Genomic DNA, 144,179 nt, shown 5'->3' on the forward strand with positions numbered 1-144,179 from the left:
AAGTCATCATGAGCAACATGGGCATATGAATCATTGCGGGTCCCAAGATATTGGGCATACGAAAGTCCCAAGATATTCGTCCGTACACAGAAACACGCTAATATGTGTTTATGGGAGAACACAAACACCCTCCCTTCTACTTCTACTTCTACGTGTGATTTAGTAGTTCAGTTTTTATTTTATTTTATTTTTTGCGAAGATTCCCCATCTTGTCCGAAAAAAAGAAGTATGACATTGGTGTTCCCTTCTTTTCCGCATCGACAGCTCTCTCTCACTCCTAAACCAACCCCAAAGCCGAAGACTCTCCTTCCCAAGCTCCCGCGATCTCATCATCGAACCATTCTCGCCACGATGTCCCAACAAGGTCCCTCATCCGAAGAGCCCAAACTGGGTAAGGAAACTCTTCTCTCTCTCTCCTGATCATCATCATCTCAAGAGAAGAAAGGGCGACTTGACATGATGGTCATCAAGGGACGCACTTTCTCCCCTTTCTTGCAGCGTTTTCAGTTTCTGTTGCAAGTTTATCACCATTGATTGGATGTTTTACAATGTTGGTGTTGCCTATTTTATCAAGTGGGTGATTGAAATTGTAGATTCCTTGTAATGAACGGTTGAAGTAGATGAGCTCTTTCTGCGCTCATTTGGTCAATTTTGCTTAATAATCATGGGGCACTTGATGGATCGATTTTGCTTTCTTTCTGAACTTGTATTGTATATGCTATGTGGTGATGTAATGTCAAACCTTTTGTTTGAAGTATTCATCAGTAAACAAATAATTGGAATCTTGGTATTAAGGATTCTATAGATTAGTTCTGAATGGTCGGTTAATGTTCGTGAAGAACCAAGACAGTACTTGATAGTGATCTGTTACATCTCACAAATGACTACAGGAAGATTCCCTAAACCAACCTCATATACCTCACAAAACATATATGAAAAAGAAAGAGGACATGGGTACACATGCCCGCATAAGGACTGCAAAATAACATAACAATCACATGCATTCACATTTTAATACGATAGGAGTCAAGAAGAATAATGTGACATACATTAATGGGGCTGTAAACAAGCCGCCGAACAGAGGGTGTTTAAGCTCAGCTCATTCTTGTGGTGAGCTGGTGCTCATGGCAAGCCTGAGTTAAAAGAGCTGAGAGCTGTCTCGTTAACAACAGAATGCATTTTTCAAAATTGAAAATAATAGAAATTAGACTTTAAACCTACTGAGCCAAACTCAAACCAGCTCTTTCAAAGCTTAAGCAATAGGATTTGAACTCTAGAGTTACTGCTTTCATGCTAAACACTTCAACCATCTATTTTCTATTATTTAAACTATATCTAGAATATATTTATTTACTAATTAATGAGCTTATACTAGCTGACCCAAACCGAACATTTTGTTGTTTGTGTTTGGCTTGCCGAGCCTATTTCACGAGATCAAACAAGTTTAATACAATCCGAACATGAGCAAGTCACAAGTGACTCATGTTGTTTCCCAGCCCTATGCATTAATTATGTGAAATTCTCAGCTTTTGCTTCTATTGATGTAACTACCCCAACTCGTACCCATGAAAAAATGGCTATTTTTTTTAAACAAGTGCAGAAATATTCTCAAAAACCCGGGGCTTTATAGTTAAAACACAACCACCACCACAAGGGATCTTATACGCATCTTTCAGACCAAACCAAACAAAACTTTATTTATTTAAATGCATAGAGTTTGTGACATAAGCAAATAAAATATAAATAAAGCAAAAAGAAGAGCCACGCTGTCCCAAGAATAGTCTGCCAAGAAATCGTAGTGCCCTCGTAGCTCCTCACAATGCAAATCACCTCACTGGACCACTAAGGTTGCGAAAAACACAAAAGTAGGGTGTCAGAATCCAAAGAATTCAGCGTACGAATCTCTCTAATGAAAAAACAAGTAAAAAGAACATAAATAAGATTCATGCAATATTTTAGAGGGATATAAATCTAACACATTCATAATTCAACTAATCATTCATGCAATATAGAACAATTATAAAGCATGAGGGAACATTTAATAACAAGAAAAATCGCGATTTAAGCATTAAAAACATTCAACATGCATTAAGGAGTAACATTATGCATTCATTAATATATCATCATTTAGGGAACAAGTAAATATGCATGATCTAATGCATAACAGGAATATGCATGATTTCAGTGCAATGCATAAATAAATTATTATTATCTTTTATCAAAATTTTCTTTTTATATGCATGTCCCTATTAAATGTACACAATTTAAGTTTCTCTTTTTATTAGCATTGCCCGCGGATACTCAAAACGGGTAAGGATTCCCGAGGTTAAGTAAGGTTCCAAGAGTAACTTAGTACACAAGTTGTATTTTATTATTGGGTTCCAAACTTAACCTTCGACCGATATCAGGAATCAACACCATCTATCGAAACATTGGAAATCAACAACTAATGTCGGGACACTATGAAAATCAACAACCACAATGCCATTTTTCTTTGTATACCAAAATAACAGCTGTGTCTACACACCACCCCCAGGCAAATTGACGAATTCTTCCTAAAACCGTAGTCTGGAGAAGAACCTCAATATCAGGTTTAGGGGGAACAACAATGCACACAAAGTTTTTGTAAAAGCCATGAAAAAAAAATTGTTTCAGGCGGATCAGGATCCGAGCTGGACTCGAACCCGAATTTTCGCAGGTTCGAGGGAACCTGCGTCTTTTAAAAGACGCAGGCGCCTTGGGCGAGGGGTAGAAACCCTCACCTCTTCTCTCTCCTCTCCCGTTCTCCTCTCGTCCTTCCCTGCGGCCACCGACGCCGGCGAGGCGACTTGCCGCCAGCCACCACTTTCGTCCCGTGTGCTGTAGGAAGTCGGCAACCTCAGCCGCCAACAACAGTATCGCCGACCACCTCTTCGCCTCCTCCTCTCTGAGTTCGGTAGACTTCCCGACGGCCTCCGAGCTCCGGCGACTGACCATCTCCTATTGTTCCCTTGCGACCTCGTTGGCTGCGCTTGGGCCCCCGATGTCGGTGTTGCCGACGACCCTTCACCTTTGTTGTCGTTAGCGATCGTAGTCACCGACGACCTTCCAGTCATCGTCGATGTCTCCTCTACCTCTGTCACTCGTTGCCGACCACCACTCTATTCCTCTTCTTTGTTGTGATCGACGATCTTCGAGCGTCGGCGACCCTCTGTCTCCAACCATCACCACCCGTGATCGGCGACTGACAATCGTCGGTGACCTCTTGTCAGCGATCGCGGCTTCTAGCGACAGTTTTGCCGACGACCTCCCCTTGGCCTTCCACCTGGTGTTTTGGCAGGCCCCGACAACGATTGCCATCGTCGGCAACCACCATAACCCGACAACTCCCGACGAGTCTCGACGAGCTTCGAGCGTTGACGACCCCCTGTCCTCGACGCCTTTCCTGATATGTCGCCACTGGCAAGCATCACTGTGCCGGCTATTTTCCACCCGCAACAATCATCGTTCGAACTCTAGTGAGCTACCCCTCTCACTGCTCTTTCCTCTCGTTGCCCGTTTCGTTGCCATCGCCTTCTCCTGTGCCGTCTCAGGTAACTCCCTCTCTCACTGTTTTTCCTCTTGGAGACACCGATAGGAGGTCGTCGACCTCCTGTCTCCCTTTTCCCCTTTTCCTTTTCCGTTTGTTGGCGGTGCTTTGGGTCTCCCTAGAGGGTGGTGCCGATCACCCCTCGCTGTCTCCTCTCTTCTTTGTCTCCCTCGACCCTCCTGCTCTCGGGTCGGTAGACCAGAGCCACCATCGTGGTGGCTCTAGATCTGCTAGGGAGGGAGGTGCTGAGCACCTCCCCTTGGTTGTTTTCTCCTTTTTCCCTTTTGGATCACCTCCTTTGTCTGGCAGAGGGCTCCCAAGGGAGGGCCCCTAGGTGGCCCTTGTGCCTTGGTCGACAGGGTGGCAAGGCCCCCTGCCTGCCTCTTGTTCAGGCAGGTCGTCGGCAGGGGTCGAGCCCCTGCCACCTCCCTGAGTCTGGAAACGGCGACAGGGGCCGAGCCTTGTCGCCGTCTCCCCTTCTTTTCTTGTTTGGTGGACAGGGGTAGAGCCCCTTCCACCTCCTGGTGTTCGGACGGGTCGGCAGAGGCTAGTCCTAGCCATCTCCCTGCGTTTTGGTTGGTAGGGAGTGGTCGAGCCCTCCCTTTTCCCATCTTTTGTCTCTCTGTTTTTATCGGGTAAACAGGGGCCCGACCCCTGTCTCTGCTCCTTTCTAGCATGCAAGGGGCAGAGCCCCTGCCTCTGTGTTCTTCCTGTCATGCAGGTAGGGAGCAAAGCCCCTTCCTCCAGGTGGTTCAGGCGGGTCGGCAGGGGCCAAGCTCTCTGCCGCCTATTCTTCTTGCTGGCAAGTCGGCAAGGGTTGAGCTCCTGTCGCCTTCTGCCATTCTCGGCAGATCCGCAGGAGCGGAACCCCCTTGCCCTTGCCACTCCCTGCCTCTGCCACAATTGCCCGCATCCAGCAGGCTCTGTCAGGGGGCCTTTGCCATTCCAGCAAGCAGGGAACTTCAGTCTCTTTGCCTTGCTGCCTCTGTTGCTTCCTTGCAGGGAGCTGAGCTCCCTGCCTACCCTCGTGTTTGGGGTCCGGTACCACTGCAGGTCTTATCGGACCCGCTTCTCGTTTATATTACGACATATGCTAATGTTCTAAGCATCGCAGGTTGAATGGTGGATCCAGCTCGCCCTTGTGGCTCGAGCTCGTGCTTACCTACGCCGCTGACGTACGAGGACCCTCAACCCCTCAAGGTAGGAGATTCTTGCATAAAAGGACAATGAATAGATAAATGCTAAAATAAGGAAAGATAACTAAAAGAGGATGAGATATGTATACGTATAATATATACGTATGTCTTTACATTCAAGGATGCGGTTTCACGATTCTTGTTCTCTTTACTTTCTCGCACTTTCCTTTCTGTTGCCGCCACATTATATGTGCCCAGGCTTTTAATTCCTGTCTTTATATTTTATGTCATTTCAACTCAAGGACGCAGTTTCGCGATCCTTGTCCTCTTTACTTTTTCGTACTCTACCTTCCTGCTGCCCCGCGCTTTGCGCCATGACATTTACTTGTATGTCTTTTTACTCCAGGATGCAATCCTGTCCTCCTTTATGTTCTCGCACTTTACTTCCTGCATTTATCTTTGTTGCCCCGAGCTTTATGCGCTATGACCTTACTACTTGCTTTACTCTTCCTACTTTACTTTCCTATTGCTGTGATGCTGGCTGTCGCACTTACTTTTGTATGTGTTCGTCTTTACCTTGCCGCCGCACTTCGTGCATATGCTTTGCTCATGCATGTATTCTTATCTCTATCGTATGCTTATTTACTTGCTTACGCTTATCGTTTAATCGAGGTACAACCCCATGCCTCGTGAGTCGTCCTTTGCACTTGCTTAGTCAAGATAGGATCCCATACCTCGTGATTTGCTTATGTCGTGGTTTGCTTGTGTGTTTCGATGGTCGAAGTAAGTCTTGCTCCTTGATGTGCCCTTGTACTAGTAGGTGCACTGGTTTGCCCCTTGTCGGCTTTCACTCCATGAGTGCAACTTGGAGTGTACAATGTATACTGTTTCGCTTCTTTGTTTCAAAAGTCACGATGCTCACTTTGCACTTCAATTCTTCAACCGGTGGTTTAGGTTCAAACCTATCTTCAAAATGTATAGTTTATAAAACAGATTTCAAAAGCCTTTTTATGAGATAGCGGTTGGATCTCCCAAATTGATGCATTTAGGAGAAATGTCCTACAACTTCAGTTCGCGTATCCGATACAACTCGGATATCCCTGTTTAGGGGCATGTGCACGAGTTAGGCAAAGGTTCTACTAAGGAACCTGTTAGATCGTTGTCGCATCATCACTGATGCGAGACCTAGTTACTAGGCCTTTTGGTCAACTGGATAGTAGCGTCGTTCCTTTCTTCATGAGAGTATTGTTGATGGATTCCTTCTGAAGAATCCATGCCCCTCTCATCGTGGTTGTACTTTTGAACAGGTACTTGACGTACTACGATAAGTAGGATGAGAGGTCTATGTCTACCTCGAACGTGCAATGGCACGTGTTTGAGACCACAAGAGATGTTTTTACCCTCACTATGAGTTGACCCCTCTCATCATGGTTATACTTTTAAACAGGTACGTTGCATACTGCGGTGAGTAGGATGAGAGGTGTGTGGTTGCTTCAAACGCACAATGGCGCGTATAATTTACACAATGATAATTATGCTTCTTCACAAGCAAGATGCTCGAGTGGGTCGAAAGATCAGAGCATGTAGAATGGGACGGCGGTTAAGAAACCCTCCGTCGTGCTCATTCAGGATAGTTCATCAAGAGAGATGATGAATGGTACAAAACTCCGATGGACAATCATTAATGACAATCACGGGCAAAGATCCGACTTTCCCAATCATCGGAGGTTAGGGGAAATACTTCAGGCCACTTCTACAGAAGTTCGGATGCGCATCCATGGGCCTTTGTTTGCCTTTGAGGATTTACTCTCTTGGTCACTGACCGTCTCCTTATGAGCGAACTCAGTTAGTCATTCGGGGTATAATAAGATACATAGCATAATGGACCCCCGAATCGATTCTGGTTGTTTTTACATTTTGCCTTGTGTGTACCCACAATGACGGACTCATAATGAGACAAGATATAACTTACACACATGATTATGAAATATGCGTGTTGTGACGTGAATTGATTGCTTGCTTGCTCGTTTGCCTTGTAGTCCAGTACATTACTCGTTAAGCTATGCACGACTGTTGAGGCGTTACCTTAGTTGGTTAAACTGCTTATGTAGTTCTTTGCTAGGTAATAACTAGCTTCTCATTACTAGGCAATTGCTTATAACACTAACATTATGTTAGTCGTTACATATTGTGATATAATTGCTACCGTATGATTTCTTATCATGAGTAGCTTATGAATTGTTTATGATGCAATGGCTTATACTTTACGATTAGTATAATCACTTGACGATGTAGTGTACGCATTACTATGAAGGCTTGTCTTATTCAGTTGCTTGTTTGACTGTTGGATGAAGTGAGTTATTCTTTACTTATAGAGTCAGTTGGATTGCTATAGTTGCTTGTTTAGCACTATGATCCTTACTTATTCTATATTTAGCTGTTTTGCTTTACTAAAGTTTTGCTTATTCTACAATACTTTTGTTAGATCTGCTAGTCTTGCTTTTCTTGCTTGATCTAGCGATTATCTTGCTTATTGCAGTTTTTGTCCCTTCTTGTCTTTTGCACCCCTACTAGTCTGTTGTGACACTGATCCATTTCATGGGCAGGTTGAGACAGCTTACAATGGCACAATGACGTGATGCGTTCAAGGCAAGACCCCTTTCCTGACGTTGCACGCCTAAGGACATTTTGGTAAATGTGATATAAAGTTTCTTTGAAAGTATTTATTCTGATTAGAACTCTGGATTACTAAAATTGTATTACCTATGTCACAGGAACTCGGCTAGCAGGGTGCCGCACCAGCGTCGACGCGACTCGACGCGGGTGCGGTCAACTCGACCATGGGTGCGTTGACCGCACCCAGGGTCATTTTGGTCCATTTTTTTTGTTTTTAAATTTTTTTTTGCCCTATGAAATGGGCTGTGGAATTTAAAAAAAAAATCTTGGGGGGGGGGGGGGGGGGCGCTGCCCTCCTATAACCCCCCGCCAGGGGCGGCCCCCCCGGGACCCCAAAACATGGTTCTTCTTTTCATTTCAATAAAATATATATTCGAGTTGCAAATCGGTTTATAAGGAAAAGATTGCATTTGTGTTGTAATGTGCCCAAGGTTTAGGGACTTGCTATTTTAAACATGATTTTCAGCTGAACTCTAGTTTCGAACTCTGATAAATAATCGATTTCAAAGCTTTCAACCTTTTTCATAAATGGTTTCAAGTCCACGATTTTGGGGCGTAACAGTTTTAGTATTTTCACGGTTTCCCCAAAACCGCAATGTCCAAGATTCCCACACTAAAGAAGGGACATCAAGGAAAGGTAGATTACACTGTTCTTTAATTTCTTTTATCCTGTTATTAATTCATCTTCTTTTACATTTTGCAATTCAACATGCAAAATGAATAATAATATCACATTTGATTTTTGTAATGCATAGAACGGCTAAAACAAAGAACAACACATGCTCGAGGCTCACACAACCCAGGATGATCCATTTGATCATCTATGCATTCATATCAAAAAATCACAAATATCATGCCATTGTGCATTCTTTTTACATGCTTTTCAATGAACATTTATTTTTGCCATCTTAAGGATGTACATGAAACAATAAAAATTCGTATGCATGTGCATGAGTCTACACATATCCAGGTTAAATGCATGCTCCCATTCAATACACATATTCATGTCCAATGCATGATTTCATTTAATATACGTATTCATGTCAAATGCATGGTTCCATTTATGAATCCTTTCAATTAAGGTACGCGAACACTCGTGCCATCATTTTCATGCAACATGTCAATTTCACGTATGCTCATGCATAAGAAAACAACCTTGTATTCACACTTTAACTCAACATAAAATATTTAGTTTAAGCATGTGAACATTCATGCAATTACTTATATGCAAAATCCATCGATTTCAAGAGTACACGAGCACACAAGAATGATTGTGTATTAACACTTCGATTAGGCATGGTATACAAGTGTGCAAGCATGCAAAATTCTTATTCTTTTAGCTTAAACAAATTCTGAAAATTAACATACAAAGCTGACCATATATATATATATAAATATAATATATATATATATATATATATATATATATATATATTTGAAAAAGAATCAAATGCACCCATATTTAGGTTCAATGATGCATGCATATGCATATATAAATTCATGTTGCATGTATAGACAGCATTCATCCATTAAGTAAACATGATTCCCTTACATTTTTGCTTGCATATAGCCTAAACATTTATAATAGGCAGAATCTGGAAATTTAGTACATAAGACTAAATTTTTCTTAAGCTCAACAAAAATGTTGAACATTTAACATTACTTACAGGTGAGCACCAACTGTACATGATCTGGACACTTTTTTTTAAAAACATAGTACAGCACCTCGCCGACCCAGTTGCCTAGGGTTCGGTTCAGGCCTAGCTGAGCCCAATCAGCTGGATCTGACCTAGGCATACCCGGCAGGCCCAGCCGAGCCACTCGGCTGGGCTGCCAGGTGCCCAGCTAGCACAAGACCGGGTCTGATCCGACCAGACCCCGGCCAGGTTCGGCTGGCCTGACAGCCAGCCCACCAGGCAACCCAAAAAAAATACCTATATATATATATATTTTTGAAAAACGTAGGATTTTTTTTTGAAAGGGATTACCTCGGCAGAACTGACAGGTCAAGCCTGTCAGCCCGGGCCATCATCAAATCAGGCCTGGTCAACCGACCTGCCCAGTTCGAGAGAAAACAGTTACCATAATTTATATATATATATATATAATTTTTTTTTTCAAAACATATGTACATAAGTGCAGTGAAATTAAGACAACATATTTTGTACAAGGGTTCAATTGAACCTACACACACATAAGCACCATTATCACTAGGTGAGCATACTTACCAATAGGCTGCTGACAAGTACGCATATATACTCACCTTTGGAATCATGCACACTCAGATTCATAAATCCAATATCTTTTGTATTCATAAAAACATACATGTACTCCACAATTTTTGCCTTAAAATTTCCAGATTTCACATGCCCTAAATCTGGGCCAGATTTGCACATACTTCAAACATGGCAAATCTGTCCTGGTTGGGGGATCCACAATTACAAGTGCGTAAATATAAATTTTTTCCATAAACAAACTTCAAAAAAGATAGAAATCAAACTTTTATTGGAGTAAATATCTAGATTTACTCTTTCTCCATGTATTTTTACAAAAACATTGCATGAAATACAAATCCATGCTCTTTTTCTCATTCAAAACAAGAGATGAACCCATACCTTTACCGTAGATCGAAAAAGAAACAAGTACTATGGTGGAAAATGCTGGACGATCGAAGAAGATAGCCTTCTTCTTCTTCCTCTCTTTTCCTCTTTTTTTCCCTATTTCTCTCTCTTCCTCTCTTTTTGTAAAACCCACAGTTTAAAAAAAAATTTAATTGTATCGGACCCGGGCCGCCGTCATCGGTAGGGTTTTTAATAACCCGACTCAACCTCTTCCCGAGCGCCGCAACCACCCCACCTGCGATATCGGGCGGATTAGGGAAACCCAACGAGGGTTTCCCCATTCATCGCCCCCCTGTATCCTTTAAGAACTGCGTAGGAGGGCGAGGGGAGGCACGTCTCTCTCTCTCTCTCGTCGCCCTTCGCCTCCATTCGCGCCGACCTCCCCCTTCCCTGCGCACGCCACCAACGCCGCCATCGCTGCGCCCCACGCCGACGCCGGCCATCGACGTCATTCTCCTCCCAGGTACGCCGTCTCCAACCTCTTCTCCTCCCTCTTCTTCTCTCTCTTCCCCCCCCCTTCTCTGTCACCTCGCCGGGAGGCCGACAGGCGGCGCACGACCCCTGCCCCCCCCTCTCCTCTGTGACCTGCGAAGGGGTCGGCAGGAGGTTGGTGGCTCCTGTCGCCCCGGTCTCTCTCTCTGGCAGGGGTTAGTCCCCCTGCCGCCGCTCGATCTCCGGTAGGCAGGGGGCATTGCCCCTGCCGCTTCCTGTTTCCCGACAGGCAGGGGCTCGCCCCCGCTGCCTCTAGGGTTTTGGCACGCAGGGGTAATGCCCCTGCCGCCTTCCTATCTCGGCTGGCAGGGGCAATGCCCCTGTCGCCCTTTGTTTTTGCTGGGCAGGCAGGGGCTCGCCCCTTGCCGCCTCTTGGCTTCTGGGAGGGCAGGGGATATCCCCCTGCTGCCCCTTGGTTCTCGGCACGCAGGGGCTTGTCCCCCTGTCCCGATTTCTCCCTCCCTCTTGGGGCTATCAAAGAGCCGGCAGGGGCCCAGTCACCCCTGCGACACCCTCTTTTTCCCCCCTTTTTGGTGTCGCGGGCTGAGACCCCTGCCATTCGTCGATTCATCAGGCAAGGGGTTGAGGCCCCTGCCATCCCTTATTTCGTTAGGCAGGGCCTGAAGCCCTTGCCATTCCCTATTTAAACGAGCAGGGGCCAAGGCCCCTGCCGTTTATAATTGTGCCAGGCAGGGGCCAAGACCCCTGCCATTTCTTGTTCGCCATGCAAGGGGCCGAAGCCCTTGCCTTTCTCTGTTCCGCCTGGCAGGGGCCGAAGCCCCATGCTGTTTATTAATTTGTTTGGCAGGGGCCGAGACCCTTGCCATTCAGTGTGGGCAAGTATAGGGGCCGAGGCCCTGTCACTTGTCGCCTCCGAGAGGCAGGGGCTGAGACTCCTGTCGGCTGTTTTGTCAGGCAGGGGCCGCCTGCCATGCGTTGCTTTGTCTGGCAGCCCTTCGTTTCACTGTCAGGCAGGGGCCGAGGCCCCTGCCATTCACTATTTCGTCAGGCAGGGGCCGAGGCCCCTGCCATTTGTTGTTCTGTAGGAAGGGGCCGAAATCCCCGGTCGCCTAATCCTACCCTGGTCCCCGTTGCACCATAAAATTTTATTATCATAATTGAATACTCACACTTTTGCAGACTTCGCATCGAACCCCGCTTTGGCTCCGCGGCCCGACCCTCGTATCATCTACACTCGTAGACGCACACAGCTGCACAACATCCCGAGGTAGGGGAAAGTCGCACGAAGAGTTTGTATGAATGAAATAAGATATAAGAATTTCATGATCGAATGGTTTATTTGGCATACATGCTTACCTATAGGATTACTTAACTGGTGATTGTCTGTGTTGTGTTTCCGCATCCGTATTCTTTGAAATTACATGCTTATTATGAGCTCTACGAGTAGACTCGTTGCTAGAAAGATCTTATTACTGTATTTCCGCCTTGCTCACTGTTGTAAGTTACTGTAGATGCCTTACTGGTTATTACCTGAGACTTCTTGCTTCTTAGTATTCGAGCATGCCAAGTAAAATACTGATTTTATGAAACACTGTGATGGGTTATCTATCGAGAAACCCACGAACTTACTATCATAATCAGACCTTAAGGCAGGTATGATACAAATAGTACGGGAGGTCATTGAGTACCTCGAAGTGAACCATCAACACTTTATTGATATCAATGAGATAATACCGACCTCAACAGGCCAATTGCTAAAAGAGCAATACATGTCATGTATGAACCAAAAGAATCATAAAACATTATATGTTGCCCTCTCATCGTAGTTGTACCTCTAGGAAGGTACGATCGTACTTTTTGGACAAGTACGTCCCATGTGGGTTACGATGGTTGGATGATGAGGTTGTAGCAACCTCGATGCGTGCATTTAGCACAATGCTGAGATCACATAAATGGTGACAACTCGCCTTCACAGGCAAGATGCTCGAGTGGGTCTAATAGACCAGAGCATGTAGGATGGGGCGGCGGTTAAGAAACCCCCGTCGTACCCATTCGACCTTCACGGTTCATCAAGGGAGAGGATGGATGGTACAAAAACTCTGATGGACAGGTTGTTAACAACTACCCCACGGGCAAAAGACTCGGCTTCCCCAGTTATCGGAGTTAGGGGAAATGAGATTACCATAAATTATCCTAGGTGATAACTCTCAGGTACTTCTGCAGAAGTTGGATGCATCCATGGGCCACGAATGCCTTTGGGGATTTACTCTCTTGGTCACTGACCGTCCCCTTAGGAGCGGACTCAGTCAACCATCCGGGTTAATAAAAACACCTGACATAATAAACCCCCGGATCGGTCTCGGCTGTTTCTACGTTTCGTGTCTGTGCGTACCCACATGCCAGTTAATATCAGAACTTAAAGAATATCTTTGTAAATAGTTGTAGATGATTGAGACTTACACTGCTTAAAATGCTTCAAATAATAGCTCTTTGCACATATTACACTTGTTAGAATATATTACAATTGTATTGATTGTTTTAATATCATAACTGCTTATCTCATGAATGTCCTGCTTTATTTTCATTCTACTTATCTATTCGTGCACCTACGGGTTTGTTATGAAACTGACCCATTTCATGGGCAGGTGAAGAGTAGGACTTCACAGGCGGTCGATGGCGTGGTGCAATATGGCTCAAGATTTATCTTCTTTCTGCTGGCGGCTTGACTCTGAGTCTTTTTGAGTTTTCTTTAGATTATTGAACTTTGGGAAAATGCTCATTTTGTAATAAACTGCAGATTTTTAATCTATTTCCTTATTTCCTCAATTCCTTTAAGTTGTTGTTCATGTGAATGATGGTTTTTCAGCTAACGTACCCAGGATTGTTGACTTGTGGTCCTTTCTAAATATCTTCCGCTGTCGCTTTTAAAAGTGAAAACTTTAAATCTTTGAAAGGTTTTTCGATAATGTTTTCGAAATCACAAGTCGAAATTTTGGGGCGTTACACTTTTTCCTTTTTCTTTCACTTTCTTTCTTTTCTTCTCTCTCTCTTTTTTTTTTGATCTATTTATAGGGCTCTAGGTGGGCTGGAGAAGAGAGTGCAGCTCCTGCTGGAACTCTCTTCTCTCTCACCTACTTTCCCAAATTTTTCGAAACTCTTCAAGTGTTGACTTTTTCAATTTGAGTGTTTTTGAAAGTATTTCTTAAAGCTTCTAAGGCATGAACAAGGGCTCTATAAAGAGTCCTGAACTCTCTAAAAATAAATATCGGAATTAATTAAAATTATTTATTTATTAATAAATAAATACCTAAAAGCTTTCAAAAGTTATTTTATTGAACTAGGACACTTCTCAAGTGATTTTACATGGGTTTAAGGGCTCTACTTAGAGTCCTAAACAAGTATCAAAATAAATTTTCGGAATTACATTAAATTAATTAATTAATTATTTAATGTTAAATAATAAATAAATTTCCAGAAGCTTTCAAAAATTACCAAATTAATTTAAGAGGTTTCTTAACATTAATAAACCCCAATTTAAAGTTGGAAAAGTAATTGGGCATGGATTTGGATATGGATCCGGATCCAAGATCCAAATCCATCTCAAAAATCTAAATGGGTCTTGAGCTGGATCAAATCTAGATTAATATGGGTCTTGGATAGAGTCTAAATCTATATTAATTTGGATCAAATCCACCGGTCCGATCCAAATCCGGATCTGAACCGACAAACTGCTCAATTTTTGAAAAAATACGATTTTTGGGCCAACCGTAACAAAAATGCAGAAAAGTAAAATATCATTGCTCTCAGAATTCCAAGGCGCATCCAACGATATATAACTTGAATACAAATTTTGAATTTCGCCCGAAAATAACCCGAATTTTGCTCGAATTTCGCTTGCATTTAAAAGTTAAAAATTAAACTCTTTCTCACGTTTTAAGTGGCTCGTTTAGACCTAGTTGATGAGACCTGGGCCAAGCCCAGACTCAAAAGCATCGGTCTAATATCGAGGTTTAAATGATTTTTCTCCCAGACTTAGCCAAAATTTTAAAAAAAATCTGAAAATGACTAAGTATGAAAATACGTGATATTACAATTGACATGTCTAAACAACTCTAGCATAATCTCATAAGATATAAGAGGTCAATACCTCATAAACTGTATAAGATGCATAAATAAAATTGCAGCTTTTGGATGTTTGTACAATGTCAAAGGCAGGAGATGATTGTAAATGTATTGGTAGTGAAGATCAATCTCTATGTCACACTGACACTCCATTGCACCTTCTGTACCCGTGTTGACAGGGCAGGACACAGGTACGGGTAAAGGCCGTGGTGCAGGTACGCCCTGGGTCAGGTCCAATCCTGACCCGACCCGACCCGACCCAAACATTAATTTTTTTGGCTGTTGACCTGAGAGAGAGAGAGAGAGAGAGAGAGAGAGAGAGAGAGAGCAAAAAGGGGGCCTTCCCCTTTTATAAGATATGTTATATATGGATCCACTATATCTATATTATGATCCATATATAATCCAGACCCAGATTCAAACTCTCTCCCTTTATATATATATATATATATATATATATATATAGCCGTATCCCCGTACCCACATTTTTTGAAATTGCTGTATCGTACCTGTACCCTTACCCATGTGACATAGATCAATCCTGATATGTGAGTCTATTTCATCTTCATGCAGATATTTGATTACTGCAGATGAAATTCTTTTTTGTTCCTGTAAAATACATCACTTTTGATCCTTCAGATTAGGTTGTCGAGCAACTATTTAAAAGCCATGATGCAAGTTTTATGATGCATAAAGTTTATTTCTAGCATTTTGCCATGCAACTTGATGAAGTGCCATGTGACCCATTGAATGCAGTTGTCGTTTTTTGGTGCAAACCCAAACAGATGATGCAAATTATTGTCTTCAACTAATATTGCATGCCACATGGCAATAAATTGTACTTAATTCTAAAATACAAGAAATATATAAGTATGACACTTTTAACAACACCTACAAAAGTTCATGGATTCAATGCACTAAAAGACCTAGATCAAAGCATGTAGGTGAAATACTCTCGGCCGAATGTCAGGTGATAACAGCAAATCCTTTTAAATGGACCAACATTTTTTGAGGGAAAATATATAGGGTGATAGCATTTATTTGAGTGGATATTAATTTGCAGATATACTGTATCTTTTGCTGAATCTATTATTTATATGGGATCCAATTTAGATGTAAACTTTTGTAGTCATATGGTTATAGAGTAATTGGTAGTTATTTTAAGGTCCAAAGAATAACATTCTCAAGAAGCCCTAGTTGAAAATATGATAGACAGAGGGATGCTGGTTGAATTGCATATTCTATTTCATTTCAGTCATATGTTTGAGATGTTATATGCAATGAGTCCTGACCCCTTTTACATATGGTAGAATAACAAAAAGAATGACAACTTTCATAAACAGAAAGTTACAGTAATGTACAAATGAAATGTGACAAGTATGTCACTAGTGACACTTTCGACAAACATGACCTCTATATCTGCTAGAAGAGTTAGACTTGCGTCATTTTCTTCAAGGTTTTTTTATTGCAACTCTTTTTTCCGGTGCTCTTGTATTGACGACATCCTACTCTCTGAGTTTTGCATTGGCTCAAATTGTTATAAAGCCTGCTATCTCGCTCTTCAGTTAAAATTGAGCATGGAATTTCTTTCTTTCATAAATCTATATGACCTTGTATACTTTACATAATATTTTCTTTTGGAATCTTCAATATTTTACTGTATGTTCTATCGATCAAATTCTGTCCACTAAGAAAATGAGCTTTACTGTTTTATGATTCTGTGCTTCTAGTTGTACAACAGAAGAAAGTTTTCATACCAAACAGCAGTGGAGAAAAGCTAGCAGGGGTATTGCATGATGTAGGTTCTGGAAGGCTTGCAATCTTGTGCCATGGATTCAGATCGAATAAGGTACCAAGAGAAAAATTTCATTGAATGCAACATGCTCGGATTCTATGAATACTGTGCAACTGGAAAATATTTTTTGGTGATGCCTTTAAATGCATACATTCATGTCCTTTTCTTTTCTTTCATTTTGTTTTAACCTTTTCTCATGATAATGATAAACTTATTGATGTCCCAATTTAATGAGAACACTGTAAAGTTATTGAAAATCAGCTTAAACAACAAAGATCTTTGGTGTATCAAGTAGGCAATTAGCTATTCAAGTGCCTACCTCTTGTTAGATATACCTATATGTATGTATATACATATTGAATGTATATATATTATGTATATAAGTATATATATGTAGGTAGTAGAATGTGTTTAGGATGTTAATGTATTTTTTTTTGTATTTTTCTTTTCATAAGCATTCTGTTTATTTTTAGTTTTATTTTTAATATTACTAGGGGGTAACTAGCCGTTAGGATAACGGCTAGTTATTTGAATGCTTCTATATATAGGGGATCCCCCCCATTTGTATTTCAATGCATGTTTTATGCATTTTAAATCATTAATAAAATATTTTTTATATGAGTGTGTGCTCAAGTGTGTTGTGAGTACCTTAGTGCATTTGTGTTCTTGCCCATAAGTGACTTTGTGATTTTCCTTATTAGATATTGACTTCATTACATGGTATTAGAGCCTTGGCTCTTGATCCTTGGTGAAGGATTATTTGGGATTGAAGAGCTCGTAGAATCGATGTTATTGAGTGGCGACTTGAGGTGATCAAGGTCCGTTGCTTGGGGTGCCGCATCAAGTTTCTTCATCCTTCTTCCTTCAACCTTGTAGTGATTGCTCGTTTCCTTCTTCTTTCCCTCTTCTCTCTCATGACCATGGAGCACAAATAAGTTGTCTACTTTCTTTCTTACAAGCTCAACTCTTCCAACTATATGATGTGGTCTCATTCCATGAAGCATCATATATACGGAAGAGGCTTATGGGGGGTTGGTTGATGGTTCCAAAAGGAACCTCAGTTGATCCTTACTAAGACTGAGAATGGCAAGAAGATTGATCTTCAAGGAGATGAGAAGACAAACGCCGTCGACTTTGGGAAAAAATGGAAAGAGTGGAAGATGGGAAATTCAAAGTCATGTTCTGGCTCATCACTAATGTTGATGTTTTGGTATGTTCCAACCTTGCTAAATTTGAACTAGCCAATGAAGCTTGGGACTTTCTCAAGAGAATGTTCTCTTTGAGCGACATTGCTCATATATGTCCTATGTCACATGGGTGCGGGTGCGGGGGTGCGGCAGGGGCAAAAATGTAAAATAAATAAATAAATATATATATATATATATATATATATTTATATAATTTTGAAGTTTTAACGTTTTAACATTTAACAGTTAATATTGTCATAATATGATTCATCATGCATGCAGTATATCAACCTAAATATCAAATTATCAATCAAATAAGTAAAGCAATTACATAAATCGACCTAAAGATCAATCAAATAAGTAAAACATAAAAGAACTAAATTACATACCAAAGTATATCCTGATGAAGTAATGGATGTTAATAATTTTCTTCTTCATCATCAAATGCATCATTAAAAGGAATACTGAGCTCAGCTAAATCCATGTTTGTTATATTGAAATCATGTTCTCCCTCGAAGTCACATTCTTCTGGGTTTACATCCCAAAATTTGGATGTTCCTTGTCCGCGTTACAAACCCAATTTGAAAATGATAAATACAATACAAGTATATTTAAATGAAAACTAAGAAATAATCAAATAACTAAGAGAGCAAATTAGTACCTGTATTCATCATTGCTTCGCGAAAGTAATCGACGATTTGAATGAATATATACTAAATCCTCTGCACGCTTGCTGGTGAGTTTGTTTCTCTTTATGTTGTGGATTTGAGAATATGTGCTCCAATTTCTTTCATAACAAGATGAACTAGCAGGTTGTGATAGCAATCTTAATGCAAGACGTTGGAGAAGAGGTGTTTCTGATCCAAATGTTGATCACCATGTGATAGGATCTATATTATCTTATTCTCTCGCGAATAATGCCGGTCCATATAATCTCGAAGATGAAAATTTTCCAAACTCTTGCGTGACTTGATGTAGAAGATATGCTTCTGGAAAAAGTCTTGTCATATACATATTTCTATGTCTTGATAGCTCTGGGTCTAAATTTGGAGGGACACGACCAATACCACCAGCCCGCCACTTATTTGCACAATATTTTGGATTAAGAGAATGTGCCATGCAATGCAAAAGAGTGTTGCTCTTATCCCATCTTCTGACTAAAATTGAATGAATATGATTAAAAAAATCTGAATCATCCAATGCATGATTTTTTTCTTCATGCTTGAAAACTATAGCTTGTATTTTTTCAATCATATTATCCCACATTTCATTAACTCTGTGAAGCATGGACTCATCCTTACCAACTTCTCTTAACATTTCCCAAATAGGTTGCGTAAATTGAAGGAAGTATACCACTCTGTCCCAAAACTCATCATCAAGAATGAATTTTTTAATTTCTTGAGCCTTGATATCATCATCAACACGATAGAATGTCTAATTTTCATCAGTCACCATGTTAATCAAAACATTCTTCACTCTTTTAATCATTTTCATCATCACAATGATGGACGTAAAACGTGTTTCAACGACCTTCAACAATTTCAAATCAGAATGCCTATTAAATATAACATTAGCACGATGGTGGTTAACAAAAAAATTCTTATTGCTTTTGACATTTCTTTCTAAATCTTCAATCCATGAACATAAAGCATATGTTTGTGAATTTTCTTCTTCTTTGGGGTTGCAGATGCTTTTTAGGGCTAGATTTAAGCTGTGTGCTACACATGGAGTCCAAAAAATATGAAGGTACTCACTCTTCAAACTCAACGCTGCACTTTTACAAACTAGAGCGTTGTCTGTAATGATTTGTACAACTTTCTGATCACCCACTTCTATAAACAATCCCTTCAAATAATCTGCATTTTTATATTCCCAGGATGCATCAACTGCTTTCAAGAATATTGGGCCACTAAACGAATAAGCAATGAAATTGATTAATGGACGCCTTTGAATATCTGTCCATCCATCAGACACAATAGAAACTCCATTTTGCTCACATGAATATTTTTTAATCTCTAGCAACCTCTCCACATTTGCCCTCTCTTCTGCAAGAAGTGTGATTCATATTTTTTCTGAACTTGGAGGCACATAACCACTCAAATTACAATATGCCAAGGATGTTACTAAATCCTTCCAATAAGGATTTCTAGCCGCATTAAATGGGAGTGAACCAGAATAAAAATACCTCATAACTTTTCTATCCAATTCTTCTCTTCCATATGTATTGAATGTTGCTTGTATCGTTCCTCTACCTCCTATATTGACTTTTTTTTTTTTTCAGCATCTTCTTGGTGGCTTGCAAATGGCACACTGACTGCAGAAGAATCGGCCATTGCCTTTCTCTTCTCATATTCTTCTTGTATTTTCTTGTATTGTCTTCGCATTGCCTCATCAACTTTTTTGCAAGCTGAAATGCCATGTCCTGGTATCTTTAACAAATGAGCCTTCACTCTTGTGTAAGACCCAACAAAATCTCTTTCGCAGAGCTTGCATCGAAATCTCTTGTTTTCACCACCTCCTTCTCCAGTTTTTGCAAGTTTATCTACATGTACCCATAGTGGCCCCACATCATCAATCCCACTGCAACTATCAGCAAAACTAGCAGCAGAACTCACATGTTGGGATGAAGATGACACAAGTCCTTTCCCTTAATCCGTCATTTTTATCCTGAAAACACAAAAAAAAATACATTAAAATTTTCAAATCAATTATACTCGACCCCCTCCCCCTGTCGAAAACACAGGGAGAAAGGGGGGCTCAGCCCCTCCCTTGCCGACCCAACAAGAGATCGAGAGCGAGGGGGGCTCGGCCCCTTCCCTGCCGAAAACAGAGGGAGCAGGGGGGGCTCAGCCCCTCCCCTGCCAAAAACAGGGAGGGGCTCAGCCCCTTCCCTACTGAAAACAGAGGGAGCAGGGGGTGCTCAGCCCCTCCCCTGCCGACCCAACAAGAGAGCGAGAGGGGGGGCTCGGCCCCTCCCCTGAAATCAAAGGAAGTAGGGTGGGGGGCTCGGCCCCTCCCCTGCCAAAAACAGGGAGGGGCTCAGCCCCTTCCCTACCGAAAACAGAGGGAGCAGGGGGTGCTCAGCCCCTCCCCTGTCGACCCAACAAGAGAGCGAGAGGGGGGGGGGGGGGGGCTCAACCCCTCCCCTGTCGACCCAACAAGAGAGCGAGAGGGGGGAGGGGCTCGGCCCCTCCCCTACCGATCCAAAAAGAGAGCCAGAGGGGGGGGGGCTCAACCCCTTCCCTGCCGACCCAACAAGAGAGCGAGAAGGGAAGGGGGTGCTCGGCCCCTCCCCTGTTGACCCAACAAGAGAGTGAGAGGGGGGTGGGGTGGGTGGGTGGGGCTCAGCCCCTCACCTGTTGAAAACAAAGGGAGCGAGAGGGGGGAGGACCCCTCCCTTGCTGACCCAACAAGAGAGCAAGAGGGTGTAGGGAGGGGCTCACCCCCTCCCCTGCCGACACAAGAAGAGAGCGAGAGAGGGTACATACCTGCGAAAGGAGAGGAAGAGCCTGGGAGGTGGAGCTGGGGCGTCGATAGGAGAGAGCTCGAGCTCAGAGGAAGAGGAGAGGAGAGGAGAGATTAGGGCAATTTTTTTTTGCCCTAATCCTCCTTTTCATCGGGGGATTTTTTTTTAACGCCAAAAAGTGGACAAAAATGACCCTGGGTGCATTGACCGCACCCAGGGTCATGTTGACCGCACCCGGTGCCGCACCCGCACGCGGGTGCGACACCTATTTTGCCGAGTCCCTGTGACTTAGTATATGTCATATCCAAAACAAAGTGTGCACTATGTAACAAGGAGGGATGATTATTAGAGAGTATTATGATACCTTATCCCAACTTTTGGGGTGAACTTTCTATGTTTGAGCCAAAATGACACAGTTTGTTTCATATCGAGTTTCGCCAAAAACAAATTAATGCAAAACAAATTTTTTAATTTATTAATGGACTTATATCATAGTTTGAGCAAGTGAAGTCATCCTTACTACATAGAGGAGGCATTCCATCCATTAATGAAACTTTGGAGGCCTTGCCTTATTTTGTTTCCTATTGGGATTAGGTTTTGAGTCAAGGGCATTTTTGTCCTTGACTCAAAGAGCCATTGGGAACTCCCAACGGCTAGAAGGGAGCTTCTCACTCCCTTCCTTTGTGTATAAATATGAGGATCTCTCCCCTTTGTAAGCTATGCATTTTATTGATAAAAATATTTATTTTTAAGATTGTTGTTTAGCCCTTAGTGGCCCTTTGTGCTTGAACCCATTTTGGGTTGTGTGAGTGATCCTCTTGTCTCTTGTGAGTGAACCCTACTGGGTTGTGATTTGTGAGATTACTCTCATTTCATTACAAAAACTACAAGTTATTTCCTGCTCTAGAATTATGATATTGGTGCCTTGTGCAATAAGAAGAGGAAATAGTTCCATATTTGGGAAACAGTGGCTTTCCTTAGCTTGGTGGTTGACTTGGAAGGAGAGGGATAGAAGGATTTCTGAATACTCAGCAGATTACATGATGATTATAATATGTTAGAGGATATAAAGTGTCTTCTCTTGTAGTGGGTGAAAGATAAAAAGGAGGGGAGTTGGGGGGAGAGAGTGTTGGGGAGTCAAGATTTGGCCTGTTGGGGGTGCAGATTAGGCCCAAGGGGATTGTCATAATTTCAGTTTTTTGGTGATGAGACGTCATCATTCTTGTTTTATGCTATTCTTTTATTCAATGAATTTATTCTTCTTAAAAAATTTAAATTTAAGAAGGTCCATATGAAGGCCATTTTTTGATAGACATTCGATAAGCGAAAAACAAGAAAAGATATAGTATGTAATGTGGATACAAGGGGTTTATATGTTGAAAAGGACAACAGTGCAATGTTTAAATAAATTTTCCACAAAGATGTGCAACCATCTGATTTTTCCCTTTGATGATATTGTTGAATTTGTGATCTGTAATTATTCTAACTTTTTTGAAAGAATAAGGTATTAGAAAGTGACCATCGTGAAGTTATCTATTATTCAATTTGTTACTTCTCATATTTTGAATATTGAAATGTTACTAAATCTTTTTGAGTGGCTGATTTACTTAGTGTTGGTATTTACTCACGTTTAAATACAGACAAACCGCCCCCCAGGATTAGAGAACTAGCCGTGCTGGCTCAGCCTGCCGTACTTATGGTCGCTGTCCTAGCAGCGTAAAACTCTGTGGGGTTACCCCTTGCCCCCAGGGAGTCGCCACGCTTTGGCTTGTGCAAGGGGTGACACCCATGAGATTTGAACCTAGACCGCCTGCCTAGTGGCCTAGGCCCCATCCCATTACGCCAAACTCCTTTGGGGCAGTATTCTTTTAAGTGATACATATGAAATCATGATTATTTTCCACAAATGCGCACAAACACATGCATGATTTTTTGATCTATTTTGTAAGCTCTTGTAATGTTTCTCAGGAACAAAAGACACTTCTGAACCTTGCTGATTCTCTAACAAGAGAAGGTATCAGTGCCTTCCGATTTGATTTTTCTGGAAACGGGTAAGCTAAGCATTCTTGTGGCCCTTTTCATAATTTTGTTTGGATTGTTCACGGATGTCGCCATGCATTTTTATATAGTGACATAGATAGAACGGAGAAGGTTCTGAATGTGTAACTAGAAGCATGTTGTTTAAGGGGGAAGTGGCTATGATAGGATCATAGGTCATGATGCATAGATAGATGAACCAATGGAAGAAACATGACCTGATATGAAATACATAATTTGTTGAAATAAAAAAAATTCAAAAGAAGGGTAAAAAATGAACATTCTTGTCATTATGTTGTATCACAGGCCTTTTCTGCATTTGTGACACTAATATGTGCATTATAGTTTATTGCATAAGCTTTTATGTGTTATGATCAGCTTAACTTTATTGTTTTAAATTTTTTATGTTTCAATGGTCTCCCATCTTAACATGATTGCTACTTTTTACAAGTTTCTTTCTATAATATCTGTTATTCTAGGCACTTGAAAAAATATTCCTGCATGATATTGTGAACTTCCTAGCTCATCTGTGTGAGTGGGAGGATGCATTGGTATTGCGAGCCAGACTGCTATGAAAGTTGTAATTTCTGTAATGAAACTAGAAAGAGAGTGCAAGTGGGTGCCTCTTATGGGCATATAAGAATACAATGACATACACTATCATGACCACTTTTGGGTCAATACAAAACACAATCACACAAGTCACTTAGGGACTGAAACAAAGAGTAAAAAATATAGATATTATTGAGAACAAATGCTTGAAAAAGCATTGAATTTACAAGAGGGGGAATACCTCTATTTATACACAAATACACACACCATAGAGCCATTGAGACCTTCCCAATGGCTAGAAATAGAGCTGTTGGGGAGGTCCCAACAACTCTATGGGTCTATTACCTAAATGCCCTCAAGTACTAAATTATAAAAATAAAAGAAAAAACTATTGTGCCCCTAATGGGCACAACCTAACAATAATGTAAAAAAATTGGAATACCCTTAAAGGGTATTTCTTATTACAACACTATAAATACTAATATATATATAATGCTACAACATAACACACCCCTTCAAACTTACATTTGGATCATCGAAAGTTTGTCAAGTAAGAAGTGAAACAAGGGAGAAGGAAGCATCTTAGTTAAGAAGTTACTTAATTGAAATTTTGATGCTACATATGGTAAGATGATAGTCTTCTTAAGATACTCTTCACGAACATAGTGACAATCCATCTCAATATGCTTGGTCCTTTCATGAAATATGTGATTGCCAGCGATGTAGATGGTGCTTTTATTATCACAACATAACCTTGAGGGTGACTGCATATAGACTCCATGTCTTCTAGCAATTTTCTCAACCACACGATTTCAGATGTTGTGGTAGTCATAACACAATACTCAGCTTCAGTTGATGACATAGATACTTTTTGCTGTTTTTTGCATTTCCAGATTACTAGTGAGTCATCTTTAAATACACAAAAACCGATAGTTGAACATTTATCATTGGGATACCCTCCCTAGTCAGAATCAGTATAGGCAATTAAGTCAAGTGGGGAGGAAGAAAATAATAAAATTCCTTTAGAAACAAAAATTTATAAATATCTAATAATGCACATAATAACACTCATATGCATAGTTATAAGAGTGTTGAAATTGACTTGTTGTATGCACTGTGTGAGAAATGTCAGGTCTAGTAATGGTTAAATTAGTAAGAGCTCCAATTATTTGGCGGTAAGGAATGAGGTCATCCAAGGGTGTACTATCATATATCTTCATTTTTGCATTAATCATTCTAGGAGTGTTCACCATTTTTTCATCTATATTTTTAGACCTATCAATGATGTCATTAGCAAAGTTAGTAAATAATCACGTGCAAAGTTTTCAATCTCAATCCCTAAAAAGTATCTAAGAAAACCTAGATTGATTATTTTAAAATTTTGTTTTAAGATAGTTTTAATAAAGCTAACTCCATGTTTGTCCCCTCCAGTGATGATTATATCATCAACATAGAGAAGAAAGATAACAACACCTCATTGGATTTCTTAATAAACATAGCAGTGTTAATATAACAGGATTTAAAATCAAGTTTAACCATAACAAAACTAAATCGATCATACCAGGTCTTAGAAGCCTATTTTAAACCATGTAGAGCCTTGTTTAACTGAAGAACCTTTCCTTTAGTAATTTCATATCCTGGTGGGGGATCCATACAAACTTCTTATTTCAACTCACCATCACCATTTAAGAATACATTTTTGACATATATCTGAAAAATGAGCAAATTCCTAACGACAACTATGGATATGAGAGTTCTAATTGATGTCATTCTAGCTATTGACACAAATGTTTCACCGTAGTCTATACCATATTCTTGTGCATAACCCTTGGCTACTAACCTAGCCTTATATCATTCTAAGGAGCCATCACTCTTAGTTTTTACCTTGTATATCCACCTGCAACCTATGTACTTTTTTTCATGTGGAAGATTTGTTATTTTCTATGTTAGATTTTTCCAAAGCCTCAAGTTCAATGTCCATGGCATTTATCCACTCAGGATGTTTTTGGGCTTGTTTATATGTAGTAGGTTCATAAAAGATGAAACTCTCTCTCTCCCTTTGTTTTCTATTTTTTTTGAAACTCTTCCAAATGTTGATTTTTTTCAAAATTTTGCTAAAAAAGAACTCTTAGTCTCTCAAATCCTCTTGAACTCTTCCATAGGTGTTTAAGGGCTCTTTCAAGAGTCTTAAACAAGCCTCAAAATAAATTTTCGGAATTGCATTAAATTAATTTATTATTTCTTTAATATTAAATTACAAATAAATTTTCAAAAGTTTCCAAAAATTACCAAATTAATGTTGGAGTCTTCTTAACATAAATAAACCCCAATTTAATGGTTTTTGATGAATTTAAAGTTAGAAAAATCGTTGGGCATGAATTTGAATCCGGATCCGGATCCAAGATCCAAATTCATATCCGAAATTCAAATGGGTTTTAAACTGGATCAAATCCAGATTAATATGGGTCTAGGATAGGGTCTAAATCCATATTAATTTGGATCAAATCCCTCAGATCTGGTCCGGTCCAAGTCCGAATCTAAACTGATAAACTGCTCAATTTTTGAAAAAATGCGATTTTTGGGCCAACCGTAGCTCGAATGTAGAAAAGTAAAATATTGTTGCGCTCAGACTTTCGAGACGCATCCAACGACATGTAACACGAATATCAAATTCCGAATTTCGCCAGAAAATAACCTGAATTTCGCTTGAATTTAAAGGTAAAAAATAAAACTCTTTATCTCGCTTCGATTGGCTCGTTTAGACCTAGTTGATGAGACCTGTGTCAAAGCCAGACTAAAAAACATCAATTTAAAATCGAAGTTCAAACTATTTTTCTCCCAGACTTAGCCAAATTTTCAAAAATTTCAAATTTAACTAAATATGAAAATACGTGAAATTACATCCCTACCCCTTTAAAATAATTTCGTCTTTGAAATTAGAACGTACCGAATAAGTGTAGGTATACATCTAAAACATAAAAAATTAGAAAAGTTATACCTCGATCGATCCTACACTCTTAGGATTGATCTCGAATACAATAAATACAATTATACAAGCATATTACAATTTCTTAGTTCATATTACAAAAATTAAGAAATAAACAATAAATACATAAGAAATTCACATACTTTCATAAAAGTACCTCGTAGCCTTACTAGTGAAGGAGATTGCTCTGGAGTACGAGGCACGACTTGCTCTCATTCTTAGATATGGTTCACTTACCAAAAGGGAAAATTTTGGTATAAAAGATGATAGAATATAAGATTTTATGGTGGTCTCTGATACCAAACCTGTAACGACCCCAACTCATATCCGTTAAAAAGTGCGGAATTTTTTTTAAAGCAAGTGCGGAAACAATCTCAAAGACCCGGGGCATTTACAGTTAAATACCCCCACCCCCACCACAAGGGATCTTATACTCATCTTTGGTACCAAACCAAATCAAATCAAACTTTATTTATTCAAATGTATACAGTTTAAGACATAATTCATTAAAACTAAAGAAAGCAAAAGAAAAGACAAAGGAAAGTGCCACGCAGTTCAAAGAATCTACCCTATAGTCGTGTGGTCCCCTCGTGACTCTTCTCATAAGCATGTCACCCCACTAGGCATTTGAGGCTGCGAAAAATACAAAAAGTAGGGTGTCAAAATCCAAAGAATTCCGCGTATGAATTTCTCTAATGAAACAAATAAGCATAAAGAACACAGATAAGATTAATGCAATAATTTAGAGGTATGCAATTATGACAAATTCATAATTCGATTAAGCATTCATGCATTAGAGACAATTATTAAGCATGAAGAAACATTTAATAAATAACAGAGATCATCCTTTTAAGCAATACAACCATTTAACATGTACTAGGGAACAAGATCATGCATCCACCAACATTTAACAATTAAGGAAACAGGTAAACATGCATGATCTAATGCATAACAGTAATATACATGGCTTCAGTGCAATGTATGAGTAAATTATTACCTCTTATTAGAATTTATTTTCATATGCATGTCCTTATTAAATACACACAATTTAAGTTTCTCTTTTTAATTATCATTGCCCACGGATACACTAAACAGGTAAAATCCTCGAGGTCAAGTTAGGTTCCCAGGGTAGCTTATCACACAATTTGTATTATATTACTCGGTTCCAAACTTAGCCCTCGATCGATATCAGGAAACAACACGATTTATCAGAACATTAAAAATCAGCATGTAATGTCGATGACACCATGAAAATCAGCATCCACTGGTGCCACTTTCTTGGTATACTAAAACAATAGCTGTGTCTACACACCACCTCTAGGCAAAGTATCAGACTCTCCCTAAAACCGTGGTCAAGAGAAAGAACCTCAATATCGGGTTCAGTGGCAACAATAATGCACACGGAGTTTTTGTATCTTATTGGTTTCTTCAAAACCGCAACTCCAAGAGTCATGTACTTTCGACGAGACATCTTAGAAAGTACATTACACTGTTCTTTTATTTTTATTAGATTATTATTATCTCATTTCTTTAATTTGCAATTCAACATGCAAATAAAGGCAACGACTCGCATCTACCTCTGCGAGAGCCATCACGGGGCCACCGCCCGCGGAATAACATAGAACAGTGCAACAACATTAATGCAATTTTTTCGATGCATTTAAAATAAATAAAGAAGGAGCAAACCAAGGCTGGAGGCCCACCGGGCCCACGATGATTCTTTTCGATCATTGATGCACCATATGCAAAAATCATAACATGCCATATATGCAATGATGTCATCATGTTTTTCAATGCACATTCATATATGTCAATCTAACAATGTGCATAAAACAATAATAGTCATGTGCATGATATACCACCTTCATATGCATGTGTTAAGTATTCATGTGCATGTACGTTTATGTAACCATTTTGCAAAAATGCTTCCATTCATGAGAGCTAAATTTAAAAGAAAAATGAACATTCCTTTGTCCGCAAACCATGTCTCGTCTCATGTAATCACACGTGTACTTAAATTAACCTACATGTAGTACAATGCTTGAAGGAAGTCACAACAAGTTAAGCACATGAAAATCTTTTATTCCCGGCATGAATCAAAACTCCAATTAGGCTGCAACAAACATATAATCAATATAAAAGTTTCCAATAAACTAGGCCAGCACCATAGAAATGAAACACATTCATTTATTTTTCTTTTTTTTGAATAAGAATAGGCCAGCACCACTTGTCACGGCTACCAAGGTCTGGCAGTCAGTCGAGACCAACTTGGCTGGCTGCCAGCCACACCAACCACTCATAATTTAAAAGTTTTATTTAAAACTTGCTTTTAAAAAAAGAAGTTTCTTGAGTGGAGGCTGCTGCCCAATAGTCCTGGTAGGAGCCATGGGATCAAGGCTCTGGCCCAAGCTGGCCAGAGTCCAGACTGCTGCCTAACATATACTATTTAATATATATATATATATATATATTTCTGAAAATTACAAGGCATAGCCCCAGTCGAGCCAACTCGGCTGGGGTCGAGATGACCTTGCACAGGTCGGACCTGTGCAGGTCTGGCAGGGTCCTCTCTATCGCCACTTAGGGGACTGTCAGGCCAGCCCCAAGCCTGACAGTTAATGTACAGGCCCGTACAATAAACTGCCAGGGCCTACCAGCTAGCCCCAATGCATTCTAGAAGAAACAGACTTCAAAGGAAGTCTCTCTCTTTTTTTTTTTTGAACCACCGAGCCTGCCCAGTCAGGCCTGGTAAACCAGGCCTGATGGGACTCGGTTACACATGGGCAGGTCTGGCCAAATCTGGCCAGACCACATGGCCCAAATGGGAACTTAACCAATACATTTTTTTTTCTCTTCAAGAAATCTGGCCCAGAATTTGATCTATTCTCACTTAGACCGCGAACATACCATCATGGAAAGAATATCAGGCCATTGATCCCTTAATGAGCCTAATCTCAAACTCGAGCCCAGTCTCGTACACTTTGATTTCAATTAAATGAACATCACGGTTAGAAAAAGTAAACTATACATGGTGTCACGGCAGACTTGGACAAAATTTTAAATCTAAGCATTTAGCAACATACATTCCATATGCATTCCTAAATAGCTATATGTGCACATGATCATGGGTAATAACCACAAGCATTATGCACACACACAGATTCATACGGTGATCATGCCACTATTTAGGAGAAATACATGCTGAAAATCAGAAACACCATACATGCATCCCACAATTCTACATAGATATCAATCTAACATAATCAAGCACTACACGTGCTCGCTGGACCATGATAAAAATCTGTTTCAACAAGAAAAAAGCATGTACAGAAATTTTTATGTGAGGAAAGATCGGACGAATCTCAAGTACATCCATGAGAATCGATAACCACCAAAAGAAACATCTAAATAAGCATGTCTACTACCAATAAAAATTCTGTTTTAGCATATACAAAATTTTTATTTCATGAAAGAGTGAAAATAATTAAGAACACAACCATGGAAGAAGATCTACGCATCCTCCTCCATGTGTTTTTACGAAAACATAGATTTAAACACTCTTTCCATGAATTTTCATCAAATTATTGCATGAAAATCTAATTTATATCAATTTCTAACTTGATTCAAGAGAGAAAACCCGTACCATGAATAAAAACTTGAAGAAAAACTATGGATGTTGAAAAACGTGGGTAAATGGTTGGAGATAGCCCAAACTCCTCTTCCTCCTTTTTCCTGCCTTTTTCTCACTTTATCTCTCCTTTTTTTCCTTCTCTTTCTCTTTTGTCTATCTTTTTTGGGGTCTTTTATAGGCCCCATAGAGGAGGTCGCCCCTCTCTTTTTCTCTGACCCTCTCTAAGAGAGTTTCCAAAAGATGAAGCTCTCTCTCTCCCTTTGTTTTCTATTTTTTTTTTAAACTCTTCCAAATGTTGACTTTTTTCAAAATTTTACTGAAAAAGAACTCTTAGTCTCTCAAATCCTCTTGAACTCTTCCATAGGTGTTTAAGGGCTCTTTCAAGAGTCTTAAACAAACCTCAAAATAAATTTTCGGAATTGCATTAAATTAATTAATTATTTATTTAATATTAAATTACAAATAAATTTGGAGAAAAGTGGCTAAGGAGGTATTGGGTGAGTCTAAAGGCGGTGCACCACTAGGTAAGGATACATCATGGTGGAACGAGGATGTCAAATTAGCTATTAAGGTTAAAAGAGAGTGTTATAGAAATCTAAGTAAGAGTCGTGATAATGAGAATTTGGAGAAGTATATGATAGCAAAGAAGGAAGCTAAAAAAGTAGTTCGAAACGCAAGGGCTAAGGTATATAAGGAGGTTTATGACAAGTTGGATACCAAAGAAGGCGAGAATGATATTTATAGGCTTGCGAAGATGAGAGATAGGAAATCGAGGGTTTTGGGTATGGTTAGATGTATCAAAGATGAAACGCAAAGGGTTTTAGTCAAAGATGAGGAGATTAAGGAGAGATGAAAAGATTATTTTGATAAGCTATTTAATGATAGTCATGCTCTAGATCTTGGAGACTTCTCCATTCCTTTTCATGAGATAAATCGTGACTTCATGCGCAAGATTCAAAAGAAAGAAATTGCAGAGGCTTTGAAGAAAATGAAATCAAGAAGGGCAGTTGGCCCAGATGGTATACCTATCGAGGCTTGGAAATGCTTGGGAGAGAAAGGTTTAGAATGGTTGACAAATCTTTTTAACTTGATTTGGCGAACAAATAAGATGCCTAATGAGTGGAGGAAGAGTACTTTGGTGCCTTTATATAAGAATAAGGGTGATATACAAGATTGCACAAACTATCGTGGTATAAAACTCATGAGTCATACTATGAAACTTTGGGAGAGGGTGATTGAGTCTTGGTTGAGGAAGGTTGTCATGATATCGGAGAATCAATTTGGTTTTATGCCTGGAAGATCAACTATGGAAGCTATACATCTTCTTAGACAACTTATTGAAAGATATAGAGAGAGGAACAAAGATTTGCATATGGTTTTTATTGATTTAGAGAAGGCATACGATAGAGTACCTAGGGACGTTCTCTGGTGGACAATGATGAAGAAAGGTGTTTCTCTCAAGTACATTAGTATAATTAAAGATATGTATGAAGGAGTAGTAACCAATGTCCGCACTTGTGGAGGGGTGACAACCAATTTTCCGATAACGGTTGGGTTACATCAAGGATCTGCTTTAAGCCATTTCCTATTTGCGATAGTGATGGATGAGCTTACGAGATCAATTCAAGAAAATGTACCGTGGTGTATGTTGTTTGCTGATGATATTGTTTTGATTGATGAGTCTAGAGCTGGGGTTAATGCTAAGTTAGAATTATGGAGACAGACATTGGAAGCTAGAGGTTTTAAGTTGAATAACAGTAAGACTGAATATATGGAATGTCGGTTTAGTAAGCAACGAAGTAGTGATGAGAGTGTAGTGAAGCTTGGTGAGCAAGAAATACCGGTGAATGATTATTTCAAATATTTGGGATCCATCATTCAAAAGTATGAAGAAATTGATGAAGATGTAAATCATAGGATAAAGGTTGGGTGAATGAAATAAAAAGTGCAGAGTGTTGTGCGATCGTAGAATGCCATTGGGGTTGAAGGGAAAGTTTTATAGGACGACTATTAGGCCCGCTTTACTATATGGTACGGAATGTTGGGCTGCCAAGAGACATCATATTCAAAAAATGAGTGTAGCTGAGATGCGGATGCTTAGATGGATGTGTGGAAATACAATAAAAGATAAGATTCGGAACGAAGAGATACGTAAGAAGGTAGGTGTTGCACCCATTGAAAATAAGATGCGAGAGAATCGTTTACGGTGGTTTGGGCATATTCGGCGAAGGCCTAATGATGCTCCAGTTAGAAGGTTGGAGAAATGGGAAAATATATTAGTTAAAAGAGGTCGGGGTAGGCCTAGGAAGACTTGGATGGAGATGATAGGAAAGGATATGAATGCTTTGAACCTCACCGGGGACATGGCATTTGATAGAAATGATTGGAGGAAAAGGATTCATGTGGAAGACCCAAAATGAATTTCTTTTTTTGGTTCATATCGCTGACCCCAATTGTTTTGGGATGAAGGCGTAGTTGTTGTTGTTGTGTATTAAATTACAAATAAATTTTCAAAAGTTTTCAAAAATTATCAAATTAATGTTGGAGGCTTCGTAACATAAATAAACCTTAATATAAAGGTTTTGATGAATTTAAAGTTAGAAAAATCGTTGGGCATGAATTTGAATCTGGATTTGGATCCAAGATCCAAATTCATATCCGAAATTCAAATGGGTTTTAAACTGGATCAAATCCAGATTAATATGGGTTTAGGATAGGGTCCAAATCCATATTAATTTGGATCAAATCCCTCAGATCTGATCCGATCCAAGTCCGAATTCGAACCGACAAAATGCTTAATTTTTGAAAAAATGCGATTTTTGGGCCAATCGTAGTCCGAATGTAGAAAAGTAAAATAGCGTTGCGGTCAAAATTCCGAGACGCATGCAACGACATATAACACGAATATCAAATTTTGAATTTTGCCAGAAAATAACCTGAATTTCGCTTGAATTTAAAGGTAAAAAATAAAACTCTTTATCTCGCTTCGATTAGCTCGTTTAGACCTTGTTGATGAGACCTGGGTCAAGCCCAGACTCAAAAACATCAATCTAAAATCGAGGTTCAAACTATTTTTCTCCCAGATTTAGGCAAATTTTCGAAAATCTCAAATTTAACTAAGTGTGAAAATACGTGACATTATATGTGTGGACTGCCGCAATAACCCCCCCCCCCCTCCCTCCCCCCCCAAAAAAAAAATCAAGTTTCGTTCGGATCCCTTCTTGGGATGTTGCTTCTGAAAACCTTAAATTACAAATTTGGGGGTTTTCATATTCATGTTACCGGGTGGAGTTTGATGGCTGCCGGGAACCCCAAATCGGCAGATTTGGGGATTTCGGTTGCTTCGAAAAATCTGAATGATATAGAGATTTTCAAATAGTAACAAGAGGTTTCCGGTTTATAATAAAGGGAGTTTACAATTTATGAGTCTCGAATTTCGGATTAAGAAAGGGGTGGGTGTGGAGTTAAGGTGCCGGAAATCCCAAATCTTCGATTTGGGGATTTCGTTTTTTTTTGACAGTGAGGTTTTAGGTTTTTAATTAAGGAGGGGTCATGAGGGTTGTAGGAAACCCCAAATCGATCGATTTGGGGATTCCGACTGTCAAAAAAAAAATTCATAGGGGTTTTGGTTTCGGATTACAAGGGATTTCGGGTTCCGACTGCCATGGAAAAAAAATGGTGTTGTAATCTTGTTGAAATTCTAATAGAGTTATGCATATTACATTCTTGCCTATATAGTTGTAAAGTGTATGCCTAACTCCTGTTACTAAAAATAAATTGCCGGTACTGAGAATTCTTCTTTCACAGACTATGGCTTAATCTAATTAATTTTCCCTGCATAAATTAATATTAGTTACAAATTTATTTCTCATGTTGGCTGAAGGTAAAGTGTGGTACAGTGTTCGATAAACTTTGTGCTTGTTAAAGAATCGCAGGTTTTGAAAGTTGATGCTCCAGTAGTACTTGTTAAACTTTGTTCCATGTTTAAGTTACCTCAAATTCTAAATTTGAAATACTCAGACTATACCATGCCTTAAGTAGTTCTGAAATTGAATTACTCTGGCTATACATGTTCAAATTGGTCTCTATTGCGGTAAGTTCTAAAATGGAAATAATGGTTACTCATAGATATGCATTCTAGCCATAAAGCCTGTTCAATTGTAAGATCTCGTGTTTTCGGATCTTAGTCAATTCATGAAAACTTTGAAATTTGGCTAAGTCTGGTAAGAAAATCGTTTGAGGCTCGAGTTTTAGACCGAGGTCTTAGAGTTTGGGTTTGACCCAAGTCTCATCAACAAGGTCTAGACAAGCCAATCGAAGTGTGGCAAAGGGTTTTAATTTCAACTTTTAAATTCAAGCGAAATTCAAGCAACGTTCGGGTTATTTTCGGGCGAAATTCAGAATTTGATATTCATGTAATATATCATTGGATGCGTCTCGAAATTCTGAGTGCAATGGTATTTTACTTTTTCAAATCTGAGTTCCGGTTGGCCCAGAAATCACGTTTTTCTAAAATTTTAGCAGTTTGTTAAAACGGATCCGAGATTGGATCAGATTTCATTCAAGGTGTAGGATCCAAATTTTTATGGATTTGGGTCCTAGTTAGGTCCTATAAAAATCTGGAGTTGATATAAGTCTTAATCCAAATTGGTGTATGAGTATGGGTTTGGATCTTGGATCTTGGATCTTGGATCTTGGATCCGAATCCGATCCAAATCCAAGCTCAACATTTTTATGACTTTAAATTCAGCTGGGAGCTTTAAATTGGGGTTATTAGCATATAAAAAGTCTCCATGGTCAACATCACCAATTTTGGGAACCTTTGAATACCTAATAATAAGTAAATTCAAAAAAATAAATTTATTAATTTAATGATTTTTATTAATTTCGGGATTTGGGTTAAGAGGGTTTAGGGTTAACCCTATTCCCTAATTAAAAGGGGTATAGAGGTTTCCATACCTTTTAGGAAAGGTAGGTCAAAAAGTCAACAAAATATTGTTAGAGAGGAGTCCAAAAAAAAAAAACATCTGGAAACTCCCTAAAGAGAGAGACCCAATTCTGGAAACTCTCTAAAGAGTTTCCAGCTATTAATAAGAGGAGGGGGGGGGGCAGCCCTTCTCCCTTATTTGGCTGTAGAGAAAAAAAAAAGAGAAGAAACAGGAAAAAGAGGGGAGAGAAGAAGAAGAGAGAGAGAGAGAGGGGGGAGAAAGAAAGGAAGAGTGAAGGAGGTAGAAGAAGAAGGTTGGAGGCATCGGAGCTCAGCCCAAACACCTTCCACAACCTCTATTCTTTTTTTTCCAAAAAGGTACGGGGACTCCTTGAAACGAAAGAGACATAGGGTAAAGATTGGATTTTTCTTGCATCTTTTGATGGAAATCCATAGAGGAACAGTGGACCCTCGATTTCCACTGTTACCCATCCACATATGTTGTATTTTTGTTGTTTCAGAAAAATAAATAAACAAACAAACAGAGCTAGATGATAGATCTATTAAACAGTTTTTTTTGTAGCCTGTATGCTGTCATTTTTGACAGCATACACAGGTCCAAACTGGACCTGTGTACATGCTGTTGGACCCAGCCGACAGGGTCGGCTGGGCTGGGTATTTTCTTTTTTAAAAAAAAGTATATGCATTAATCAAAAATCAGTTTTTTTTCGTATCATGTATGTTGTTGTTTTGACAGCATACACAAGCTCAAACTGGACCTGTGTACATGTTGTTGGACCCAGTCGACAGGGTCGGCTGGGCTGGGCATTGTCCTTTCAAAAAAAAAAAACAGAAAAATCAGTTTTTGCGTAATTAGTTGTGCTGTTGTTTTTGAGAGCATACACAGGTCCAAACTGGACCTGTGTACATGCTGTTGGACCCAGCCGACAAGGTCGGCTGGGGCTGGGTGTGTTCCTTTCAAATATATATATATATATGAAGTAATTAAATAGAGGTTTTCGAAATCTGTTTTGCTGTCGTTTTTGACAGCATACACAGGTCCAAACTGGACCTGTGTATACGCTGTTGAGCCCAGCCAGCAAGGTCGGTTGGACTGGGCATGGCTGAAAAAAATGAAATTTTGGAAACCTGTTTTATTTTGGGTTTCGGCTGTTGGTTGGCTACTGCCAGCTGTTGGCCGAGCCGACAGGCCCAGCCAAGTGCTTGGCTGGGTGTGTGGTTGGTTTTGGCAGGACTGGGGCAGGCTCAGTCGACCCAATCAGTGGGATGCTGGCCTGGGCCTTGGCTTTGAGAAAGATTTATTTATATTATATACAAAAATAAATTTCTGTATAGGTGGGGCTTCCTGACAGCATACACAGGCCCAAACTGGGCCTGTGAATATTCTGTCAGACCCAGCCAACAGGGTCGGCTGAGATTAATATTTTCACATACATATATATATGTATGTATATATATATATGTATATATAAACAGGGATGTTAACATATGGCTCCCCTTTTTGTAATACGTTTCCGGACAGCATACACAGTCCCTGTTTTGGGCCAGTGTATATGCTGTCACATCCAGCCGATAGCGTCGGCTGGGCTGGGCTGTTAATTATAAAATTTCTCTCACAATTGGAAATTGTATCATGTTAGTAACATACGTGTGTTAGCTTATGAAAACAGGGCTTGGTTCTGTGATTGGTAAAGTTAAAATTCTAATCTCTTGATGCATGATAAATTTTGAGCGTGAATTATGTACCTATATTTTTATTTCTCTATATGTTAGGAATTGAAGTGGTTTACATGTCTGTTGGAACATGCTTACACATTGATGAACTTGACGTGTGTTGTTGCATATACATAAATACATGAATGCTTCTTTGTCCATCTCAATACGAATCATGGTTAGAAGCATATGTAGTAATGATTGTATAAAGATGCATGCATGCACATACCATGCTTATGCTCAAGAAAAGGGGTATAATGTGGGCAGTTCAATTTGCATATGAGAATGTCATATTTTCATGTTCATTATCAATGGATTAATTTGGTACATATATGACTATACCTTGCAGGCATGTTAATACCACTGCATACATTACATATGATTATGATTCTTGCATTAGTGCTTCGGTGATCAAAATGAATCATCGAGGGTTTGGTAAACCCGAGCTATGGAAATGTTTTCCCTTACTCATTTCAATGCATTGCAAGATCATGCTTATTTAATATTTCAGCTTTATTGCACTGTTTTATATGTTTCCACAGGCCAGAGTCCTGTGATGGCTCTCGCGAGGTAGATGCGAGCTTTTATCTTTCTTTTTGCATATGATGTTGCACAACTTAAGAAATTAATTTTTAATAAAAATTAATAATAAAGCACAGTGTAATATACCTTTTGGGATCACTCATCTGAAGAATGAGGATCTTCGAAATCCGGTCTTGGGGAGACTGTTAGGATACAAAATTCCGTGTGCTTAATTTTGGTCCCCTGAACCCGATATTGAGGTTTCTTTTCCTGGCCACGGTTTTAGGGAGAGTCCGCCACTTTACCTGGAGGTGGTGCGTTTTGACACAGCTGTTGTTTTTTGTACCAAGGAAGTGGCACTTGTGGGCGTGGGGTGTCCCTTGTGTCCCCGACATTAGATGTGGAGGTCTAATGTTCCGAAGGTGATTCGGTCGAGGGCTAAGTTGAAACCCAGTAATAAAATATAAAATTGTGTGCTAAGCTACCCTGGGAACCTAACTTGACCTCGGGGTTTGTACTCGTTTGGTGTATCCGCGGGCAACGGTAATTAAAAAGAGAAACTTAAAGTTGTATGCATTTAATAGGGCATGCATAAGGAAACAAAAGACTTAAATGGAAGAAAATAAAATGATTCATGCATTTAACAAAAGACATGCATTTTCCTGTTATGCATTAGATCATGCATACTTTAATGGTTCCCTTAATCACTACATGATGGTAAGTGTTGAATGTTTAATTCTTGTTGCATGCTGAAGTTAGTACATGTTACTGCTTTACTGTCTTTGCATGTTTAGCATTTATGATTGTTGCATGAATAAATTCCCAAATGCTATAAACGGTCTTGCATGTATTTCCTTCAATTGTTGCATGATATCTTATCTTAACTCTTTATCTCATTTGTTTCATTGAGAAGTAGCTGTGCTCAGGATTTCGATTCTGACACCCTACTTCATTGGTTTTTCGCAGGAACAGGTGATCAGTGAAGTCGACAGCTACTGCGAGGGCGCGGGAGTCACAATGAGTTTTGACAGTTTCCTTTTTGGACAGAGTGGCTCTTTATTTTGGTTTTTCAGTCTAGTGTTTTTGTCATTTATTTTTATCAGTGGTTACGTTACCTTCTGTTGAGTCAAACACTTTATTTTTGAGATTAGTTCTTAATTCATGAATAAAGGTATTGGTTAGTTTATAGATGTTAATTGCAAGTTCTTTTGTGGTTTATGGCTATCCAGTTGGAATTGGAACTGTGAGGACCCCGGGTCTCTGGGAAGTTTTCCGTACTGTTTAAAAAAAAAAAATTCGCATTTTCAAAGGGGATGAGTTGTGGTCGTTACAGTTCCATGTTGAAGTTAGTACCTGTTCCTGCGAAAAAGCAATGAAGTAGGGTGTCAGAATCGAAATCCTGAGCATAGTTACTTCTCAATGAAACAAGTGAGATAAAGAGTTAAAATAAAATATCATGCAACAATTGAAGGAAATACATGCAAGACCGTTTATAGCATTTGGGAATTTATTCATGCAACAAACATATGCTTTTAACTATGATTCGTATTGAGATGGACAAAGGAGCATTCATGTATTTATGTATATGCAACAACACACGTCAAGTTCATCAATGTGTAAGCATGTTCCAACAGACATGTAAACCACTTCAATTCCTAACATATAGAGAAATAAAAATACAGGTACATAATTCATGCTCAAAATTTATCATGCATCAAGAGATTAGAATTTTAACTTTACTAATCACACAACCAGGCTCTGTTTTCATAAGCTAACACACTTATGTTACTAACATGATACAATTTCCAATTGTGAGAGAAGTTTTATAATTAACAGCCCAGCCCAGCCGACCCTATCGGCTGGATGTGACAGCATATACACAGGCCCAAAACAGAGACTGTGTATGCTGTCCGGAAACGTATTACAAAAAGGGGAGCCATATGTTAACTTTCCTGTTTTTATATATATATATATATACATACATACATACATATATATGTATGTGAAAATATTAATCCCAGCCCAGCCCAGCCCAGCCGACTGGGTCTGACAGAATATTCACAAGCCCAGTTTGGGCATGTGTATGCTGTCAGGAAGCCCCACCTATACAGAAATTTATTTCTGTATAGAATATAAATAAATCTTTCTCAAAGCCAAGGCCCAGGCCAGCACCCCATTGATTGGGTCGACTGGGCCTGCCCCAGTCCTGCCAAAACCAACCACACACCCAGCCAAGCACTTGGCTGGGCCTGTCGGCTCGGCCAACAACTGGCAGTCAGCCGAGTGCCACTCGGCTGGCTGCCAGCCAGCCAACCAACAGCCGAAACCCAAAATAAAACAGGTTTCCAAAATTTCATTTTTTTCAGCCATGCCCAGTCCAGCCGACCTTGCTGGCTGGGCTAACAGCGTATACACAGGTCCAGTTTGGACCTGTGTATGCTGTCAAAAACCACAGCAAAACGGATTTCGAAAACCGCTATTTAATTACTTCATATATATATATATATTTTTGAAAGGAACACACCCAGCCCCAGCCGACCCTGTCGGCTGGGTCCAACGGCATGTACACAGGTCTAGTTTGGACCTGTGTATGCTGTCAAAAACAACAACACAACTGATTACGCAAAAACTGATTTTTCTGTTTTTTTTTTTTGAAAGGACAATGCCCAGCCCAGCCGACCCTGTCGGCTGGGTCCAACAACATGTACACAGGTCCAGTTTGGGCCTGTGTATGCTGTCAAAACAACATACATGATACAAAAAAAAACTGATTTTTGATTAATGCATTTACTTTTTTTTTTAAAAGAAAATACCCAGCCCAGCCGACCCTGTCGGCTGGGTCCAACAGCATGTACACAGGTCCAGTTTGGACCTGTGTATGCTGTAAAAAACGACAGCATACAGGCTACAAAAAAAACTGTTTAATAGATCTATCATCTACCTCTGTTTGTTTGTTTATTTATTTTTCTGAAACAATAAAAATACAACATATGTGGATGGGTAACAGTGGAAATCGAGGGTCCACTGTTCCTCTATGGATTTCCATCAAAAGATGCATGGAAAATCCAATCTTTACCCTATGTCTCATTCGTTTCAAGGAGTACCCGTACCTTTTTGAAAAAAAAAGAATAGAGGCTGTGGAAGGTGTTTGGGCTGAGCTCCGATGCCTCCAACCTTCTTCTTCTACCTCCTTCACTCTTCCTTTCTTTCTCCCCTCTCTCTTCTTCTTCTCTTCCCTCTTTTTCTTGTTTCTTCTCTTTTTTTTTCTCTACAGCCAAATGAGGGAGAAGGGCTGCCGCCCCCCCCTCCTCTTATTAATAGCTGGAAACTCTTTAGAGAGTTTCCAGAATTGGGTCTCTCTCTTTAGGGAGTTTCCAGATGTTTTTTTTTTGGACTCCTCTCTAACAATATTTTGTTGACTTTTTGACCTACCTTTCCTAAAAGGTATGGAAACCTCTATACCCCTTTTAATTAGGGAAGATGGTTAACCCTAAACCCTCTTAACCCAAATCCCGAAATTAATAAAAATCATTAAATTAATAAATTTATTTTTTTGAATTTACTTATTATTAGGTATTCAAAGGTTCCCAAAATTGGTCATGTTGACCATGAAGACTTTTTATATGCTAATAACCCCAATTTAAAGCTCCCAGCTGAATTTAAAGTCATAAAAATGTTGAGCTTGGATTTGGATCGGATCCAAGATCCAAGATCCAAACCCCTACTCATACACTAATTTGGATTAAGACTTATATCAAATCCAGATTTTTATAGGACCTAACTAGGACCCAAATCCATAAAAATTTGGATCCTACACCTTGAATGAAATCCGATCCAATCTCGGATCCGTTTTAACAAACTGCTAAAATTTTAGAAAAACGTGATTTCTGGGCCTACCGGAACTCAGATTTGAAAAAGTAAAATACGATTGCGCTCAGAATTTTGAGACGCATCCAATGATATATTACATGAATATCAAATTCTGAATTTCGCCAGAAAATAACCCGAACGTTGCTTGAATTTCGCTTGAATTTAAAAGTTGAAATTAAAACTCTTTGCCACACTTCGATTGGCTTGTCTAGACCTTGTTGATGAGACTTGGGTCAAACCCAAACTCTAAGACCTCGGTCTAAAACTCGAGCCTCAAACGATTTTCTTACCAGACTTGGCCAAATTTCAAAGTTTTCATGAATTGACTAAGATACGAAAACACGAGATCTTACATCCCTACCCCCTTAAAAGAATTTCGTCCTCGAAATTAGAACATACCAAATAAAAGAGGGTAGTGTTGACGCATATCTGCCTCAGGCTCCCAAGTGCATTCATCTAGCTCATGATGCTGTCATCGCACCTTTACAAACAGAATCGTCCTACTGCGTAGTACCCTTTCCTGGTGTTCTACAATCTCTATCGGCTTCTCGTCCGTAGTTAAGTCAAGTTATACCTCGATCGCCTCATAGTGGATTACGTGTGAGGGGTCAGGTACGTACTTTCTCAACATCGAGACATGAAAAATATTGTGAATCTGCGAAAACTGAGGAAAAGCTACTCGATACGCAGTCTCTCCGACACGTCCAAGGACTTCGAAGGGTCCCACATACCTAGGACTCAATTTTCCTTTCTTTTAAAACCGGAAGATACTTTTCGTAGGCGAGATTCGAACAAACACGTGATCGCCTACCTCAAAACTGAGCTCTCTACGCCGCTGATCGGCATAACTCTTTTGCCTACTTTGAGCTGCAATCAACCTTTGCCGAATTAAACGCACCTGATCCGCATAGTGCTGGACGATTTCTGGAGACTCCATTGCTCTCACTCCAACCTCATCCCAACAAACCGAAGATCTACACGGTCGGCCATACAGTGCTTCATACGGGGCCATACCAATACTAGCATGAAAGCTATTGTTATAAGAAAACTCTGCAAGCTTCACATGTTTGTCCCAATCACCAGCCCAATCCAAAGCGCACACTCTCAACATATCCTCGAGCGTTTGAATCGTTCGTTCTGACTGCCCGTCTGTCTGCGGATGGAAAGCAGTGCTAAACTTCAAGGTAGTGCCTAGGGTTTTCTGAAGCTGGCGCCAAAATCGAGATGTGAACCTCGGATCCCGATCTAACACTATCGAACGAGGCACTCCGTGAAGCCTAACAATCTCCTCTACGTAGAGATCGGCCAAGCTTTCCAAGCTTTGACTAATCCTGATCGGAAGAAAATGAGCACTCTTTGTCAAACGATCCACAATCACCCATATGGCATCTCGTTGTCGTCGGGTCTTAGGCAGCCCTACGATGAAGTCCATTGAGATATCATCCCACTTCTATTCTGGAATCTCAAGAGGCTGCAAAAGTTCACCCGGTCTCTGGTGTTCAATCTTCACTTGCTGGCAAGTAAGACACTGAGATACGAACTCCGCGATGTCCCGTTTTATCCCATTCCACCAATAAGTCCTCTGAAGATCTTTGAACATCTTGGTGGAACCAGGGTGAACGGAATACTTCGACCTGTGAGCTTCACTCATCAACTCTTCCCGTAACGCTTTTGGAACCCACCATCGGTCTATGAACATGATGGTTCTGCCCTCCTCCCGGCGAAACTGTGCTTCTGGCTTCTGAGCGCTTTCGCACAACTTTTCAAAGTCTGGATCTTCTGATTGGAGTTCCTAAATTCGATCTATAATCTCTGGTCGTGCCTGCATCCCGGCACAAAGGATGCGTTCGAAGTCGTCAGAAAAAGGTTGCCATCGCACGAACTCCTCGACCAGATTCCAACTGCGTCCAATCAAGCTAGCTGCTGTGACTGACGCCTTTCTACTAAGTGCATCAGCCACCACATTCGCCTTACCCGGATGGTAAGCGATGGAGAAGTCGTAATCCTTTAGGAATTCCAACCACCTACGTTGCCTCAAATTCAAGTCCCTCTGGGTGAAGATATATTTGAGACTCTTGTGGTCGGACATGACCTCAAACGTTTCCCCATAAAGGTAGTGGCGCCAAATCTTCAGCGCATAAATTACTGCCGCTAATTCCAAGTCATGTGTGGGATAATTCTTCTCATGCACCTTTAGCTGTCGGGAAGCGTATGCTATGACCTTTCCATGCTGTATAAGAACACAACCCAGTCCAGTCCCCGACGCATCACTGAATACCACAAAACCACCCGTACCAGAAGGCAATGTCAAAACCGGCGCTGTGGTCAACCTCTTCTTTAACTCTTGAAAATTGTCTTCGCAGCGAGAGGACCACTCGAACTTCACTCCTTTCTGCAACAACCGAGTCATCGGAGCAGCTATACGCGAAAAATCCTGAATGAATCGACGATAATAACCCGCCAATCCCAAGAAACTTCTAATGTCTGTCACCGTCTTCGGTTGTTCCCATGACAAAACGGCTTCCACCTTGGCTGAATCAACCTCTACACCTCTCTCGGATATCACGTGACCAAGAAACATAACCCTATCGATCCAAAACTCACACTTTGAGAATTTAGCGTAAAGCTGATGTTCTCTCAGTGTCTGCAGCACGAGTCGCAAATGCTCTCGGTGATCTTCCACACTCTCCGAATATATCAGGATGTCATCTATGAACACGATGACAAAAGAATCCAGCCACAACCTGAAAACCCGATTCATCAGATCCTTAAATGCTGCAGGGGCATTTGTAAGTCCAAAGGACATCACTAGAAATTCATAACGCCCATATCTGGACCTGAACGCTGTCTTAAGAATATCTTTGGTTTTAATCCTCAGTTGATGATATCCCGAACGAAGATCGATTTTCTAGAACACCTTGGCCCTTCTCAACTGATCAAACAAATCATCGATCCTAGGCAAAGGGTACTTGTTCTTTACCGTTACTTGATTCAACATGCGGTATTCAATACAAAGTCGCATTGAACCATCCTTCTTCTTAACAAAGAGGACCGGGGCACCCTAAGGGGACACACTCGGTCTAATAAATCCTTTGTCAAGAAGCTCCTGCAACTGCTTTTTCAGTTCCCCTAACTCAGCCGGTGCCATGCGATACGGGGCGCGAGAGACAGGTGACGTACCAGGCACTAGCTCGATCGAGAACTCAATTTCTCGATGCGGAGGCAAACCCGGCAAATCCTCGGGAAAAACATTCGGAAATTCGCGGACAACATCTAACTGATCCAAGGGCGTCACCTGTTTGTCTTGAGCAGAAACACTGGCCAAGAATACCGTGCAACCCTTCTTATGGTACTTGGAAACCTTCAAAGCTGACACGATCCTCACCCCATCGGTCGGTCTCGTCGAATGACACAACAATGCAGACAATTTGGGGTGCTCCAAGATTACCTTCTTGCCCCGACACTGGAGGGTCGCATTATGCTTGGACAACCAGTCCATACCCAAGATGACATCATAAAATGTCATATCCAAAATGACCAAATCGGCAGACAACTCATGGCCTTCTATCACCACGCATACTGATGGGAAATACTTTCCGCATGAAGAGGATGCACCCATAGGTGACATCACATCAAGAGCCCTCTCGAGGCTAGATGGAACTAAATCAAGCAACTTTGCAAACGAGGAAGAAATAAAGCTGTGTGTTGCACCCGAATCAAACATAACACGTGCAAAGTGTTCGGCAACTAAGAATATACCTTCGATCAGATTAGCCTGATCATCCTGGGAGGTTGGTGTCGCCGCGTAGACCCGCCCATTGGTCTTGCGCTGACCCTGCTGCTGTTGAGGTCTCTGCTGATGTGGTTGCTGCGTCTGCCCACCCAGAACCGCAGGTTTGTTCGGACAGAAGGGGGCAATATGCCCTGGCTGTTGGCACTGGTAGCAGACCCCCTTGAACGATGGGCAAAAACCTAGTGGATGATTCTTGCCACATCTGCGACATGCCGGCTGGGCCTTCCCCTGTTGTCTCCGCGGCTGAGGTCGGCCCTGTTGCACGCCCTGCTGTCGCCCATCACGGGTCCGCTACTTCTTCCCGTTCTGCACCCCCCCTCCTGTTGGAGGATTCTTCCTGGTCCCGCCTGAAGAACCCCCTCCGTTGCCACCTTTCTTCTGAAAGCCACCTTTGGATCGTTCCCAGTCTTCGGTCAGTACGATGGCTGACTCGATCGCCTCGGCCAGGGTAGAGGGACGACCCCTGAGCACACGAGTCCGCAACCCATCATTTAGTCCGCGCACGAATTTAGCCGCCCTTGCCTTCTCATTCTTGAAGAGGGTTGGGCTATACTTCTCAAGGCTCCGGAACTTGGTAGTGTACTCCACGAGACTCATGGTCCCCTGAGTCAAATCGAAGAACTTTTGTTGCATCTGCTCCTCGGCCTAAGGGGGAAAGTATGCGTCCAGAAACTCCTCTCTGAACGTCTCCCAAGGAATCTCATCCCAATCGGCAAATTTCACCATTCGCAGGGTGTCCCACCAGTTCTTGGCATCGCCCTTCAAGCGGTACGTGCCAAAAGGTGTCTTTCTCTCCTCAAGGACAAGACGTCGAACACCCTCTCAATCTCCGCGACCCAGCTCTCGACAGCCTCTGGGTCTGCCTTTCCTGAAAAGGAAGGCGGGTCCAACTTCAGAAACCTTTCGAAAGAAACGCCGTCTGCGTTTGGAACAATATTGACCGGAGGGTCACGAGTCGCTGCCTGCGCGGCTGCCTGTGCCACTTGGGCCGTTTGTGCAGCTTGTGCCGCCTGGAGGTTCTGGGCCGCTTGCAGCGCCTGCGTTGTTTGTGTCGCCTGAGCCGTCATGGTCTCCGTCAGGGTATGAATGACCTCCATTATGAAATATCTTTGCTCCTGCCAGTTCGTGGGAGCAGCAGTAGAAGACGAAGTGCCTCTACGGGTATAATGCGACATCTACAATGCACATCCTTTTTCAAATTAGACCCTTATTGATACTACCCCCTTAGGGTTGATCACGAACAATAATCGTTCCCGTAATCACACCAGACTTTTAAATTCACACTAAAGAACATTGAACTATAATTACCATAATCACACAAAACTTATATAAATTAAGTAAAAGTATTAAACAACCATACCAGTGAAGAAGACTGCTCTGGAGGACGAGTCACAACTTGTTGACGCTTCAGGACAGGGCTCACATACCAATTATGAAAATTAAACACTCAAAGACAATAAAATTGCAAGTAATTGTGGTGGCTCTGATACCAAACCTGTAACGACCCCAAACTCATCCCCTTTGAAAATGCAGAATATTTTTTTTGAAAGGAACACACCCAGCCCCTGCCGACCCTGTCGGCTGGGTCCAACAGCATGTACACAGGTCCAGTTTGGACCTGTGTATGCTGTCAAAAACAACAGCACAACTGATTACACAAAAACTAATTTTTCTGTTTTTTTTTTTAAAGGACAATGCCCAGGGTCGGCTGGGTCCAACAACATGTACACAGGTCCAGTTTGGGCCTGTGTATGCTGTCAAAACAACAACATACATGATACGAAAAAAACTGATTTTTGATTAATGCATATATTTTTTTTTAAAAGAAAATACCTAGCCCAGCCGGCCCTGTCGGCTGGGTACCTGGGTTGGGTATTTTCTTTAAAAAAAAAAGTATATGCATTAATCAAAAATCAGTTTTTTTTCGTATCATGTATGTTGTTGTTTTGACAGCATACACAAGTCCAAACTGGACCTGTGTACATGCTGTTGGACCCAGCCGACAGGGTCGGCTGGGCTGGGTATTTTCTTAAAAAAAAAAGTAAATGCATTAATCAAAAATCAGTTTTTTTTCGTATCATGTATGCTGTTGTTTTGACAGCATACACAGGCCCAAACTGGACTTGTGTACATGTTGTTGGACCCAGCCGACAGGGTCGGCTGGGCTGGGCATTGTCCTTTCAAAAAAAAAAATAGAAAAATCAATTTTTGCGTAATCAATTGTGCTGTTGTTTTTGACAGCATACACAGGTCCAAACTGGACCTGTGTACATGCTGTTGGACCCATCCGATAGGGTCGGCTGGGGCTGGGTGTGTTCTTTTCAAAAACAAAAAAAAAATCCGCATTTTCAAAGGGGATGAGTTGGGGTCGTTACATCAATAGTATACTTGCAATTTAATTTAACAATAGTTACGTATTCAGTAATGGGTCTGCATATACCAGTATGCTTGAAACTTTTATTTATTCATGGATACGTATCCCAGTAATGAAATATGGATATAGCAGTTTCCTTGAAAGTTGTTTAGGAAGTAAGGTAGAATTGGTGGGTAGAATTCTGATGGGTTTACTGTCTATAGACATAGGTGTGTATTGGTAGGTCACCCAGTAACACCCACATCATACATGTATCCTGCTGTTTTGTGATGTAGTTTTTACACTTATGAATTCCAACAATGTAAAACCCTCTTTTTTTTTTCGAAAAAAAATTTGGAGCCTGGTCGGACCCAGACCCGGACCCGACCCGAACCCGTTAGGGTTGAAACACGAAGGGGCGGGGGTTTCTTTTAAACCCTCTTCACCCCCTCGCAACCGCGATCCTCCGTTTCCCTTCTGATAATAAAAAAATAGGGGAAACCCCTTTGGGGTTTCCCGATTCATGCCCTCCCCCGTGTCTTTAAGAGAACACACATGGGAGAGGCCTCTCTTAACGAAAGGCCTCCCCTCTCCCTACGCTCCTCCCCTCTCGCCTCCCTCTCGGCTCTGCCCTCTTCGCGTGCGACGCCGATCGACGATAGCGCTGCCTCCCTCACATCCCGCTCGTCGCCGCTGTGGCCGCCGCCGACCTCCTAGGTACGCCTTCACCTCTCCTCCTTTTTCCTTGCGGCCATCGACGACCTGAGCTGCGGGCGATCGCGTCGGCGACATCCTCGTCACCGTCTACTTGCTTTTCTCTCCCTGCTAACCCGTTACCCTCCTTGCATCGTCTCTCCCTCCCTGCGACGCATCCCAGCCATTGCCACTAGCGCTCGTTGTCGCTGTCAATCTCTTCAATCCAGCGGCTCCTTGCGAGACCTCTGAAGAAAACCCCTCTCTGTCTCCTGTCCCTGTTCGCTCTCGTAGCTGGGTTCTCCGGCAACACCGCCACCCCTATGCTGAGATCTCGAATGATCGCCCGACCAATCGATGACCCTCGCCTCCTGAGTCCCTCGTTGCCGCCAGCGTCTCTAGGCTCTCCCTTGTCGGTGGTCCTCGCAGGTAAGATCCTCGCTCATCTATCTTCTCCTCCGATTCCTCCCGTTCGGTAGGGGCCTGGACCCCTACCGATCGTGATGCTCCTCGGCAGCGGGGTCTCACCCCTGCCGCTCGGATCCACAGAGCGCAGGGGGAAGCCCTGCCTCTGTTTGTTCTTCTAGTAGGGGGCATAGCCCCCTACCTCCATTTGTTCTCCTGGTGGGGGGCGAAGCCCCCTCGCCTCTGTGTTAGTTTGTGGCAGGGTGCTCTGCCCCCTGTCTTGCCTCGGTTTTGGCTCTGACATGGGGCTCAGCCCCTGTCCCGCCTTGTGTTTGGGAATGAGGCTTTGCCCTCTGTCCTGCTTTATATTCTGACAGGGGGCATCGCCTCTGTCTTGCTTGTTTCGGTAGGGAACTCTGCCTCTCTTCTTCTCTTGTTTGTTCCAACAGGGGCTTGACGTTTGCCATGCCTCTGCCTCCTTTGTTGCTCCATAGGCAGCTCTTTGCCCCTGTTTGCAATAACAAAAGGTCGATAGGGGGCTTGGCCCCTATTGCTTTATGTCTTCCTTGCTGTTCGGCAAGGGTTGGGCCCTCTGGCGCCTTCTGCTTCCCTCTATAGTTTCAACAGGTCAGCAGGAGTCGCTCCTGCCTTTGTCTATTTTATTTAACGCCGGGTTGGGTCCGGCTCGCAGATGAGTCTGCCCACTCCTCCAGTTTCCTTTTAAATGGTTAATTGATTTCCTTTTTTGCAGCTGGCGCAACAGAGCACGCTCGCCCCTCGTCGGTTCTGAGGTACGGGTCTCTTCTTTTGACATAAGTGAGAAATCGAATACCGATTCGATTCTCATGCTGTACCATGATTAAAAACCATGGTAAAAGAGTAGATCTATGTGATCACTCTAAGATATACGAAATAGGATCTATGGATCCCTTTCCATGCATGTGTTTTTGACTCTTTTCATCATTCAAAAAACAAATTTCTATGCATACTAATTTCTGTGTTAAAACTGAATTTTTAAGTAATGTATATGCTTTTGTTTGATGCCTAGTTCTTGTGGGAATCGATTCTTATGGGTGAATCATGTCATGGACTGAATAAATGCATGAAATTGTATGTTGAAATCGTGGTGTATGCATGGTATTTTAGAGGAAAAAAATGTGTGTAATGATGTGCTTTAGAGGAAAAAAATGTGTGTAATGATGTGCTTGCTGAAAACATTGAATACATATGCATTGTGGAATAAGCATACACAAGTGGCTTAGTGATTCTGTTAGACTTATGAACGTACACATGATTTGTTTTGGATACTGTCATATGTGAATGTAACCATGTTTAATCTATGCATATTTAAGCCTTAAATCTGTAAAAACATGTATATGCAACCTTGAGAATAATTACAGTGTGTTCGATATGGAACCTTGCATGATACATGTATAGTTGTTTCTGAAAAGAATTCTGTTTTAAATATTTTTGAAAAGAATTAACAAGCCTTAAACTGAATAATTTTGTTTTTTGCCTGGGGCAGCTGGCCCTAGCCGACTGGGTCGGCTGGGCTGGAGCCGAGCCCCAGCCGACTGGCAGTCGGCTGGGTGGGTGTAAACCTTATAAAAAATGGGTATTCAGTTATGCTTTTTAAATTTATTTCAAGACTTGTTAATTAAATTAAAACTGGCTTGTTGTGTACAAAAGAATGGGGTTTGGTTTCATATGCTTGGATTTGATACGATATGCATTAGCAATCTACTATCTTTAGTGATTCCAAGTGCTCGTGTACATTAAAAAAAGAACGAGCCTAGTCATGTGATTATTTTCTAGATTTTTGCTAAGTACGGTGGACTTAATCTGATGAATGGAGTTCTTCTTATGCTTTAGTTTGAATTTAGCATGTTGGATATGAATGCATACTTGTTAACATGTTATTGTAAAGTTTGTTTTGGTATAGGTGCATACATGATATAAATGTGTGCAATCCTGAAATTCAATTTCTAGATCCGGGTTATGTTCATGTGTGTGGATGTTAACACATGTTATGAATGAAAAGTTTCATATGCTTACAATTATATTATGGGACATGTTTAATTATCGTGCATTTATGGATTTGTTTCAAGTGCATGTGCATACATGAAATCAATGTATGTTTAGCATGTACAATCCTGCATAAATGTTCTCATGTATTTATGAATCATGAATGAATACATGTGTGTTAAGTGATTTCATGAAAGCAATTTCACATGGAAGGTGAACACATGCATATGACTGTGATAGCTGTAAAACCCGTAATTTTTAAGGATTATTAATAAATAAAGAACTTATTTTTTTTATCTCCAAATTAAAAATGTGTTTCTAGCTTTTAAATTTTATTTATTTATTTATTACATATTCATTTGTTCATTTAAGCCAATCAGGGTATAGTTTGCATTTCTAGAACTATTTTGGGATATAAATCACTATTTATATATATATTATATTTAAATATATTTTTAATGGAGTTTGTAAATTATTAGAGTGTATTTGTGTGTTATTTGACTATCGGTAATGATTTATATGGTAATTTGCTATTTTTGGCTAATTTTGTTATAATTGACATTTTTTGAGTTTTTGACATTTGCGATCGCACACGAGGGGTTCATTATATTGCTTGGGTAGCGGTCTTTGCGGACTTCGAAATTCCTCGGTCTTTTGAGTTTCGATTCATTGTTCTTCGCATTATTAAGGTAAGATACCTTAACTGAACTTGTAGAGAGCATGTTTGGGCACTAATTGTGTAAGCATGATGCCATTGCACTGAATATTTAAATGAATTGCAAATATAAGTTATACTCACACACTTTACTTTAGTTATGAATATCTAGGACTCTTGTGATTGTAATTCGGAGATCATGCTTGTCATGATTGTAGTTAGCGGAATATGGAGTGTGTTTGCTACAGTTACTCCTGTGTGTGAGTTTGAATGCCCATGCACTCCTGTGTGTGCCATCATACTTTGGTTTGCGTATGCTATGTTGCTTTGTGTGTTTGTATGAATTTGATACATGGTGCACATATAACTATTATGGATATGTATAAGTCGTGTTCGATGCATAATGTGAATGTAATATATATTATCTTGTCATATGATGAACTCATTTATTCTTGTTTGGAAGAATGCATGCGAATGTTATAAATTGTTTTGAACTTGTATGTCTTGTTTGCTTGAGAAATATATGCGTATGATGTACGGTAGGATGGTCAATGAGATTTTGACCAACCGTTACACAATTATATCTAAGGTGATATATCGATTCATGTGGTGAAAAATACATGACTTTTATCGTGTGTGCAAATCTCGAACTACTTAGGAGTTATATATGTTTTAGTTGCTTCATATTATGAAATGTGCATGTTTACGTATGCATGCATAGAACTTATGTTTTGTTTACGCATGCTTCGAGGTTGTAATATTCTTTATGGCGATGATATGCTAGGATAATATGCTTCTGTATGATATGATTTAAATGCCACGTGAAATGAAATTATGAATGCATGCGATAAATGTTTAAGTTCAATAGCCAACTTTGGTTCATGAAGCCTTATTGGTTAAATGTGTGATTTTATAATTTTAATGCCATATGGAGTGATGTCTGATGTGATGCTTTGATTGTATACATGCTTATGCCCATGTTGTTGGCTATCGACCCTGAGAGTGGTTAATTGTATTGATGCATGTATCACAATAGTTTTCACTGGATATGATACCCGTTGATAAACTGTTCCCAAAGGATTCTTTGTGAGGGTGTGTATGACCAGATCAGGTAATCCGGTTAGAGCGGTAAGTCTCTGTGAGGAAGTGCATTATTCAAGAGCAGGTAGCCCGCGAAGACGGTATATTCCTGTGAGGAAGTGCATTGTCCAAAACTAGGCAGACCATCCGTCTAGGGCGGTAACTCCTCGTGAGGTTGTACATTTTTCAGACTAGGTGATCCGGCGTGGATTTTGTAAATCTTTATTATGAATAAATGAAATGTTATGATGAATTGTGATGATCTTTTGAGTTGATTGAGATAGCCAGTTATGAATCTATAGATTTGACTTTTGTATTATAGCATGATTAGATATTGAACTCAAATATGATAATCAGATCCTTATTAATTTTAGATCTTGATATGAGGTTATGATTGTGACGCTTATGTTAGTGTATAGGTGAATGAAACATCACGCCTACAAATGACTAGTTTTGACTTATTAGGTGAATGATACATCACGCCTACATAGTTTCATTGTAAATGATTGCATTATGATTGTTTGAGTAAATATATCACACCTATGTATCATGAATATCTAATTAAATTACTTATAAGGTATGTGCGTGTGTTTCACGTTGGAATGGTCAAATGTGATTTGACTTTTTGTTTATAAGAATTATGAATGCATATGAAAATGATGCAATGATCTGAATGTCTTAGATGCATATATATATATATATATATATTTATGCGATGACTTGTATGACTTGAATGCATATAGATTATGATTTATTACGTGAGTTAAGGTTGAATAAAATATTAAGTGATCAAATGCTTTTAAATGCTTTATGTTCGAATGCTTGAAATGAATGACTCATAGGACGCTGTTCCCTTGTCTATCACTTGATGATGGATGAATAATATATCTTTACCTTTAAATGCTTGATATGTTTTCTTTAAGTTTGAGTTTGGGTTGCTTTACCAGACTTTAGCGAGTCTGACCCCGTTTCATGGGGAACAACTAATGCATGTAAAATATGATGAGTAGTTGGAGCGAAGTGCTGGTCGAGCTGCATCCTCGAGGATCCACTCTTACCTTGTGATCTTGGTATTCATGATCTTTTCGTTTTAAGTACTTGATCATGTAGAGACCGAAGTATTTTTTCATATTCTGATGTGAAATGAAATTAAAACTCTTCATATTTTAGTCTTATATTGTACGTGGTTTGAAATGTGTATATCCCGTACATTTTGATTTGATTGTTATCTTTAGTGTACCCGCGCTCAAGGTCTTAACTGTTTTTAAAAATCATTTCCGCATTATAAGATCTGATTTATTTATACTTATAAAAAAAAATTGGTCTCGAAATTTCAATATTTGAACTATAATTAAGGTTAAAATTTTTGGGGCGTTACAGTAGCTCATGCACATTGTTAAATCAGTATGAATGAATGTGCATTTGGAATCATGTTGGTATCGTTGCATAAATTGCTTATTGTTATGATTTTTGCATACAGTGCATCGATGATCGAAATGAATCATCGTAGGCCTGGAGAGCCTTGAGCTTTGGTTTGCTCTTTATTTACTTTTAATTGCATCGCAAAAATCATATTCATTTTGATTTCACTACATATTGCACTGTTTTATGTGTTTCCACGGGCGGGAGTCCCGTGATGGTTCTCGTAGGGGTAGATGCGAGCTTTTGCCTTTGATTTTGCATGCTGAATTGCAAAACTTAATAATTGGTTTTTAATAAAAAGATAATAAATAAGAAAAGTGTAATATACGTTCTGGGATCTCCCATCAGAAGAATGAGAATTTTAGAGATTCGGTTTTGGGGGACCACGATAATACAAAAACTCTGTGTGCTTTACTTTGATGCTTGAACTTGATATTGAGGTTCTTTCTCTTGGCTACAGTTTTAGGGAGAGTCCGCCACTTTACCTGAGGGTGGTGTGTTCGACACAGCTGTTATTTTGGTATACCAAGAAAGTGACACTTGTGGGCGTGGAGTGTCCATAGTGTCCTCGACATTAGATGTGGAAGTCTAATGTTCCGAAGGTGATTCGGTCGAGGGCTAAGTTTGAAACCCAGTAATAAAATGCAAATTTGTGTTAAGCTACCCTGTGAACCTAACTTGACCTCGGGGATTTTACTTGTTTGGTGTATCCGCGGGCAACGATAATTAAAAAGAGGAAATTAAATTATGTGCAATTAATAGGGACATGCATATGGAAAAGAAAAACTTTAATAAAAATTAATAAAGTGTTCATGCATTACACATAAATCATGCATAATCCTGCTATGCATTAAAACATACATATTTTACCTATTCCCTTAATTATTACATGTTGGTGGATGCATAATGCATGATTAAATGTCCTGCTTACTTAAATTGTGATTCATGTTATTGATTAATGTTCTTTTATACCTAATAAATGCTCCCTGTTGCATGAATGCTTACCTGAATTGTGTAATTGTCATAATTGTATTTCTCTGAATTATTACATAAATTCGTATGTGTTTTTTATGTTCATTTATTTTCATTAGAGGGATCTGTACGTAGAATTCTTCGGATTTTTGACCTCCTCTATTTGTGTTTTTTCGCAGCCGCAGGTGATTATAGAAACAATTGACTTCTGAAAAAGTCACGAGTGTCACACACTTGCTAGACAGATCACAGATGGACATCGTGACTCAATCTACTTTTATTTCCTTTTTGTTTCATTCAGTAGTTATTGCAGTCTAAATATTTCATTTATGTAATTGTCTTTACAACAACAACTACGCCTTCATCCCAAAACAATTGGGGTCAGCGATATGAACCAAAAAAGAAATTCATTTTGGGTCTTCCACATGAATCCTTTTCCTCCAATCATTTCTATCCAATGCCATGTCCTCGGTGAGGTTCAAAGCATTCATATCCTTTCCGATCATCTCCATCTAAGTCTTCCTAGGCCTACCCCGACCTCTTTTAACTAATCTATTTTCCCATTTCTCCAACCTTCTAACTGGAGCATCATTAGGCCTTCGCCGAATATGTCCAAACCACCGTAAACGATTCTCTCACATCTTATTTTCAATGGGTGCAACACCTACCTTCTTACGTATCTCCTCGTTCCGAATCTTATCTTTTATTGTATTTCCACACATCCATCTAAGCATCCGCATCTCAGCTATACTCATTTTTTGAATATGATGTCTCTTGGCAGCCCAACATTCCGTACCATATAGTAAAGCGGGTCTAATAGTCGTCCTATAAAACTTTCCCTTCAACCGCAATGGCATTCTACGATCGCACAACACTCCAGTTGCACTTTTCCATTTCATCCACCCAACCTTTATCCTATGATTTACATCTACATCAATTTCTCCAAACTTTTGAATGATGGATCCCAAATATTTGAAATAATCATTCACCGGTATTTCTTGCTCACCAAGCTTCACTACACTCCCATCACTACTTCGTTGCTTACTAAACCGACATTCCATATATTCAGTCTTACTCTTACTCAACTTAAAACCTCTAGCTTCCAATGTCTGTCTCCATAATTCTAACTTAGCATTAACCCCAACTCTAGACTCATCAATCAAAACAATATCATCAGCAAACAACATACACCACGGTACATTTTCTTGAATTGATCTCGTAAGCTCATCCATCACTATCGCAAATAGGAAAGGGCTTAAAGCAGATCCTTGATGTAACCCAACCGTTATCGGAAAATTGGTTGTCACCCCTCCACAAGTGCGGACATTGGTTACTACTCCTTCATACATATATTTAATTATACTAATGTACTTGAGAGAAACACCTTTCTTCATCATTGTCCACCAGAGAACGTCCCTAGGTACTCTATCGTATGCCTTCTCTAAATCAATAAAAACCATATGCAAATCTTTGTTCCTCTCTCTATATCTTTCAATAAGTTGTTTAAGAAGATGTATAGCTTCCATAGTTGATCTTCCAGGCATAAAACCAAATTGATTTTCCGATATCGTGACAACCTTCCTCAACCTAGACTCAATCACCCTCTCCCAAAGTTTCATAGTATGACTCATGAGTTTTATACCACGATAGTTTGTGCAATCTTGTATATCACCCTTATTCTTATATAAAGGCACCAAAGTACTCTTCCTCCACTCATTAGGCATCTTATTTGTTGTTGTTGTTGTTGTATGCAATTGTCTTTAGACTTATTACTCATTATTTCAATAAATGTTTGGTTTGATATGGATGATAATTGTAAGCTCTATTGTGGTTGGTTGTTTTATCCAATTGGGAGAGGAACTGTAAAGGCCCTGGGTTTCTGGGATTATTTCTGCAATGATTTAAAAAAAAAAATTCGCATTTTCAAGGGGTATGAGTTGGGGTCGTTACAAACAACATAGTCGTACTCTATAGATTTGATAGGCATTGGATCTGTTCGCATGTGAATGCCAACAGTATGGGTCTATTATGCATAGCAATGAGTAACATTATTTCTCTTTCAACTTAAGTACCGTAAGGCCTCGAAATCTTAAATCAAAATTTGAGGATTTTTTTTTGAAACAGCGGAAACAAGTTATACTATAAGGTTAAGTATTCTGGAACATTACAGGAGAAGCACGACCAAAACATTTGTTTCATTTCATTATCAATGAATAATAACATCAGTTTCTCAAATTATCCCTGGAACAGTAAATCCAAAATCTCGATCGAAGCCTCATCCCGCAGCCGCTCATAAACTCTACTCTTCACCTGAAAAATGATAAATTTATTGGAATTAGACTACAACTGTCTAAGTAGGAATTACTGTAAATTTTTTTGCAGGTATATCATGTGTCAAGTATGTGGTGCGGGTGCTGAGTGTACGCTACGACAATCAATAATGTATCAGAAGCTAACTGACAGGTAACATCGTTAACAACATTTAAATATCCCATAACCACAGATATAAATTCATGTAATGATTCAGAGGAATGCAATTATGACAATTACATAATTCAGGTATGCATTCATACAACATGGTGCATCTATTAGGCATAAAAGAACATTAATCAATACCATAAATCACAATTCAAGTAGAATAGGGCATTTAACATGCATTAGAAGTTAGCATCACGCATCCACCAAACATATAACAATTAAGGGAAGAGATAACATATGCATGTCCTAATGCATAGCATGAATATGCATGATTTATGTGCAATGCATGAACATTTCATTATCTTTTATTAAAGTTTTTCTTTCTATATGCATGCCCTATTTAATGCATATAATTTAAGTTCCTCTTTTTAATTACCGTTGCTCGCGGATACACCAAACGGGTAAAATCTCCGAGGTCAAGTTAGGTTCCCAGGGTAGCTTAACACATAATTTATATTTTATTACTGGGTTTCCAAACTTAGCCCTCGACCGATATCAGAAAATAACACCATCCATCGAAACATTAGACCTCCATATCTAATGTCGGGGACATAAGGGACACCCCACGCCCACAAGTGTCACTTTCTTGGTACAAAAAACAATCACAATTGTGACAAACACACCACCCCTAGGTAAAGTGGCGGATTCTTTCTAAAACCGTAGCCAGAAGAAGGAACCTCAATATCGAGTTCAGGGGACCAAATTTAAGCACACAGAGTTTTTGTATCCTCACAGTTTCTCCAAGACCGGAACTCTAAGATTCTCATTTTCCAGATGAGAGATCCCAGAATGTATATTACACTATTCTTATTCATTATCTTTTTATTAAGAGCCAATTATTGAGTTTTGCAATTCAGCATGCAAAAACAAAGCAAAAACTCGCATCTACCTCTGCGAGAACTATCACGGGACTCCGGCCTGTGGAAACACATCAAACAGTGCAATATAGTGAAATAAAATTTCATTTGCAAATCAATATGCAAAATTAATTACGCTTGCAAATCAACATGCAACCATAAGCTCGCAAATCAACATGCGCAACTCTTCACGGTCTACCACCTGTGGCAACAATAGAACACAATTAAAACCATAGTATAAATGTGATTTTTGCAATGCATTTAAACAATTAAAGAAAGAGCAAACTAAGGCTCAAGGCTCAAGGCTCTCCAGGCCTGTGATGATTCATTTAGACCATCGATGCATCGTATGCAAAAATCATAACAATATGCAATGTATGCAATGAGGTCAACATGCTTCCAAATGCACATCCATTCAAACTAATTTAACAATGTGCATGAGTTATCACAATCCTATCATATGCATGTGTTCATCATCCATGTGCAAGTGCTTTCATGTAATCACTTAACACATGCATTCATCCATAATTCATAAGTACATGAGAACATTTATGCATGATTGTACATGCCAAACACACATCTATTTCATATATGCACGTACTTGAAACTGATTCATAAATGCACGATAATCAAACATGTCCCATAAATGTAGGCACATGAAACTTTTCATTCATAACATATGTTAACATCCACCCACATGAACATAACCCGGACCTAGGAATTGAATTTCAGTATTGCACACATTCATATCATGTATGCACCTGTACCAAAATAAACTTTGCAATAATATATTAATAGAACAAGACATTCAAGAGAATGTATCTCAAATATTCACAATTAGGGAAAGGTAAATGATCTGGTGTAACCTAATACAAAACCCATAGTCAACGTTGCTTTAATCGAGTGAAGTCAATTCCTACCGTTTCAAGAAAATCAGAGCTGTGAAAGCAATTCATAATGGTGCAATAAAAATCAGTATGGTGAAAGCAGGTCATACTGTTGGAATACAGTTTAACTATATCTAATTAGAGGATAACAGGGTATGCTAGTATAACAGGGTATGATAATCAGAATATCACAGGGTATACAATTTCTATTAACTGATCAGCATACACCAAGGTATTCAATTGACACAAACTGATTAACGAAGCATGCTATTAACATTAAAAGGGTATTCAATTAACACTAATTGTTCAGAACATAACAGTGTAGTCAATTAACACTAACCGATATTCATTTTAGCAAGTATACTTCTAATGATTACTCAATTTTGAACCTAACACTATACATGATTAGGTCACAGACGGTCATTCCTTTGTATTAAGAGTTTATAAACCATTGAGTAATTACAGTACAAAGTTCAAATGTGCAGATTCAATGTTTTTCATATTAAACCTATATTCGGTATATATATATATATATATTAAAGCTCTTTGTACTATATAATGAAAACAAAATGTGAAACATACACCAAGCAACAAGGAACTTGTCCTTACGGTCTTGCATAAGCCTGGGGTATGGCCAAGATAAGCATGTTCCTCTCTGACTATGTTTCACAAATGAAGAGGACAGTTGCAAGATAAAAAATATTTTCTGCAAACAATATGATATACTTGCCACTTTTCTGAAATGGGCAGTAAAATCCCAGACACATTTCATCTAGTGCACTTACTGACTCCTACACTTAGCACGCTCTATCGTTCATCTTGAATCCACAAAGGGCCAATTCATGAAAATTTTGAAAAGAAAGTCGTAGAGTCTGCTTGCATGCAACAATTTCAAGAAATGACATTTCTTTCATAACTTTTCTTCAGAGTTCTGGCAACGACTTCTGTCATTGGACTCTACAATGCAAACCTTTTTGGTCAATAACCTAACACAAAAACTTTTGGATACATAATTTCCAACAGATAAAGATTTTAGCAGAACATGCTGAAAGTAAAGGTTACATAGTAATCCAATCGCAGCTAACGTAACAGGTAGATCTTGAGTTTGATTTACAGAGATCAATTTAACAGAAAGACTTCATGCCCCAAAACAAGCGCAAGTTGGTCTGACATAGGGTCTGGACCTTATACAGAATCACAATTTTTTTTTGTATAAGCCAAAATACAAAACTAACCACTATATATATAAGTGCACCCTCACCGTTTGCTGATATGGTAAACAGGGAACCAAACGAAGGCTTCCCGTGTGTGCAACCCAAACTCAGAATCGTGATTCTGCGTTTTTGCACAACTTAAACCCACTCATAGGGGTCATGCTCAACGACTTCACCTATTTAAACGGATAGGCTACGAAATCCCAACAGATCCTACATCAGAATAAAAAATCCCAAAAGGAATTTCGAACAACACAAGGCATACTTGAAATCGATACTTATGCAAAAACACAAAAACCCTACTGTCAAAAGTTCACGATTTGAGGCTTCCGAAGCACTTCAAACCCCAAATCCTCCCCTCACTATGGATTTCCAGCAACCCCCAGCCCATGCTCAACCCATAGAATACCCAAAAGAAAAAAAACAGTAAACCTACCTTTTTCAGATGAGGTGGTTGCTGCTACAACGAAGGAGAGGTCGGCCGACTCCAGTGAGGGTGGCTGCCACTGCGAGAAGTCGAGACCGGGAGGGGAACATGGAGACATTGAGAGAGAGAGGCGGAGAGGAGTCGAGAGGAGGTGAAGACCGAGAGGGAGAGAAGGGCTCGACAGGGGTCGGTGGCGTCGACCCGGTCACACGCAGGGAGGTGAGGGCGTGGAGGAGCTTGTAGGGAGAGAGACTGAGGGCTTACCAGCGGAGACTGAGGCCGAACGGGAGGGGAGACCCGGGCAGGCGACAGAGGCGGGGAGGGTTTTCTCAAGAATGAGAAAACCCTAACCCCTCTGATGCTTTATAAAAGCATGGGGTGGGGGGTATCCAGTTCGGGTCTGGACTCGGGGTCGGGTGAATCCTTCTCCTCCAACCTGCTGGTGCATGTAAAAAAAAGGGGGGGGGGGGTCTGGACCCGGGGTCGGGTCCGGACCCGTCCCCGGCTCTGACCCCCCCCCCCCCCCCTTTTTTTTACATGCACCTGCGGGTTGGAGGAGAAGGATTCATGTGGAAGACCCAAAATGATTTTCTTTTTTGCTTCATATCGCCGACCCCAATTGTTTTGGGATGAAGGCGTAGTTGTTGTTGTATGCACCAGCGGGTGCGGGTCTTGTTCGATCGAACCTCAACCCGTGACCCGCCACCCACCACAACAGGGTCCAGTTTTTTGGCATATTCGGATCCATCCGAGGATCCAAACCCATTTTTAAATGTTTAACTTATTAAATATTTTAGTTTTTTTTTAATGTAACCCAACTAAAACAAGATTTCGTGGATCCAGTTACATTATTATGGATCTCTACTAACTTATTATGGATCCCAGGTCCATTGTGCTTCATACACCCCTTAAATAAATCTGGATCCAAGGATCCGAAGTTTTTGTCGTACCCTGACTTGGAACCATGTCTTTAAATTTAATATTTACGAGTCCAAGCCAACTAGTATGGACTCCAAGCAACGTATCTCAGATCCAATTAGAAACTCTAATTGGACCCAAACCAATTTGAATCTCCGATGTCCAGGATTTTGCGGATCCAAAACCAGAAATCTGATTCCCTTGATTGAAAATTGATTATTAAATATTCAAATTAAGGTTCGTGATCCGATATCTAATGATCTTAACGGATTATCGAAGATCCGAACAAGGTATTTATGGATCCAACATTGAAGATCCAAATAGGATATCCGAGATTCAAGTACAAATAAACAATTAAAACAATAAATCATCCTTGTAACAACCTAAGAACGAAAATTTTAAGTTTATTTATATGATAAAATTCACAGGTATTACAAGTACAACTTAAGTACAGTCTGTTAAAATGTTATGAATCTTGATATATGAATGCTCAAGACATGCCATGATTGGAGTATGGTTCCGTGGCCACACTACCACCGCTTCAGACAGGTTAATACTCAGATCACAGTATATGTTGATGAACTTTGGGTTTTGGCACAGGTCAATGTCCCAGCATGTACAGGACATACATAAGTTAATCCAATGTTAGCAAATTTAAGTTGATAACTCTATCTGTATTATATGCATAAAGCTGAGTTTTGAATATTGAATGTCACATCTTAGTATGATTGCATGATCTACATTTTTCTACATAAATTCGATATGCAATTGGTTCAGAAATAATGATCATGCCTGCGATGTTCTTACAACAAATGATTTGATGCTCAATGCTTATTAAGTTGTATATCATCTAAAACCTATGGTAGGTTGTGGTAATTTGTTATTTATATATATATATATATATATATATATATATATATAATGATGAAGAATGATGATCGGGTAACCAAAACTATGGGTCGGCTTGTTGTGGACATATGAGTGTCAAGCCAGTGTGTTAAGGGTCATGCATGGACCATCGAAAATTTTAATTTGAATTCACCTGAAAATGAGAATATAATTTTGTTGCTCGACCATGGTTGCCAGTTGAGGAAGCGGGAGCGGGAAGCGATACGGGAAGCGGGAGCGGGAAGCGAGGCACTTTCAAAATTTTAGGAAGCGGGGAAGCGTGGGACCACTTAGGAGCGATTCGGGAAGTGTCTCGGAAGCGACCTAGGAAGCGTCTCGAAAGCGAGGGGAAAGCGAAAAAAATAAAAATAAAAAATAAAAAATACAAAAAAATTGAAAAAACAGGGGAAGCGAGGGGGAAGCGTGGGGGAAGCGAGGGGGAAGCGTGATGGGAAGCGCATCCCCCATTAAAGGAAAACACGTCCCCCATTAAAGGGAAGCACGCTTCCCAAAAAAGGGGGACGCTCCCCCCCCACGCTTCGGAAGCGCGACGTTTCGCGCTTCCGAAGCGCGCTTCGGGGAAGCGCGCTTCCCCTTTTAGCTAGGCGCTTCCGGTAACTCTGTGCTCGACTGGTTTAAAGGTACCGGGGCTTGTGTGCTTGATTGGTTTAAAGGCACCAAAGCACTCTAAGTGGGTGTTTGGGAAATCTTGCCTAATTGGGCAATATGGGTTGGGTACCTGATGTGGGTACTTAGGTTGATAAGCTTGCACTCAATGTCAATAACACTGGTGAAAAACTTAAATTTAAATTTTGTGAGGCTGACTGGTTTAAAGGTACTGAGATATCCGTGTTTGATTGGTTTAAAGATACCAGAGCTCTCTGAGTGGGTCTGTACAATCAAATAGACAAAAATTGGCTTGTATACCCTTGTAAGATCACAAAAGGTGGGGATCTACTATGGTAGTAAATTTTGAGGAAACACCCTTATACTTTGAGAAATTTAAATAAATGAAAAGAATAACCCACTCAGATTCGGGCTTACCTTGGAGAGGGTAGGTGGTACGAAACTCCGGGGACATGTGTTTCTTGTTTCGAGCGACAATAGCTCGTTGGTCCCCAGTCCTAGGAGTTGGAGGACCCGGACTACCAATGTGTCATAGGTGGTGGCTCTTTGTTCTTTTGTAGAAGTTAGGGATGCATCCTGTTTTGGTTTTGGGTTTTTGAGAGATTCTCTCGGTTACTGACCACTCATTTAGGATTTACAATTTCAGTTAGAATATTCGGGTTAATAAAACACCAATGAATAATAAACCCCCGAATGTTCTCTTCTGTTACGATTGCCTTGGCTCGCGTGTACCCGCGGGATAATTAAAGATAAACATTTGAATTAGATCATCTTAGGTATCACATCTGAGTAGGTAGTGACACCGATTTACAATTGTATACATAAATAATTACTTTTGACATGTGGGCATTTACTTTCAACATACAATAAAATCTGTGATTATGAGATATTTAAATTTTGTTAATGTTGTTACCTGCTAGTTAGTGTCATAAAACGTTGCTGTCATAGTGTGAATTCTTTATTTGTTCTTGTATATGCTGAAAATTACTCACGACACCTACAATACATACTTGACACATGATATACCTGCAAGAAAAATTACAGTATTTCCTATTTAGACAGTTGCAGTATAATTCCAATCAATTTACCATTTTTCAGGCGAAGAATATAACATCATGAGTGGCTGCGAGATGGGGTGCTAATCGAGATGTTTGGTTTATTGTGTTCTCTGGATATCTCAGATTACATTTCAATTTATTAGAATTCATGTTATTTGGAACTCTGATGTCATTATTTATTTGAAATAAAATAAATGTTGTTGTTTGGTTACTCCTGTAATGTTCTTGAATGCTTAACCCAATGAAATGATTGTTTTCGCTATTATAAAAAAAAATCCTCAAAATTTGGGTTAAAATTTCGAGGCGTTACACTACCCACACTTATTCGGTATGTTCCAATTTCGAGGACGAAATCCCTTTAAGGGGGTAAGGATGTAATAACCTAATTTTTTTCATTAATTTTTAATGCGTAAATTGTTTGATTTGGGCCTAGGATCCAAGTTTCGGATCCAGGACACATAAAGGGGTATATATATAATTAATATCATATATATATATTCATATATATATATTCATATATATAAAATAATAATAATAATAATAAATATTTAAAATATAAATATAAATCTAACTCAAGGATCCACAGTTGGATCCATTTGGATCCAACTTGTGGATCCATATCGAATGGGTGAGACGCGGACCCAACTCGGGGTTGGCTTCTGGGTCCCGGGTCCGGACCCGGGCCGCGTCTTGTGAAAGAAAAAAACAAAAACAAACATAGGGTTCAGCCGCTGCAGGGCTGAACCCGATACTGGGAGGAACGAGGGAAGGCGTTAGGGTTCAAAACCCTAACGCTGTGCGAAAGCTGGGAGGGGTGAAAGGCCGCCGAAGTAAAGGGGGGAAATCTATCACCTCCTTCCTTTTCGGAGGCCACCAGCCTATTTAAGGGGCTCTCACGAACCCCTTTCTCCCCCTCTTGTTCTCTTTCTCTCTCTGTCTCCCTATTCCTCTTCTTCTCGAATCCTTCACGGCGCCGAAGCAGTCGAGGCCGGTGGAAGCATCCTCAAACTCGCTGCAGCAACCTTCATCGAGTCGGACCAGTGGATCGGTGGCCGGCAAGCCTTCTTCTCGCAATAGCGACAGCTGCAAAGCTTCGGGTCTCTGAGGTACGGGTTCTCTCTCTTGAAATCGAATGACAAAAGTGATATGGACCGGATTTCATAAAATATTTTGAGGGGAAATCTCATCTTGAACTTCTTGGTTCTTTTTGTTTTCTTTTGGGCTTTCGGTGGGTCGAGTTTGGGATGCGAGTGGTCGGAATCTAAAGGAAAAGAGATGTGGGTTGCCAGAAATTCCCCCAAGGACAAGTGCTGCTTCTCAGATTCCTTTTAGGAACACTGTTTCTGAAAACCCCCAAATATCAGATTTGGGGGTTTTCCGATCCACGTTACAGATGGGTTTAGTGACTGCCGATTTGGGGATCTCGGCTGCTAGGAAACCCCGTTTTCGGATCAAGGTTGCTGCATGTTGTGCAGTCTTTTGATGCTCAGAACCTCCATGTTCACTTCTTGTTATGGTATATCCGGAATTGATGCGTTGGTTGTGGTATCAATGCTGGAACTTGTATTCTCTGTAGATGTCCCTGTTCTGTGAACTATTTAGTATTAGAGGTCATGCGAGTACATGTAAAAAAAATATATATATTTGGTTTCTATAATACTTCACCATCAGTCCGTGTGTATTTGTACAATGCTGAATCATGTTAACTGGTACCTGCATATCATACTGAAATAAAACCCGGAATGGATTGGATGAACTACTAATCGGTGTGGTAGGGGAAATTTCCAAAAAAAATTGAGATGTATAAATCTGATCAACATTAATATGCTTGTTTTGTGCTTTCCCCCACGAAGTGATTTTGAAAGAGATGCCATTAAAAGCATGTTATTGAGGCACGCATTCATGTAGTGTAAATAAAAAATATATATATTTGGTTTCTATAATACTTCACCATCAGTCCGTGTGTACTTGTACAATGCTGAATCATGTTAACTGGTACCTGCATATCATACTGAAATAAAACCCGGAATGGATTGGATGAACTACTAATCGGTGTGGTAGGGGAAATTTCCAAAAAAAATTGAGATGTATAAATCTGATCAACATTAATATGCTTGTTTTGTGCTTTCCCCCACGAAGTGATTTTGAAAGAGATGCCATTAAAAGCATGTTATTGAGGCACGCATTCATGTAGTGTAAATTCGATATTTAACTTGTGATTTCTGTTTTAAATGTATTGTATAGAAATCAAAATTTGGGTTGCACATGGTCAAAGATATTGTGAATTTTTCTGCATTAGGGAAGTACTTGCACACGGGCTGACTCGGCTAACCCGGTCTGGTAGGGACTGGCCTACCGAGTCCATCCCTTGGGCCGAACTGGAATAGGCCTGGCAGCCCATTGCCAGGTCCGACCAGAGTCTGCCCAGGCCAGACCCAGCCGATCTGGGTCAGCTGGGCCTGTTTGGGACCCCAGCTGACGGTGTAAGCTGTAAAAAAAAAAAGACACCCTATATATATGTATATGTTGATTCAAAATCTGCACAGGTTGTGCCGATTCCATATACGTTTAAATACTTATGTGTAGGTACATAATGGTTTTAGATATGATGATTTTTTTAGCAGTATGATTGAATTGATGTTTATGCTTCCTATCATGTCTATCTAACATTCATATGCTACAAGATGACCTTAGGCATCCATCTATGATTGCAATGTGACTGAAGTGGTGATGGGTGTTGCCCTGCTTTAGCTAAACAAGTAATTATTTTCGATTGCATTCATACAAGTAGTTTCCAATGCTCAAGCTGAACATCCTATGTTGGGCTAAAAGTGGTAATCACATGGTCGCTTTTTTTTTTCTAGCATGAGTGTACATGGAATCGATATGGGTGTACATTTAAGTGATTGCATGAGGTGTTCACAAGTGTGTTTAGAATGATTTGTGAGTGAAAGCATGCATGTTACATGAATACTAGTATTAAATGGAATCATGCATTAGACATGGACATTTTTATTGAATGAAGGCATGCGATAAATATGAAACTGTGAGTTGATGCACATGTATGTGAACTTTACTAATTCGTGCATATCTTTAATTTTGTATACATGGATATACATGGTAAATCATTCAAAAGTAATGCATTGGGGTATGTTACCCATGGTTGTTGGTATATGGATGCAGCGATGATTGGAATGAATCATCGCAGGCCTGGAGAGCCTCGAGCCTTAGTTGCTCCCTCTTTATTTATTTTAAAATGCATCATAAAAATCATATTTATTGTTATTGCATTGTGTTTACATTGTTCTATGCTTTTTGGCAGGCGATGGTTCCGTGATGACTCTCGTAGGGGTAGATGCGGATCTTTACTTTTGTTGTTGCATGATGAATTGCAAAACTTAATAAATGACCTTTAAATAAAAAGATAATGAATAAGAGCAGTGTAATGAGTATACTGAGATCTCCCATCGAAAGAATGCACATCTTAGAGGTTCGATTTTGGGGGACCACGAGGATACAAAAACTCCGTGTGCTTTACTTTGACCCCTGAACTCGATATTGAGGTTCTTTCTTTTGGCCACGGTTTTAGGGAGAGTCCGCCACTTTATCTGGGAGTGGTGTGTTCGACACAATTATTGTTTTGGTATACCAAGGAAACCATGTCACATGGGTGCGGGCGCGGGTGCGGGGATTCGGCACTTCCAAAAAACCCGGGTGCGGGGGTGCGGCAGGGGCAAAAATGTAAATATATATATATATATATATATATATATATATATATATATATATATATATAAAGGGGGTCGGGGGAACACGCGAGTTTTTTCAAATTTCGCTGCTGACAGAACAGCTGCTGACAGCAGCTGACAAACAGCTGCAACAGCAGCTGGCAGACATCTGCTGCGGCTGTCAGCATAATTTTTTTTTTAAAAAAAAATTCGCAGCCCATTTGGGCAAATTTAAAAAAAAAAAAATCCCCCAAAAAAAAATGGACCTAAATGATCCTGGGTGCGTTCAACGCACCCAGGATCGGGTTGACCGCACCCGGTGCCGCACCCGCACCCGCGTCGATGCGGGTGCGGCACCTGTTAAAATATGTGTATGAGTACACATATATGTATGTTGAAATATAATGCTTAAATGTACATATATATATATATATATATATATATATATATATATATATATATATATATATATATATATATATATATATACATATATATATATATATATATATATGTATACATATCTCTATTTATATATACAACAACAACAACAACAACAACAACTACGCCTTCATCCCAAAACAATTGGGGTCAGCGATATGAACCAAAAAAGAAATTCATTTTGGGTCTTCCACATGAATCCTTTTCCTCCAATCATTTCTATCCAATGCCATGTCCTCGGTGAGGTTCAAAGCATTCATATCCTTTCCGATCATCTCCATCTAAGTCTTCCTAGGCCTACCCCGACCTCTTTTAACTAATCTATTTTCCCATTTCTCCAACCTTCTAACTGGAGCATCATTAGGCCTTCGCCGAATATGTCCAAACCACCGTAAACGATTCTCTCGCATCTTATTTTCAATGGGTGCAACACCTACCTTCTTACGTATCTCCTCGTTCCGAATCTTATCTTTTATTGTATTTCCACACATCCATCTAAGCATCCGCATCTCAGCTACACACATTTTTTGAATATGATGTCTCTTGGCAGCCCAACATTCCGTACCATATAGTAAAGCGGGTCTAATAGTCGTCCTATAAAACTTTCCCTTCAACCGCAATGGCATTCTACGATCGCACAGCACTCCAGTTGCACTTTTCCATTTCATCCACCCAACCTTTATCCTATGATTTACATCTCCATCAATTTCTCCATACCTTTGAATGATGGATCCCAAATATTTGAAATAATCATTCACCGGTATTTCTTGCTCACCAAGCTTCACTACACTCCCATCCCTACTTCGTTGCTTACTAAACCGACATTCCATATATTCAGTCTTACTCTTACTCAACTTAAAACCTCTAGCTTCCAATGTCTGTCTCCATAATTCTAACTTAGCATTAACCCCAACTCTAGACTCATCAATCAAAACAATATCATCAGCAAACAACATACACCACGGTACATTTTCTTGAATTGATCTCGTAAGCTCATCCATCACTATCGCAAATAGGAAAGGGCTTAAAGCAGATCCTTGATGTAACCCAACCGTTATAGGAAAATTGGTTGTCACCCCTCCACAAGTGCGGATATTGGTTACTACTCCTTCATACATATCTTTAATTATACTAATGTACTTGAGAGAAACACCTTTCTTCATCATTGTCCACCAGAGAACGTCCCTAGGTACTCTATTGTATGCCTTCTCTAAATCAATAAAAACCATATGCAAATCTTTGTTCCTCTCTCTATATCTTTCAATAAGTTGTTTAAGAAGATGTATAGCTTCCATAGTTGATCTTCCAGGCATAAAACCAAATTGATTTTCCGATATCATGACAACCTTCCTCAACCTAGACTCAATCACCCTCTCCCAAAGTTTCATAGTATGACTCATGAGTTTTATACCACGATAGTTTGTGCAATCTTGTATATCACCCTTATTCTTATATAAAGGCACCAAAGTACTCTTCCTCCACTCATTAGGCATCTTATTTGTTCGCCAAATCAAGTTAAAAATATTTGTCAACCATTCTAAACCTTTCTCTCCCAAGCATTTCCAAGCCTCGATAGGTATACCATCTGGGCCAACTGCCCTTCTTGATTTCATTTTCTTTAAAGCCTCTGCAATTTCTTTCTTTTGAATCTTGCGCATGAAGTCACAATTTATCTCATGAAAAGGAATGGACAAGACTCCAAGATCTTGAGCATGACTATCATTAAATAGCTTATCAAAATAATCTTTCCATCTCTCCTTAATCTCTATTTATATATATATATATATAAATATATATATTTTTTCTTCCTAAAATACCCTCAAGGGTATTTCTGTAATTTATCATTTTGCGCATATTCCAATTGGAATACGCATTGTAATGTTTTTCTTTTTTCTTTTTCGTACCATATTGGGGGCCTCCCAATAGAGACGTTGGGAGCCCCCAACGGTCACAAATGTGACCGTTGGGGGCTCTCCAATGTCTCCTTTGGGAGCCCCCAAGGTGGTCCCTTTAAGGCTTATAAATAGGGGTCTTTCCCCCTTTTGTAGAATACTCCTTGGAGGAGCTTATGCTCCATTGTATAGGGTTTTTACCCTCTTCTTCCTTTTTCTTTAATAATATTCAACTTATGACTTTAAGTCATATTTACCCCTTTTATGGGTTTATGTATTAGCACATGATGTGCTTGTGTTGTTCCCTTGAGTGGGTATATTCGCACTTCATGTGCATGTGTATGGGTTTATTATCGAACCTAAAGTATTCAAAGCCACTTTCTAACATGGTATCAGAGCAAGGTCACGATGGGGTTGTCCTTTGATGCAACAGAAAACATATTGATCAAAAAATGGTGAAGTATTCATTGTCCTCTTTTTCTTAAGTTTTCGGTATGTATCTCTTTTCTTAACATATTATGCATTATGAAACTATTTTTTGCATATGTAGTGTTTATAATAGTTAAATCACTTCTTTTCGCATTTCGCATGTTCAAACATTTTAAAATATCCCCTTTTAAATTTAGTAAACTTATTTGCTATTCAAATATATAATTCTTGTTTATATGTTTATCGATTACTCATCACATATAAATAGTAATTTATGTTTTTTTAAAATTATTTTCAATTATGTGGGATTTGTGATGTTTACATAAGTATTTCATGATTGACCTATAAATTAACTTTTAAAAATTATATATGATTTCTTGATTAGTGATCTTTGTTTAAAAACTCTTTTCTCTCATATAAAGTCTAATTTGTTTTGAGTTCCTCTCTTGTTTATGGATTTTAGTGCATGTTTCAATGTTTTTGGTTTATTTAAAGGATTTTTGAAAAATTGTTTGTGATAAATAGGTTGTTCGAACCATTGTAAAAGATCTTTTAAAAGAATTTCCCACACTATAGAGAATGCATAGTGTATCTATTGCATCCTTTGGTATAAAAGATTTCATTTATTTTTTATTTTTCTTCTAATGATGCTCTTTCGCTGACCCCAATTGTTTTGGGATGAAGGCGTAGTTGTTGTTGTTGTTTGTTGTTTGTTCTAATGATGCTCTTATTTATATATAAATGTGATGGATATATGATGGTTGAAACCTTAAATGTTTTAAGGTATATTAAAATCAAGGTTTTTGGGATTATTACCCAACCTTTTATTGTTTATGAATCTTATGAGTGCATTTGCACATTTGTGTTTTGTGCTTTTGTGCACAAGTATTCTTGGTGTGTGTATATTCACACATTTATTCCAAAATGATATTGTTATGGGTATTCTTTTTGAAGAATATTATTTCAAGGTTTTATTTATATGTTTTTCATTACAAGTTTTATTGCATCAAAAGTCTTCTCCTTTTATGCCCCTTATCTAAGTGTCATCATATGTAGACAAGAATTTTATTACACCTTCGTTGGTAGCTCTTTGTTAGCTTTTGCTCCCTTGGTCTAGTAGCTGAACACACTTGTCTTGAGTGTTATTATATGTAGACAAGACACGTTGATTCACACCATGGTGTGTGATTTTAGCCTATGTTGGCATTTGTGTCCTTGTTCTAGTCGCTGAGATGTATGCTCATGGTTGACTTATTTCACTCATTTCAAGTGCCATCTTATGTAGACAAGAGATGTATTGTGTTTTAGCCCATTATTGACTTGTTACTCTTGTTCTAGTAGCTGAACATAGTGGGTTTTGAGTGTATTTTTACGTAGACAAGAGATGCGTTTGGTCCATGTTGACGTGTATTCTCTTGTTTTTGCCGTAGATGCACTCATTTCAAGTATTATTATATGTAGACAAAAGGTTCTTTTGCACACCTTTGTGTGTGTCTTGGGCCTTTAAATGACATTATATTTATATTCTTGATCTAGTAGCTTATACACTTGATTTATGGGTTTTGGAGGACTAATGAGGTAGTTGCTTGTAATGGATGAACTATTGTTGAAATTTGCAAAATTTCATTCATGCCTTGTGTTTTAAAATATTCAAGTAAATCATATCTTTTATATGCATATTTTAAAATCAAATTGATTTTTTGGTATTTAATCTATATATTAAGTGATTATGGTTTTTTGGCCACTTCTGTATGCAAAATGTGTTTTTTGTCAATTGAGTGAGATTTTCCTAAATGGGTAAGATTCTCTACTCAAATAACACTCTTTGTTTTGCCTCGTAAATGGATTTAAAACCTTGTGAACTCTTGTGTTTATTTTGTCTAAAGTATGCTTGGAGACTTCGTTTCTCTTGTTTGGCACTTCATTACATGTTTGGAGCATGTTCATCAATGATTCCTTTAAGTATTAATTCATTTCATGATAGTATATGCATATGCTCTTTATGGCCTTTTAGGCTCTCATTCAATAAAGCATATATAACTTATGTCTTTTCGTAGGCTTACTGTGGTGTCCCTTAGGGGACCATTGTGTTATTCCCCATTATGGGGTTATGTTTGTCCAATGTTGGACCTTATGAATGCATTATGCATTCTTGCAATTCATTTCCGCATAATTTGCTTCCGCTCACTCTTTAACATGATGTATGATTTTGAAACTTTGGTTTTCTAAATTTACTTTTCATGCTAAAATAATTATCCTATCATGTGCTTCAAATTTCTATGCATAAGTTATATTTTTGCACTATTGTTTTGCGGATGTGTCATTTGATATGGTTTCAATTAATCTTGTTAGAAATGTTCCATTTGAGTAAAGTGCAAAGATATGTTTTACTTGTTTCTTTGTTGTTATTCCACAGGATTTTGGAGATAGGATAAAAGTAAGTACCCCGGATGGATTGGGACATATGTTCACCATTAGAAGGCAATTGAAGAAAGGCATTTACAAGTTTCAATAGCATCCTTACCGAAGCCTCTTAGAGTCTTGCGCCTTTTTCAACCTTTTCGTTTCCCCGCAAAGTTTGAGGGGGGGGGGGTGTTAAAATATGTGTATGAGTACACATATATGTATGTTGAAATATAATCCTTAAATGTACATATATATATATATATAAAGATACATATACATATATATATATATATGTATGCGTATCTCTATTTATATATATATATAAATATATATATTTTTTCTTCCTAAAATACCCTCAAGGGTATTTCTGTATTTTGTCATTTTACGCATATTCCAATTGGAATATGCATTGTAATATTTTTCTTTTTTCTTTTTTTCTTTTTTCTTTTTCGTATCATATTGGGGCCTCCCAATAGAGACGTTGGGAGCCCCCAACGGTCACAAATGTGACCGTTGGGGGCTCTCCAACGTCTCCTTTGGGAGCCCCCAAGGTGGTCCCTTTAAGGCTTATAAATAGGGGTCTTTCCCCCTTGTGTAGAATACTCCTTGGAGGAGCTTATACTTCATTGTATAGGGTTTTTACCCTCTTCCTTTTTCTTCAATAATATTCAACTTATGACTTTAAGTTATATTTACCCCTTTTATGGGTTTATGTATTAGCACATGATGTGCTTGTGTTGTTCCCTTGAGTGGGTATATTCGCACTTCATGTGCATGTGTATTGGTTCATTATCGAACCTAAAGTATTTAAAGCCACTTTCTAACAACACCCTGCTATCCGAATCCCTGACATTAGATGAGGAGGTCTAATGTTCCAAAGGTGATTCAGTCGAGGGCTAAGTTTGAAACCCAGTAATAAAATTCAACTTTTGTGCTAAGTTACCTTGAGAATCTAACTTGGCCTCAGTGAAATTGTACCCGCTTGGTGTATCCACAGGCAACAATAATTAAAAAGAGGAACTTAAATTGTATGCATTTAATAGGACACATATAGAAAATAAAGCTTTAATAAAAGATAATAAAGTATTCATGCATTGCACATAAATCATGCATATTCTTGCTATGCATTAGGACATGCATATTTTATATGTTCTCTTAATTGTTACATGTTGGTGGATGCATGATGTTTAAGTTCTAATGCATGTTAAATATACTGTTTACTTAAATTGTAATCCCTGTTATTGATTTATGTTCTTCATGCTTAATAAATGTTTCAGATTTGCATGAATGCTTAATTGAATTATGTAATTGTCATAATTGCATTCTCCTGAACTATTGCATGAAATCTTATCTGTGTTCTTTATGCTCATTTATTTCATTAGAGAGATCTGTATGTAGAATTCTTCGGATTTCTGACTTCCTCTTTCTATGATTTTTTGCAGCCGCAGGTGATCAGTGAAGTGTCTGACTTCTTGGGAAGTTACGGGTGTCACGTACTTGCTAGACAAAGTACAGATGGACATCGTGGCTCAGTCTTCTTTTATTTCCTTTTTGTTTCATTTAGTTGTTATTGCACTCTGAATTCTTTATTTATGCAATTGTCTCTAGACTTATTTATCAGTATTTCAATAAAGGTTTGGTTTGGTATGGATGATAAGTGTAAGCTCTATTGTGGTTGGTTGTTTTACCCAATTGGGAGTGAAACTGTAAAGGCCCCGGATTTCTAGGAAGATTTCCGCAGTTGATTTAAAAAAAAATCGCATTTTCAAGGGGTATGAGTTGGGGTCGTTACAAAAGCGCTTCCAAGTCTTCACTTTCTTCTTCTCCTTAACAAACTTTCGGTTTTCTCCCTGTAAAGTTTGAGGGGTGATAATATATATATATATACCAAAATACCCAATAGGGGTATTTTGGTCTTTTTAACTATACTTTTTTGTTTTATGTATTTCTCTTTTTGTATTTTTTGACTTTTATTTTTTACCTTTTGGGATCCATTCGGGGCCCCACCTAAATAGGCATTGGGGTCCCCAACGGTCATATTAATGACTGTTGGGGTCCCCAACATCTATTAAGGGAGCCCCAATGGCCCCCCTTTTGAGCCCATTCTTTTTGTATAAATAGGGGTCTTCCCCCCTCTTTTTGGTAAGGAGTTTTCTCCTCTTTTCTCTCTTGAATAATATTCTTTTACCCTTTTGGCTTTCACCCCATAGCGGGTTTGTGTAATTTGCACATTAAGTGCTTGTGTTATTTGGTTCTTTATTGAACCCTTTTGCATCTCTACATATCTCATTATAGGGGTCCCAATGACTTTATCGGATTGGCTAGTCAACATGTTGACTAGTTCAATACTAACTAAAAAATAAAATATCTAAAACTAGACTAACCCTAGTTACTTAGTTACACACACACAATATATATATATATATATATATATATATATATATATATATATATATATATATATATATATATATATATATATATTGTGTGTGTGTGTGCAACTAAGTTAGAACATAACATGATCGTGCGCTGCAGCGCTGAGCTCGGTCATGGTTCCTGAAGATGTATGCAGTGCTCATAAAAATATCATTACCAAAACCTTTTTCTGCATATTATATGCATTCATTCTGTGAGAAAGAGTGTAGATTATTAGATTCTTATTGTTACTTCATCAATATTCTGTTCAACTATTCATCAGCGATTAATTTGGATTTCACTGTAGTGTAACTTGAATGCTTTTCAGCTCATTTGCTGTTTTCTTCCTTGTCTTACTCTTCTCTTCAAAAGTTAACGCCATTATTCTGTCACAGGGAAAGTGAAGGTTCGTTTCAGTATGGTGGCTATTTTAAAGAGGCTGATGACTTACGTGAGGTTGTCCTATACTTTTCTCAGGCTAAACAAGAAGTATGTGCTATTCTTGGGCATAGCAAAGGTGATTTCAACATTTGTTGCATTTATTTTCATCATGGTTTACTCAGTTGATAAATTATTTTTTCATTTTCCAGTGACATTGGTCAAAACTTGTCAAATAAGAATCTGGTACCTTTCAGATGAATCTTTATATTTCTGTGGGTGGTACTCTAGGCTGATCACTGGCATATGCAAACATATAATCAGTCTATGATACTGCAGTAAACATGTTCAGTGTTTTCAGTCCAGTGTTTTTAGCCCATATACGGGTAAATGTTTATGCCTGGGATTCTTGTGAAGGGAATGTTACAACTCACAACTGTCCCAAGTTATATCCTATGGCTTTTGAAACTGGAATATGGACGTCAAAGGATGAAAGTTTCTTCAAGACCATGCTATATTTGACTTTAAGGCAGTGAGATGTTAAGCAAGTCGCATCGGTGTTTCCAAATTTTCCTGTTATAAAAGCTAGTGGCTCCTCATGAATGTGTGTATCTTGGTTTTTAACCTAATTTCCCTCAGTTTATTCTCATTCTCAGGGCTAACATTGAGGCTTGCTATATAATAGTAATAGTCTGAATGGCAGTTGAATCCACAAGGATAGGGACGGTTCTTATTTCTTTTATTAAAACTCCATTGAAATGTGCAACTTTTCTAGGAACCTATGTAAATAGTATCGTGCAGAAGGATCAGGATCTTAACAAGACCATGGTCCTCGTTTTGAGAGATGATATGGGTTCACATCTATGTCACAGGGATTCGGTTAGCAGGGTGCCGCACCCGCGTCGACGTGGGTGCGGGTGCGGCATCGAGTGCGGTCAACCCGACCCTAGGTGCGTTGATCGCACCCAGGGTCATTTTGGTCCATTTTTTTTTGTTTTTTTTTCAAAATTTTGCCCTATGAAATGGGCTCCAGAATTTAAAAAAAATCTTGGGGGGGGGGGGGGGGGGTGGGTGGGCGCTGCCCCCCTATAACCCCCCGCCGCCAGGGGCGGCCCCCCCTGGACCCTCACCCGCTGACCGCGCAGCGGGACCCGCGCCGGGGGGAACCCTCGGACCCCCTTATATATATATATATATATATATATATATATATATATATATATATATATATATATATATATATATATATATATATATTACATTTTTGCCCCTGCCGCACCACCGCACCCGGTTTTTTTGGAAGTGCTGAATCCCCGCACCTGCACCCGCACCCATGTGACAGGTTCACATGTTAAATATCTCTCTCTCATAATGCATGCTATCTACAAAAGAATTATCTGAGGTTGTGCCTTCTAACTGCTTGATTTTTAAGCTTGGTTGCATCTTTTTGATGGTCTTTGCATGGGTATTGATGTAACACCCCAAAATCCTGAACTTATAACTTTTAAGAAAAATTTGAAAAGTCTTATAATCTTTCCTTTTTTAGAGTTTTAAAATAGCATTTCAGCGAAAAATGGTATTTGAAATAACAAGTCGACGGACCTTGGGCGCATTATGGTGAACCTTCCCTTATGCAACGGATTTGTATCGCCTTACAATCGTTGAAACCATATAGATTCAAAACGAGGTTTTTAGTAATTTAGAGTTCATACAAAAGTGAAATTTCTTGAGGAAACCCTTATACAAAATTTACAAACAAGAAGATGTGTTTAGGAACAAAATGTCAGAGAAACAGTGGGATCTTGATATCATCTTGTCATCGTGCCATCGCCTACCGTTCAAACCTAATCATTACTTGTACCCATGAAACGGGTTAGATTGATGAAAATTTGGTAGGTGCATAGATATAACAATTTAGAACAAGACTAATACATGCGTTGTTCCTTTCGTGACATGCAATTCAACATAAGTAAAATGAACATGATAACTTTGTTTCGATATTAACTGTCTTGAGGGTACGCACATGAGAAACGTAGAAACAACTGAGACTGCCCGAGGGTTTGTTATTCTCTATATTTTGATACCCCGGACAACTAGCTGAGTCTGTTCCAAAGGGGACGACCAGTGATTGAGAGAGAATTTCCCAGAGGCATTCGTGGCAAGGAATGCATCTAACTTTTGCAGAAGTCCATGAGGTCTATCACCTATGATTATATTTGATAGCCCCGTCTCCTAACTCCGATGACTGGGGACACCGAGTCAATTGCTACTCGAGGAGCGTAGTTGTTAACAACCTGTCTATCAAAGTTTTTGTACCATTCCATCATCTCTCTTGACGGAACCAAAGAGACGAATGGGTATGTCAGGTTCTATTTTAACTGACGACCCATTATTCATGCTCTGGTCTTTCAAACAAACTCGAGCATTTTGCTTGTAATATTCGTTGTTTTTGCTTTTCGAAACAACGAATATTACGAGCTTTGAAATCTCGTACGTGAAATCTCCTTTTTCTTTAGAGATTTGGCGAGCATATGCAAATATGCGCCTTTAAATGCAAGCATAATGCAAGGTAGGTAGGAGTACGCAAAACTGCGTACCTTACAGAGCTATATATATATGTATATATAATACATATATATCAAAACATAAGCCTGTGCACATTACAACGCAATGGCGATGTAAATGACATAAAGCAAGACTCGATGTGCGAAACCACACATCGAGCTAAATAAACTTCGTAAGCAATGCACGATTACGTAACCGTACATCGGCTAAATAAATTGCGTAAGCAATGCACAACCGTATATTGCCCAAATAAATTGCGTAAGCAGCCTGTGCACGTAACAACGCGATCGCAAGTAAATGACATAAAACAAGACTCGATGTGCGAAAACATACATCAAGCTAAATACACTGCGTAAGCGATGCACAATGTATGAAATCGTACATCAGCTAAATAAATTGCATAAGCAGTAGCCTGTACATGTAAAAATGCGGCGACAAAGTAAATGACATAAAATAAGACTCGATGTGTGAAACCACACATCGAGCTAAATAAACTGCGTAAGCGATGCACGATGTACGATGTATTCAACCATATATCGGCTAAATAAATTGCGTAAGCAGTAGCCTATGCACGTAACAACGCAATAGCAAAGTAAATGGCAAATTTTAAATGAACAAGAATACGCAAAATTGCGCTCTTGAGTTAAAATCATATATATATATATATATACATTTACATATATGTTAGAGGTATTCTGCCATTTGTCTTTGTATGCAACTTTCTCCTACCTCGGAGATAGTCGGATTCACTGACGATTCTGAGCGTAGGTTATTAAGGGCTCGTGCCTTGGTGTACGTGCTGCATTCGTTGCATCGATGGGGTGCACTAAAAGGTATTTTGTCATGCTATGAAAGAAACATTGAAATCTTTTTAATTTGTTGATGTAAAACACTTGCATCATAAGGGTCGAACTCGAACCTAGTTCGAGTTGACCGGACTAAGCCGGGCTCATGCCAAGGGTGAACCGAGCTGGGCTTGGTGCTAGCCGGGCTCAGCTTAGCTGCATTCGACTAGCAGAAGGCGGGGACTGAGTTGGGCTCGGTAATGACCAAGCTCAACTCGATCGGGCCTACCCAGCTACCACTGCCACAGGCAGTGGCCAACCCATGGCTGTAATGCCTCAAATTTCAAACTTGCTAACCTTTTCAGAAAAACAAGCAAGAGACTAGAAATATCTTTTTCCTTCAGAGTTTGTTTATGAAATCAGCGAAAGATTTTTCTTTTGTTAAATAAGAAGGCAAGCTGACAACTTTGGGCACGTTAGCTAAAAGAACCAAAACTCACGAAATTAGGGTATCCTAAGAAAAATCCGTTACAAACCCAAAGCGTCCAGGATGCGAGCTAAGAGCAGAAAGAAGAAGTCTTGAAGCCATCTTACAATCGCGCCATCGCCCGTAGTGTACCTAATCATCATCTGTACCCATAGAATGGGTTAGTTTCGCGAAAAACTAGTAGGTGCACAAGAGAGACTACAAGAAACTGAATTAAGTACGTTTAATTCAGCAGATTAAACAGTTAAAAGCAGATATACAGTTAAACAGGTAAGCAGTACAAACGGGTAAGTAGTGCAAGTGAGTAAGTAGTGCAAGCGAGTCAGTAGTGCAAGCAGTAAGCAGTTCAAAGCAAATAAGCAGTTCAAGGCAAGTAAGCAGTTCAACTGACAAACGCAACATATGATTCAATTGATCGTAGGCTGTGAACCACCACGCAACTAGCTTATTCTCATTTCTAGAACGGGGTTCCCGCATCTAATCATCATCGAGTCATCGTTTGTCGCTCTTACTACTTCCAACAAACGCTTTCTTCTGAACAACCCTTATCTATTCCCATCTCTCAAGGCCTTACGCGACAAACTGTCACCTGTTATGACCCACCTAAGGCGTCATACTTCTCAGAAAAACCCACCCTTCCATAGAAGGTCCAAAACATGATCATGATCTAAAATCGCTAAAGATCTGATTCTCACATCAGGGATCAACATGTAATCATGCTAAAACAGAAAGTAAAAACTATAGATTCATAACTGACTATCTCAAACAATCTCAGAAGATCATCACAACTCGCCATAACTTTTTATGGTAAGCAAAAACACAAGATCCACGTCGGATCGTTCGATCCGGGAGATATACGACATGACAAGGAATTACCGCCCTAGAGGGTATACCTGGTCTTGGACCATACACTTCCTCACAGGAGTTCACCGTCTTTGCGGCTACCCGTTCGTGGACAGTGTACATCCTCACAGGGATTCTACCGCTCTAACCGGATTACCTGATTTGGAAAAAGTACAACCCCCACAACAAAACCTTTGGGAAGCCGGTCCCTAACAAATGCCATATCCAATGAAAATCATTGCGATACACGCATCAACACAAATGACCGCTCTCAGGGTTGATAGCCACTATTACAATCAACAAGATCAACGCCGGATCACTTGGTCTGGGAAATGTATAACCTCACAAAGAATTCCGCCCTAGACGGTATACCTGGTCTTGGACCATACACTTCCTCACAGGAGTTCACCATCTTTGCGGCTACCGGTTCGTGGACAGTGTACATCCTCACAGAGAATCTATCACTCTAGCCGGTTACCTGGTCTTGATTATACACGCCCTCGCAGATAATCCTTTGGAGATCAGGTCCTCAACAGACATCATACTCAGTGATACATGTATCTATACAATCGACTGCTCCGAACGATTGACCGCTCTTGGAGTCAGTAGCCATAATATGGGTGCAAACATGTATATCAGCAATATGCATCATATCACTTCACATAGTAAAACAAAACACACGAAAACATGCAGATATGGCAATCCAACTGATTCTATAGGCGAAGAGTAACTAACTCTATCCGACAGCCAAACAAAACAACTGAATAAGACAAGCACTCATAACAATGCTCGTAAGACATACAATTACCATCAAATGACTCAGTGCATCAACAAGTAATTAAATTAATCGTAAGGCATAAACCATTACATCACAAGCCACTCATAAGCAATCATACGACAACGGTTATATCACAATATGTAAGCAACTTATAAGACAAACAACCACATCAATCCTAGTTGCCACCAATTCGTAGATTACGAGCTGTATGCAATCACATCAATCATAAGAGATGCAAGCCAACAAGTGCTACGCTACCATAAGCACCAAACAGTTCGACTAAGGGGTAAAGAAAGTCACATGCTAATATGTAGCAACTGGCATAATGCTATTATTATAGGCATTTAACTAGTATGAGAAGCTACATGTTAGTTAGCAAAGAACTGCGTAAGCAGTTTAACAAACTAGAGTAACGCCTCGACAGGCGGGTACAGCTCAACGAGTAACATACTGAACTACCGAGCAAGTACGCAATCGACCAGTGTGAACAAACTTTATATTTCGATATTACTGGCCTGCGGGTATACAACAACAACAACAACAACAACAACAACAACAACAACTACGCCTTCATCCCAAAACAATTGGGGTCAGCGATATGAACCAAAAAAGAAATTCATTTTGGGTCTTCCACATGAATCCTTTTCCTCCAATCATTTCTATCCAATGCCATGTCCTCGGTGAGGTTCAAAGCATTCATATCCTTTCCGATCATCTCCATCCAAGTCTTCCTAGGCCTACCCCGACCTCTTTTAACTAATCTATTTTCCTATTTCTCCAACCTTCTAACTGGAGCATCATTAGGCCTTCGTCGAATATGTCCAAACCACCGTAAACGATTCTCTCGTATCTTATTTTCAATGGGTGCAACACCTACCTTCTTACGTATCTCCTCGTTCCGAATCTTATCTCTTATTGTATTTCCACACATCCATCTAAGCATCCGCATCTCAGCTACACACATTTTTTGAATATGATGTCTCTTGGCAGCCCAACATTCCGTACCATATAGTAAAGCGGGTCTAATAGTCGTCCTATAAAACTTTCCCTTCAACCGCAATGGCATTCTACGATCGCACAGCACTCCAGTTGCACTTTTCCATTTCATCCACCCAACCTTTATCCTATGATTTACATCTCCATCAATTTCTCCATACCTTTGAATGATGGATCCCAAATATTTGAAATAATCATTCACCGGTATTTCTTGCTCACCAAGCTTCACTACACTCCCATCCCTACTTCGTTGCTTACTAAACCGACATTCCATATATTCAGTCTTACTCTTACTCAACTTAAAACCTCTAGCTTCCAATGTCTGTCTCCATAAGTCTAACTTAGCATTAACCCCAGCTCTAGACTCATCAATCAAAACAATATCATCAGCAAACAACATACACCACGGTACATTTTCTTGAATTGATCTCGTAAGCTCATCCATCACTATCGCAAAAAGGAAAGGGCTTAAAGCAGATCCTTGATGTAACCCAACCGTTATAGGAAAATTGGTTGTCACCCCTCCACAAGTGCGGATATTGGTTACTACTCCTTCATACATATCTTTAATTATACTAATGTACTTGAGAGAAACACCTTTCTTCATCATTGTCCACCAGAGAACGTCCCTAGGTACTCTATCGTATGCCTTCTCTAAATCAATAAAAACCATATGCAAATCTTTGTTCCTCTCTCTATATCTTTCAATAAGTTGTTTAAGAAGATGTATAGCTTCCATAGTTGATCTTCCAGGCATAAAACCAAATTGATTTTCCGATATCATGACAACCTTCCTCAACCTAGACTCAATCACCCTCTCCCAAAGTTTCATAGTATGACTCATGAGTTTTATACCACGATAGTTTGTACAATCTTGTATATCACCCTTATTCTTATATAAAGGCACCAAAGTACTCTTCCTCCACTCATTTGGCATCTTATTTGTTCGCCAAATCAAGTTAAAAAGATTTGTCAACCATTCTAAACCTTTCTCTCCCAAGCATTTCCAAGCCTCGATAGGTATACCATCTGGGCCAACTGCCCTTCTTGATTTCATTTTCTTCAAAGCCTCTGCAATTTCATTCTTTTGAATCTTGCGCATGAAGTCACGATTTATCTCATGAAAAGGAATGGAGAAGTCTCCAAGATCTTGAGTATGACTATCATTAAATAGCTTATCAAAATAATCTTTCCATCTCTCCTTAATCTCCTCATCTTTGACTAAAACCCTTTGCGTTTCATCTTTGATACATCTAACCATACCCAAATCCTTCGATTTCCTATCTCTCATCTTTGCAAGCCTATAAATATCCTTCTCGCCTTCTTTGGTATCCAACTTGTCATAAACCTCTTTATATACCTTAGCCCTCGTGTTTCGAACAACTTTTTTGGCTTCCTTCTTTGCTATCATATACTTCTCCAAATTCTCATTATCACGACTCTTACTTAGATTTCTATAACACTCTCTTTTAACCTTAATAGCTAATTTGACATCCTCATTCCACCATGATGTATCCTTACCTAGTGGTGCACCGCCTTTAGACTCACCCAATACCTCCTTAGCCACTTTTCTCATGCCACCCGCTATCTTATTCCACATTGATTCTGAATCCTCCTCGAGACACCAATTAGCTTTCCTTAACTACCTGCTCTACAAACATTCCTTGTTTAGCTCCTTTCAGTGACCACCACTTAATTCTAGGATCTATCCTATGTCTATCCCTTTTGCGGCATTGTCTAATTCTAAGATCTAAAATTAAGACTCTATGTTGTGTAGCTACACTTTCTCCCGGTATAACCTTACAATCGATGCAACAACCCCTATCTCTCTTTCTAAGTAGGAAAAAATCTATCTGACTTGTATTAACCCCACTTTTAAATGTTACTAGGTGAGACTCTCTCTTCCTAAACCAAGTGTTTGCTACGATCATATCATAGGACAAACAAAAATCTAAAATCCTTTCCCCACTTTCATTTCTTTCTCCTATACCATAGCCTCTATGGATACTCTCAAATCCACCTCTACTAATGCCTACATGTCCATTAAGGTCACCGCCGATGAAAAGCTTTTCTCCATAAGATATCCCTTGTACTACTCCATCTAAATCTTCCCAAAATTGATGCTTAATGGAATCATCTAAACCTACTTGAGGTGCATAAACACTAATAATATTCATAATATCCGTACCTAATACTAATTTAATAAGTAAAATTCTATCACCCTTCCTACGGACCTCAACTACATTATCTATAAACTGACGACTCATAACAATCCCTACTCCATTCCTATTCCTATTTATTCCTGTATACCAAATCTTATATCCCCAATGTTCTATCACTTTAGCTTTCTCACCTACCCATTTAGTCTCTTGAAGACATAAAATATCAATCTTTCTCCTACACATAACATCTACTAACTCTACCAACTTACCAGTTAAAGACCCTATGTTCCAAGTGGCTAACCTAATTTTATGGTCTTGGACTAACTTCTTTACCCCCACCCGTCCAACAAAGTGAGGGAACCCTTGCCTATTTGACACCACACCCGGGCGCCGGTGTGACGCGTCGCTTCTGGGCGACGACCTAGCAACCCTTGCCCATTTATCACTGCCTCCGGGCCTATTGAGTACAGCGCGTCGCTCAGTAGGGAACGCCCCAACGAAATTCTCATATTGGTTCATTTTCATAGGATATGACAAAGTTTTTATGCTGGCTGTCACAGGCCTACCGCAACCCTCCTCCTTTATCCGGGCTTGGGACCGGCAGTGTATAACTAAACAGTTATACACAGGCGGAGTATACAACAACAACAACAACAACAACAACAACTACGCCTTCATCCCAAAACAATTGTAGAAACAACTGAGACTAGTTCGGGCATCTGTTATTCTATGTATTTTCAATAACTCGAATAGCTAGTTGAGTCCGCTCCAAAGGGGATGGCTTTAGCCGAGAGCGGATTCTCCAGAGGCTGAAAGCAGTGCCACATATGCATCCAACTTCTGCAGAAGTGTTGAGCTAACTATTGTAGCCCCTTTCCCCTTAACTCCAATGACTGGGGAGGCCGGATCATTGCCCATGGGGTGGTTGTTAACAACCTGTCCATTGGAGTTTTGTACCGCTCTGTCCTCTCCCTTAACAGAACAACCAGAAGCGAATGAGTGCGTTAGGGGTTGCTTAACTAACGACCCATCCTATGTTGTGGTCTTTAAACCACTCAAGCATCTTGCCTGTGAAGGCGAATGTGAGGCCATTTATGTGATTACAGCATTGTGCATTTAGCACTGTTCGAGGTCGCACGACCGTCTCATTCGATCATTGCAGTACTAGACATGTCGTGCACGACGACAAGTACTCTAGGATGAAGGGGGTATAATTCCTCAATAAAAGCCTCAACAAGAGTGTTTCACAAAGATGTAATGTTTATCTTTTGAAACAGCAGTACCTTGTGCCAACATTATGCATGCGATTATGTCGAATCTCATCCGCTATCGGGTATCTACATGTCTCGCATGACTCGATACCGGCCTCGATGGACGGGATACGGGTTTCTCAGCAGAACACCTGCTAAGAAGTTCGCTCGAACCCCCAATTCGGGATCACGCGAGATATGCTGAAAAGACGAACAAAACCAACCAATCACATCCTTCCAAATGCTTCGATTTGGGGCAGTCTTTGATGCTTTTGCGAAGCTCCCTAAAATCTCAAGTCGACTCTGCAGCATTGCGCACACGAAGAGCCAGGATCCTTGCGAGGTATCCCTCTCCTTAGACGAAGGTGTATCGCCAGCTCTCGACTGAACTCTTGTCGCAAGAGGGAGTGATAAATGTCTCTTACATCCTCCACGAGGATGCCTCAAACGCGTATGCAATGAGCGAGAACCTGAGCGTCATATGCAATAGCAAGGCAGTAACAACACATGCAAAAACAAGTGCCTAGGCGCAAAACGCAACGGCAAGGTAAAAACGGTAAGCAGAAGTGCAACGCAAAACCTCGGCACAACGCGCGACGGCAAGTAAAGACTGTAAGCAGGAGTGCAATGCAAAACCTTTGCGCGATGTGCAACGACAAAGTAAATACCGTAAGCAGGAGTACAACGCAAAACCATTGCGCGATGCACAACGACAAAGTAAAGGACAAGGATCGCGAAACCCGTCTTTGAGTTAAATGCGTACTCGTATAAATATATATATTTTTATATATATATTTATTTAATGGTCCCTTTTTAGTTAATTGAACTTAATTCAATTATCTAAGTCTTCCGTGCAATCTTTCCCTACCTTTGAGAGTTGCAAGCTTGCTGGCGTCTGCGAGTGTAAGCGATGAACGACTCGGGTCGCAGAGCACGCGCAGGATCCATCGTACGAGCTGCAAAAGTGACGATCTTAGTAAGCTAACACCAAAATAGAAGGTCAGAGGCACTGTCGCCGTCCTGAAGTAAAGGAAGCAGAGGCAGGAGCATCGTGCACATGCGCACCTGTTATAAGCGCAAGGAGCAGGGGCAAGGCCACAAGCCCCTGCTAACATGCTGTCAGCAAACAACAGGGAGGCAGGGGGGTTGCTCCCCTGCCCTCAGAAAGCAAGGGTAGGCAGGGTTGCGCCCCTGCCTTATGAAGGCAACAAGGGAGGCCGAGGCGTCGCCTTGCTTGCCAGCAGAGCAAAGAGACGGGGGACCAAGCCCCCACCCGTTAGCACAAAGGAGGAGGCAGGAGGCTTCACCCCCGCCTGCCGAATACATAAAGAGGCAGGGGCTTGGCCCCTGTCGGTCGAACACGTAAACAAGCAGGGGGCGAAGCCCCTACTTGACGCTCGAGAAGAGGGAGCAGGGAAGGGCTCGGCCCCCTCCCCTCCCGTGACAGGTAGCAGGGAGGGGCTCGGCCCCCTCCCCTCCCGTAACAGTAAGCAGGGAGGGGCTCGGCCCCTCCTGCATGCTACAAAGGCAGGGAGGGTTGATCCCTCCCTTGCGAAGATCGAAGGCAGGGAGGGCTCGAGCCCCTCCCTACGGTAGACAGAGGCAGGGAGGGTCAGACCCTCCCCTGCGCACCTAAATAGGGGAACAGAAAAAGGGGCAGGGGCCCTGCTAAGAAAATTAGCATAGAGAGACGCAGGAGCCCCCCTGCGGCTTTTGGAAGAGGAGGCAGGGGCCAAAGGCCCCTGTCGGCTTGCTTAACAGCGAGACGAGACAACGAGGGGTGCTCGGCACCACCCTCTGGGGAGACCCAGAGCGAGAGGCAAGGGGGGAGTCCCCGTGCCGACGACAGGGGGCTCTGCCCTCGTGTCAGTCGACCCAAAGAGAGAGACAGGGGGGGGGGGGGGGAGTCCCCTTGCCGACGACAGGCGATGACAGGCGGCTCAGCCCCCCTGTCAGCCGATCCTGAGAAAGGCAGGGGGGTAACCCCCTGCCGATGAGAGGCGACGGCAAGGGGCTCTGCCCCCCTATCGGTCGACCCCTCACAGAGAAGAAGAAGAGGAAGAGGAAGAGGAAAGAGGGGAGGTGGATGCGTACCTGGGGTCGCCGGAAGGTGCTCGTCGGAAGGAGGGTTGTCGGTGTGCAAACGTCGCCGGCGCCTTCGCTGCAGAGAGGAAGAGGAAGTTTGTAGCCGGCGGTAAATGGGGTCTCCAGTGAGCCGACGAGGGAGAGTCGGGGGGAAGAGAGCAAAGAGATGGGAGTCGGGAGAGAGACGGTGTGTGTGTGTGTGTGTGTGTGGGGGGGGGGGGGTAATATTTGAACCCCCCTGCCTCGCTGTCTATAGAAGACCCGAGGGAGAGAGATCGAGAGACGAGAGGGGGAAGGAGGTTTCGAGAACCTCCCCCCTTCGTCACTGCGTGCTTTTAAAAGCACGCAGCCGACTTATCAGTGATAAAAGAAGCGAGAGAGGGCAGGAGAGCTGTCCCTCCTGCCTGTGGTAAAAGAAGCGAGAGAGGGCAGGAGGGCCGCCCCTCCTGCCTGCTACAAACAGAGAGACGAGGGAGGGCGGGAGGGCCATCCCTCCTGCCTGCCGTTTAAAACAGAGAGAGGGGGTAGGAGGGCCGGCACCCTCTTGCTGCTGCCACAGGCGAGACGGAGGGCGCTGCCCTCCTGCGGCTGTCAAAAGAGAGGGCAGGAGGGGCGGCGCCCCTCCTCCGCCTCGGTTTTAACAGGGAGACAGAAGATGAGAGAAGCTAGAGTAAATACCAGGTAAAAAAGGTACCACTGTAAAAGGTAACAAAGTTGTGGGTCTCATAGAGGCCCACGTCTCATTAAGAGTGATCAGCTTCTTTGTTGGGGAGGCGTAAGCCTCACCAGCAAAGCATACACCCTTAACACCCCTCAAAATGCCTTTAAAAACCATGATCCATACTGTTTATCTTGTGATTCATTTGTACTAATGTATAACAACTATTTCAGGTGGAAATGTTGTTCTCCTTTATGCGTCAAAGCATCATGATGTCAATACTGTGATCAATGTCTCAGGCAGATTTGACTTGAAGGGAGGAATTGAGGAACGCCTAGGTAAAGATTTTATGCAAAGAATTCAGAGAGATGGGTTTATTGATGTACGTAATGGTAAAGGTAAGTTCCATTTCCTAATAAATGTTTTACAGAAGCTTCTTTGGTAATAGTAGATTAGAGATGTGTTACACAGCCTGTTATTTTCCTTTTCATGTGGCTTTAAGCACTTTGTTTCCTTTCATGATTAGGGCCTGTTTCTAATAATGAACTATAAATTATTCCAAACTGCACATAGCCAACTGGCAGTAACATAACATATAGTTAGTTTTCAGCCTTTATGATTTGAAACAATTTATAGGAGAAATCAGAATAGGAGCAGAATGAAAATTAAGCAAAAGCTGTTATTTAAGCAATTAACCTAGTCCTTGGACAGTGATGGTTGGCCCATTCTATATTTGTCTGTTTGCTAAAAAGTAACACGTTTGTTGATGTGAACACTTTCAAGTAAATGTTTGTTTTCTTTGCAGGAGATGTTGAATATTGTGTGACTCAGGAAAGCTTAATGGATCGATTAAATACTGATATGCGTGATGCATCTAAGTCTATAAGTCTAAATTGTAGGTAAGATCTCTACATAGTTCTTGATATTTCATGTATGTGCACATGTACCTAAATTGCATTGTTCTGATATTTTCCAAAGCCATTTTTCCAATTAGTGTTCAAATCATTTTATTGATATGATGTTCCATGTTTCACAATTGTAAAATGATATGAAACATTTAGAAATGTGTCATATATCATTTTATGAGCATTATATGTCAAATAAGTTCCTAACTAAACTATGAGTTGAGAGTCCCATTGAACAGGTGCTGGGATCGAACGAAATCAGATTCGGACGCTGGCCACGCATCCGCTTTCGGGCCCTTTAGCGGCGGTCGCTGACCGCTGCTAAAGACTCCTTGGTCTTTAAGCAGCTTTCATGACTGCCACTAAAGACTGTTTTAGTGCAGAAAAATGCACCGCTGATCACGCGTGCGATCACCGGCTTATGTTAGTTCGACTATGGTCGAACTTTCTGGGTGTTCAACCTTACACTCTGCTCAAACTATTTATTCATTTTGAAACCATAAGCGGTGCTTAGTATTCAAACTGTTCAACTGTGTTAACTAAATGGCCTTCGTCATTGGTTGATAAAGAATTTTATTTTATTTACCAATGGGTCACAAAATGCTATGGTCAAATATGGCTTCAAGCTTCATTAATTTGTGTTATTTAGATTATTTTGTATACCTTTAATTATCTCTCAAGCATACTCACGTGGTCCACTTCGAACCTGGTTACTCCACTTGAGCTGCCACTTTTGAGATTCATGCATGCAGGCTACTTGCATCTATATTGACATGGACTTACAGTAAGAATTCACAATCTAGCTTGGTGGATCTGTTTGGTAGCTGGATCTGAGTTTGATATTCCTAGCACCATGGGTGAGCACTGAGGGCAAGAAAGGGGGTTATTGCAAGTGAGATCGCTTTTTGGTAAATATAGAAACAAACCCTTTTTGTGTTGGATGGACCAGAACTTTTTGCTAAAAACAGAGTTGGTCTGGGGCATATTTGGGCTGGATCAGAACTTATAAATTTCCATGGACTTGTGACAACCTTTTAGCTGTTTGTGAATGAATTATGCCACCCTTTTATGTCTTGAATTCTGAGTTTTAATACTTAATTTCTGTTGGTTGCTTGATTATAAATACGGATGCTTCTTTTAAAAAGAAAAATGAAAAGAAGATTGGCACTATAAAAGAAATTTTCATGTCTATTTTGGACATTTGTTGGACTAATAAATCTATATATTTACTCAGGGTATTGACAATTCATGGCTCTAAGGATGAAATAGTACCCGTGGAAGATGCTTCAGAGTTTGACAAGCTTGTATCAAATCACAAACTGATTATTGTGGATGATGCAAATCATGGTTATACGTTGCACCAGTCAGAGCTGGCTTCTATTATACTCGATTTCATAATGGACAGCTGTCAGCCTAAGAAGCCAAACTTAGATCAGGTATTGTCCAATACTAGGATAGATTGGTCTTTATCTTCAAGAATTTGATATCTATATTAATGGATAGCAGTTAATTAGCCCATATGAAAAGATGTACCAAAAAATGGTAAAAGAAAAAGAATGAAGGAAACAGGTGTAAGCCTTTTCTAGCTTAAGTAAATCCTGGTATATTTTTCACTTCTGTTTATTATGTCTACATGGTGCAACTGTTTCATAACTTTCATGTTTGGTAAAATACACCATTCAATTACCACAGGTGATGGCTGTTAGAGACCAACTTGAAGATTAAGACGATTCAGGGAAAACACTCATTGGCCACATGGTTATCCCCTCACTATTGTCCAATCTATGTATTCTGCTGTTCTTGCCTCCACCATATAGTGCTTGCTGCTGCAAATTCGTGTCTTCAAAAGAATTTGGTACTAAATACCTTCAAATGTGCTACTATTCAATATCAAGTATTCTTCTAGAATTCATTTCATGTGGTCTTGATGATCTTGAATTTAGTTCCACTAAGGAAAAAGACCTTTGGTGTCATGCATGTTTCATGGAGAATACATGGGAAACTTTCCAACTGCTACTTAAATTGAATTAAGGGATCACTCTTATTTGGAATTGTTATTAGCTGAAGCATCAATTGAGGAATGGGTACAAAACCCTTAAAAGTTTTGCCTGAAGGTATATCTTCCTAGAAGTTAAAACCCTAGCAGAAATCAGTGGCTTAAACCTCCTTTTGGTGTCAAGGAGGGATGTTGATGCATTAAAAAAGCCATTTTACATTGATTTCTGTTGCACCCATATGGTGAACTCAGTCATGCTTGTTTCCTAAAGGGACCAACCGGGGACTCTTGCCAGTTTAAACAAGAAACAAACAGCTTACAGGTGATTGTATTTGTAGTGTGATTTGGTAGCCAAAAAACTTTCCAATTGCTGTCTTTGGATCTCCATGTGTTCTACATATCTTCCTGCCTAAATAGTCAGTTCCAATGTCTTTAAAAGCTATGCGATTTCAATTTCCTCCATGCCTTCTCATCGCAGCTACCTGTTTTATCCTAATCAGAGTTCACTTCAGACAGAGGAATAAACCTTCTAAACCAAGTAAAATTTCCTCTATTCTAAAAATAATAAACATAAAAAGTTCTAAGCCAAGTAAATTTTCCTAAATTCTGAAAATAACAAACATAAGTTGCTTGGAATTTCATAGTTGAAACTAAATTGGTTCAGCGTGAGACATTGGTTTAAAAGGGTATTCTTGTAAACTTTGTGCAAAATGGCAATATGCATAATTTACCTTAAAAAAGGAAACTAGATACCATTTCAAGTGAAAAAACAATCTTTTAGCGTGGTTCATGTCTACATACCAACCCAAGTATTGCTTAAATAGATAATGAATGAGCATATGTAAATAAGTACACCCTAAAACGAAGGATACGTCACCCCAGAAGGAACACAACTCTTAACAAGCTAAGAGTTCTTGTTTGGAAGGCAGTAGCTCTGCACAAATAGGTATTCAGATATGTCCCTAACCGACTCTGCACATTACTTATTTTGTAGCACTCAGCCGTCTGACTTGTAGGCTTTTTACACGCAAGGCAGTAGCTTTTTAGCCTTTGTTTGGAAGATCTCGCTTGTTTATATTATGGTTGCCCTAACTCATAAAACTTACGGATTTTAAATAATGTTTCTTCAAATAAGGTGTGTATTAAAAGTTGATTATGCACCAAATTTGTTAATTAATAAAGTTTCCAATAATTTGTTATCCTGTATGATAAATTAACAATTTCCTCAAATGCATGATTTTATTTTTAGGGAATTACAAGTTACGTTTTTCAGCCTATATAGATGTCAAACTACCAAGACTCTCTCTCTCTCTCAATTTGGGTTGGATACAAAGGGCTGAATATAGAGTGACACATTCAGTTTAGGCATCTATAGATTGGCTTTTAAGTCTGGTCCTTGAAGCACAGATAGACATGCAAGTTCCCATTGTTACAAAAAGCGGAGGATGGGTAGGTTAGGGACCTCCCCGACCATAGTTAGAATCTGAAAATGGTATGTTGGATCTCTAACTGATTCAAACCTGAATGTAAATTCAGCAAACTAGACCCATTAGGCTCTACATGTTGGACCAAATTTGAACCTATTGATATCCAGATTCAACTTGAGAATACTCATTGTAAGCCCCCCCCCCCCCAAATATAAGTTAATTTTTTTTTAAAGTGAATGATGCAATGCCATGTCAGTAGCAATGTTTCAATCGGACTAAGCACTTGCCTGAGTGCAATTGTATATTAGCTCATTAGAACTAAATTCACGAATGAGACGACCAAGGACAAAACCCCCTTATATTTTTTTTAATATAGCGAAAACATTTATTTTGGTTTTGGTTAGAATTTTGATCGGGTTATTGGTATTTCAACTCAACATGAGACATGATTCATTTCCGATATAGGACTTGGGTCTAGGTCCAAATCGTGAATCAATTTCAACATAGAAATTTGAATCTAAGATATAAAAGAGACAATATAATTCATAATCCAAATTAAACCATTCATCAATTACATGAATTGTTTTTAAAACAAATTAACAACTCTTTAATTCAAAACAAATATCAAATCTAAAATAGTTGGTTCTTGACACCACCTATAGCATCTTGCCATCGTTCAAGCTCATTCATTCTCATTCGTCCATTACCTTAATATTTATAGTATAAGAGTCAGACTCATTAAACACAATAATATTGCATATATTTATAGGACTATGCATACAAGAAATTATACATTCTTTCATAATATATGCAAAGCAACATAACAATCATATTGCATTCCAATGGACAACTTTAACAATTAAATTCATGCATCATATAAAACATGAACTAATGCATGCAATAACTTTTATATTCTTTTTTACCACTCACTTTTGATGCATGAGCATGTTACTTGTAAACAATTCAAGTTTTCCTCCTGACCTTGTTGTGGGTATTATTCATAGTTAAAACTGAAGTACAAGGCAGTTCACATGATATTTTTCTCACATACAATTGTATTGTAGTAATTAGGTCTTGTACTTGTTTTTCGGGACGACATCAAGCATTCTCACCCTAGATGACCACTACTTGGCATCATCGAACATCCTCACTGAAATGCCCTAAGATTTAAAACCCGAAAAACACATAAAACAAATTTTTTGTATAGCAGTAGAAAAACAATGCTTTTTACTCTGGTTGAAAATCTCGGGTGAGTTACAGGCTCGGTTGATAACAGTAAGACAAAATAATACTCATAAATGATTCAAGTCCAAAATCAGAGTGCTCTTATTCCAAAACAAGTCATAATGTCTGTACAAAATTAGTACAACCAAGTACTCAAAATACAGATCTCGAGGAAGGAAAATAATTGGTTCTCAATGACGCCACAACTTCTCGCAGTCACTCTAACAACTATTCAATACTTGTAATTTGTAGGGAGTCAATATCCACAAGCTCTCAATAGGAATACAATAACAACACATACTTGCATAAAAACATGCATACATGAAATGACATTCTTTTCATGTAAATAAGCAATTATCAATGTAGTCAAATAACTGTAGCATAACAATTCAATATTATATGCAATAATCTTACTCATGCAAGGTCATTTGATTAATGTATGACTTAACTGCGCAAGCGAATGCTTCTTAGTAGACATGACTAACTTATAATTATTTTATTTATGTTTTCTTTTTTAGATGATGCATGTCATGCTTCACTATATGCACAATACAATTTTCTCTTTCATAGTACTCTGCGGGTACTACGTAGACAATATCCAAATAAGAAGCCCGACCCAAGTGTAGATGCAATTATCTTATAGTTTATTATCTTGCTCATATTTTTCAGTTATAGGTGAGACGACTGTGCCGAGAGAGAGCTTCTACCACCTCAACTTGACATATTAGAATTACTTTCAGCTGAAACAATTTCACTATCACCTCGCGACATCGGTGGCAGCTATCTTCTATTGTCGTGGCTAGCAAAGTAACCCTTTGTGCTTAATAATATCCCACAGAGCTATAAATACCATTTACCCTCTTATTGTAAGCCTACATGCACATATTTCATTATCAATTTTCTTAACATACATGCTTAAACATATTTAAAGCATATATGATTTTACATTAAACCTTCGTAAGGTTCTTGGTCACCCATTCAGGGCACTTTAACACATATTAGTGCAATTGACTTTGCATACAATCAGGATCCACCCATTTGGCTCAAGCCTTCATAAAACAATAATTGCAAAACACGTTTATCATGAACATTATGCAATTCATACATACATCATTCAATATGCATTTCATAATACATTATGTCATAAGCATGCTAACATGTGTCATAAATCCAGATTGTACTCATGTATCAAAAATCCAGTTTTTCATTCATATAAAGGCATTAAAACAAATATGATTGCATAATAATTTAAAAATATGCATATTAAAAAGCTTGAACCACATATATACATTTATTCTTAAAACTCTGAAATACACTTGTATTTAATTGTTTGTAAAATCCGAAATACATATGTCGAAATATGTTCTTAAACTTGAACATAAACATATTTTCATTTGAAACATATTTGAAATACTTGCATATGGAAAGTTTTGAAGTTTTTTGCGCACATACATATTTTTGCTCGTAAAAATCCAATGGTTTTGTAAACATACATTTTTGTCATTAAACATGCAATGCAAACAATTTTTGAATATATATATATATATATATATATATATATATATATATATATATGTATATATGTATATATATATATATATATGCTGATAAAATCCAATGATTTCATAAATATAAATTTTTCTTGTAAAACATGTAACACAATTTTTTTTTGAAACTATGTATATAACATATTATGCCTCACCTCTCATTCTGCCCTATAGGTTTTAAGTGTTTTATGATAGATCTGAACCATTAGATGTGTTTAGCATGATCGATTTAATGGGAATCAACTCTTGGATCATGTTTTTTCGACGAGAAAATATGTTTTTATGAGCTGAGAAAATTGATACATTCATACCCATTAATTTTGGATCACCAGAAAAACCTGTATACAGGTTAGATTTCGGTGATCTAAAAGCTGGTTCTCACTAAACAAAACATATAGATCACATGAGAAAAAATACTTAAAACTATGATTATTGAAGTAGCCTAACAAGACCTAACTAAAAAGGGGGCCTAAGGAATGCATTACTCTCTATATAGAAAAATTGGTAGCTGCTCACACGTTATGTGCGAAATGATATGTGCTAAATAGGTTTTTCTGCCCTTTAGATGTTTTTTCATAGTTTCGACCCCATAAATGTGTCAGACATGGTCGATTTACGAGGAATCTATACCTGCATCATGTGTTTTCAATGAAAAAATGATATTTAGAGCCTTAAAATTTTACAAAGATTTTGGATCATTACTTTTTTGAATCTTATAAAAACCCACCCATGTATCAGAATTGAACGCTTTAAAAGTTGATCCGTAGAAAATCAAGTACATAGACAACATCTGAATGGTCAAAATGTAAAAAAAAAATAAAAAAGGCTGAAAAACCCATTTAGCACATTCATTTTGCACCTAACTTGTGCAGCTACCAGTCACTCTTTTTTTCTCTCTCTATATATACATAAATGCAAAAATCTAAACATTTCAAATAACCTAAAACTATTATTCTAAGTTATCAACTCTACTTCATGATCCCTGTGATTTTACGAGAAAAAAAATCTCAAAAATACCTTTAGGGATTCTCCTCGATAAGCATGTTGTGGATCATATTCACGGATGGTTCAAATGTAACGCCCCAAAATTTTAACCCTTAAATTTCAAAGAAAACTTTTTTTTTTTACTTTTTAAAACAACGAAAACAATAATTTTCTTCGAGTTAAACATTTTGAGCGGGTTATAGTACAATCAATTATCATAACTGAATTAAAATATGAACATTAAGATTTAATTCAGTCCCAATAATTTAAAATGTATATTAAAGTATTTTGATAATAATTATTTTTTCAAAACTATCCCTGAAAAAGGAAAAGACTGGCTCTGGACGTCGCCCAAGCATTCTGTATCCGCTTCGCAGTTGCATATCATATTCTACCTGAAACCCTATAAAATGGGCTAGACTTGTGAAAGTCTGGTAGAAAATAACATACTTGCATAATGTCCGATATCCGAATACATTCAAACACAACCTCATATATCAATCATGTAACACGTATCTTAGTATGCAATAAACACGAAATCATGCTAACAACAAAATATCAGGTCAATTTAATGTGCATCCATTCATGCTAATATCTGCATCAATACAATAAATTATTCATATGCATAAACATTTAAAAAATGATTGAATATATATACAAGATGCATGAGCTTACCATTTCAGTGTTGTGAGTCCTTTATGCATAAATAAGTTCTTTTCTTCAATTATTATTTTGTTGCTTAAATGATGCATGCTATGTTTTATCTATATGCAATTCAAAATCTTGTTTCACTTGCCAATATCTGTCTATGGGTACAACACAGACTCTCTTAGATGGAGGTACGACCCAGGTTTATATTTTTAAACAATTGTTTCTTATTAATCTGCATGATGTCCCAATTGTGCATACTCTAGAGAGAGAATATAATTTTATAGAGAGAGTTTTCAACTCATGCAATTACGATATATCAGATTTTCTTCATGAGACTTACCTACCACACCACAGACAAATCATGATAGTTTCATCGGTTACTGGTCCTGTGTATGTGGGACAAAAGCAACCTTCCGTGCTAAGCCAAATAACCTACAAAACTCTCAGTACCATACTTACTCTCTCAATAAACCCCAAGCGAATGAATTTTACTTTGATTTTTTTTAATTAACTATTTTGTTAATTGTGTCAATGCAAACATGCAACTACATTCATGGTTCAAATGCAATAATATTCATGGCACTCTATGTATGTTTTTGATTAGTCTTTACCATAAAACTAATACAATACTGCAATCATTATGCATTTACACAGTCAAGGAAGGCTAATCATTGATATTTATGCATGCTCAATTCGATCAATAATAAAATATATTTATTTAACATGCATATTGGTCCAATATATCATTTAAGCATTAATAAATATGTTGCAAAAGGTAAAATACAACCCGACATTAATACATGCCATACTGTACCGTTCAGATCCCTGTTAACCTAATTTTGGAAAACCCACCAAAAAACACAAGTACCGAATTTAACTCTTAAAATTTTATTGAGATTGCCCCATCATCTTAAGATCACAGTCCAAAAAACATAATTGCAAAATTCATTGTAATAAAACTAGGAAAATTTTGGGACAGAACCCTATTAATAAAAAATATCAGACATATCTTATCAACTGCAGAAATTTAATACAGTTTAAGGAATTTCTCAAGATTTACAGAGATATCTTTTAACAAAATTCTTTTTACAGAATCTTTTTATACATGTTACATTTCACTCAGATTTTTCACAATTTATTTTGATCAGTTTTGATTGGAGTTTTAGAGCTTTCAAAATCTTTAGTCGGAACAGTCCTTCTGATAGAGAAGGAAATATGTGCTCTATTACAATAGACATTTTGGCCTCCAAACTAAACTAAACATGATTCTAAATTCAAGCCCTAGATGTGTATAATAATTCAGTATTTTTATTTTTATTTATTGACCTCATTTTTATAAAGATATTGATTTTTTTCTGAGTCTGGTAAAAAAAAATGAGGATTGAATAACCAAGATCCAAACTCATGTAAGATCTATTAAGCAAGAAAAAGAAACATGTTGAAACTCCTATAATCATGATTTTTAGATGCTCTAAACACATTTACAATATTATAAAATACATCTTTGATCATATTTAGGTTAATCTTGATAAATTATTAACAAACATAATCCAAAAATTATAAAACCTTCATGAAATATCTCAAATACGATTTCATCTATGCAAGAGTCACAAGAAACATAAAAAAATATGGAATCATGAATTATTTATGCAATAACATGTTGTTTAATCATGCTATACATGTCCTAATCTACTATATATGATCAGATTAACTTTCTTTATCATAAAATATCAAAACCCTAAAACGTTTTTGGCAAAACCTTCTTCAAAACAATTTTCACATATTTTTAACCAAGATCTATACAAGAGACATTTATAACATCAAGATCTATAAAAAAACACTAAAAAACAATACAAATCTATCTATTCATGATTTTTTCTTTTTAGGGTTTCAAAACTAGTCTTTTCCAAATCATTTTCTCAAAACCGATCTTCTAAAACACCGTTTTGGGTTTTCAAAAATCTTTTTCATTTAGATCTAATAACCATAGATGTTCTAGGCATAAATTACATGAAGATCCAAGACATAGATAAAAAAGGGTATGCTAATGCATCCCAAAATCGACCATAAAAGTAGAGATTTTCTACCAAAAACGTGTTTCCTGCAACAATACCGTCGCTTTTTGCTCCACTCATACCTTGTTTTGAGCTGGATTAGACCTTCACCAAGGTGGTTGTAGGTCTCTATTGGAGGTTTGAACTTTCCTAATGGCTCGAAGGAAGAAGAAGTGAGAGATGCACATCCCTGTCATGATGACCTCTATTTATAAATGAGCCTAAGCAAGAGTCATATCTTTAATATAAGACATTAATATCTATTAATTTTCTTTATTAATAAAATAAGTAAATAAATTATGAATCCTAACTTATTAAATTTCGAAGTTGATTAAGCTAGAGAAGAAAGGTGAAGTCTTCTTACCTTGACTTGGGCTATAGTGACATGGTAACCTTCTGAGAGACCTACGAACCCAAAGACTCAACAAAATTCGATGTTTAAATAGTCAATTTGATAGCCCTTGAAACATAGATGATCATGGTGGTTTTAGGTTTAATCATACACATACAGATCAAGAAGAAAATTTAGTTGACACTGGAAAACATTGATTTTTGACCTATAATTAGGCATGAACTTCGGTCGATGATAAAACACTTAAATCAACACCAATTTGGGCGTGTAGATATTCGATTTCAATGCCCTCAAAATGAGGAACATTGAGGTTGACTATGATTTAATAGGTAAGGCATCGATCGACCAAAATTTTTATCAAAACAATAATAACATTGTTATGAATGCCTCCACTCTATGGGTTCAATTCAAAAAAATTAGATCCAAATATCTTGAGTTATATTCAACCCAATCTATTCCTAAATTGATCAAAACACCATAGATTATATCCAACCTAATTAGATTAGATTTAAATATCGTGAGTTAAATTTACTACTTAATTTAAGATCCAAATCCATATTAAACCCGAATGCTAAGATTTAGATTTAAGTCTAATATCTATAATAAAAATATATATAAATAATTTACTTTCTTGTTTAGTCAACATATTTTAAGTTTTATAATTATTCTTATAATGTTCTTCGTAACATCAGAGTTAATTTCATAATATTTTGAAATTAAGAACTTTAAGAAAACCAAAAAATTAGACTCATGTAATAGTGATAGATGCATAAAGCTCAATAGTTACTCATTTTAATTGCCAACAAAAAAATCAGGTTTTATACCAAGTGGTAAAATCTAGCACGTGTCATGTTCTAAGCATGGGAGAGTATGCAGTCTAAAACCACAAGAGGGTCAGGTGGAGGTGAAGGAGCAACGAGACCAAGAAGGAGGGTAATGCAGAGCATCCCGAGGGTCCGTGCATTGAAGACAAGTTGGATTCATATCCAACTCATCAGATCCGATCCATGGCACATCCAATCATGCAGGACCATCTGGATCCAATTGGGTCTCTACGTACCCAGATCCGCTTTGAATATCAAGTTCCAATTTTTGGGATATTTTATTTTTTTCTCAGAAATTGTATTTCTATATTTGATTCCATTTTGTATGTCTCAAATCATTTAGACTTTTTATGTATTTTATTTATGTTATTTTATTTATTTATTTTTAGGTGCCAGATTCTATGGATCCGGATAGTTCTAGTGCCCTGTAGGATATTTTTGTGGCACTAGAGGATGTACAGGGTAATTGAGTAGTTTTATTTTTATTTTTTACAATTTTGATGTTGGATCCAAAGTAATGTGTGTAAAGATCCAGTTTAAGTATTGGATTTTGTATCAACATCCAATAACATCACTCGGATCCATATTGGTGTCCTAGAGTTGAACCAATATGGACTTCGGTCAATGGTATCCAAGCTTTTCTTGACCAGCCACATCAGCCCATCCTCATTGGGCATGATTGAGGTGACACCCAGCCCGTTCATTGAATTCAAAAGGGTGTTGTGTCATTGGGCCAACTTGAGGTGCAATGAGAGCTATAACTTGTTGGAATTAAGTTCTCTCATTGGCCTCAAGGGTGGCTGCCCTCATTGGCCTCAAGGGAGGCTGCCTCTCACGTGGCCAATGAGAGAACTTGCTCTCTTTGTGCCCCTTAAATTCCAGCAAAAAAATTAGGTTGGGGTCTTTTGCTATTTTGAGAGAGGAGAAAAAAAATTCTGGAAATAATGGTGGTTTGAGAGAGGAGACCCCATTTGAAATTTTTGAAATTGTGGAAGAGGGAAGGAAGAAGGTCTGAGATTTGTGAGAAAATGATACCATAGTGAGTGTGGTGGTGATTCTACAAGGTGGACAACTCGTGTAGGGTGTTGCTCATCATCGTGGAAGTGGCTGGAGTTCTACTTCAATCTTGTTGGCTGCAACAAGATAACATCCCCTGAACTTTGTTATATTTGTTGGAGTATTTTGCATATTTGTTGTCATCATCTGTTAGTTCTATTGTTATAGTTTGTGAAAGTATTTACGAAGCATTTATGATATTGTTCTTTTGGTTTCATTTATTCTGAAACTCGTGTTGGTTGATGCATGTTTGGTTTGAGTGTATCTTGTTTCTGCAAAAAGAAACTCGTTTCTGCACTCGGGTCTGTCAGACACAATCCTAGTGTTTTGATCGTATCTCCCTAGATACAGGTCCAAATTGGGTGATCGTTGACTTTTTAGAAATCTAAGATCCTACCCGTCAAGTTTTTTGTTTATTATTTTTCCTGAATCATTTTGGTTTGGCTGTGAATTTTTTTGGTAAAGTTCTGCCATTTGGGTTGTGACTCAAGACCTGTCTTGACAGTAAACTGTCTGACAATCGTTAGTTTTCGGGCAGTATTTCCTTAGATACTTGGCCAAATCGGGAGTTCTTTAGCTTGTTGGAAAGCTAAGACTTAGCCCTACACCATTTTTGTTTATGGTTTTTTGTGAATCATCCTTATTTAGCTGTGAAAATTACTGAAAAATCTTTATCAGTCGGATAAGACTTGAGTCCAGTCCCGTGCAGAACACTGTAAACATTGTTTTGTATTTTGAAAATTTCTCACGATTTCCTTCATAAAAATTTGATCCGTTTGATTTCGTAGAAATCTAAGATAAAGATCTATAATATTTATGTTTTTCATTTTAATCTATTCAGCCTGCAAGTAGTCCAAAAAAATCTATCTTTCTATACTTGTCTTAGGTCCGAATATAATATTCATCGTTATAGAATTTTGTGTAGGGCTTCTTAATTTTTGAATATCTGAATATTTATGAAGTGAAATCGAAATCTAAAAGTTAGTCGGATTAGCTAACATCCGACTACACGATAGTGAAGTTCGGGGTTTCTTCTGAAACCCTCATCTGAGTACCCGAATCTAGGGTAATTCACGCGGCCAACTAGAACCCATTTATAGGTTAGGCTAGTTAACAACTAGCTCGTCAGGAAATTTTAAAATTCAGTAGAGGTGCGTAGGATTGCTAAAAAATTCTGAGTCATAGCTTTCTAAAAAGGTCATGATCTGACCTTTAGTTCATCTGTTAAGAGTTTTTGCAAACTCCAAGAGTCAAAAACTTCTTCGAACAGGCTGGCCCCCAAACCCGGAGAGCCTGTCATAGGCTTTATTATCAATCTCAGTGTTGAGTTCGGAATGAACGTGCTAGTCACACACAACTTTTTTTTGGACCACCTCTTTTGAAACAAAGCTTACTGATCTCAAAAACCCTGTTTTTTAGAGTTTTGTTTGCACTGATTTTAGTAAAAAGCTTCCGCATGTATTGAAATCCATTTGGATTTTAGAGCGTGGATCCGTGCCTACCGAGCCCACAGGGATCAGGGTTGAGCACGGGTCAGTTGGGCTGAGCCAAGCTAAGATCACCTAGCACGGGAAAAAGGGGATCAATAGTGGTGGCTGGGCTCTGCCGAGCTCTGGCTGAGGCACTGGCACCCGCACCGGATGGTGCTGCCGGGGGGTCTGTGCACAGCGAGATGGCAGCAAAAGGAGGTTGCTGCTGAAGGGCGGCAGTAGTGATCCGACCACTGTCGAGGGAAGCGGCGAGGCAGGAAGCAGCAAAGCTGCTGTTCAGGTGGCAGAAACCAGCCGACGTCCGGCTGGGGTGCGGCTTCGGAAAACAGGTAGGGAGAGAAGCGCAGTGAGGGGGGGAAAAGACTCAGGTGGCTGGGCGGTCATCCGGCCACTGTGTTACGCAGTGAGGAAAGGGAGAAGGTGGTGCGACGGTGGACGGTGATGGTGACTGTGGTGGTGCGTGAATGGGTGGATCGGTGATGGAGGTTGCAGAGATGGTGGTGTCGGGTGGATCAGTGGCAGTAATGGCAGAGGTGATGGTGGTAACCGGTGGTAGGGTGGATCAGTGGAGGCTGAGATGGTGACGGTAAATGGCAGTGGTGGTGCTCTGGTGGGTGGCGCATGGCGGGGGAGAAGCACGGTGAGGGAGGGGAACTCGTGAAGAACGAGTGAGAGGGAGAGCGGAAAGGGGAGAGAGGATAGATCGTGAATGGGTTTTAGAAAGGGGAAAAGTGGGTATTTATAGGAAAAAAACTAAGGGAAAAATCAAAACGTGAGTTGGAAAATGTAGGGAGAATGAAATTTTAGTTTTTTTTTTTTTTTTACATTTTGATGTTTTTGAAATTTGGGTTTAAGGGGAAGTGAAAAATAGGTTTGGATCTGAATTTTGGTATTAAATCCAAGTCCAACCTACTTAGACAACTATATATATATTTATATTAGATCTATTTAGGTTCAAGTGGACCCAAATTATATCCATGTAAGTGGGATCCATTTGGGCCTTAGGTGAATCTAAATAAATCTCAAAAGAATCCAAATCTTGTTTTCTTACATTAGATCTATTTGGGTCCCTAAATAAATCTAGATCCAAAAATTTTTATTTTACTTTAATGAGATTTGTTTGGGTCTCAAATGGATTAAAAAACCTTATTTACTTAGTGAGATCCAATTGGGACTCCAAGTTGACTCAATATTTCATGTTACTTAGTGGGATTTAATTGGGTCTTCAAGTGGATCCAATAGACCTTTTTTTAGTAGAATCCATTTGGGTCTCCAAATAGATTGCAATCTCATTTTGCTTAGTAGGATCCATTTGAGTTTCTAAACGGATCCAAAATACTTTCTACTTTAGAGGAAAATCTATTTGGGTCTCAAATAGATCCAAATCCCTTCTATGTCCAGTTTAAACCCCGATATGTTTTTAAACCTTAACCAAATCTATTTAGGTTGATCCGAATCATTCAGAGATCCAATTCTGAATAACTTAAGATCAAGTGGATCCTATGTGTTTATTCAGACAATTCAAATTTATGATTCTCGTGGATCTCTATTGAGGTCCAGATCCAAATACCTCATATAAAATCTCTTAAGTTCTTAATTAAATATTAAATAACTTAAATATATATCGAAATACTAACAAGAACCAGTAATAAATAATTGACCAATATTAGCTAATTAATTTGCCAAAAAAGTGATATTTAATAAAAAAATGTCACAAAAAAATTGTCATCTATTTACTTCAATGCCCCTCTTAAGTTCACAAAGAGCTAAATAAAAAATGTCACACCAAGAGCTAATTAATTTCAATGATAGGATTACTACTGAATTCAGGCGAAGGGTCCGCTAGGGAATCCTTCGTGACAGAATGGGATTTTGGTTGATCGTGAAGTTCATGCCTCGCGATGAATACACTGAGTCCCTTAATTTGAGATGCAAGAATCTTAAGGGTATCATGTGGGGAAATGGGGATAAAAAACGAAGATAGAGGAACTACAACTAGAATAGTGGATTGGCCAACGGATGATGGGGCGAAAGATAATGGGGGCAGATCTTTTGAAGGAAGCAACTTGATCTTTTTGCCCTCAAAAGTGAAGAAGTAAACATTGGTCTTACCATGATGTATAACATTTCGATCATATTGCCAAGGTCTTCCTAAAATCAAGTGACTCACGTTCATAGGAAGCACATCACACCAAACTTGATCAAAGTAGGTGTTGCCTATCGAGAAATTGACCAAACACTGCTGGTCGACACGAACATCGATGCACTTCTGGAGCCATGACATCTGATATGGACGGGGATGAGTTTTACAACTCAAGTTTAACTTGGTCATGACTTCGATTGATATCACATTTTTACAGCAACCGAAGTCAATGATAAATCAACATACTTTCCCATTGATGGTACAAACAAATTCAAATATATGAGTTTGAAGCCAATGGTCATTCACTTCTTGAAGCAGGGTTAAACATATCCTTCTAGAAATGAGTATTTCACCTCTATCAGGCAACAACACCTCTTCAACATGCTCCTCTTTGGAATCTCCCTTAAAATTCTCAAGATCTTGATCATAAACACGATTGGATTCAGGATCCAATCTAGAATCGTCCTCAACATGTGATCCTTCAATGAACATGGCTTTGCCACGACATTCTGTGGATTTATGACCCGACTTTCCACAAGTGTAGCACTTGATGAGGATATTAGAACTAGAAGTTTGAGCTTGGGTTCCTATCAGAGCATTCTGACTCGTAACCTAAGACAAGTTAGTTGCATTGGGGTGTCTGTAGGGTGGGTCGACCATTCCACTTGGGAATACTGGGGCCCGCACTAGGGGTCTAGTAGTCTGACTAGATTTCGCCAAGGTCTTTTGCTGAGTAGACCTTTTCCATTGATGCGCTTTTCTGATGAGCCTCAGACATAGTCCAACACTCAACGAAGTTAAGCATATCCTATAATTGGAAGTTCAGACCTTCAACATATTTCGATACTAACTGTTCCTCACTTTCATGAATGTCATTCCATGCAACAAGATCATGAAAATCTTTAATGTATTGGTCCACCGAACGAGTACCTCACTTTAAACTTTGATACTTATGATATAGTTCTCTGTAATAGTTCAAAGGTAGGAATTGAGCATGGAGTTTCTGCTCCATGTGCTCCCAACGCTCAATCGGAGCACGACCCTGATGCCGGTGCATTTGCTTGAGCTGACGCCACCAGGCTGCAGCTTGACCCTTCAATTTGAAGGATATCAATCCCCCACGACAATCCTCTGAGACTTTCTTAAATTCAAGGATTTTGCAAACTTCGCTAATCCAATCTAAAAATTCTTCAGGAGTTTCAGTCCCCTTGAATTCTGGGATATCAAATCGTAAGCCGAAATCCTAATAGGATCTCCTCGGCGGTAAGTTATCTCTTATCTCTGAACTTTGTCAGTGTGAATCAAAGTCATCATCAGAATCATATGATTGAGTCTCGTGAGTTCTTCGAGAACTGTGTGGACTTCGCTTAGTTCGCCGATCTTGAACCCTAGCATTTTTGGCCATCTGGCGAGTCAATTCTTCAACTCGATGATTTGCCTCAATGAGTTGTCTTTGTAAATCTCATATCTCATATCGATGATCACGTTCATCAGTTTCTCTATTAAAGTTATTTTGACCTCGACCGCCCATTCGACCCGCCATGGAGAATGATACCTATTTTTTTACCTCCCATAACATCGAGAATCGTGTCAGATTAAAAAATCTGGTAAATCATTCTGATACAAAATGATGTAGATTCAGTGAACACTGATCTACGATCCAAGATCCAAATAGATCCTAACACGCGCGAAAGCTTTCAGAAAGATGAGTCTGAATAGGACTCAGGAAAATATGGTTTTTGGGACCCGTGCACTCTGTTTTGACAGAGGCAATCCAAAGTAAAGTTATGTGTGATTTGCACACCTTTCCAACAAATTTAAAATCACTAGATTCAGATCAGAGGTGTCCATTCCACGGACTCGCGACTGGGGTGGACAAACGAGCCTATGACAAACTTCTGGATTCTACGGACAGTCTGTTCGAAGGGGTTTTTGACCCATCAAACAATAGAGTTTGTGAAAACCGCCGATTGAGAAAATGTAGGTCAGATCCACACCTTTCAAACGAACTAAGATTTGTTTTTTTTTTTGAGTTTTCTATGAGTCTCTACGAATTTTTGAATTCTAGAAATGGTATGAGATATTGATAGACAAATTAAATTTCTACCTATTCGACAACAGTAAAAAGACTGATATTTTTGAGACACCTAAACGAGAATTCAACCATGACTCTGAACACAAAAGTTTTAGATATAGGTTTTAGTTTTCCATAAAATCAAACAAATTGATTTTTTATGTAGAGAATCTCAAGATAATTAGAAAATAACGAACACTTCCAAGTATGTTCTGTAACAAATAGGAGACAATGAATTCCTGTCAAACCAAGACATTGTCAGCACTTTTCAGGGATACAGAAGGCTGATTCATGCAATGGACTCAACTACAAAGTTGTAGATAATTGTCTTAGCTTTTTGGGAAGCTAAAGAATGTCAGAAATTGATCTGTATCGAGGCTGATACGATCATTTCTTTGGAGTCATTCCAGACAACTCAGGATTCAGGAATTTGGGTTTTGATTGGAAACTGAGTTATGTAATATCAAAGATATAACTAGATATTTCTTGTGAGCAGTAGAACCAATTCAGAACATGAAAAACTTCTATTCATTCAATTGAAAAACAACACATACCCTATTCCAACTTACAAGCAATATTTAACTAGAAACACATGAAAAAAATTAAAAATGAAGGAACAAGTGAACCAATGATTTTTTATCCGGAATGAAGATGGTAATGGATGTCGTTGGGAAGCAACAAACACCAATGGGGATTCACGAATAGCATCTTGAACAATCACTTTGAGAGCCAACAACCATGAATCTCAAGCTTTCACAACACGACAAGGTCAATCTTCTTAAGATCACCTTCCATGCACCAATGAACCTCAAACTTTCTTTCACCAAAAATGTTTTCTCTAACCAGCCACCAAACATAATTTTTTTTGTCAAATGAAGAAGCAGCCCCCTCCACCTTGGTCGACCTCCCCTTCATAAAGGCCTTGGAGCTTGGGGAAGAGTCACCATAAAGATGAAATTGCCTTCCCAATTTTTGCTCCAAAAACGAGTTTGACTTGGGCTATTTTTGGCCAAGGGTCATTAAGTGACCAACAACCATATTGAATTGGACTAGTTACGACTGAAATTTTGAATGATGACCAAAATGGTCCACTCCAAATGGCGCCAACTAGGGCTCCATTGAACTGGATCTTGATCCAGATCCAAAGCATGCAATGAACTGGATCCTGCACAAAACAGATTAGAAAAAAAGGCAATTGCGAAAAAAAACTACATGCGTTCCCCATTTACCCTCTAGTGCCACAAAAGAATCCTACAAGACACCAGAACTATTTGGATTTATAAAATCCAATACCTAAAAAATACATAAATTTAATGTGATTCTGTAACATGAAAAAATGAAATCGAAACAGAAAATTACAATGTCTAAGAAAGATACAAAATATCTCTGATATTACAGCATAATATTAAAATAGATCTGGGTATGCGGAGATCCAATTGGACCCAGATGGTCCTGCTCGATTGGATCTGCCATGGATCGCATCCTGGATCGGATCCTGGGAATTTGATTTAGATTCAATTCATCTTCAAAACTCAGATCTTTGGGATGCTCTACATCATTTCCCTTTGGGTCGAAAGGCTTCATCCTTGGAGGTTGTTTCTGCTCAAACGCCACTCCATAATCCCTGCACACATTCAAAATATAATCAATGCAGAATCAGTTCAAGGCAAATAAGAGAGAACTAAACAAGGCATAAATTCTATATAAGAATGACAAGAATATTTGATGCAATGTAATGCAATATGTCAAGCAAGAAGAAATTCAGATAAATGCGATGCAGTATAATGAAATTAAAGCTCAAAATTATGTAAAACATTATATTTAATAATCTTACCATGCATCAGTGCTTTGCATATATTAATAAAATTTGGGTCAACCATAGATAAAATTTGCTTATATATCATGCTTTTCAATATTTCAAAATTTTCACTAAAATTTTGGCAATTATAAGGCAAGTCACAAGCAAGATAATGTAGCAATAATTCAAACTTACTATGAGGATTTATGAAGGATACAAAATCAATATTATCGACTAAATCCTGATGTTTCTAAAATAAATTTAGGGTATGCATGATTGTCATTTCAGCTTTACCCATATCGCATTTAAGGTTCACATGAGCCTCAAAACTTTCTAATGGTTCACTGAAAGAATTTTCAAATTCTAAGGATTCATTAACATGAATTTATCTAGATTCTCAAACACTAGAATTGAGCCTTTCAATTTCGACATTAGCCTAAAAAATGAGATTATTAGTGACAAGTGTGAAGGCATCGATGACATCCTCACACGCAAATGCTTCTTCATCTTTGATGTCTTCATCAGCATCACCATAAAGCGGATTATCAAAGATGAAGTCCTCGAACCAGATTGGACAACCTTCAGGATTCTCCATGAATAAAGGGTTGTCAGAAATGATGTGAGACAACTCTTCATGATCTTCTACATCAGAAAGTGAAGAAAGATCGAACAACTCGTTGATCTCTCTAATGAAGGTGGGTTCTGCATTCATCTCATCAAAGACTGGATCATAAATGAACGCACTCATAAGAACCTCAAATTCAGGTGAGGGTTCCTTCACAATTTCCTCATTAATTTCAATGATAGGATCACTACCAAATTCAGGAGAAGGGTCCGCTAGGGAATCCTTCATGACAAAATGGGATTTTGGTTGATCCTAAAGTTCATGCTTCACGATGAACACACTGGGCCCCTTAATTTGAGATGCAACAATCTTAAGGGTATCATGAGAGGAAATGGGGATAACAAACGGAGATGGAGGAACTACAACCAGAATAGTGGATTGGCCAACGAATGATGAGGCAAAAGATAATGGGGGCAGATCTTTTGAAGGAAGCAACTTGATCTTTTTGCCCTCAAAAGTGAAGAAGTAAACATTGGTCTTACCATGATGTATGACATTTCGATCATATTGCCAAGGTCTTCCTAAAATCAAGTGACTCACGTTCATAGGAAGCACATCACACCAAACTTGATCAAAGTAAGTGTTGCCTATCGAAAAATTGACCAAACACTGCTCGTTGACACAAGCATCAATGCTCTTCTGAAGCCACGACATCTGATATGGACGACGACGAGTTTTACAACTCAAGTTTAACTTGGGCATGGCTTCGATCGATATCACATATTTACAGCAACCGAAGTCAATAATAAATCAACATACTTTCCCATTGATGGTACAGACAAACTCAAATATATGAGTTTGAAGCCAATGGTCATTCACTTCTTGACGCGGGGTTAAACATATCCTTCTAGAAATGAGTATTTCACCTCTATCAGGCAACAACACCTCTTCAACATGCTCCTCTTTGGAATCTCCCTTAAAATTCTCAAGATCTTGATCATAAACAGGATTGGATTCGAGATCCAATATAGAATTGTCCTCAACATGCGATCCTTCAATGAACATGGCTTTGCCACGACATTCTATGGACTTATGACCCAGCTTTCCACAAGTGTAGCACTTGATGAGGGTATTAGAGCTAGATGTTTGAGCTTGGGTCCCTATCAGAGCATTCTGACTCATAACCCAAGACAAGTTAGTCGCATTGGGGTGTCGGTAGAGTTGGTTGATCTTTCCACTTGGGAATACTGGGGCCCGCACTGGGGGTCTAGTAGTATGACTAGATTTTGCCAAGGTCTTTCGCTGAGTAGACCTTTCCTATTGATGCGCTTTCTGATGAGCCTCAGACACAGTCCAACACTCAACAAAGTTAAGCATATCCTGTAATTGGAAGTTGAGACCTCCAAAATATTTTGATACTAACTGTTTTTCACTTTCACGGATGTCATTCCGTGCAACACGATCATGAAAATCTTTGGTGTATTCGTCCACCGAATGGGTTCCTTGCTTTAGACTTTGATACTTATGATATAGTTCTTTGTGATAGTTCAGAGGTAGGAATTGAGCACAAAGTTTTTGCTCTATGTGCTCCCAACGCTCAATCGGAGCACGACCCTGATGTCTGCGCGTTTGCTTGAGCTGACGCCACTAGGCTTCTGCTCGACCCTTTAATTTGAGGGATATCAATCCCACATGAAGATCCTCTAGAACTTTCTTAAATTCAAGGATTTCTCAAACTTCGCTAATCTAATCTAAGAATTCTTTAAGAGTTCCAGTCTCCTTGAATTTTGGGATATCAAATTGTAAGCCAGAATCCTAATGGGATCTCCTCGGCTGTAGGTTATCTCTTCTCTCTGGACTTCGTCGGTGTGACTTAAAGTCATCATCAGAATCATACAATTAAGTCTTGCAATGTACTTCGCTCAGTTCGCCGATCTTGAACCCTAGCATTTTTGGCCATCTGGCAAGTCAATTTTTCAACTCGACAATTAGCCTCAATGAGTTGTCTTTGTAAATATCACATCTCATATCGATGACCACGTTCATCAGTTCTTCTATTAAAGTTATTTTGACCTCGACCGCCCATTCGACCTGACATGGTGAATGATACCTAATTTTTTTTGACCTCCCACAATATTAGGAATCATGTCAGATTAAGAAATCTGGCAACTCGCTCTAATACCAAAATGATGTGGACTCAGTGAACACCGATCCACGATCCAAACGGATCCTAACACGCGCAAAAGCTTTCAGAAAGATGAGTCTGAATAGGACTCGACTACATAAGGTTTTTTAGACTCATGCACTCTGTTTTGATAATGCTGATCGAAAAAAAAGTTATGCGCGATTCACATGCCTTTCCAACGAATCTAAAATCACTGGATTCAGATCAGAGGTGTCTGTTCCACAGACTCGGCACTGAGATGGACAAATGAGCCTATGACAGACTTTCAGACTCTATGGACAGTCTTTTCGAAGGAGTTTTTGACCCATCAGACAGTGGAGCTTGCAAAAACCGCCAACTGAGAAAACGTAGGTCAGATCCAGGTCTTTCCAACAAACTAAGATTTGGATTTTTTTGAGTTTTCTATGAGTCTCTACGAATTTTTGAATTATGAAAATGGTATGAGATATTGATAAACAAATTAAATTTCCACCTATTCAACAACAATAAAAGAACTGATATATTTTAAGATACCTAAACGAAGATTCAGCCATGACTCTGAACACAAAAGTTTTAGATCTAGGTTCTAGCTTTCCACAAAATCAAACAAATTGATTTTTCATGTAGAGAATCTCAAGATAATTAAAAAATACCAAACACTTCCAAGTATGTTCTATAACAAACAGGAGACAGTGGATTCCTGTCATACTGAGACATTGTCAACACTTTTCAGGGATACAGAAGTCAAATTCAGGCAATGGCCTCAAATATAAAGTTGTAGATAATTGTCTTAGATTTTTGGAAAGCTAAAAAATGCCAGAAACTGATCTGTATCGAGGCTGATATGATTGTTTCTTTGGAGTTGTCCCAGACAACTCGGGATTCAAGAATTCGGGTTTTGATAGGAAACCGAGTTATGTAATATCAAAGATATAACTGGATATTTCTTGTGATCCACCAAACCAATTCATAACATGAAAGACTTATATTCATTCAATCGAAAAACAACACATACCCTATTCCAACTTATAAGCAATATTTAACGAGAAACACATGAAAAAAATGAAAATGAAGGAACGAGTGAACCAATGATTTTTTATTCGGAATGAAGATGATAATGGATGTCATTGGGAAGCAACTGACACCAATGGGGATTCATGAATAGCAGCTTGAACAATCACTTTGAGAGCCAACAACCACGAATCTCAAGCTTTCACAACACGGCAAGGTCGATCTTCTTAAGATCACCTTCCATGCACCAATGAACCTCAAACGTTCTTTCACCAAAAATGTTTTCTCTAACCAGCCACCAAACAATTTTTTTTTTGTCAAATAAAGAAGCATCCCCCTCCACCTTGGTCGACCTCTCCATTCATAAAGGCCTTGGAGCTTGGGAAAGAGTCACCATAAAGATGAAATTGCCTTCCCAATCTTTGCTCCAAAAAAGAGTTTGACTTGGGATATTTTTAGCCAAGGGTCATTAAGTGACCAACAACCATATTAACTTGGACTAGTCAAGACTGAAATTTTGAATGAGGACCAAAATGGTCCACTCTAAATGATGCCAACTAAGGCTCCATTGAAATGATTCTTGATCCAGATCCAAAACATACAGCGAACTGGATCTTCCACAAAATACATTAGAAAAATGAGAATTGCAAAAAATAAAAAATACCCGCATTCTCAATACACCCTCTAGTGCCACAAAAGAATCCTACAGGATACCAAAACTGTAAAGCCCGTGGAAAAAAAAATCGCGTCCGACTCGTGTCAGACACGTGCCCGGCACGTGTCGGACACGAGTCAGGGTCTGACACCTATGTCGGGCCCGGATCCGGGCCGGACCCGAGCTCAACCCGGACCCGGGTTCTCGAACTCTTGAGAACCTGCGTCTTTTAAAAAGACGCAGGTGTCTCGGGCGAGGGGCAAAACCCTCGCCCCTTCTCTCTCTCCTCTGCTTCGCTTCCCTCGAGCTGTTGTCGGCGATCGGAGACGCCGACGAGCGGCTCCGTCTGGCCGCCTCCTCTCTCGGTCCGGCGGGCCTCCCGACGATGCGAGCACCCCTCGGCCTCCCTGACGACCGACGTTTCTCCCCCTTCGAGCTCCGGTGAGTCCACGATCGCTGCCGACCTCCCTGCTTGGCTAGCGGCTGCTCCAGGGACCCCGAGCACCGGCGACCCACCGCCGACCTCTTCCCCCTCCCTGCTGTTCCTCCTTGCGGCCACCTCTTCGCCTTCGCTCTGAGTTCCGGCGACCTTCGAGCTGACCCTCCACCTTTGCTGCTGCCGGCGATTGGAGTCCTCGGCAACCCTTCAGCCTTCGGCGATCCTCGGTTGTCGGCGATCGACGCAGGCGGCCACCTTTCCACGGTCCAGCAGGTTTCCCGACGGCGCTGGCACCTGCGTCCCTCCCCTTGGTCGCCGGCAACTCGCTGCCAGCTTCCTCAGCCACCAGCGACCTCGTTCTTCCCCCTCTTTGGGCTGTGAGGGCGGTGACCTCCGACGGTGGCCCTTGGCCCTCCAGCCTGCAGACTCCCCTGTTGCTGTCATTCTCAGAGGTAAACCCTCCCCTTTTCCTTCTTTGTGCAGGGTATATCGATAGGGGGGCTGAGCCCCTGTCGTTAATGCTGGTTGGCAGGGGGTTAAAAACCCCCCTGCCTCCCATTTTGCTGTTGGTCGACAGGGGGCTGAACCCCTTGTCAATTGACTCTTCTTGGCAAGGGGTTCCGCCCCCTGTCACTTTCCCTTGTCTCTCGGTAGGGGGCGAAGTCCCTCTGCCTTTGTGATTTCCTTCGGCAGGGGGCTTCGCACCCCTGCCTTCTTTTTGCTTCCCGGTGGGGGGCGAGCCCCCTTGCTCTCCTATTATCCCTCGGCAGGGGGTTCTGCCCCCTGCCTCCTTTTGGTTTGCTTGGCAGGAGGTTCCGCCCCCGATCACCTTCTCCTTTTTGCTGTGGGTTAGCAGAGGGACTGAGCCCCCCTTGCTCCTTTGTTTGGTTCTCGGTAGGGGGAGGGGTCCCCCCTGCCTTGATGTTGCCTCTTGGCAGGGGGCTTTGCCCCCCTGCCTTCTTTTGTTTGCCGGCAAGGGGCTGGGCCCCCTGCCTTTGTTTGTTTCCCATGCAGGGGGCGGAGCCCCATTGCACCTTCTGTTTCTCCTCGGCAGGGGGCTCTGTCCCCGTGCCTCTTGCATTGTGTCGGCAGGGGGCGATGCCCCCCTGCTTCCTGCGTTGTGCCAGCAGGGGGCGAGTGTTATCCTCGCAAAAAATTTTTCCCTCCCTTGCGAGAAAGAAACAAATTTCGCGAGTCAAACTCGACCAAAGTTTTGAAAATTATTTTGAAAATTTACTCGCCTCCGTTTTGAAAATTTGCGGGAAAATTCCATGGAATGGGATCCGCCTGTCGGTACGAGGTTCAACCGTTCCTGGCGCCTTTACCAGGGGTAATTGAACCAAGGACCAATTATGTGCTTTAACTTGACTCAAATATCTAAATTATGCTCTATTTTTCCTAGAATGCACAAAGAATCAGGCTTGTGCTATAGAATTTTGAAAAATGCAAGTTTGAGAAAATATGATGTTTGCTTTGGAAAATTGAAATATGCTGGAAAAATGATTGGAAAAGTACTTGAAATTGGGATTCCTGGGAAAATCATTGAAGTTCATTGAAAATCAGAAATTTGCATTGGAAAGTGATTTCTCAGGAAAGCTTAAAAATCTGAGAAAATTGGTTTTGAGATTGGAAACTTGGAATTGATTTTATGAGAAAATGGATTTGAGAAATGCTGGGAAAATCAGGAGATTCATTGGAAAAGGATTTCTGAAAAGGAGAATGAATTCTCAAGAAAACTGGATTCTCAGGAAAATAGGAAATCTGAGAAAATCGATTTTTGAAAACTTGGGATTTTGAAATTTGAGAATTTTAAAACATTGGAAAATCTTGGTGTGAACTTGGGAAATGCTTTGAAATCTCTTTTGAAAACTCAGGATTTTGAGAAAATCAGATCCTGAGAAAGACTTGAGAATTCTTGAGAAAGCTGAATTTTCTGAAATTGAAATTGGAAAATGAATTTGAGAATAATGCAATTTGAATGATATGAATGAATGAATATGAATTTGAAAAAGGAATTTCATTGAGGAATTGGGAAATCCTTTTAAAACTTTAAAAAATGCAGTGCATTTTGAAGTTAGCCTAAGTGTGTAGGCTGAATGTGGCTAATATGAAGATCATAAATCTTGGTTTTCTTCGTATTCTGACTATGGCCATAAATACGAATCCCACCGAGTTTATAAACTCCATAAGAGCTTGTGCACGTGCCATTCGTGTAAACCATTGTGAATTTGAAATAATGTGCATGAATCATACATCACATATTAAAATTTTGCAGAAATTAAACTATATGCAATGCAACCCTATTCTAAGCAGAAAAGTAACTCTTATTCCAAATTATTACATTTGAGGTTACATTGAATTGAAATAAAAAATAAAATCTAAGTCTTCTTCTTGAATGTTCCTGCAAAACTGGAAAATAAAATTAGCACAAAAATGTAGGTTTTTCTGAATTTATCCGAAAATATGGAGAATTATCGGATATTATTCAGATATAAACCCAAATTCATACCCCCTTTGATATAAACATAATAAATAATGAATAAATTTTGAAAATAAACTTGAAAATTCGAAGTTGGGGTCAAAATGACCAAAATACCCCTGATGACCTTGAAATCAGGGTTTTTTGAAAGAATTTTTATAAATTTTGGAATTTTGAAAATCAAATGAAATAAATCAAGCATAATATGATAAAATATGATGATATGCATGAAATTTTGGAGAATTAGAAATTGAAATTTCGAAATTTAGGTCAAAATGACCAAAATACCCCCGATAACAAGACTATGGCCTTGAAACCAAGGTTTTCTGAAATAAATTTTGTAAAATTGAAAAATATGAAATGAAAATGACATTGAAATTAACCCTAATATGATTCTACATGCTTATGTACATGATAAAAACCCTAAAATGGCGAAAATATCATAAATATAAAATTTAACCTGATTTTCGCTTGATTTTCGCTTCTGAATTTAAAGATAAACTAACACATAGAGCAAATGAACTTGGAATTAAACCAAATTTGGCATGGACACCTAAAATAACCCTAAAAACAGAATGAAGCTCGAAAATATATTTTTTTTGTATTTTTAAATATGAAAATTCAAATAAAAACCCTAAATTTCATGATTTTTGCCTAAAATATTGATTCTAAAGGGGATTTAGGATATCAAACTTCCATAAAAATCTCCCAAATTTTATGGGATGACAGAGGACAGTAAGAAAAAGATTTTTGCCTTTTACACTTTCTGGTTTTGACCTATGGTCGGAGCTGTACCACTCCGGCAAATCGGATCGGAATCCGGCGACTCTAGTAAATGAAGGAAACAGACAAGTTTCGGTAGAAAATGTGGTAAAAATAGCAGACAGATGGTAAAATGGCTGAAATTGTGGGAAAATGTCCCTGACAAACGTAGGAAAATTTTATCTTTTGACACTATTGGTTTTCGGGTTACGGTTTGGAAAAAGTCACACTGTTATCAGAGACCTAAATCTCTGGAATTTCTGGACATTGGAATCTGTTAGACAGAAAGATAAAATCCGAGAGAAAAAATTAAACAGATCCAAAAATTCCCAAATTTTGGGAAATGACAGGAAATCATGTTAGGAACAACTTTCATGTTGAAAGTTTTTACATACGGACTACAGATTTGGAGGAATCGGTGCATTAAGATCTGTCTATATCCTGACAAAAGAAAATCGAGATTTTCCCAGGGGTCTGAGAAATCTGATTTTTTACAGAGGTCAAAACTGACCGGAAAAACCTCAAAATTTCCAGATCATTAGTAGATTCAATCATAAATCTACTGTGATTTTTGGAGGACGATTTGAATCTCCCACAAGGGTGGTGTCGGAGGTTCTTGTCTGCTAAAGCAGGAATTGAAATTTCTAGATGACAGAAAACCCGATTTAGGGTTTGATTTGTTTGATAGGGTTCCAAAACCCGAATTGAATCAAATTTTCGGCAGTAGAACAAAAACATATTACTAAGACTACTATGCATTTTTTTGGATTTTTTAATAGGAAATTACACATAAGATCATAATTGGACATGATGCATAAATCAAACCTAAATTAAATATCAATAAAACTACATTAAATGCTTATGAAATTGAATTTTTTTTTTCTAAATACAACATAAAAACTACATGATAACAAAAATAAAAAGATAAATGACAGGGGTATGATCAATTTTGTTGTTGGCTCTCAAAGGAAAGATCCAATTCATGTAATGGATGGATCTCACCCTTCACATAGCCTACACATGTGATATGTGTTTTTTTTTTTTATTCACGACCATGGAAGAAACTCTTTATATACTCTTGGATCCGATCGAGCTTAACTGCACATCACCCTCATGAAGATAAATCTTGGAGTGCTCATGTCAAGATGCGACAAAAGGGAAAAATCGCATAGAAAGAAGCATGGCAAAATAATGCAAATATTAAAATTCTACCAAGCAAAGGGGTCTTACCTTAGGATTTGGCTGAGTTTTATTTGAAGGAGTGTTAATAGGCACCAACCGGAGAGGCTTCAAAGTTGCAGAGGCTGGGGGCCACAACTGGTGGTGTATGACTGCATCCACTGGAGGGATTACACCAAGGAGGGGCCTTCTGGTCATACGTTGAAGGAAATAGTGTTGTGGCTTGGGGACCAAAAGGTAGCCGTGGAGATGGCGTGATGGAGGAGGTTGCCGCCACAAGTTTGAAGGTGGGCTTCAGTTGTGCTGGAGTGGCTGCTGAAAGTGGATGGTGAAGGTTGGTACAACTTCAAAGTGGCTGTAGCTGTGTAGGTAGTGATGACTGCTAAGGGAGATGGAGAGAGAATAGCCCAAAAACAAAGAGAGGGCTGCTGTCTAAGGGAAGATGGAGCTGCTATTGGGTGGCTGCCAATGGTGGGCCTTGGTTGGAGATGGCTGAAGGAGATGCTGAACCCGATTTGAAGGAGTTTGTTGCAGCTGTAATGGCTGCTGTAGTTGCTACCAAGGTGTGGTTGAACCGATGGTGATTGGTGCTGAAGTTGAAGGGGCTGGTACGGCTGAACTGGGCGTCCAAGGAGGTGGCAGCCGGTTGAAGCTGCCAAGGAGGTGGATATGGTCACCCTGGAGGAGGGCTCCTGCTGTTGGCTGGAGAAAGGAGCTCTGGCTGGAGCTTGAATGGCTGGAAGTTCAGCTTCTATTGGTGGTGATGAAGGCTGTTGGCAGTGGCTGAGAGAGATGGCAGATGAAGCTGCCAAGGAGGTTGGTAATGGCTGGAAGTGCTGCAGCCAAGGGGTGAGAAAGAGAGAGTTCAAGGGAGAGAGAGAGAGAGACGTGAATTCAGCTTGGGAGGCCAGCCGTTCTTTTTTTTTTCTTTTGTTTTTGATTGGTAACTTAGGAAAGATGATATCTTTCCCTAAGTTACCATTGATTAATGAAGAAGGCTGTGTAATGCCCAAGGCTACAGCCGTATGGCTTTGGAGGAAGAAAAGAGTAAGGAAGGGAAGAAGGAAAAGGAAAAGGAAAGAAGAGGGGAGAAAGAAAAGGAAAGAAAGGGAGGAAAAGGAGAGGGAAAAAGGAAGAGAAGGGGGCTGGAAGAACCATACGTGAGTGGAGGGAGAGGAAAGAAAGGAGGAAATAAAGAAAGAAAGAAAGAAAAGAAAAAGGAAGAAGAAAGAAAGAAAAGAAAGAAAGAAGGAAAGAAAGGAAGGAGGAAAGGGAAAGGAGAGGAGGAGAGAAAGGAAATGGAGAAATAGAGGGGCTGGAGGTTTGGGCGACCACCTTGTGGGTCCCACCTTAGGAAAATAAAATAATAATAAAATAAATAAATAAATAAATAAATAAAACAAACAAAAAAAATAAAGAAAAAGGTAATTTTTTTTTCTTTTTTTATAAATTAAAACAGAAAAGGCAAATGGATGGGCCATCTCAGAGCGGGTCCAAATTCCACTTTTGAAAATCATTTTGACGATTAAAGGGGTAAAATAGTCTTTTCAGAAACTTTCCAGATGAAACGAGTTATTTTTGGCAGTTTTTGAAACGAGCTCGGATTTTGAAGTTCAATACCTCGTTGCGAAGCAAATCCAATGTAGAATTTAAAAATGTAATTTTGAAAGAAATCCATATTGTTTTTCTCGAGAAAATGCTTCCAACCGAAACGAGCTATTTTTGGCAGTTTTTGAAACAAGCTCGGATTTTGAAGTTCAATACCCCATTGCGAAGCAAATCCAATGTAAAATTTGAAAATTTGATTTTGAAAGAAATCCAGATTATTTTTCTTGTGAGAAAATATTTCCAAATTTAGACTCCCGGGGGTAAAAATGTCAATTTTGGAAACCCAGGGTTTCAAATTGATTTCTAAAAGCTTTTAAAACTCAATCTGGATTGAAATTTATAAAACTGGAGTTCTGGACTTCGAAAATGAAATGAAATGTGATGAAATGATATGAAATGATGAGAAATGACATGAAATGTTATGCGAAATGCTAACCCTGAATGAAGAATTTTGGATGTTAGACCCCGATTGACACTTGTACCAGTTCAAAAAGTGTTAAAATTGACAAAATTTGCAAAAATGGTTGAAGAAATGATTTTCGAGCTCTGCCAAGCTAGAGTAACACTGAAAATTAGGGTTTGAGCTGGATTCAACTGAAATGAACTGGATTGAGTTGGGTTTTAGAGTTTCAGAACTCAAATGAACTCAACAGACACTGACTCAACTGACCTTTCCAACTGAATTTTCAAGAAAAGCTGCCATTTTTAGAGAAATGGTATGGAATGGTCATTGGAATGAAGTGAATTACGAACCTGAAGTGGGTTTGAGCTAAAACAAAGGTCAGTAATACTGAGATGAACTAAAATCAAGTCTCAAACACTAACTCAACTGACTGAACTCGGCTCAATTTCAGCTGAAAGAGCTGAAATGGACTAAAATGGGCTCCTGAACACTTAGAAATGGTTTTGAACTGAAATTGGAGCACTTGAACTCCTGGTGAGCTCAAGTTAGACTCTGAGGAATATGACTGACTGTAAATGACTGACTCGGAGACAATTAGCTTAGATTTGGGTGAGAAATGAGCTCGTTTCTAAAGAAATGATCCCATTTTAGCAGGAATGGTCAGAAATGAAAATAACCTTCTCACTGTGAGCTCGGGTGAGCTTGAAATGATTGGTATTCTAACTGTTTTGAACTGACCAACAAGTTTGGTTGACTCTGACTGACTGGGGTTCGGGATGACCTAGGGGTAAAATGGTAATTTTCCTAATGAAAATGGGTAAAATGGTAATTTTCTGAAACTGACTCTGGGTTTGACTCCTACACTGACCTGACAGGGTTGGCACTATACGAGAAGGGTTATTTGAGAATGGATGAGCAAAATTTGGGGTGTTTACAGCGAGGCCCCCTGCTTTCTTGCTTTTCGATCAGGGGCTTGCCCCTGCATCTTTGCTGTTCTTCGACAGGGGGCTTTGCCCCCTTGCCTCGTTCTTGCTGCTGGCAGGGGGCTGCGCCCCTGTCTCATGATTTCTGACAGGGGGTGTTTCCTCCCCTGCCTTGTTGTGGCAGGGAGCTTCTGCTCCCTCCCCTGCCTTTTCTTGTGCTAGCAGACAGGGAGCTCCTGCTCCCTGCCTCTGCTGCTGTTGCCAAGCAGGGCTGAGGCCCCTGCCTCTGGCACCCTTGTCTGCAGGATGCAGAGCTCCTGCCTCTGCCTCCTGCAGGCAAGAGGCCTGGTTGTCTTGTTGCTTCTTGTTTACCTTCGGCATATGCTAATGTTCTGAGATCTCCAGGTTGAACGGTGGATCCAGCTCACCCTCTGTGGCACGAGCTCTTGCTTGCCTACGCTGCATGCGTACGAGGACCCGCAACCCCTTAAGGTAGGGGATTCTTGCGTGAAAGGACAATGAACTGATAAATGCTAAAATAAGAAAGATAACTAAAAGAGGATGATATATGTATACGTATAATATATATACGTATGTCTTTACCTTCAAGGACGCGGTTTCGCGATCCTTGTCCTCTTTACTTTCTTGCACTTTCCTTTCTGTCGCCGCCGTGCTATATGTGCCTAGGCTTTTCATTCCTGTCTTTACATTCCATGTCTTTTAACTCAAGGACGTGGTTTCGCGATCCTTGTCCTCCCTACTTTCTCGCACTTTACTTTCCTACTGCTCCGCGCTTTGCGCCTTGGCATTTACTTGCTTATGCTTGCCTTGTTCTCCAGGATGCCTGGTCCTTCTTTACGTTCTTGCACTTTACTTCTTGTTTTTACTTGTTGCCCTGCGCTTTATGCGCCATGGCTTTGCTTCTACTTTACTCTTCGTATTTTACTTTCCTGTGTTGTCGTGCTTGTTCTTGCACTTACCTTTTGTATGTATTCGTCTTTACCTTGTTGCTGCGCTTCGTGCATATGCCTTGTTCGTGCATGTATCCTATCTTTGTCGCATGCTCCTTTTCTTACTTGCGCTTATTGATCTATCGAGGTGCAACCCCATGCCTCGTGAGTCATCCTTTACACTCGCATGGTCAGTATAGGATCTCTTACCTCACGAGTTGCTTACGTGTTTGCCTGCTTGTGCGTTACGATGATCGAGGTATGATCTCATACCTCGTGTGGAGCTTTAACGTTCTACCCTCGCGGTACGGTTTCGCCCACTGAGTCTTGTCCCTCGTTTTGCCTTTGTATTAGTATGTGCATACGTTTGCCTCTTGTCAGCTTGTACTCCCTGCGTGCAACTTCAAATGTATAGTGTATATCATTTCACTTGGCTTACAAGCCACCGCACGCACTTATGCACTTCAGTTCTCAAAAGACATCGTCTTAAGTGCGATCCTATTCTCAGGAATGTATAGCTGTAAAGTGATAGCGGTCAGATCTCCCAAACCGATGCATTCGGGATAGGTGTGCTACAACCTTAGTTCACCTATTCGATATGACTCAGATAGCCTGGTTTAGAAGCCTGTGCACGAGTAGGGGCGGGAATCCTAGCAAGGTACTTGCGCCATCACTAGATCGGCGTTACCTCACCTCTGATACAAGACCTAGTTTCTAGACCTTTCTGGTTCAACCAAGACTGTAGTGCCTTCCTTTGTGAAGGTATTGTTGGATCTCTTATGAAGGATCCATGTTCCTCCTCTTGTAGTTGTACCCTTAGTCACATACGATATATTTGGGCTACGAGAGCAGAATGAGAGGTCTACAGTAACCTCTAAGCGTGTATTGACACATTAAGCTAATCCTGTTATGTTGCTTTCGCATAATAGGCGGGTTGCTCGCAATTGTCTAAAGGATCCGAGCACGATCAGTTGGAACTGGAATGAGTTCACTGCGGGTTTCTATAAAGTAGAAGCTTTGGGATTTCCTGCGAGAGATCCATACCCCTCTTATCGTGGTTGTACTTTTGAACAAGTACGATGCGTACTACGATGAGTAGGATGAGAGGCCTATGTCTGCCTCAAACATGCAATGGCATGTGTTTGAGATCACAAGAGTGATGTTTCTATCCTCAGTGGGGATTGATCCCTTTCATCATGATTAGACATTTTTGCATAGTCACGATGCGTATTGCGGTGAGTAAGATGTGAATTGTGTGCTTGCCTTGAACGCGCAATGGCGCGTATAACTCACCTAAATAATAATCATGCGCCTTCACAGGCAAGATGCTCGTTTGGGTTGAAAGACCAGAGCATGAGAATGGGACGGCGGTTAAGAAACCCTCCGTCGTGCTCATTCGGGACGGTTCATCAAGAGAGAGGTTATATGGTACAAAACTCTGATGGACAGTCATATATGGCAATCTCGGTCAAAGATCCGACCTTCCCCAGTCATCGGAGGTTAGGGGAAATCCTTCAGGCCACTTCTGCAGAAGTACGGATGTGCATCCATTGGGCCTTTGTTTGCCTTTGGGGATTTACTCTCTTGGCCACAGACCGTCCCCTTAGGAAGCGGACTCAGTCAGTCATTCGGGGTATAATAAAATACATAGCATAATGGACCCCCAAATCGATCTCGGCTGTTTCTACGTTTTGCCTTGTGCGTACCCACAACGGCCTGCTCAGTAATGAGACAAGATATAACTTATGCACATGATCTTGAGATATGCATATTGTGACGTGCATTGCTTGCTTGCTTGTTAGCTCGGTAGTTAGGTATGCTACTCGTTGAGCTAGGTACGCCTGTCGATGCGTTACCCTTGTTGGTTAAACTGCTTACGCAGTTCTGTGCTTGGTGATAACTAGCTTCTCATATTAGTTGATTGCTTATCATGTGTAGCTTACAAATTGCTTGTGATGCACTAGCTTGTGCCTCACGATTAATGTAGCTGCTGGTCGATAGGCTGAACCATATAATGGTACTTGTATTTATTTCGAATGTTGTTATGAATACCTGTCTTTTGCAATTGCTTTTGCTTGGTTGGCGGATAGAGTTAGTTACTCTTCACCCATTATATTTGTGAGATTGCTATAGTGGTCTGTTCAAGCACTCTGATCCTTCCTGCTCTTTTACGTAGCTGTCTGCTTTACTAGAGCTTTGCTTACTCCACAACACATTTGGTTAGATCTGCTAGTTTTGCTTGTTTCTGTTTGAGCTAGCGTTTATCTTACTTATTGCAGCTTCTGCTCTTTCTTGTCCTTTGCACCCCTACTAGTCTGTTGTGTGACTGACCCATTTCCATGGGCAGGTGGTGAACAGGTTGAGACAGCTTGCGATGGCATGATGACGCGATGCACTCAAGGCAATGCTCTTTCCTGACGTTGCGCTCCTGGGGACTCTTTTGATAGACCTGGTACAAGGTTTCTTAGAAAACATCTCTTTTGATTAGAACTCTGGATTTCTAAAACTGTATTACCAAAATGTGGTTCTTCTTTTCATTTCAATAAAATATATATTTGAATTGCAAGTCGGTTTGTAAAAGGGAAATCTGCTTTTTGGTTGTAATGTGCCCAAGGTCTAGAGATTTGTTGTTTTGAACCTGATCTTCCGCTGAACTTCTGTTTTAAACTCTGATAAATAATTGATTTCAAAGCTTTCAACCTTTTTCATAAAAGGTTTCAAGTCCACGATTTTGAGGCGTTACAACTTTTGGTATCAGAGCAATTGGGAAAGTGGTAATCCTTGATCATCCGCCATCTGCATCGCACTGTGAGTATTATTTTATCTTAACTTATTTTGTAGTTATTTTCATTTAAGAATGTGTTTTGCTTAAATGTTGTTCAATGAACTGATCAAATCTATAGACGCATTAACCGGAGCAGCTCCAAGCGATGGTCCAGAACCTGAATTATAAGGTTGATAGGTTGGTTTGCACGAGCACCAATCTAGAGCGAGGTGTCAGCCCTCATGTTTTGTCCGATCCGATGTGCCTTCGGAACCCTGTTGATTGTCACTTTTGCAGAAAGATGGGGCATTCTGCTGAAGAATGCCACTTTAACCAACGGTGCGACCGAAAGTCTGTCGAAGATAGTGCTGACAACAAGCGTCGACCTGCTAAAAGACAGAAACTAAGTGAAGGAAAACGAGCCTCAACGATCGTTAAACCCAAAGTGTCTGAGTTATGATCGTGTTCACCATAGACAGGCATGTCCCCGAGCCTCTGGTGGTTGCTTTTATTGTGGCAGAGTGGGCCACTTTATCCGTGATTGTCGCATAAAGAAGGTCGATGACCTTCGGCGAGTGGGCGGTACGCCCCAACCTCCTCTGCAATAGCAACAGAACACATAGAAACCGTCGAGTAGACACTTTTGATAGTCTTAGTTTTAGGCTTTTTGTGTGTGTTGCGTATTTTTGTTAAGTAAAAGCTTATCGATGGAATTTTCGTGTGACTTTGGTGTCTTTGTGATCTTAATGACTGTGATGCTTATTAGGTGAATGACGTGTCACGCCTACAACTGATTAACTTTTAGGTGGTTGACTTGTACGCCTACAAATCATTAGTTTAGATCATTTAAGTTTTATGACACCTCACGACTACAAATGATTAGTAGTTTGATGATACATTACGCCTACGTAACTGTGTGGCAGAGGGTTTCCCATCTATGATAGGTTGTGTGATTTTTATCATCCTTATATAGCATGATTGATGAGTATCATGAGTATTGGACTAGAGAAGTCTTGTAGATACGTGCGTGTGTTTTACGCTGAAGTGGTCGAATGCGATGTGCTTCGAGGTAAGAATTGTGGATGCATATGATGGTGCAAAGATTTGAATTGTCTTATTTGCACATACAACTTGAATCCTGTGAATTTATCGAATTATGTAGGAGCTACGTAAGTTGAAGTTTAGTTGATTCATAATACGTTATTTGCGTATCTCTGTGTATAGAATTTGTGCTTTGATTGCGCACGCTTTGAGGTCCTATTTGAGGATATAATGTTTCTTGTGGCATTGATGAGTTGCGTAGTTTAAATCTTCTATGTGATGTGATTGATATGCCACGTGGTAAGAATTGTTGAGAGCATGCGATGAATAATTATATTCGATATTTGGTTATGGTTCGTGGAACCTTGTTGGAAGAATGTGTGATTCTGTGTTTTGTTCTGCCATGAGAAGTGATACGATGCATATTGCTGGTATTTATGCTTATGCCCATCTTGGTGGCTTCTGACCCTGTGTGCGGTCAATTATTTTGATCAGTCGATTATTTTGGTGCATGTATCACTGTGTATGGCGCCTGTTGAGGATCTGATCTCCAATGGATTATCTGCAAGGGGGTGTATGACCAAGATCAGGTGACCCACTAGAGTGGTAGAATTCTGTGAGGACGTGCACTGTCCAAGACCGGGTAGCTGCGAAGACGGTGAACTGTGAGGAAGTGTATGGTCCAAGACCAAGTATACCATCTATGGCGGTAATTCCTTGTGAGGTCGAACATCTTCCCAGACCAGGTGATTCGGTGTGGATCTTGTTGATTATTAGTGGCTATCGACCCAGTGAGTGGTCATTTGTGTTGATGCGGGTATCACAGTGATTTTTCTTTGATTATGGCTCTTGTTGAGGATTGGGTTCCCAAGGGTTTTCTATGAGGGTTCGTACGACCAAGATCTGGTAACCCGGCTAGAGTGGTAGAATCTCTGTGAGGATATACACTGTCCAAGACCAGGTATACCATCTAGAGCGGTAATCCCTTGTGAGGTTGTACGTTTCTCGGATCAGAAGGTCCGATGAGGAACTTGTGTGACTTTGATTGCCATGAAAGGCTATGGTGAGCTGTATTGATCTTCTGATATTTATGAGTATAGCCAGTTGTGAATCTATAGATTTGGCTTTCTGTTTTTAGCATGATTATATGCCCAACTCAGATGTGAGAATTAGATTTGTATTGATTTTTAGATCTAGATCATGTTTTTGACCTTCTATTGGAAGGGTGAGCTTTTATGTCGCCTTAAGTGAGTCTTGATAGGTGGCAGTTGGCCGCACAAGGCCTTGAGAGAGTATAGATTGTGGTTATTCATGACGCAGAGTTTGTTAGATGTTGCAAGTATGACACATGACGTCTTGATGATGATTTAGAGACCCTGTTCAAGGAACGTAATATAGAGCAATGTCTCGTTTTGTCTCTTCATCCCTTATCGCGTCTAGTAGAAGTTAATGTTTAACCTTTCCTTTTGGTCTTCTACTAGACTCGTTTTCTTTGATGACTCGTCGTGTCTCTTCACCCTTGAAGATAATGAATAAGCATTCTTATAGCCTTCTGTTAAACTCCTCCTTTTATGACTCTCTATGAACTCTTGCGAAGACAAGTTTATAATGAATTCACACATACGTTTTGTTCGATCAAGTTGTTGACTTCGAACCTCTCTTTGGGACGCATTATGTGTTGTCCTGATCCCTTCAGAAGCTTATGTGTCTGGGGGTTTGTGTGCGTGCGTGCATCCTAATCTACCTAGTTCCCTTTGGCTGCGATCTAGGCAGATCACCTTCCTATGAAATTTCGAGGGCGAAATTTTTTTAAGGGAGGTAGGATGTAAAGCCCGTGAAAAAAAAAAAATCGCGTCCGACTCTTGTCAGACACGTGCCCGGCACGTGTCGGACACGAGTCAGGGTCTGACACCTGTGTCGGGCCCGGATCCGGGCCGGACCCGAGCTCAACCCAGACCCGGGTTCTCGAACTCTCGAGAACCTGCGTCTTTTAAAAAGACGCAGGTGTCTCGGGCGAGGGGCAAAACCCTCGCCCCTTCTCTCTCTCCTCTGCTCCGCTTCCCTCGAGCTGTCGCCGGCGATCGGAGACGCCGACGAGCAGCTCCGTCCGGCCGCCTCCTCTCTTGGTCCGACGGGCCTCCCGACGACGCGAGCACCCCTCGGCCTCCCTGACGACCGGCGTTTCTCCCCCTTCGAGCTCCGGTGAGTCCACGATCGCTGCCGACCTCCCGGCTTGGCTAGCGGCTGGTCCAGGGACCCCGAGCACCGGCGACCCGCCGCCGACCTCTTCCCCCTCCCTGCTGTTCCTCCCTGCGGCTACCTCTTCGCCTTCGCTCTGAGTTCCGGCGACCTTCGAGCTGACCCTCCACCTTTGCTGCTGCCGGCGATTGGAGTCCTCGGCAACACTTCAGCCTTTGACGATCCTCGGTTGCCGGCGATCGACGCAGACAGCCACCTTTCCACGGTCCAGCAGGTTTCCCGACGGCGCTGGCACCTGCGTCCCTCCCCTTGGTCGCTGGCAACTCGCTGCCAGCTTCCTCAGCCACCAGCGACCTCGTTCTTCCCCCTCTTTGGGCTGTGAGGGCGGTGACCTCCGACGGTGGCCCTCGGCCCTCCAGCCTGCAGACTCCCCTGTTGTTGTCGTTCTCGGAGGTAAACCCTCCCCTTTTCCTTCTTTGTGCAGGGTATATCGACAGGGGGGCTGAGCCCCTGTCGTTAATGCTGGTTGGCAGGGGGTTAAAAACCCCCCTGCGTCCCATTTTGCTGTTGGTCGACAGGGGGCTGAACCCCTTGTCGATTGACTCTTCTTGGCAGGGGGTTCCGCCCCCTGTCACTTTCCCTTGTCTCTCGGTAGGGGGTGGAGTCCCCCTGCCTTTGTGATTTCCTTCGGCAGGGGGCTTCGCACCCCTGCCTTCTTTTTGCTTCCTGGTGGGGGGCGAGCCCCGCTGCTCTCCTATTATCCCTCGGCAGGGGGTTCTGCCCCCTGCCTCCTTTTGGTTTGCTTGGCAGGGGGTTCCGCCCCCTGTCACCTTCTCCTTTTTGCTGTGGGTTACCAGGGGGACTGAGCCCCCCTTGCTCCTTTGTTTGGTTCTCGGTAGGGGGAGGGGTCCCCCCTGCCTTGATGTTGCCTCTTGGCAGGGGGCTTTGCCCCCCTGCCTTCTTTTGTTTGCCGGCAGGGGGCTGGGCCCCCTGCCTTCGTTTGTTTCCCCTGCAGGGGGCGGAGCCCCACTGCACCTTCTGTTGCTCTTCGGCAGGGGGCTCTGTCCCCCTGCCTCTTGCATTGTGCCGGTAGGGGGCGATGCCCCCTGCCTCCTGCGTTCTGCCAGCAGGGGGCGAGGCCCCCTGCTTTCTTGCTTTTCGGGCAGGGGCTTGCCCCCTGCATCTTTGCTGTTCTCCGGCAGGGGGCTTTGCCCCCTTGCCTCGTTCTTGCTGCCGGCAGGGGGCTGCGCCCCTGTCTCATGATTTCTGACAGGGGGTGTTTCCTCCCCTGCCTCGTTGTGGCAGGGAGCTTCTTCTCCCTCCCCTGCCTTTTCTTGTGCTAGCAGACAGGGAGCTCCTGCTCCCTGCCTCTGCTGCTGTTGCCAAGCAGGGCTGAGGCCCCTGCCTCTGGCACCCTTGTCTGCAGGATGCAGAGCTCTTGCCTCTGCCTCCTGCAGGCAAGAGGCCTGGTTGTCTTGTTGCTTCTTGTTTACCTTCGGCATATGCTAATGTTCTGAGATCGCCTGGTTGAACGTTTGATCCAGCTCGCCCTCTGTGACTCGAGCTCTTGCTTGCCTACGCTGCATGCGTACGAGGACCCGCAACCCCTTAAGGTAGGGGATTCTTGCGTGAAAGAACAATAAACTGATAAATGCTAAAATAAGAAAGATAACTAAAAGAGGATAATATATGTATATGTATAATATATACGTATGTCTTTACCTTCAAGGACGCGGTTTCGCGATCCTTGTCCTCTTTACTTTCTTGCACTTTCCTTTCTGTCGCCGCCGCGCTATATGTGCCTAGGCTTTTCATTCCTGTCTTTACATTCCATGTCTTTTAACTCAAGGACGCGGTTTCGCGATCCTTGTCCTCCCTACTTTCTCGCACTTTACTTTCCTGCTGCCCCGCGCTTTGCGCCTTGGCATTTACTTGCTTATGCTTGCCTTGTTCTCCAGAATGCCTGGTCCTTCTTTACGTTCTTGCACTTTACTTCTTGTTTTTACTTGTTGCCCTGCGCTTTATGCGCCATGGCTTTGCTTCTGCTTTTCTCTTCGTATTTTACTTTCCTGTGCTGTCGTGCTTGCTCTTGCACTTACCTTTTGTATGTATTCGTCTTTACCTTGTTGCTGCGCTTCGTGCATATGCCTTGTTCGTGCATGTATCCTATCTTTGTCGCATGCTCCTTTTCTTACTTGCGCTTATTGATCTATCGAGGTGCAACCCCATGCCTCGTGAGTCGTCCTTTACACTCGCATGGTCAGTATAGGATCTCTTACCTCATGAGTTGCTTACGTGTTTGTCTGCTTGTGCGTTACGATGATCGAGGTATGATCTCATACCTCGTGTGGAGCTTTAACGTTCTACCCTCGCGGTACGGTTTCGCCCACTGAGTCTTGTCCCTCGTTTTGCCTTTGTATTAGTATGTGCATGCGTTTGCCTCTTGTCAGCTTGCACTCCCTGCGTGCAACTTCGAATGTATAGTGTATATCATTTCACTTGGCTTATAAGCCACAGCACGCACTTATGCACTTCAGTTCTCAAAAGACATCGTCTTAAGTGCGATCCTATTCTCAGGAATGTATAGCTGTAAAGTGATAGCGGCCAGATCTCCCAAACCGATGCATTCGGGATAGGTGTGCTACAACCTTAGTTCACCTATTCGATATGACTCTGATAGCCTGGTTTAGAAGCCTGTGCACGAGTAGGGGCGGGAATCCTAGCAAGGTACTTGCGCCATCACTAGATCGACGTTACCTCACCTCTGATACAAGACCTAGTTTCTAGACCTTTCTGGTTCAACCGAGATTGTAGTGCGTTCCTTTGTGAAGGTATTGTTGGATCTCTTACGAAGGATCCATGTTCCTCCTCTTGTAGTTATACCCTTAGTCACATACGATATGTTTGGGCTACGAGAGCAGAACGAGAGGTCTACAGTAACCTCTAAGCGTGTATTGACACATTAAGCTAATCCTGTTATGTTGCTTTCGCCTAATAGGCGGGTTGCTCACAATTGTCTAAAGGATCCGAGCACAATCAGTTGGAACTGGAATGAGTTCACTGCGGGTTTTTATAAAGTAGAAGCTTTAGGATTTCCTGCGAGAGATCCATACCCCTCTTATCGTGGTTGTACTTTTGAACAGGTATGATGCATACTACGATGAGTAGGATGAGAGGCCTATGTCTGCCTCGAACATGCAATGGCATGTGTTTGAGATCACAAGAGTGATGTTTCTATCCTCAGTGGGGATTGATCCCTTTCATCATGATTAGACATTTTTGCATAGTCACGATGCGTATTGCGGTGAGTAAGATGTGAATTGTGTGCTTGCCTTGAACGCGCATTAGCGCGTATAACTCACCTAAATAATAATCATGCGCCTTCACAGGCAAGATGCTCGTTTGGGTTGAAAGACCAGAGCATGAGAATGGGACGGCGGTTAAGAAACCCTCCGTCGTGCTCATTCGGGACGGTTCATCAAGAGAGAGGATGGATGATACAAAACTCTGATGGACAGTCATATATGGCAATCTCGGGCAAAGATCCGACCTTTCCTAGTCATCGGAGGTTAGGGGAAATCCTTCGGGCCACTTCTGCAGAAGTACGAATGCGCATCCATTGGGCCTTTGTTTGCCTTTGGGGATTTACTCTCTTGGTCACAGACCGTCCCCTTAGGAAGCAGACTCAGTCAGTCATTCGGGGTATAATAAAATACATAGCATAATGGACCCCCGAATCGATCTCGGCTGTTTCTACGTTTTGCCTTGTGCGTACCCACAACGGCCTGCTCAGTAATGAGACAAGATATAACTTATGCATATGATCTTGAGATATGTATATTGTGACGTGCATTGCTTGCTTGTTTGTTAGCTCGGTAGTTAGGTATGCTACTCGTTGAGCTAGGTACGCCTGTCGATGCGTTACCCTTGTCGGTTAAACTGCTTACGCAGTTCTGTGCTTGGTGATAACTAGCTTCTCATATTAGTTGATTGCTTATCCTGTGTAGCTTACAAATTGCTTGTGATGCAATAGCTTGTGCCTCACGATTAATGTAGCTGCTGGTCGATAGGCTGAACCATATAATGGTACTTGTATTTATTTCGAATGTTGTTATGAATACCTGTCTTTTGCAATTGCTTTTGCTTGGTTGGTGGATAGAGTTAGTTACTCTTCACCCATTATATTTGTGAGATTGCTATAGTGGTCTGTTCAAGCACTCTGATCCTTCCTGCTCTTTTACGTAGCTGTCTACTTTACTAGAGCTTTGCTTACTCCACAACACATTTGGTTAGATCTGCTAGTTTTGCTTGTTTCTGTTTGAGCTAGCGTTTATCTTACTTATTGCAGCTTCTGCTCTTTCTTGTCCTTTGCACCCCTACTAGTCTGTTGTGTGACTGACCCATTTCCATGGGCAGGTGGTGAACAGGTTGAGACAGCTTGCGATGGCATGATGACGTGATGCACTCAAGGCAATGCCCTTTCCTGACGTTGCGCTCCTGGGGACTCTTTTGATAGACCTAGTACAAGGTTTCTTAGAAAACATCTCTTTTGATTAGAACTCTGGATTTCTAAAACTGTATTACCAAAATGTGGTTCTTCTTTTCATTTCAATAAAATATATATTTGAATTGCAAGTCGGTTTGTAAAAGGGAAATCTGCTTTTTGGTTGTAATGTGCCCAAGGTCTAGGGATTTGTTGTTTTGAACCTGATCTTCCGCTGAACTTCTGTTTTAAACTCTGATAAATAATTGATTTCAAAGCTTTCAACCTTTTTCATAAAAGGTTTCAAGTCCACGATTTTGGGGCGTTACAACTATCCAGATACGGATCTTAAAAAAAAGAAAAATAAAAAACAAATTTAATGTGATTCTGTAACATGACAAAATGGAATCGAAACAGAAAATTATAATCTCTGAGAAAGATATAAAATATCTTAAATATTGCAGCACAATATTAAAATTGATCTGGGTACATGGAGATCAAATTGGACCCAGATGCTCCTGCTCGATTGGATCTTTCATGGATCACATCCTAGATCGGATCCTGGGAATTGGATTTGGATCTAATTTGTCTTCAAAGCTCGGATCTTCAGGATGCTCTGCATTAGATGGAGATAGAAAGAAAGAGATGAGAGAGATGAGAGTTTGAGAGAGCTATAGAAAGAGAGATGAGAGAGAGAGAGAGAGAGAGAGCTTCACACCAAACAAAAATTGGTAGGTGGCTTTAGGTCAAAACCTTCTTCATGTTTCATTTTTTTTCTCTCTTCTTTTTTTTAACAGCTGAAAATTAATTCCTCTAGCCTCCCCATATGGCATCCCCTATAACTCTCCATAAAAAAATCGTGAATTGGGAAGGTAGCATCCTTAGTTTCCTAAAAAGAATGGGAGCATTCAAAGCTCCATTTCCCTTCTTAAATTATTCTTAGCTTTTATGAGAAAACGTATATCTAAGGAACATTTTCAAAAATATTTTAGATTTGCATATCTATGCTTTAGCTAGGTTTCCCATTTGGGATTTTCGGCCAGCCCATTGCCTTAAAATGTGTGATCCTATTATTAAATATGGAATTTGTTATTTTTGTAGTGCATTTCCACATAACCCTTGTGCACAGGGGGATTTGAACTCAAGTCTTTTCCCTAAAGAGGCAATGAACCTCTCCAATGCACTATCTTTTATTTTGTTGCAAATCACGTCTTACTTAATTTACTTGAATGTGTTTAGATGTTAGGCATTTTTGTCAAAAATAAAAATCATATCTTTTTATTAAAACCATGTAAGTGTGGTTCATGGGATTCGAACCCAAGTTGCCTCACAACTAGGCAATACACCTCATCACAACACCACCTCATCTCTTGTTGTATTATTGGTCTTCGTTAATTCATTTATATACGAATGGGTTTTCGAACGAATCTCAAATTCGAGTTGGATCTAAAATATACTTTAGATCTTCTGAACTCTCTAACTAAATTTTTGGATCTTGATTGAGATTTGACCATATTTGGATCCATTAAGATCCAATTGAATTCTAATTGGATTTTGGATCTACCCAAGATCTGAATCCACTCGCCATATTGGCATCCAAATACTGGATCCATTTGATCCTGTTTGGATTCAAGATCCATTTGGATCATATTCATATCATATTATCGTATCTATTTTGAAGAATTTTAACATTTATTTATTTTGATAATTACTAAAAATTTTCAGGTTTTGCATCTGGTGTTCAATCTTAATTTGTTGGCATATTAAGCATTTTGCGACGCATCTAGCAACATTGTGTTTCATTCCATTACACCAGTACCCACGTCATAGATCTTTAAACATTTTGGTACTGCCTGGGTGGATGATGTACTTGCTTTTGTGTGCCTCTTCTAACAATTCTTCTCTTAACTTTGGATCTTTTGGAACCCAAAGTCGATCCTGAAACCATATGCTTCCATCTTCCTTGCGCTGAAATGCGGTATCCTCCTATAGTGCCTATGCTTCCATCTTCCCATAGTGTGGATCATTATTTTGCTTGACTATCATTCTCTCATACAACTCCGATCGTACCGTTAGACTTGTCATCTTGATTATGCCTAGATCGTATGAGAAACGCTTTCATTATGCAAATTCAGTAATTATTTTTTATCCTATGTTTATCAGGTTGGCCAAATTACCCTCAACCTTGCGACTAAGGGCATCAACGACCACATTTGCCTTTTCAGGATGGTAAGAGATACTGAATTCATAGTCCTTTATGAATTCAAGTCACCTTCTCTGTCGCATGTTAAGTTCTTCTTGTGAGAACAAGTATTTCAATCTTTTATGGTCTGTAAAGACTTTGAACTGTTCTCCATACAAATAATGTCTCCAAACCTTTAAGGCGAAGACTACCGCCGCCAGCTCCAGTTCATGAGTTGGATAGTTTCTTTCATGGGTCTTCAAGTGTCATGATGTGTAAGCAATGGCTTTTCCATGTTGCATCAGTACACATCCCAACCTAGTACTAGAAGCATCCGTATACACCACAAATCTACCACCTCTCGATGGCAAAGCTAGTACTGGTGCTATTGTGAGTTTTTTCTTAAGAATCTAAAAGCTTTCTTTGCTTTTATCATTCCATTCAAACTCTACTCCCTTCCTTAGGAGTTTCGTCATAGGTATCACGATTCGAGAAAATTCTTGTATGAATCACCTATAATACCCTGTTAGTCCGAGAAAACTTCAAATCTCACTAATATTCTTCGATTGTGCCCAATTCATTACGACCTCAACCTTGTATGGATCCACCAAGACTCCATCCATTGAGATCAGATGCCCTAGGAACATGACCTCCTCGAGTCAAAATTTATATTTTGAGAATTTGGCATACAACTGATATGCCCAAAGGGTTTTCAAAACGATCTTCAAGTGTTCTCGATGTTCTTCTGCATTAGAATACACTAATATATCATCAATGAAAATGATAATGAAGGTATCTAGATACAACTTGAATACTCAATTCATCAGATCCATGAAGGCAGCTGCTGGGGTGTTTGTGACTCTGAAAGGCATCACCATGAATTCAAAATGTCTATATTTGGTTCGAAATGCTGACTTAGGAATGCCTCCATCCTTTATCCTCAGCTGATGGTAACCAAACCTTAAATTGATTTTGGAAAAGACCTTTGCCCTTTTTAGTTGGTCAAATAAATCTTCGATGCGTGGTAATGGGTACTTATTTTTCACTTTTGCCTGGTTCAACATCTGGTAGTCCACGCATAACCTCATAGACCCATCTTTCTTTTTCACGAATAGAACTGGTGCTCCCCAAAGAGATATGCTAGGTCGCACAAAACCACACTCCATCAAGTCTTGTAGCTTCTTCTTTAACTCCTCCAGTTTCGCTGAAGCCATCCTGTAGGGTTCTCTGAAAATTGGCTTTGTACCCAACAACAGTTCGATCCCAAATTCCACTTTCCGTTGTGGAGGTAATCCAGAGAGTTCTTCCAGAAATACATCAGGAAAATTACAAACGATTTCCAGATTCATAATCGATATTGGTTTGGCTTCTCCCCCTATCATACTAACCAGGAAAGCCATATCTTCCCATCAAAGATATTTCTGAGTCTTAAGGGTCGAGATTACCCTTTTCTTTATCCCTGGACTTGAAAGTCAAAATTCAATCTCTGGTAGGTTAGGTCGAGATAATATCTCCTTCCCCTCTCTACAGAGAACTCTAGCATAATGTTCAAAGAGCCAATCCATACCCAATATGACATCATATTTTGTCATGTCGAGTAGGATTAAGTTGGCATGCTAATTGTGTTCTCCCAAAATGACTTCTACTTCTGGCATGTAGTTCACACATATTTCATTGAATCCTATAGGATTGTACACTACTAGTACTTGATTCAAGGATTTAGTGGATATTCTAAATTGTTTAGCAAAATGTACAAATATGAATGAATGTGAAGCTCTACAATAAAAAAGTACCAGAGCAGCTTGACCAGATATAAGCACAGTACCTTGCACCAAGTTACCTTTCTGTAATTGTTTCGCTGAGGTAGCGTAGACTCAACCTGCTACCTTCTTTTGTACTGCTTGCAGTTGTGGTGGTGGTTGTCAGTACGATTGTTGTTTCTGCTGTAACCCAGTCTCACGCCTTGCATCGTCTGATTGCTTCTTCCGACACTCTCTGATGTAGTGTCCCATCTTTCCACAATAGAGACAAACTCTCGTCTCACGGGGACATTGTTGCCCGGGATGGAAGCGATTGCAGTTCTGACATCTCTAGTTTTGCACATGCCTTTGTCCTGTTCTCTCGTTGTGCCTTTGCTTCTTGGCCTGTGGGTTGAACTTCTTTCCTCCGAATCTTCTTTTGAACTCAGGTTTCTGTACCCTGGTTCGGTTCTTCTGGGACCTTTGTCCCTCTTTCTAGTCATCATCCAGCAGGGTAGCCACCTGAGCAAATGATATCTAATTTGAAGGTTAGATCCTTTCTAACTTCCTTAAACACTATTCTATTTCAACAAAAAGGTTTAAGAATATAAGTCTTCATTACTTGAATGGCCTCATCGAGAGTCTTGGGCCCCGAGTATATTGACGGTTCCTTAGACCCGTCTTCAAATCATGAGCAAAATTTATTGCCCTATCCTCGTCAATGATGTACACGTTAGGAGAGTATCGTTCCAGGCTATGGAACTTGGTGGTGTACTCTCCCAAGGACAACTCTCCCTGCTGTAGGTCTAAAAATTTCTGCATCTTTTTCGTTCCCTCATGCTTCGGGGAATACATGGCGTTGAAGGCCTCCACGAATTTTGCCCATGTCACTGGACCATTTTGGAATCTGACCTCACGAGTGGTCTCCCACCATTTTTCAGCATCCTCCTTGAGACGATATGTCCCCAAATCAACCTGTCGGTCTTACAGGACATTGAGCACTCAAAAAATCCATTCAATCTTTCTTATCCAGGTTTCAACCACTTCTGGGTCTGTCTTACCGAAGAAGGCAAAAGGGTCCATGTCCATAAATTTCTTATAGGACATGCCTCCACCATTGGTCGCTTTTTCTTGGGTCACTTGGTGAAGGTTATTGCCCATCTTCTGCATGGTCGTTGCTTGTTGACCTATGACCTCTGCTAGGTTGTGCAAGGTATCCATGATATCATTGTAGTTGTTTGCCCACGCCATCTAGTTGAGACATATAAAAGGATCGTTATGATCTCATTTATTACTTCTGTAATAGTACAATACAATATATTTAGTCTATATTACACTACACTTAGGAGTTTTACATACTTACAGAGCTATTGCAGGTCGCCGGAAAAGCCATGACCTCACATTTTTTTTAATCCTGCTTTGATACCAATGCTGTAACGCCCCAACAATCTGAACAAAAAAAATTGGAATAATTTTTTTTAAAGAGCGGAAATACCGGATCCAAGAGTTGGGCAGGTTACAGGGTAATACAAAAAGTACTCACAAATCATTCAATAACATAATAATGATCGTGTTCAATTTGTTACAATCTCATTAATGTCATAACCAATAAATCTTCAGAGTTTAATGCAGGATCATTAAAAAAAATAGAAACCTTATGGCATCCTCCGCAACGACATCCGCAATTGCTCCAACTTAATCGCTACCTAAAATATAGTAATTCAGAAGGGGTCAGACTATATCCCGTATGAGTAAGAAGCATTATATCAATATGAATGTGCTCAATATCATGTGTATAAACATATGTGCAACATTTTTCATAGTGATACTGAAAAGTAAGAATTCATGTATTACAACTTGTTCAAAATAGAATCATCAATACTCTGTATTCTAACACATGATTTGCACTTATAAGGCAATAGTTTGAATGCACAACAATATGAAGAAAGTCACCCATCACATGAATGTTTCACATCTGTAAGTTCTAAACTGTGAACTACAAGTAGTAAGTGTACTTAAAAAGATCTACAAGTGAACTGACTTTATGTTTTTCTTGTTAATTACTCTGTGGGTATGCACAAGCATTCAACATCGTATCAGATCGAGATCACATGGAGGTCTATTATGCTTTTCAAATTAATACCCCATATGAAAAGCCGTATGGGTATCCAAAGAGAACAGTTCACGACCGAAAGAGTACTCTCCAGTGGCTAAAACTAAAATTAGGATGCACCCTATAACTTCTGCAGAAGATTTGGATCTACCACCTAAGATACATTGGTAGTTCTGGCCCCTATAACTCCGAGGACTGAGGACAGGGTGAGACACCTAGCTCTCACAAAAATATAATTTTCCCATGGAGGTTGTACCATCTACCCTCTCCAAGGTAGAACATGAGTTCGGTAATATATATCGTCTTTCAGGTGTACCAAGATCCCTAAGAAATCGGTAACATACACCATCTTTCAGGTATACCCAGAATCCCGTGGTTAGGTTATGTGTGCATACTTTATATTTTGTTTGTTTCTTCATGCGAGTCATGACACCACAAGGGATTTCAAAAATTCCAACCCACATTTGAGGTGATTACTTGTATGCATATTAACCAACCAATGCCCAATAGGCACCAACACTTTTTCAAGAATTTGGCTCAACCCTGAGCCGAGCACTTCCAATATTTAAACTTTCATTTCTGAGCTAGGGTGTACGCTTTCATACCCCACTGGTCGTATGCCCACATGGCATATAACTTTTCATAAGCGCTCCCATGGCAATATAACTGTCCTGCAGAACCGTAACATTTTTATCCCTTAAAATATTTTACCATATAAATAATTTATCTTTCGACCATACTCGGGCTGAAATGAGCCCTCGACAGGCCGATATTTAGTGGCTGCCACCACTGGGCAGGTGAACAGGGTAGCACACCCTATTGGTCACCACCGGTTGGTGAGGAGCTGAAATTATTTGATCCAGTTTGCTATATCTGCAAAAGTGCGACCACAACTACCAATCAAAAGAAATGAGCATCTGGGCCGAAGCAGTCCTAATGGTTCTGCTTTATATATATATTTTTAAGCTATGTTGGTTGTGACAGACCCCTATTGGTTTGCAGCCTGCAGCACGACTACAACACCAACAACAAGCTAGTAACACCAACAACATGCCAGTAGCGCCAACTTCCTCGGGCCACCCCGGGTCAACCCGAATTGAGGTTGGGCAGATCAACGAAAAGATCTGGTCTGGCCAGTCACAAATGCATAAAAAAAATGAGGCTGGGCTCAAGCTGACCTCTACCTGTTTCCACACCAATATGTGCCAACATTTTTAAAAAAATAATGTAGCACACTAGTATCATGTCTATATCACAACTCAAGAGTAAAACAAATTTTGAAATGGTACTTAAACAATCCAGCATGTTACATGGAAAGGTATACCCGCGGATGATAAAAAAAATTGATATTTCTAAAACCATCATGCGGGTCAATCCATATGTTGTTATTAAATTCTTTCAGGGAAATCCGTATACATCAAGGATGTCCATGTATATCCTAACAAATAGTCAAAATGTTTAATCTCATATGGTGAGATATGTATCTATATATAACCGGTCACAAGAACAAAAAAAAATCAGAACATGAGAGTATGGCACACATATATATTACTATTATTATTATTATTTATTTCTTTGTAAAATGTGATGTACAAAGGGTCTATTTCATCTATCTGGGGAATCAATGTTTGTTTTCTTAATTAACCCATGTTGTTCATAAATGAAAGTCTCAGCCACGTACTGCAAACAAAATGGATCAGCAACCACCATTTACTTGTTTTGAATCCAATAATAACATGGTCGTTCAAATTAAATATTCCAGAGATTTACCATAGGGAGAAAAATCAACAAGCACAACACATAACCAAAACAATATTTAATAAAATTTTAGGGCTTATAAAGGAAGAATCAAACCAAAATCATGTATGTCATGGTACCCTATCATGCATACATGTTGCATGCGTACAATGATCTACATCAAATTTTAGCATGCGTCTGGAACCATGTATATTTTTTTTTATAAACAGAAATTAATGTGCATCCTAAAATGATCACATTGTATTTGTACAAAATAGAAAGTAACGTTCTTTCTAATATGACCAATTCAATAAGCGTGACACCTAATTTCATCAGTTCATCAAAACCGATTCAACATTCTTCATATGAACCACTCACTATGCGTGAATGTGGTTCTTTATAAACAAGGCAATACAAAAACCTATTTGCACATAGTAGATATAAATAGTCATGCATTTAAATCAAGGTTGCATTATATTTTTTTCCAGTTGTATGCGGCTTAGCACTGGATATCGTGCATACTTATAGGAGTACCAAGAGACCTCTACGTTAGCCATGGTGAAGGTTGTTGGCTGAACCTCTATGTATCATCCTATATATAAATAGATGGTCCAGCACATACACGTGCCTTGTGATGCTAAGCACGAGCATATGGAGATTGTGCCCTACAACAAAAAAATTGAAAATTGTTGCAACATATTCGTGCTACAGGGCACCAAACACATGCATATATATACAATCCCCTTACCTTGATGTGCCTTGACAAAAATCAATATTGCTTTCCTTGATGCTTCCTTTAATTCTGGCGAGAGTCCCTCGTAGGGTGAGCAAAACTAATGGAGGTTTTGGAAGGTTTATGAGAGGGTTTAGAGAGAGAGAGAGAGAGAGAGAGAGAAAAGCAAAATCATGTTTCATGATTTTTGATAATGAGAGACCTCCCTCTATTTTATCTCTTTTGGTTAGACATTTCCAATTTTTTTTAAAAAACTAAAAACCATCCAACCAATTCACGTTTTCTCCTTTTTTAAACTCTAATCCAAATGTACGATGCTTCCCTTCTTCCTTCATGCACATTTGGTCTTTCAAAACTGTTTTCTTTCTTTTTGTTGTGCCCTCCCTATACTTGTGGTGCAAGCTCCTCCTAAAATTGTGGAGGATGGGAGAGATTGTTGCTATTTTAAAACTTTTAGCAAAAGCAAGTGGTAAATTCTCATTTTACCATTTGCTTTTGGAGTAGATAAAACGTGGGGGGCTAGGGTTTTAACAAATTTTTTTTTGCAAAAATATCTCGTAGTGCAAGGATGCAAAACTTGTGTGCAAATGAGGGTTTTTGAACCAGGGTCTGTCCCCAAAGAGGCAACGAACCTCCCCACTGCAATATTCTGTTTCATTGCAATTAGTGTATCTTTTAAACTATATATGCGCGTCTAAGCCTCTATGCATTTTTGTCAAAAAGAGAATACATTTTTCTCAAAAACGTCTATGTGTGCATGATGGAATTTGAACCTGCGGCAAATCCTTAAGAGGTAACAAGCCTCTCCACCACACCACACTCCATTTCATAGCAAGTATTATCTGAATTAATTTAGATAAACTCTTGTTCGCCATTTTTCCCTTATGGAATTGCCTTTTCCAAGTGGATTATCTCGACTTCTCTTACATACCTACAAAACTTTGTTAATTGTTCTTCGATTCTCGAATAGGGACCACAAAATATTTGGATCCATCGGGATCCAATTGTAATCGGGTTGGGTTTCGAATCTCCCTGAAAATTCGAATTCAATTTGCCAAATTTGAATCTACTTACTGGATTCACATGACCCAACTCAGATCCAGCATTGATTCATCAAATAATTCCAACGACGTGGTATTATCACATTTCTTTTGCAAAAATTTTCAACTTTATTTATCTAGAAAATTCTCAAAATTTCTGGTTTTTACATTTACAACTACACCCTACCAACTTTCGTCTTAGAGAGGGGCATGAGGAAGGAAGAAGAGAGGGAGAAAGAAAGTAGGGAGAGGTGTGTGGGAGAGAAGGAGAAGCGAGAGAGATTAAAAAATGTGTGGGAGGAAGGAATTGAGCTTCCCTTTTTATAACCTTCCTCATAAGGTTCCCTCTAGAATAAGGAAACCCCCATGCTTGTCTTAACTAATTAGGATTTCTAAAATTTTACAAATCCTAGCTAATTAGGATTCTTAATAATTTATAGAAACTATTAAGCAATTTAGCTAACTAGGTATCTTAATAAAGTAAAGAAACAAATTAAGTAAGAAAAATAGGAAAGTAGGTGGGGATGTCCCACCTTATTTAGACCTTGATTGAGTCCATATCTTGGACTCTTATTCTAAGAGGATTCATGTCCAAAGGTGCATCCCACACCATGGGTCTTAAATCCATATCTAGGGTTCATTCCTAGATCTAGATACTAAAATTTAAATGATCTAAATTCAAATCCAATATTAGAAGTATAATTATTCAGATCCAAATTAAAATTTAAACCAAATTTATACCATGAATTTCATCTTTACTTTTCAAAAATGTATTGAAAATTCTCAGGTGTTACCATCCTCTCTCCTTAAAATAATTTTGTTTTCGAAATTAAAAACAAGGACCACTCAAACAAACTAAAATATTTCCCTTTCATGTTGAGTGAATGCCTTTAACTTCTCGTATTGAGGATCTTTCGTCTGCTTAATGATCATCCTCGTGATAATTTTAGGCTAGAGAGTCAAACTAGATAACTTGATAGTACCATATAATCGAAAAAAGGCTTCTAATCAATGAGATCCTTCAATAATTTCTATCCTTTTTCCACTAGGCTAGCCAAAGTACCTCCAGGCTTGCGGTTAAGAGCGCCTGCTACCAAATTTGCCTTTTCTGGATTACAAAAAATAATGAATTTATAGTCCTTAATAAATTCAAGCTACTGTCTTTGCCTCTTATTCAACTCCTTTTGTGAGAACATGTATGACTTTTGTGATCAATAAACACGTCAAGTTATTCTTTATAAGTAGTGTCATCATATTTTCAGAGCAAACACCATTGCTGCCAACTCTAGGTCATGGGTAGGATAATTTCACTCATGGATCTTCAATTGTCGAGATGCATAGTCAATAACCTTACCATATTACATTAAGATACAACTCAAGACTGTACCTAAAGCATTAGTATACACCACAAAACTACCTCGACCGGATGACAAGGTCAATACAGGGGCAATTATTAGCTTCTCCTTCAGCTTCTGGAAACTTTTCTCACACTTGTCATTCCACTTGAATTTTACTTTCTTTCTTAGTAGCTTAGTTATAGGCAAGGCAATTCATGAAAAATCATGTATAAACCGTCGATAATATCCTGCCAAACCAAAAAGATTTCTAATGTCTCGAACATTCTTTGGTTGTTCCCAATTCAACATAGCTTCCACTAGGGTTACATTGGATCTCACTAGGAGTCAACCTTCACCAAACACACTAATCCATGCTATGATCATATACACACATACATCTATCATATTTTTATCCTGATTATCCTCAACCAAATAGAAGAGGGGTCATCACACCAATCGTAGTGTTAGAATTTTAAGTGCGGCATATGTGATATGGGATGCAAGATATAGGAGTATGAAAGCCATTACATGCACACTCATTATGCCATAACATTGTTCCACCTATCTGAGTACACTGGGTCAACACCCATAAACCAAACACACATGAGTCAACACCCATCGATGTGCTATCCCATCCATGGATAATGCATCACAACCCATTACCAGTGTTTGTTTCTTCAATCCATTGATAAGATGAAAGTTCATTACCTATCAACTGATATCAAAGCCTCAGTTTGGAGGGAAGAGTTTGAGCGATGGTAGCAGATAAAGGAAAGGTGAAGATCGAGAGGTTCAATGACAAGACTTTGGTTTCT

At 39.9% G+C, this 144,179-nt stretch overlaps 1 protein-coding gene across 2 annotated transcripts; it reads left to right on the forward strand.

Moving 5' to 3' along the window:
* Nucleotides 1-203: 203 nt before the first annotated feature.
* LOC149829436 (putative uncharacterized protein YDL057W) lies at nucleotides 204-91,289 on the forward strand. 2 transcript variants are annotated; one of them, XM_090015941.1, is made up of 8 exons: nucleotides 204-391; nucleotides 16,307-16,425; nucleotides 22,993-23,075; nucleotides 75,742-75,863; nucleotides 88,567-88,731; nucleotides 89,139-89,232; nucleotides 90,473-90,674; nucleotides 90,931-91,289. In XM_090015941.1, exons 1-8 carry the CDS (start codon nucleotides 229-231, stop codon nucleotides 90,961-90,963), a joined length of 981 nt encoding a protein of 326 aa, XP_089872067.1. In that variant the 5' UTR covers nucleotides 204-228; the 3' UTR covers nucleotides 90,964-91,289. The 2 variants fall into 2 exon arrangements, with proteins under 2 accessions (XP_089872067.1, XP_089872066.1); XM_090015940.1 differs by lacking the exon at nucleotides 90,931-91,289 and having other exon boundaries at nucleotides 90,473-90,756.
* The last annotated feature ends 52,890 nt before the right edge of the window (nucleotides 91,290-144,179 follow it).

This window comes from Nuphar pumila, chromosome 8 (assembly GCF_984573655.1).
Source record: "Nuphar pumila chromosome 8, dmNupPumi1.hap1.1, whole genome shotgun sequence".
Lineage (NCBI taxonomy): Eukaryota > Viridiplantae > Streptophyta > Magnoliopsida > Nymphaeales > Nymphaeaceae > Nuphar > Nuphar pumila.

Coding starts and splice junctions, on each gene's coding strand:
- LOC149829436 (XM_090015940.1), top strand. CDS start 229: ATGACATTGGTGTTCCCTTCTTTTCCGCATCGACAGCTCTCTCTCACT. Junction 392..16,306: donor ATCCGAAGAGCCCAAACTGG/GTAAGGAAACTC, acceptor CTGTGCTTCTAG/TTGTACAACAGAAGAAAGTT. Junction 23,076..75,741: donor TTTGATTTTTCTGGAAACGG/GTAAGCTAAGCA, acceptor ATTCTGTCACAG/GGAAAGTGAAGGTTCGTTTC.